Here is a 128,332-nt window from a genome sequence, read left to right as displayed (position 1 = left end):
GTTTGCTTTTAGAAAATTGAGGACTCAATTCAAAGAATATACAGGCTGTTTAACCTTGTTCTGACAAGTTCAGTTCAGTTCAGTTCAGTCGCTCAGTCGTGTCCGACTCTTTGCCACCTCATGAATCGCAGCACGCCAGGCCTCCCTGTCCATCACCATCTCCCGGAGTTCACTCAAACTCACGTCCATCGAGTCAGTGATGCCATCCAGCCATCTCATCCTCTGTCGTCCCCTTTTCCTCCTGCCCCCAATCCCTCCCAGCATCAGAGTCTTTTCCAATGAGTCAACTCTTTGCATGAGGTGGCCAAAGTACTGGAGTTTCAGCTTTAGCATCATTCCTTCCAAAGAACACCCAGGGCTGATCTCCTTTAGAATGGACTGGTTGGATCTCCTTGCAGTCCAAGGGACTCTCAGGAGTCTTCTCCAACACCACAGTTCAAAAGAATCAATTCTTTGGCACTCAGCTTTCTTCATAGTCCAATTCTCACGTCCATACATGATCACTGAAAAAACCATTGCCTTGACTAGATGGACCTTTGTTGGCAAAGTAATGTCTCTGCTTTTCAATATGCTATCTAGGTTGGTCGTGACTTTTCTTCCAAGGAATAAGCATCTTTTAATTTCATGTCTGCAATCACCATCCACAGTGATTTTGGAGCCCAAATAAAGTCAGCCACTGTTTCCCCTGTTTCCCCATCTATTTGCCATGAAGTGATGGGACTGGATGCCATGATCTTAGTTTTCTGAGTGTTGAGCTTTAAGCCAACTTTTTCATTCTCCTCTTTCACTTTCATCAACAGGCTTTTTAGTTCCTCTTCACTTTCTGCCATAAGGGTGGTGTCATCTGCATATCTGAGGTTATTGATATTTCTCCTGGCAATCTTGATTCCAGCCTGTGCTTTTTCCACCCCAGCATTTCTCATGATGTACTCTGCATAGAAGTTAAATAAGCAGGGTTAAATATACAGCTGTCAATGCCATTCTTTGGCATTGCCTTTCTTTGGGATTGGAATGAAAACTGACCTTTTCCAGTCCTGTGGCCACTGCTGAGTTTTCCAAATTTGCTGGTATACTGAGTGCAGCACTTTCACAGCATCATCTTTCAGGATTTGGAAGTTATAAACATGCTGATGATCATTTGATAAGCGTGCTGCAGAAACCAGTAATCAATAAATCAAACACCACAGTCAGAGAGTTGGAGAACTCAGGTTTATTACGCTGGCAGGCCCAGAGGAGTTAACACTTCAAATTCTGAGCCCTGAACAAAGGGATTACAGAGTTTTTATACACAAACTATAGTGGGCATCACTAGTTGCTAATAGGCTGGTTTAAACTAAGGGGTTTTGCACACATGGGAATAGTGGTCAAGATAGGGAGGGGGATACCTGACCTTTCCACAGAAGGCATGATTAAGCAGGTTTGCAGGGGCTGGACAGTTGGGAAGAGCAAACAAGGATGAGTGAGATAAGCTCCAGTTCCTAGTATTGCAGGTCCCCACTTTCTGAGACTACGTGACCTACATGATCCAGACTGCAAGGAGCAAGCTGAGTTACAGAGGCAGAATGAACAGGAGGTTATTTAAAATTTTAACTTGCCATCTTCAAGGGGAGTAGGAAGATTATGAATTAACAATTTTCCACACATGATATGTAAAGCTATGGTTTTTAAATGAAAGCTAGCTATATATCAGACTACTGAATTAAACTAATATTGCTTGTTTCTGGGTTTTGTTGTGTATTAGCCATATTTGACTAACATATTGAAGACATCTATAGCATTAAAAGTTATGTTTTTTTCTCTAAAATTAAGTTTCTTGCTGTCATTTCAGCAAAGTCACTGTTAATACAAAAAGATTTTCACTTAAGTTGTGTTTTATAGGTAGTAATGATCTAAAGGATTAAAAACTTTTTTTAAAGTTTGTCCAAGAGAATGAAAGTAATGTAATTAAACATTAATTTTCAATAAATGCAAAAGAATGTAATTAAACCCTCACATACAAGAGCGAATGATTTTTGACATGGTTGCCAAGACACTTCATTGGGGAAGGACAGGCTTTTCAATAAATGCAAAACAATGTAGTTAAGCCCTTACTTTTTGCCATATACAATAATTAGCTCAAAATTAATGAAATACCTAAATGAAAGACCTAAAACTAGCATTCTTAGAAGAAAACATGGGGGAATCTTCATGACAGTGGATTTGGCTGTGATTTTTTTTTGTAGGTAACACCAAAGTAAAAAAAAGATGAATTTTATTTACTCATCAAATTAAAAACTTTTGTCTGTCAAATGACACTATCAGAGTGAAAAGGCAACCCACAGAATAGGAGTATTTGTGAATCATGTATCCAATAAGGGATTACTATCCAGAATATATATAAAGAGCTATAATTCAATGACAGCAGAAAAAAAATTAGCAAAGGACTTGAGTAGACTTTTCTGTAAAGAAGATGCACAGGTTTCCCAGGTGGTGCTGCTACTGCTGCTGCTGCTGCTAAGTCGCTTCAGTCGTGTCCGACTCTGTGCAACCCCATAGACGGCAGCCCACCAGGCTCCCCCGTCCCTGGGATTCTCCAGGCAAGAACACTGGAGTGGGTTGCCATTTCCTTCTCCAATGCATGAAAGTGAAAAGTGAAAGTGAAGTCGCTCAGTTGTATCCGACTCTTTGCGACCCCATGGACTGCAGCCTTCCAGGCTCCTCCGTCCATGGGATTTTCCAGGCAAGAGTACTGGAGTGGGTGCCATTGCCTTCTCTGGAGTGGTGGGCTAGATAGCTTTAAGGATGGGAACTAGTTTCCAGAAAGAGGAAGCCCTGATTAGAGGACTGAAACTTTTAGCCCCACTCCCGACTTCTTCTCTGGAGAAGGGAATGGCAACCCACTCCAGTAGTCTTGCTTGGAGAATTCCAAGAACAGAGGAGCCTGGTGGGCTACAATCCATGGGGTCGCAGAGAGGTGGATATGACTGAGTGACTAATACTGACTTCTCAAGTGAGAGGGGCTGGAAGTTGAGTTTAAATCACTACTAGGTGACAATTCAATCAACTGTGCCTAAGTAACGAAGCTACCGTTAAAACTAAAGAATGGGGTTCCAGATTAAAGACTTGAATGCCAGGCCTAAAACAATTAAACTCATAGGAGAAAACATAAGCGGTGCACTCTTCGACATCAATCTCAGCAATACCTTTCTAGATACTTTTCCTCAGGTAAGGGAAACAAAAGCCAAATTAAACAATGGGCTCCCTCATCCCCAGACTGTTTTACCCACTCCTGTGCATTAGATTTTGGGTCTCCAGCCTGAGGAAGGATACCGTTTTGTCAAATTTTCATGTTAATTTGTCTGCCTGACTATTGATTGCCCCGGGCCATGCTAGGTCAGGTTTCCCATTCCCTTCTTTGCTTTCCAGCTTTTAAAAAGTTCGTCCAAACTGGGCTAAATAGAACAGACTTGTTGGGGGCATTTTAATGTTTCGGGACCATCAGAGGGTCCATCTGGTCCACCCAAGCTCGGACAGTGTTCCTTTTCTCAGCTCTATCAATGTACATTTTATTCATCCCACTTCTTAATAACCACCTGAAGATTTCCACCTTATGGAGTCCCTTGGCTCTTCCCTCTGCCTTCCCCCATTTTCTTCTTCACTAATTTAAAGTCTCTGAGATGCCTTGGTACAGGAGCCTCATGCACTGCAGCACCACCATCTTGGTGAAGCCCTAATATGGGCTGCAGTGGGATTCAGAGAATATCGTATGGAAATGGAAGAGTTGATGCCTTCTCATTTATATCTTATTGCTTTAAAAATGCTTATATATTAAAGGTATCGACCTTGTCTGTCAAATACTGAAACTATTTTTTTTCCCAGATTGCTTCTAACTTTTACATGCATTTAAGGTAAACTATTTTAATATGGAAGCTTTAAAGCTTTTATTCATATCCTTAATCTTTCTGTCTAAGGTATCATGTTTAGGAAGACCTCCCTGTGTCATGATTAATAACCATTACTCTTGAATAAGAGGCAATTACTGATTAAGACTAATGCCATTTGCTGAATGGAACCCTAGCAGAGATCATTTACCAAAAGTCTAAGCCCTGAATCAATACAAACAATAGAATTGCTTTAAAAAGATTTTTAATGGTCATTTGTTTCTTTCTTCACTAACTGAAAGCTGGAGCAAAAGAAAATACAAGATGAGCCTGAAACATTTATTTAGTGCCAGAAAATAAAGATGGATTCAAAGATGAGATAAACATGTTGATCTGACATAGAAGTCAGGTGGAAAGGGCTGATACTGACCACATCTGAGGTGAAATATCAAAATGAATAACAAGAGTAATACATTATGTCCCATTGAAAAAAATAAGAATCTTTCAGTCCATACTGATACAAATGAGTTGATGAACAAATAAATGGGCTAAGAGAAAGCTCTTCCTTACAGTTGCAAACCAACTGAAAAATGGAAAAGAAATCAGAAAATTAGAAAATCCCTTTTAGCAACTATTATCATCATCATCATCATCATAATTGATACAAGGCAACAGATAGTAAAACTAGTGGATTAAGTTTGACTAACCGCTATTTATGTAGTGTCTGAGTAGGAAATGAAAACCCACTCCAAAATTCTTGTCTGGGAAATCCCATGGAGAGAGGAGCCTGATGGGCTACAGACCACGTGGTTGCAAAGGAGTTGGACACAACTTAGTGACTAAACAACAACAGCGATGAGTATTTCCACAAAAGATATTTATGAATGACAGGAGGAAAAATACCTTTACAAACACCATCTTAATCAAATAGTTGAAGTTAACGTCACCAGTAAAGAGGCCAATCAGCATCAGATGCCTCCTGGTACAAAGCTCTGATAAGACATCTGTTCGGCCATATTCTTGCTAAAAGTGAATTTTTCCATGAGACATCAAACTTAAACAGAAGAGAATTTTATAAAAAAACGGACCTGTATTCTTTATAAATGTCAATGGCATGAAATACAAAGACTGAGAAAACATTCTAGGTTAAAGAAAAACAAAGAAACAGGCAACCAGATGCTGCAAGGAATAACCTGAAATGACAGGGACAACTTGGCTCAAACAATGTTGAAGTACTGATGAAAAGAATTTTACCTGATTTTATTCTGCCTTCTTTATAATTATCATGGGCTTCCCTGGTGGCTCATATGGTAAAGAATCCATCTGCAATGCAGGAGACCTGGGTTCAATCCGTGGATTAGGAAGATCTCCTGGAGGAGAGCATGGGAACCCACTCCAGTATTCTGGCCTAGACAGAGAAGCCTGGTAGGCTCCAGTCCATGGAGTTGCAAAGAGTCGAATACAACTGAAGCGAGTAGGCACAGCACATAAATAGCATATGATAACTCAGGAAACTTTAAGTAATAGAGCAACTCTGAAACTGCCACTTCAAGAGCTATTTTTAGAATTTACAAATAGATTTCCTCATTACCTAGATTGCTTAGCACTGAACACACTTGAATAATAGTTTGTAAATGTTCTGGTCAAATTGAAACTTTCCCTGTCTTGAAATTTTGCTTAAAAAAAAAAGCATGGATTTTATTTTTCTCAGTCTGAGGATTTCTTTAATATACTCTATAAATTTTCAAAAAACTCATTTTACAGGTGAAGTACTCAAAGAACTATACAAGATATATTCATGACATTTCATGGATCAGAAATATCATCCATATCATTCTGAGTCCCCAAACTTAGAAGAAAAGATGATCTATTATAATACCAGAATAGGCTAAAATTTCTATAAAAAGCACTCTCCTTTCAGCTCAAGTTTTAGCTCCGTATAACTCAGATTGTAAAGAATCCACCTGCAATGTGGGAGACCTGGGTTCAATCTCTGGGTCTAGAAGATACTTGAAGAAGGGAATGGCTACCCACTCCAGTATTCTTGCCTGGAGAATTCCATGGACAGAGGAGCCTAGTGGGCTACAGTTCTTGAGGTTACAAAGAGTTGGAGAAGATGGAGTGAATAACACACACACACACACTGATATTATAATTTTTACATCTGAAATCCCCATCAAGTCTTTAAAATTCTTATAGTAACGCTCATAAAGCTTGGCATGATTCCTACTCTGATGGATTCCTCCTAGATGCTTTCCAATCTTGTCAAGTATTTTCAAAGTATCATTTTGTTAGGTAGTTAGAATAGGAAAAAGGAGTCCAAAATGGCAGTGGCTAAAAGACAAAGGGAAAAGCCCACAAATATAGAACAAAGGAAGGTCTGAGGACCGTAGTGAGGACCTCAGGTAAAACAAACAGCCCTCCTGGCTAGCCCAGTTTACATAGGGCAGTCTCAGCAGGAGGAGAAAAAACGCATAAACAGAGGAGCCAAAATTGAACTGGGGGTGAGTCTTCTCTTCACATATTTTGGGTCGACCCACCCTCATGCCTCATGCCTCGAAAATGTATTTTCTTTTGCTTGCCAAAAAAAGCTGAGCTGTAACACGGAGATGTTACCCTGGTTTGTTCATTGCTTCAAATTTTTGCTGCGGCAAGACAGAACCGAGGAAATTACACACTCCCCCTACAATTTCAACAATATATGTCCAATAGGTACACAAACATATATGCTCAACAGGTACACAATATGTTTCCAAAAAGAACATTACCATTACCTTACCCTTCCTTGGTGTACCACCAGGAGATATAAGAAAAGATACCAGCAGAAGTCAGCCTTAGAACATACTAGGAAAGAACATAGATCCTAATTACGTTTCCTAGCACCAACACACACTCTTGCTTCCCAGTTGTATTTGTTGGCTAGGGCTACCATAACAAAATACCACAAGACTGGGTGGCTTAAATGACAGAAATTATTTCCAGTTCTGGAGGTTAGAAGTGCAAAGTCAAGGTGTCAGCAGGATTTTTCTGTTCTGAGGTCTCTCTCCTTAGTTTGTAAATGGGTGTCTTCTTGCTCTGTTTTCTCATGGTCCTTCTTTTGTGCATGAACATCCCTGGTGTCTGTGTATCCAAACTGTCTTTTCTTGTAAGGACATCAGTCATTTAGATTAGAGCCCACCCACCCTAATGAACACATTTTAACTTAATACAGTCACAGTCTTGAAGTACTGGTTTTTAGGGTGTCAATATAAGCATTGGGGGGACGTAATTCACTCCACACCATGAGCCTGATGTATTTAGGACCCCAGATATCTAGTTCACTGGAGATCTGATTCTTAGGCTCCTTAAACAGTCTCCATGAGCAGATGACTTCCAGAAGTAGAAAGCTTTCTCCTGTAAAAAAATTAGTAAACAGAAGCCTCAGTTAAATATAATCCGGAGACCAGGAGGGGGAGCTCTCACATCCTGTGACAATAGGCAAGCCCAACAAGAGGAAGAAAGACCTTTCTTTCATATGGGAAAGACTCAGCATATGAAAAGCCCTGAGTGCCTTGTTTAATGATTGCCCTCCAAACTGCCTTTTCCTCTTGACAAAAATGTTCTCCTTCTCTTGCTGTGTTGAATTGCAATTGTCTACTGATCTCAAATAAATACATCTTCGCTGGAGAGATATCTGGCAGTCTGTTTGTTCTATGCCAAATATTTTATGTATCAAGAAGATGGCATTGGCTATTGTCAAAGATAAACAAAGCTGGACATTCATTAAAGGAGTAAAAACAGACTTTATGTAGTAATTACTATCGTAGGAGAAGATCCCCTAGAGAAGGAAGTGGCAACCCACTCCAGTATTCTTGCCGGTGAAATCCCATGGACAGAGGAACCTGGTGGGCTACAGTCCATGGGGTCAGAAGACTCAGACATGGCTTATTGACTAAACCACCACCACCACCACCACCATAGAAAAAAAGACCTGAGCTCCACTCCAATTTGTGCAGAGGAAGAATGAGGAAGTACAAAGGGCTGAGAGGGGGCTGAAGCAAAGGCAGGAAAGTGAAAAATTACTGGAAAAGGGTAAGAAGATTGGTTAATATAAATATGATTTGACCTGGACTGCTAACTGGCATTTTCTTGAAATGAGGCCTCTACCCTTCCAAAGGAGGCTTCTCTGGTAGTACAGCTGGTAAAGAATCCACCTGCAATACTGGAGACCCCGGTTTGATTCCTGGGTTGGGCAGATCTCCTGGAGGAGGCATGGCAACCCACTCTAGTATTCTTGCCTGGAGAATCCCCATGGACAGAGGAGCCTGGTGGACTACAGTCCATGGAGTCACAAATAGTCAGGCATGACTGAGTGACTGAGCACATAGCACCCTTCCAAAGAGACTGGGAGACAGATCAGTTCAGTTCAGTCACTCAGTCATGTCCAACTCTGCAACCTCATGAACTGCAGCACAGCAGGCTTCCCTGTCCATCACCAACTCCTGGAGTCTACCCAAACCCATGTCCATTGAGTTGGTGATGCCATCCAACCATCTCATCCTCTGTCATCCCCTTCTCCTCCTGCCCTCAATCTTTCCCAGCCTCAGGGTCTTTTCAAATGAGTCAGCTCTTCACATCAGGTGGCCAAAGTATTGGAGTTTCAGCTTTAAAATCAGTCCTGCCAATGAACAGCCAGGACTGATCTCCTTTAGGATGGACTGGTTGGATCTCCTTTCTGTCCAAGGGACTCTCAAGAGTCTTCTCCAACACCACAGTTCAAAAGCATCAATTCTTCGGTTCTCAGTTTTCTTTATAGTCCAACTCTCACATGACCCTATCTTTCCTGATGATTACATTTTAAAGGAACAGTTTTCAGGTCCTTGAGAAAGATACTCAGATTGTAGGAAACACAAATACGTCTAAAAGGGATAGAGGAAGGATTTATAATTGTAAGCCCTTTTAAGTAAATGCTCTAAGAAAGGGAGGTCACTCCTCAGCTTTTCAAGACAGAAATTCAAGGGCAGCTGGGGGGCATCCCAGGGACATGGCCTTAATCTGGTAGAAGCTATGAAGTTTGTTCAAGTGTCCTAGTGCATGAGTTTGGATGGAGCCTTTTGTGCCAAGAGTTTTTGCAGTTCTCAGTATAATTATCTTTCTCTCGTGACCTTTGGATCAAGACCCATGATTTGACGATGGACTTTAACATCCTTAAATATCATTCTTAAACAATCAAAGTGACTGCAAATCTTTCCAACAAATGGACTTTCCAACCACTGGACTTTGCAACTATTGAATTAACTGACCCTAGAACCCTCTAGAATATTATCAGCTCCCACTATCTGCACACCCAAGTGTACTCCAGGTCTCCATTAATTAGCTCCTATTACTGTTATCTTCCAGAGCCTTAAAGAAACCCAAGAGACATCAAGAATAGAAAGAGACAAGGGACTAATAATGGAAGCTATTATCTAATTATTTTCTCACAAAGTCATATAGAGACCATTATGTGATTTATTTAACACCATTCAGGGCATTTATCCTCCACAATCAGACGGAAAAATCAGACAGCAACTTATACCTTAAACTGGACATTTTTGTCTCCTCCGTGAGAATTCCTGGGACATTTCTTCCTGTGATGACCTCATCAAAATGCAACTTCTAATTTAGACATAATTCTGGAGAACAAGACTTCCTATTTCAGCTGCCAAGGTTTCTTTTAGCTCCAGGAAGCTACCTTGTCCAAGGACCTGTCCTTTCTAGGGTGGCTGACATTTAACTGATTGTGCAGGGTTATAAGGGCCATTTTGGCTCATTGAGGGATAACTCTTGTGGGTCATATATGCCCCAGAGCTCCCTGTGGCTTTGGTTGGGCTGAGGCTTTGCCAAGTCTGCATGACTGTTGGATTTCACCTTCTGCCCAATCCTTTCCCCCTGCATCGCTCTCCAGCCTCCCAGGTGTTGGTGTTACTGAGCCAAACTTGGGTTTACTCCCCCATGGCTTTTAGGGAAGGATTTTTAAAGGCAACAATAGGGGTGAGGGTCAAAAGTATCTGATCAGTTTGTGGACATTCTTCTGATTAACTGGTGGTAAAGTAACAGGGTGATGTTTTGGGAAACTTAATCATTAGTTTTCTGCTTTCAACCAGTCTGGGATCTACATGGGTCAGCTTGTAGTCACCATTTGCCACCAGGTGGGGGGAATCTCAGTTTCTGCAGAACAGCTCCAAGGTATGCCTCAGATTATTATCTACATCCCTTCCAGAGGAACTAGGGGTCCTGTGACTCTGTTGTGTCCTGACTGCTTTTCCTTTGTTTCTCTATTCCCTTGATTCTCTAATTATTAACTGCTTGAGTCTGCTCTTTGGAACTTGGGGAAGGCCTAGGAAGCTAAGAGTTTTCTACAAACAAGAAGTGGGGGACATGGAGGAGCTTTTGTACCCAAGAAGGCCCTGCAGGGTCCTGCTTGGTTTCACTGATCCTTAATAAATGCCCTATAGACCAAACTTCATCTCAGTGGTGGCTGTCAAAGAACCCACCATATATCAGTGGTCAGTTGGACTTTCCAAAAATACTCAAGCAAATCCATTTTATCAGGATGATAAACTACCAGGAGAGGTCTGAAATACTGGTTTGTGCAAAGATTTTTGACCTGACTACAAGTTTTTGAACAAAAATCTGCAATACATAGTTTAACCCTGACTGTGACTCAAACTGGCTAGTCCTAGGCTGACTAGAGAATTGGTTATAAAAGTAGGTTCAAAGTAATTCTTATGATAGTCATGATTGCCATTACACTTTTTGCCTTTCTCTGTTGTCTGATGTACAGATACTTAATGTTCCTATAAAGTCATTATCCCAGCTCAGTTCAGTTCAGTTCATTCGGTCAGTCGTGTCTGACTCTTTGTGACCCCATGAACCGCAGCACACCAGGCCCCTCTGTTCATCACCAACTCCCAGAGTTCACCCAAACCCATGTTCATCGAGTCAGCGATGCCATCCAACTATCTCATCCTCTGTCGTCCTCTTCTCCTCCTGCCCTCAATCTTTCCCAGCATCAGGGTCTTTTCAAATGAGTCAGCTCTTTGCATCAGTTGGCCACAGTATTGGAGTTTCAGCTTCAAAATCAGTCCTGCCAATGAACAGCCAGGACTGATCTCCTTTAGGATGGACTGGTTGGATCTCCTTTCTGTCCAAGGGACTCTCAAGAGTCTTCTCCAACACCACAGTTCAAAAGCATCAATTCTTCGGCACTCAGCTTTCTTTTTGGTCCAACTCTCACATCCACACATGACCACTGGAAAGACCATAGCCTTGACTAGACAGACCTTTGTTGGCAAAGTAATGTCTCTGCTTTTTAATATGCTATCTAGGTTGGTCATAACTTTCCTTCCAAGGAATAAGCGTCTTTTAATTTCATGGCTGCGGTCACCATCTGCAGTGATTTTGGAGCTCAAAAAAATAAAGTCTGACACTGTTTCCACTGTTTCCCCATCTATTTCCCATGAAGTGATGAGACCAGATGCCATGATCTTAGTTTTCTGAATGATGAGCTTTAAGCCAACTTTTTCATTCTCTTCTTTCACTTTCATCAAGAGGCTCTTTAGTTCTTCTTCGCTTTCTGCCATAAGGGTGGTGTCATCAGCATATCTGAGGTTATTGATGTTTCTCCCAGCAATCTTGATTCCAGCTTGTGCTTCCTCCAGCCTAGCATTTCTCATGATGTACTCTGCATAGAAGTTAAATAAGCAGGGTGACAGTAAACAGTCTTGACATACTCCTTTTCCTATTTGGAACAAGTCTGTTGTTCCATGTCCAGTTCTAACTGTTGCTTCCTGACCTGCATATAGGTTTCTCAAGAGGCAGGTCAGGTGGTCTGGTATTCCCATCTCTTGAAGAATTTTCCACAGTTTATTGTGATCCACACAGTCAAAGTCTTTGGCAGAGTCAATAAAACAGAAATAGATGTTTTTCTGGAACTCTCTTGCTTTTTCCGTGATCCAGCGGATGTTGGCAATTTGATCTCTGGTTCCTCTGCCTTTTCTAAAACCAGCTTGAACATCAGGAAGTTCACAGTTCACGTATTGCTGAAGCCTGGCTTGGAGAATTTTGAGCGTTACTTTACTAGTGTGTGAGATGAGTGCAATTGTGTGGTAGTTTGAGCCTTCTTTGGCATTGCCTTTCTTTGGGATTGGAATGAAAACGGACCTTTTCCAGTGCTGTGGCCACTGCTGAGTTTTCCAAATTTGCTGGCATATTGAGTGCAGCACTTTCACAGCCTCATCTTCCAGGATTGTGTCAAAAAGCAGCCCTTACAGACAATTTGTTTCCTTTAGAAGCTGACATTGACCAAAAGGGTGAAACGGAGAATTTCTGATGAGGAAAGGGTACAATCCTGGTTTACCCAAAATAGAGGTGCCAACAGAAAAACAGCAGGTGTTTCACACTACAGAGAAAGCTCTCATGGTTTTTCAGAGCAATGATTCTCCAAATGCTGGAGCAGAAGCATCTTGGACGCTGTTAGATATGCAAATTCTCCAGCCCCACTTCAAACCTAAGACATCAGAATTTCAGATGGTGGAGCACAGCACTCAGGGCCTTAACAACATCTCCAAGTGCTTGCAGTAACATTTACAAACTGCTCTTCAAAAGAATCTGCAAGTAACTGAAATTGTTTCCCCCCTCAGGACTCAGTCAGCATGTCCCAGGGTAGACTCCTGGATGGGCCCTCATTGATGCTTTCCACTCAGATGACTTAAATAAAAGAAACTTTGTTGTTGTTTTGCTGTTTAGTTGCTAAGTCATGTCTGACTCTTTGTGATCCCATGTCCACCAGGCTTCTCTGTCCATGGGATTTCCCAGGCAAGAATACTGGAGTGGGTTGCCATTTCCTTCTCCAGAGGATCCTCCCAACCTATGGATTGAACCTGCATCTCCTGCATTGGCAGGTGGATTCTTTACCATGGAGCCACTAGGGAAACTCTAATAAAAGAAAATAGAGCCCATTATTTCTAGACTATCTTTTTTCTTCCCATCTTGTCTCCCCCTTTATATATTCGCTTTTTACCTTTGTTTAATTGTAACCAAGAATGAACTCCTAATATGCCAATTAAGTGAAAGTCTCTGAATTAGTCCCAAGAATTATTTATTGATCTCTTTGAAGTTACCATTTTGAGCCAGAAAGAGCTAAACTGGGATTGCCAGACTGATAATATAACCTGGACCAGCTTGCAACCTTCCAATGGTGAGTTTAATGTATTTGATACTAGGAGCAACCATGTCATTTTTTTAATTTTTAAAATTTATTTGTTTATTTATCTTGCTGTTCTGGGTCTTGGTTGTAGCATGCAGGATCTTCAGTTGCAGCGTGCAGGATTTAGTTCACTGACCAGGGGTATGAAACGTGGGCCCCCTGCATTGGGGACACAGAGTCTTACTTACTGGACTACCAGGGAAGTCGCTTCCTTGCCTCTAACCAGAGTCTATGGTTAAACTTTTATCGTTTCGTATTGCTTGACTGCTTTCCTTTCTGCATTTTTTCATTTTTCTGATTAAATTTGCTCTTAGGAATTCAGGGAAGGCGTAGGAGTCTGAAGCTTTTCTGCAAACAAGAGGAGGAAGGAGGAGGAGTCTGTCCCCTGGAAGACCCCTGCCGGGCCCTGCTCGGGTTTCAACTGGGCATTTAGGAGGGAGAGTAAGAGAGTACCGAGGGGTAGTCACCAGGGGGCTCAAGTGGAGTCAGCAAAGTGAAAAATCACAAAGGGTTGATCAGCATAAATATGATTAGGCAAGTCATGCCTGTTAGCTTGCTAGTATCCGAAGTTGAGTTCTACCTTTCCACAGAGACTAGGAGACAGTCCCTTCCTTTCTGATAATTACATTTCAAAGGAGTGGCTTTCAGGTCCTAGAAGAAGATACTCCTGAGTTGTGGGAAATACAAATATGTCTCAAAGGGACAGAGGAAGGCTTTACAACTGTAAACCATTTTTAGTAAACTCTCTAAGAAAGGTAGGTCAGGAGTCTATCATCAAGTATTGTTGGGACGGGGGCTGAGTTGCCTCAGGGAGCGATCTTAGGGAGCTTTGTTGTTATTGAGTCACTCAGTCATGTACGACTCTTTGCAACACCATGAACTGCAGCATGCCAGGCTTCCCTGTCTGTCACCATCTCCTGGAGCTTGCTCAAACTCATGTCCATTAAGTCGGGGATGCCATCCAACCCTGTCATGGTCTGTCGTGCCCTTCTCCTGCCTTCAATTAGGTTGCTAAAAGCTGTGTAAAAGTTTGGTGGAGTTTCCTCCTGCAGGAGTTTGAATGGAGTGCTCCAGGCCAAGAGTTTTTGCAGTTCTCAAAGGTTGTAGTCAACCAAGTCCTTTTTTCCTAGAGATGCAGTGTTGTCAATTGGAATTTCATTCCTGGGAACCTATTTCACACTGCAAATATATCAGAACTAATGAAAACATGAAGTAGAAGTAAACAAATGGAAAGGTTTGCTTTTATAAACATGAATTAACAAAATACACTATTTAATTTATAATCACAGAAAATGTTTTGAAGCACTTACCTGTGAGGCATACTGTTGAGAAGCTCCCACATCAGTGGTTCTCAAATCACTTAAGAATCACCTAAGATTTAGATTTATTTCATTTAGATTTTGCTTATTATTTTAAGTAATGAATACATCATTTGATAGAAATTTAACCATGTACATAAGTAGTGCTGCGTCTTTTTACTATTCCTGTCCCCCGAGACTCCCTGCATCCCTTGAGCATCTTTTAGAGATTTGTTCCTAGGCCTCAGGACAGAGCTAATGAATTGAAATCATCAGAGATGAGGCCCAGGCAGGGGCAGTTTTGAAGAGGTCGTTCTGATTGTCCTCAAGTTTGTAAACCTCTGCTTTACAGAAGATTATATGTGATTTATTTTTACTTTTTAAAGGGTACTCTTTAAAAAACATATATTTATTCATCTGGCTGGGTCTTAGTTGTGGCATGTGGGATCTAGTTCCCTGACCAGGAATTGAACTCAGGGTCCCCCCGCATTTGGAGTGTGGTGTCTTAGCCACTGGCCCACCGGGGAAGTCTCAGATAAGTGCTTTTATTATCCACATTTTAGAGCTGAGGGAACTGAAGTTACCTCAGAGGGGGGAACCCTACTTCAGTATGCCTGGTGTTCTTGACAAAAGAATGCCATGGGAACAGACATACACACACGGGTAGAATGCCATGTGACCCTGAAGGAGGAATGGGATGATACAAACATAAGCCAGACAAGCAGATTGCAGGCAAAGCGCCAGAAGCTAGGAAAGAGGCACAGACAGGCTTTCCCTCCTGACTCTCAGAAGGAACCAGCCCTGCCCTGCTGAGTCTGGACTTCTAGCCTCCAGAACTGTGAGACAGAGAGTTTCTGTTATTTAAGCCAACTGGTTTGAGGCCATTTGTTAAGGCAGTCCTAGCACATTAATACACTTCCTAAAGCAGAAGATTACTCTGCTGTTAAAAAGCCTCCCTGTGTAAGCCACCTCATCTCCTACTGCCCTAAAGCACAATCTTTCCTCCAATCTCTGCCAAGATCATGCTGTTTCTCTATAAAATTTTATTTTCTTATATCCCTGCTTTAGTCTGTTCAGGCTGTTATGGCAAAAATACAATCAACTAGGTAGTTTATGGACAATAAACATTTATTTCTCACAGTTCTAGAGGCTAGGGAGTCCAAGATCACAGTGCCAACAGATTTGGTGTCTGATGAGTTCTTCTCACTGTAACCTCACATGGCACAAGAGATGAGCTGGCTTTGTGGGGTCCCTCTTGTAAAGGCTCTAATCTCAGTCTTGAGGGCTCTGCTCTCCTGATTCAATCAACTCCCAAAGGCCCCACCTCTTAATGCCATCACCTAGGGGTTAGGACTAAAAATATGAACTGGCTGGGGCACACAAGCATTGAGTCCATAGCAATCCCTTTCACGTTTTCTCTTCTGTCTACAATTTGTATTCCACCTATTGGAGCTCTGTGTTCTTCTTGACTCTTTCCATTGTAGAAAGTTATTTTTCTTTTCTTTTTTTTGGCATGCAGAATCTTAGTTCCCTGACCAGGGATCAAATCTGTACCTCCTGGCATGGGCGTGTGGAGTCTTAACCACTGGACCAGCAGGGAAGTCAGAAAGCTGTTTTTACTCTTCTAGAACTTTTTAATCAATATCAATCACTTTGCTTAAATGTGAGCATCCTACACATAGGGATTATGTATCTCTCTGCCTAACCCCACTTTATTTTCCATCTCTAGAATAGGTCTAGATCAAAGTTGACACTAAATAAATATATGTGGGAATAAATACTTTGGTACTTAATTATTGACTGTTGGGCTAGTTAGGTGTTTCTTATTGTTTTTTTCTTCCTCTGTAAGAGTTTAAGTTCTTGGAGGGCAAGAATCTTGCCTTATATTTATACTTTCTTTGTATTCATGAATTCACTCTTATTGAGAGAGTGTGTGTGTGTGTGTGTGTGTCTGTGCACATGCACTCACTCAGTTATGTCTGACTCTCGGCAGCCCCATGGACGGTAGCCCACCAGGCTCCCCTGTCCCTGGAATTCTCCAGGCAAGAATACTGGAGTGGGTTGCCATTGCCTTCTTCAGGGGTTCTTCCCAACCCAGAGACTGAACCCCCATCTCCTTCATCTTCTGCATTGGCAAGCAGATTCTTTACCACCGGTACCCCCTGGGAAGCCCTCAGTCTTACTGATACCTGCGTTAAGTCAGGTACCATGCTAACTTCCAGTATTCTTGCCTGAAAAATCCCACGGACAGAAGAGCCTGGCAGGCTACAGTCCAAAGGGCTGCAAAGAGTTGGACATAACTAAGCACACACACGCTAACATGCTGACACACATGCTAACTACTGAAGGTCATTGAATAATAAAACACAGTGTCTGCTCTAATGGAATTTATAATCTAGTTGGATACAGAAACATCAAAGACATAATCTCCTATCAGTTCAGTTCAGTTCATTCGCTCAGTCGTGTCCGACTCTTTGCCACCTCATGAATCGCAGCACGCCAGGCCTCCCTGTCCATCACCAACTCCCAGAGTTCACTCAAACTCATGTCCTTCAAGTCGGTGATGCCATCCAGCCATCTCATCCTCTGTTGTCCCCTTCTCCTCCTGCCCCCATTCCCTCCCAGCATCAGAGTCTTTTCCAATGAGTCAACTCTTCGCATGAGGAGGCCAAAGTACTGGAGTTTTGGCTTTAGCATCATCCCTTCCAAAGAACACCCAGGGCTGATCTCCTTTAGAATGGACTGGTTGGATCTCCTTGCAGTCCAAGGGACTCTCAAGAGCCTTCTCCAATACCACAGTTCAAAAGCATCAATTCTTCGGTGCTCAGCCTTCTTCACAGTCCAACTCTCACATCCATACATGACCACTGGTAAAACCATAGCCTCGACTAGACGGAACTTTGTTGGCAAAGTAATGTCTCTGCTTTTGATTATGCTATCTAGGTTGGTCATAACTTTTCTTCCAAGGAGTAAGCGTCTTTTAATTTCATGGCTGCAGTCACCATCTGCAGTGATTTTGGAGCCCAGAAAAATAAAGCCTGACACTGTTTCCACTGTTTCCCCATCTATTTGCCATGAAGTGATGGGACCAGATGCCATGATCTTCGTTTTCTGAATGTTGAGCTTTAAGCCAACTTTTTCACTCTCCTCTTTCACTTTCCTCAAGAGGCTCCTTAGTTCCTCTTCACTTTCTGCCATAAGGGTGGTGTCATCTGCATATCTGAGGTTATTGATATTTCTCCCCGCAGTCTTGATTCCAGCTTGTGCTTCTTCCAGCCCAGCATTTCTCATGATGTAGTCTGCATATAAGTTAAATAAGCAGGGTGACAGTATACAGTCTTGACGTACTCCTTTTCCTATTTGGAACCAGTCTGTTGTTCCATGTCCAGTTCTAACTGTTGCTTCCTGACCTGCATACAGGTTTCTCAAGAGGCAGGTCAGATGGTCTGGTATTCCCATCTCTTTCAGAATTTTCCACAGTTTATTGTGATCCACACAGTCAAAGGCCTTGACATAGTCAATAAAGCAGAAATAGATGTTTTTCTGGAACTCTCTTGCTTTTTCCATGATCCAGCGGATGTTGGCAATTTGATCTCTGCTTCCTCTGCCTTTTCTAAAACCAGCTTGAACATCTGGAAGTTCACGGTTCACGTATTGCTGAAGCCTGGCTTGGAGAATTTTGAGCATTACTATACTAGCGTGTGAGATGAGTGCAATTGTGTGGTAGTTTGAGCATTCTTTGGCATTGCCTTTCTTTGGGATTGGAATGAAAACTGACCTTTTCCAGTCCTGTGGCCACTGCTGAGTTTTCCAAATTTGCTGGCATATTGAGTGCAGCACTTTCACAGCATCATCTTTCAGGATTTGGAATAGCTCAACTGGAATTCCATCCCCTCCAGTAGCTTTGTTCATAGTGATGCTTTCTAAGGCCCACTTGACTTCACATTTCAGGATGTCTGGCTCTAGGTGAGTGATCACACCATCGTGATTATCTGGGTCGTGAAGATCTTTTTTGTACAGTTCTTCTGTGGATTCTTGCCACGTCTTCTTAATATCTTCTGCTTCTATTAGGTCCATACCATTTCTGTCCTTTATCGAGCCCATCTTTGCATGAAATGTTCCCTTGGTATCTCTAAGTTTCTTGAAGTGATCTCCTATGTGATGACATAATTACAATTCTGATCAACACTTTGTAGGAAAAATATAGGAAGCTAGAAGCAGGATAACTAAGGTATCTACTCCCCCTAGTACTGGGATTTGGAAAAATCTTCTCAAGGATCTAGAAGGGAGGAAAGGAGTCAGGGAAAGAATCAGTGCCCAGACAAATATCAGAGGTAGAAGTCCTGACCAAAACTTAGGGAAAAGATTATGTGAACTGAGAGAGAAAACAAATATATATTTCAGAAACTTATTTTGACTCATCTGAGATGAGTGTCTTTATTCTGGAAAATCACCTGAATGAACCCTTTGATTACACAAATTTTAAACAAGTAGTTACCCTTTGTTGAAAGAAGAAAACTGAAAGAAAAACAAGCATGTAGATTTTTATTTTGTATTGGGTTAGAGCCGATTAACAAACAATATTGTGATGGTTTCAGATGAACAGTTGAAGGGACTCACCCATACGTAGTATACATGTATCCCTTCTCCCCCAAACTCCCCTCCCAAGGGATACAGATGTTTTAGACATAAGTCTTAATCAGTACTTGGACTCTAAGTAGATGTAGATAACTGAATCTGCATACTGAGGCTCTTTTGCTTCGGTGGTGAGAAATGTTTCTTGATTTTATTTATACCTAGAGTTCATGGTTACAGCAAAGGGGGCTTATCTTGGGGAGATGGGTGTGGGCTTATTAAAGAATTGCTTGCAGGAGATCCAGAGCTTTTGCCCCAGGGTAGAGGAGTCAGAGTTTTCACTTTATACTGGAAGAGACAGTAATGAGGAACAGGACTGAACTTGGCACAACCCAATCTATACTGGAATGTTGATATTACACACATGACTCTAAGACTGCTGCTGCTGCTAAGTCGCTTCAGTCGCGTCCGACTCTGTGCGACCCCATAGACGGCAGCCCACCAGGCTCCCCCGTCCCTGGGATTCTCCAGGCAAGAACACTGGAGTGGGTTGCCATTTCCTTCTCCAATGCATGAAAGTGAAAAGTGAAAGTGAAGTCGCTCAGTTGTGTCTGACTCTTAGCGACCCCATGGACTGCAGCCCACCAGGCCCCTCCATCCATGGGATTTTCCAGGCAAGAGTACTGGAGTGGGGTGCCATTGCCTTCTCTGGACTCTAAGACTACATAACCCCAAATATGCTGATGCTTGCTTTCAAAATGACTGCTCCAATAGCAAAGTGGAAAATGGATTGGGAGGGGCCAAACAGGATTCTTTCTGTGTTATTCTGTGTTTATGGACCTCCTTAGTTAATTTCTTCACATGCACTGGATCATTTTACTCTTCTTTAAATTTCCAAAATTCATCATAATATCTGGCATATACATAGTAATACCTCCATATTTGCTATTGAATGAATGTACTTTTTCATTAGGAGATTATTTTAAAAGTCACTGTGTAGAATATGGAGTAAGACATCCTCAGATTATCAGAACTCAGAAATAAGAACATCCTTTGAGAATGAAAATAATGTACATGTATATATTTCTTTGCTAGCCTTTTTTTCCCCCCTTGAGTACTTATTCCCATTTTTTCCCCCCACAATGCTTTGAGGGGATGAATGAAACTATGCAGAGTCATTGGTAGTGGGAAAAAATAACATACATCTGGACGAAAAAAAAAAAAACTGGTCAATGTGTTACCAAAGAGATGTGAGGAATGTCCATGAAGGTGACTAGAATAAATTTCCTAGAAGAACGACTAGAAAATGACTAACATGAAAGGAACCTGTGACCTCGCTGACTATTAAGAAACCTGTTTAAATAAAGAAGGCAGGGAGTCCACGTGGGACCAGGAAAAGGAAAGAAACCAGAGAGGCTGACTTGGGTGTCAATGTGTAGCTTGACCAGAGGAGGGAATGGATGGTGGTCACTCATCTTTCAGCCCCGAAGCAGTGATTCTACTCCAGGTTTCTCCTGGCCCTGGATGAAAAAACTTTCTACACTCTACGGCTCTCATTTCTTTTGCTTGTGAATTTGGCCTTCTATCTCTTTGACACAGTGAAGGAAGAGGCACTAGATTTTGAAGATGTTCTGTCTTCTAGAAAAATACATACAAGACCATACATGGCCTTTGGCATTCTGAGTCATAGCTCAGTCTCCTATGAATTTGATTGTTATGAACAGGCCACAAAAGCCTAACCAAATCAAGCTTTTGATTTTAAAGCCAAGGGTCATTTTAGCTATCTCAAAAAGATATGATCAATGTTAAGGTGGTGGTGGGTCCCACATTTTGATATTCTGACTCATCCTCTCTAACCCCATTGGAGTCCTAAGGAGGAACCTTACTCCTCAGGGTAGTCATTCCTAGACACTCTTGCAAAATCTCTGCTGTGGAATCATTGGTGTGGCTTTGACTTTAGGAGGGCTGGGGAGACTGGTATTTTCTCCAGTCGAGGTATATTCATGGAAAAACATGGTATTTTCTAAATAGGAGTCATGGAGAAAATGCCCTCTGGATACACTTTTGTAAAGGCAGGTCAATAGGAAAATCTAGGAGGCTGAAGCTTCAGTCAACAGTAAGCAAGCAGTTGGTTAGTAAAAGAGTTTGTGGGGTCCAGTTGCTTTCTGTGCAAAAGCCAATAAACAGGCCAGGTTGGTGGAAAGTTTTCTTTATTTCAGATGGTGGCAACTGGAGGGGGAGGGTGGCAGACATCCGTCTGAAGGAAGGCTGACTCCCCTACACTGCTGACAAGCAGGGGGTGAGAGCTTTTATAGACAGAGTGGGAGCGGTGGTATTGGGGGGCGGGCATTTGCTACATGCAGAAATAGCACAGTCATCTCTAACAGTCATCTTCAAATGGGCCTGACCAGCGTTATCTTGATTGTGTTAGGTACAGTTAATCTTCAGTTCCAGGGTCCATTTGTTCCTGCTTCTTTGAGGTCAGTTCTCAGAATTGTGGCAACTCATGTCCTGAGTACAGTCTGGTCATCATGTAGTTAACTTCTCCATCTGATTTTTAGTACGTGTAAGACAGCTCATAGGATATGGCTCAGAATATTCTCTATAACCCTTGAGAAAGAACCAAAGGTCCTTGACTCTGCTTAATGACAGCATTATTATTCTTTAGTCTCCTTTGACTGTTTCCATTTGTTTCAGCATTTCTAATTTCTCTGATTAAACTTACTCTTTGACTAAAGCTTTCCACTGACAAAAGACAGGCAGAAGACATGGTGGGGGGTAAGGACGAGAGGGTCCTGCTCTAGTTCATGATGTTCTCTTTAATTCATTCAACACACATATGTAGGTGAACCATCTGCTTTTTAAGGTCTTTAGAGACAGATTCATAGGCTGGGTTTTCCCTGGTTCCAAAGAATACTTCCTCTGGCTTTAAATTCATCAGATTCAGAATCATATCACCATCTTCTTGGGTTGCTCAAACCAGAGAATTCTCAGGTGGCTAGCATGTTTGTTTATGCTAACTTAAGAAATATTAAGTAAAAGAGTGGATGACCATTACTTACTCACAGAGGATGTATGGACCCCGGAGAATACGTCTATGTCCCCTGTGGGTTTCAGGGACTCCAATTTGAGAAGCACTGGGGAGATGATGGTCTCCACCTGACTGTTGACTGACTTACGAACAAGGTTGGGTTACCAGTTTTCTTTGTGTTTATGTTGAGGTTCTGCTCAATGTGTTGTTAGACTTCTAACAAGGAAAAAAGAATATATATGATGGACTTAAATGTAAGTAAAACAAAAGTGTTTTTGTTTGTTAAATAACAATGAGAATTGCAGAAATAATTGAAGCTAAAAATCAACCAGAAGGTGCTTGGCACCGCTATCTCTTTCAAGTTTTGCTCAACTAAACTTTGGCTTGATCAGGGGGACGGGTGTTTTTCTGCAGGACTATAGCAAGGAGATACCAGTAGGGGATAAATAAAGAGTAATGGGTGAAGCATTATATAATGATCAGACTGTGTTATAATAGCCATCATGGTACTTGAAGAGATTTTATTTTTAACAGAGGTCAGAGTGCATTGAAATTATTAATTAGTCAGCAGGTCCTTTTCTTTTTAATTATTGTTGGTAGGCAGTTGCCGTCTGCTCAAAATGCAGAAGTGAACTTTAGCACTATATATTGCAGGGTGGTGGCAGCAATTCATTAATTAAAGGAAACTTTCCTGATTTGAGAAGACTTTAACTTATGAACTTGCAGAATGAAGACTTCAAGACTAATTCTGGATAAAATTGATTATTGTCTTTAACTACTAATCTACTTATTTTTATTCTGTCTTAGTGAAGGGAAAGTATGATCCTGAATAATATTTAAAATACTAGTTTCCATTTAATACCACTTCCTCAAATATATAATTCAGAGCTGCACTTGGTTTTTCAAATTTTTAATTTAAATCTGTTAACAAATTTTCCCTGAAATGTGAATCCTTTAATGACAGAGACAGAAAATCAGTCTCTCTGACAGGTTTTCCAGCCAAGTATAAATTTTAGAGTGGGACTGATTGTACTACTACAGAATTATAAACCATGCCTGAAATCACTGAGCCACCAAGACCTAGGTACATGCATACATGTGTAAGCGTGTAGATACGGTGCAATACCTGCAGACATGAGGTCTTGACCCACTGTCTCTAGAATGCAGAATGGTGCTATTGCCAGGAAAATTGAAATATAAAGCCAATTTTAAAAATCTGTTAAAAGTTTAGTGGTTATTAAAATAATGTAATGATTCTTGCAAATTTGGAGAGATATTTTGGGAAGATTGATAGAATATGGATGCTACTGGGGATAAAAGTGATTACAACTGCCTGAGGAATAAGACCTTCCCTTAATAAGTGAGGTGTTTCTTAATGGAAACCTTTGCCAACATTCTTGTAACTTCCACTTGTATTTTCCTTTGCTCTCACCTCTCCCCCCTTCCCCAGCATTGCCAAACTCTATGTTGAGGTCTTCTGTCTTAATACTTTTCTGGAGACACAGGGCACTTGGTCATTAAACTTTTTCTCTAATCTTTCTAACAAAAAGTAAAATGAGAAAGAATGGAAGAAAGAAGGGAAAAGAAAAAAAAATAATGAAACCTAAAAAAATAATGAATAATGAAATCGAAAACTTTGGTAGTAAGGGGTAGCATTCCTAGTGGAAGAAATTCTGACTAACCAAGATGAGCTGAAATATATCTATATTCAAATTTGAATATCTACTGAAAGAAGCTGGGCAGGTAACAAAAATGAGGAAGTAGACTGGGATTAAGAAAAGTTTTGATAAGTACTTAAGTACAAAGTACATGCCATTTCCCCCTTATGTCTATACCACTATAAAAAATACACCAGTGCCGTGGTGATGAAGAAAGACAGACCATGAGGGGGTGAACACAGAGTACACAGGAGACGGTATGTCCTGTAGGAATGGGCGCTCAGTGCTGCCGATTCTAAGAGAACCCAGAATTCTAATCTTAGTGTGAATATTTTAATATGTGGGCAATCAATTCAAATTTTCTAAAAAATATGTATGGATCATTGTGAAGGCCCTCTAGTTTCTGACTGCTGATTTACATACACCCAGTGAATAAATGGATTGGGAAGAGAGCCTGGACTTCCTGATCAGAGATTTTTCCCCGCTCAATGTACATAACCCTTGAAGCTGCATTCTTGCCCTTTGAGGGCATTCTGTTCAATTTTGCAAGTGTATATTGAGTGTATCACTATATCATAACAGTATGCCTTGGGATGAAAAATTTTCACCACTAGTTTATACCACAACTTTGGAGATTTGATATAGTAAGTTTGATATCATCTCCTATGATAGTGATTCCCAATCAGACTCTAGATTAGAATCCAAGGAGTCACATCCTGATCCAAGAATTAGGTTCTAAACCTATCCATAAAGAAAAAGTTCTGTGTGTCCAAATTAATCTTGAAAAATTGCCTGGGAATGCTCCATCATGAGGACAGACTCCATTACCACATCAGTTTTCCCTTTGATATTGGAATAGATTCATTGCTTCCTGGACTGAGCACAGAGGAAATAAATGATGTGACTTTCAGGACTAAGCTTTTGAAACTATGCCCTCAACCATTAAACACCAGAATCACATTCAGTGGAGGAAATCTCACACTTTGAGGGTCCTCCCTGGAACTGATACCTCCAGAAGGAAAAGCAGATTTATATTCTCCATCTCAACATGCTACCAACCATTCAATTCTGTCCCTTTTTATTATTTAATTTGATTTGCTTATTAAAAAGAACTTTTTTGGTTGTGCTTTGCAGCTTGCGAGATCTTAGTTTCCTGACCAGGGATTGAACCCTGGGCCCCAGCAGTGAAAGCACTGAGTCCTAACCACTGGATCACCAGGGAATTCCCTCTTTTCATTATTTTCATCATCTAATTTACTTCAGGGCTTCCCTGGTGGCTTAGATGGTAAAAGAAACTGCCTGCAGGAAGATCCCCTGGAGAATGGAATGGATACTCATTCCAGTATTCTTCCTGAAGAATTCCATGGACAAAGGATCCTGGCTGGCTACAGTCCATGGGGTCGCAAAGAATCAGATGTGACTGAGTGATTAACACGTTCACTTTCATAATTTATTTCAAATAAATGAAATGAAGCATGAGGTATTAGGCAGCTCCACATAAGTGATGTGCCTCTATGTGCTATCATGGTTTTGTTGGAGAAACACTTTTATGTTGGTAAGTAGTTCATAAATGTTAGCCCAGGGACTCCTGGAGGCCCCTGAAACCCTTTCAGGAGTATGAGGTCACAGCTGTTTTTATAGTGATACTTGGAGGTTATTTTCCTTTGGTGGTGGGGGATGGCGCTTCCCTGGTGGCTCAGTGGTAAAGAATCCGCCTGCAATGCAGGAGACGTGAGCTCCCTGGGTTGGGAAGATCCCCTGGAGAATGAAATGGCAACTTACTCCAGTATTTTTGTCTGGGAAATCCCATGGACAGAGCAGTCTGGTGGGCAATAGCCCATGGGGTCACAAAAGAATCGGACAAAACTTAGTGACTAAACAACAATATTTTCCTTTTTCACCCTGATTTTCTTACCCATGTGATTGACAGTCTTTTCATGTCTACGCCTGGCCAGGCTCCTCAGTGACTCAGTCAAATGCAAATCTAGGTGCTGCTGTGACACTACTTTGTATAAGGGATTAAAGTCCATAGTTGACATGGGGAGATTATCCCAGGTAACCTGGGTGGGCCTGAGTCAATCAGTCCAAAAGTTAAAAGCAGAACTGATGCTTCGCTAAAGGAGAAATTCCACCTGTGACTGCAGCTTCCTGCGCCTGAGATTTTCAGCCTGCCCTTCCTGACAGTTTGTCCGATGTGTTTCACACTTGTTTAGCCAACTCCCATAACCATGTAAGTAATTTGCAGGAAATCTCTTCATATATAATCTCTTTCTGTTCTGTTTCTCTGATTTAATTTTGGTAGCATAAGTGGTTAAGAAGAACAAAATATTAAGGATGAGTTTTCTGGAGTTGGTTTTCTAATCTGTAAGTGTGTGCTAAATCACTTGAGTCATGTCTGACTCTTTGCAATCCTATGGACTGTAGCTTGCCAGGCTTCTCTGTCCATGGGATTCTCCAGGCAGGAATACTGGAGTGGGTTGCCATGCCCTCCTCCAGGGGATCTTCCCGACCCAGGGATCTAGCTCCTGCAACGCAGGCGGATTCTCTACCACTGAGCCACCGGGGAAGCCCTTTTCTAATCTAACTAGACTTACAGGCACTAATGCTTCTCTTTTCCATGCTAGAAAGGGCTACTTGGTAAGGGTTAGTCTACTTGGTAATATGTAAAGAGATATCCAAAATATGGCCATTGGATACTTCTAGTCAATAGAAGGCCAAGGTTCTAGGTGACCACGTTTAGTCAAACTGAGGAATACAGTAAGTTCCCTACATCTGAACAAGTTCCATTCTGAAAGCACATTTGTAAATCCAACAAAGTTAGCCTAGGTACCGAGCTAACACAATTAGCTATATAGTACTGTATGCTTTCATAGGTTTATAATACTTTTCATACAGATAATACATAAAAAACAGACAAACAAAAAATAAAGAGAACATTTAAAATCCTATACTAAAGTATCTTGAAAAGTACAGTGGTACAATGACTGGCATACAGGGGCAGCTTCTCATCTTTGAAAGCTCGAAACTTCATATGTAGGGGACTTACTGTATAATGAGATTGGCTAGTTGCTCCTAATTGCCCTTCTTTGGTAGAGAAAATAAAAAGGCTAGTTGAGGGCTTCAAATTCATTATGACGGTTGAGCTCTACATAATGGTCTGAAAGCTTCTATATCTACCCAGAAGGACAATCTTATCTCCTAAAGCTATGAGCCAACATTTCTGAAAACCGAACCTAGAGTCTCATGCTTCAGAGGCTGAACTAATGACACAAAAGTGAGGGTGTTGCTTGGGAAGAGAGATCATCCTGAAAATTCACATGGGGATGTCTATGGGCAGATCTCGAAGCTAGGGACATTGAAGCCCAAAATTCTGCTGAGTCATTTTTGCCAGTAGAGGCAGCTTTCTACCTCTGTCTGGAAAACCTGTAATGAATGCCCTCCCCTGAAGTACCTGCCCTGCAACACACTGCTGATCCTTCTCAGGACCTGCCTCTATCACTCTCTGCTTCTAGACCTATAACTAAACTTAAGTCCTGGCAGGCCAGAGGTGAGGTACAAAGTGTGAGGTATCTCCATGAGAAGGTGCGCTATACTCCAAAAGAACTGTGTGATTTTTCTAATTTTTACAGGCAGAAATCTAGGGGATATGCGTGGGAATGCATATTAAGGGTGTGAGAGCATGGTGGAAGGAATAGAAAGTTGGGTCAGGTGGAATTTATTGAAATGATCCATTAAGCAGAAATTCTAGAATTGTTTTTGGCTCAAGGGGTTAGAAAGGACGCTAACAGTTTGACTTGTTATCTGAAACATGCATCCACATGCATCGATCAGTGGTCTCCACTGAATAAGTTCTGTGCTAGAACTTCATTGGTATGCTATGGAAGAAAGTGTCTAGAGGCTTAGGGGGATGGAATGCTAGCATGCATTGTAAGACCTGCTCATTCACCCTCAGTTCAGTTCAGTCACTTAGTCACGTCCAACTCTTTGCGACCCCGCGAATCGCAGCACGCCAGGCCTTCCTGTGCATCACCAACTCCCGGAGTTCACTCAGACTCACGTCCATTGAGTCAGTGATGCCATCCAGCCATCTCATCCTCTGTCGTTCCCTTCTCCTCCTGCCCCCAATCCCTCCCAGCATCAGAGTCTTTTCCAATGAGTCAACTCTTCACATGAGGTGGCCAAAGTACTGGAGTTTCAGCTTTAGCATCATTCCTTCCAAAGAAAGAAATCCCAGGGCTGATCTCCTTTAGAATGGACTGGTTGGATCTCCTTGCAGTCCAAAGGACTCTCAAGAATCTTCTCCAACACCACAGTTCAAAAGCATCCATTCTTTGGTACTCTGCTTTCCTCATAGTCCAACTCTCACATCCATACATGACCACTGGAAAAACCATAGCCTTGACTAGATGGACCTTTGTTGACAAAGTAATGTCTCTGCTTTTGAACATGCTATCTAGGTGGGTCATAACTTTCCTTCCAAGGAGTAAGCGTCTTTTAATTTCATGGCTGCAATCACCATCTGCAGTCATTTTGAAGCCCCCCAAAATAAAGTCTGACACTGTTTCCACTGTTTCCCCATCTATTTGCCATGAAGTGATGGGACCAGATGCAATGATCTTCGTTTTCTGAATGTTGAGCTTTAAGCCAACTTTTTCACTCTCCTCTTTCACTTTCATCAAGAGGCTTTTGAGTTCCTCTTCACTTTCTGCCATAAGGGTGGTGTCATCTGCATATCTGAGGTTATTGATATTTCTCCTGGCAATCTTGATTCCAGCTTGTGCTTCCTCCAGCCCAGTGTTTCTCATGATGTACTCTGCATTGAAGTTAAATAAGCAGGGTGACGATATACAGCCTTGTCGTACTCCTTTTCCTATTTGGAACCAGTCTGTTGTTCCATGTCCAGTTCTAACTGTTGCTTCCTGACCTGCATACAGGTTTCTCAAGAGGCAGGTCAGGTGGTCTGGTATTCCCATCTCTTGAAGAATTTTCCACAGTTTATTGTGATCTACACAGTCAAAGGCTTTGGCAGAGTCAATAAAGCAGAAATAGATGTTTTTCTGGAACTCTCTTGCTTTTTCCATGATCCAGCGGATGTTGGCAATTTGATCTCTGGTTCCTCTGCCTTTTCTAAAACCAGCTTGAACATCTGGAAGTTCATGGTTCACGTATTGCTGAAGCCTGGCTTGGAGAATTTTGAGCATTACTTTACTAGTGTGTGAGATGAGTGCAATTGTGTGGTAGTTTGAATTGAATTGAATGCATTCTTTGGCATTGCCTTTCTTTGGGATTGGAATGAAAATGGACCTTTTCCAGTCCTGTGGCCACTGCTGAGCTTTCCAAATTTGCTGGCATATTGAGTGCAGCATTTTCATAGCATCATCTTTCAGGATTTGAAATAGCTCAACTGGAATTCCATCACCTCCACTAGCTTTGTTCGTAGTGATGCTTTCTAAGGCCCATTCTCCCTGGGAGGGTCCAAAGGTGTGCCTTTTACCTCAACTCTGAGAAATAAATTTGTGGGAGGAGCCCCAGCATTTTTGAAGAGTTCTGCGGTTGCTCTCCTCTGTAGATCAGAATTTACAGAGGGAACAGCTACCATTCAACTACAATCCCTATAGGCATTGGGGATAATGGGACTCCAGGAAGGCAGGTGCCAAGTGGCTGCATTTAATCACCAAAGACAGAGGGAGTATAATGATTGTAATGGACAGAAGAGTCAAAGTAGTAATCAGCATGGTCTGACTCAAAGAAATCTGTTTTGTTGAATAATTGATCAAGTGAAATAGATGGACAGTCAACTAAACTCTCAGTTGTACAAGTGGGAAAGTTCTAGATTAGTAAACAGAAGTCTAACTCGAATCACAGAACAGTCACAATCTCTCAATCAATTCCCAAACTTTAGCTAATTTATAGAATTTGAACCACTTGAAAGAAGGGAAGGCTGGGTCCCTTGAAGACTGGCAAAGTTTTATACTGTTGATCTGTCTTCCAATCTTCTGCAAAGGGATCTATAGCCATTTATCAGGGTGACTGTGCATTGAAGAAAGGAAAATAATTGGACTTTTCAGGGACTACTGGACACTATTTCTAAAAAGACACTAACTCCTAGAGACTTAAAATGTCACTCTGGAGTATCAGTGGAGTCTTTTAAGATCTAGCCTAAGATATTTGAGATGTTTGCACTTTAATATGTGGCCATTAGGGGATAACTGCTGGCTTTGAGCAATAGTACGGCATGTGGTAAAATTTTGTGCCAGTGAAAGGGGTGGAATAATTGGAGGGAGTCACAGAGAAATGATATGGTTCCTGGAATTAAGCAGTTGACAGTGTCATGATGAAGCAAACACACACGTCAAGGCGGGTTATGATGAAGGCCCAAGAAAAGTGTGAAATTAGAGAAAAGAGAGGTCTCACACAGAGACTGAGGCAAGAAATGCAAGACTTACCTGATAAATAAAACGCTTCAGCAATCTCCTTGACCCCCAGATTTCTCCTTTGCCAGTGTGGATTCCTTCCTCTTAAATCAATATTTGCCATTTGGCTCCAACTATGATATCTTATTTGCCATAGGCATCTATTCATGAGTGTATTGACATTTGTTCAAAGCTTTTTAGCCTAAATTACTCTGTTCGAAATTGCCCACAATTGCTGTCAAAGCAGGGGTATGAAGAAGGTGCAGATAATACAATAAATCCTCAAATAAGAAGGTGTTTTTCAGAATCAGTTCTTCCTGCATTGGCTCCTGGAGCCTTACCTGGACTCACTCGGCCTTTTCCTGTTTTGTTTATTTATATAGTATTATTTGAGAACCCCATGAACAGTATGAAAAGGCAAAATGATAGGATATTGAAAGAGGAACTCCCCAGGTTGGTAGTGCCCAATATGCTGCTGGAGATCAGTGGAGAAATAACTGCAGAAAGAATGAAGGGATGGAGCCAAAGCAAAAACAATACCCAGCTGTGAATGTGACTGGTGATAGAAGCAAGGTCTGATGCTGTAAAGAGCAATATTGCATAGGAACCTGGAATGTTAGGTCCATGAATCAAGGCAAATTGGAAGTGGTCAAACAGGAGATGGCAAGAGTGAACGTTGACATTCTAGGAATCAGCGAACTAAAATGGAGTGGAATGGGTGAATTTAACTCAGATGACCATTATATCTACTACTGTGTGCAGGGATCCCTTAGAAGAAATGGAGTAGCCATCATGGTCAATAAAAGAGTCTGAAATGCAGTACTTGGATGCAATCTCAAAAATGACAGAATGATCTCTGTTCATTTCCAAGGCAAACCTTTCAATGTCACAGTAATCCAAGTCTATGCCCCAACCAGTAACGCTGAAGAAGCTGAAGTTGAATGGTTCTTTGAAGACCTACAAGACCTTTTGGAACTAACACCCAAAAAAGATGTCCTTTTCATTATAGGGGACTGGAATGCAAAAGTAGGAAGTCAAGAAACACCTGGGGTAACAGGCAAATTTGGCCTTGCAATACGGAATGAAGCAGGGCAAAGGCTAATAGAGTTTTGCCAAGAGAACGCACTGGTCATAGCAAACACCCTCTTTCAACAACACAAGAGAAGACTCTACACATGGACATTACCAGATGGTCAACACCGAAATCAGATTGATTATATTCTTTGCAGCCAAAGATGGAGAAGCTCTATACAGTCAGCAAAAACAAGACTGGGAGCTGACTGTGGCTCAGATCATGAACTCCTTATTGCCAAATTCAGACTTAAATTGAAGAAAGTAGGGAAAACCACTAGACCTTTCAGGTATGACCTAAATCAAATTCCTTATGATTATACAGTGGAAGTGAGAAATAGATTTAAGGGACTAGATCTGATAGACAGAGTGCCTGATGAACTATGGATGGAGGATCGTGACATTGTACAGGAGACAGGGATCAAGACCATCCCCATGGAAAAGAAATGCAAAAAAAGCAAAATGGCTGTCTTAGGAGGCCTTACAAATAGCTGTGAAAAGAAGAGAAGCGAAAAGCAAAGGAGAAAAGGAAAGATATAAGCATCTGAATGCAGAGTTCCAAAGAATAGCAAGAAGAGATAAGACAGCCCTCCTCAGCAATCAATGCAAAGAAATAGAGGAAAACAACAGAGTGGGAAAGACTAGAGATCTCTTCAAGAAAATTAGAGATATCAAGGGAACATTTCATGCAAAGATGGTCTCAACAAAGGACAGAAATTGTATGGACCTAACAGAAGCAGAAGATATTAAGAGGTGCCAAAAATACACAGAAAAAGTGTAAAAAAAAGATCTTCACGACCCAGGTAATCACGATTGTGTGATCACTCACCTAGAGCCAGACATCCTGGAATGTGAAGTCAAGTGGGCCTTAGAAAGCATCACTATGAACAAAGCTAGTGGAGGTGATGGAATTCCAGTTGAGCTCTTTCAAATCCTGAAAGATGATGCTATGAAAGTGCTGCACTCAATATGCCAGCAAATTTGGAAAACTCAGCAGTGGCCACAGGACTGGAAAAGGTCCGTTTTCATTCCAATCCCAAAGAAAGGCAATGCCAAAGAATGCTCAAACTACCACACAATTGCACTCATCTCACACACTAGTAAAGTAATGCTCAAAATTCTCCAAGCTAGGCTTCAGCAGTACATGAACCGTGAGCTTCCAGATGTTCAAGCTGGTTTTAGAAAAGGCAGAGGAACCAGAGATCAAATTGCCAACATCCGCTGGATCATGGAAAAAGCAACAGAGTTCCAGAAAAACATCTATTTCTGCTTTATTGACTCTGCCAAAGCCTTTGACTGTGTGGATCACAATAAACTGTGGAAAATTCTTCAAGAGATGGGAATACCAGACCACCTGACCTGCCTCTTGAGAAACCTGTATGCAGGTCAGGAAGCAACAGTTAGAACTGGACATGGAACAACAGACTGGTTCCAAATAGGAAAAGGAGTACGACAAGGCTGTATATCGTCACCCTGCTTATTTAACTTCTGTGCAGAGTACATCATGAGAAACGCTGGGCTGGAAGAAGCATAAGCTGGAATCAAGATTGCCAGGAGAAATATCAATAACCTCAGATATGCAGATGACACCACCCTTATGGCAGAAAGTGAAGAGGAACTAAAGAGCCTGTTGATGAAAGTGAAAGTGGACAGTGAAAAAGTTGGCTTAAAGCTCAACATTCAGAAAACGATCATGGCATCTGGTCCCATCACTTCATGGCAAATGGATGGGGAAACAGTGGAAGCAGTGTCAGACTTTATTTTTTTTGGGGCTCCCAAATCACTGCAGATGGTGATTGCAGCCATGAAATTAAAAGACGCTTACTCCTTGGAAGGGACGTTATGACCAACCTAGATAGCATATTCAAAAGCAGAGACATTACTTTATCAACAAAGGTCCATCTAGTCAAGGCTATAGTTTTTCCAGTGGTCATGTATAGATGTGAAAGTTGGACTGTGAAGAAAGCTGAGCGCTGAAGAATTGATGCTTTTGAACTGTGGTGTTGGAGAAGACTCTTGAGAGTCCCTTGGACTGCAAGGAGATCCAACCAGTCCATTCTAAAGGAGATCAGTCCTGGACGTTCTTTGGACTTTGGATCCAACACTTTGGCCACCTCATGTGAAGAGTTGACTCATTGGAAAAGACTCTGATGCTGGGAGGGATTGGGGGCAGGAGGAGAAGGGGACGACAGAGGATGAGATGGTTGGATGGCATCACTGACTTGATGGATGTGAGTCTGAGTGAACTCCAGGAGTTGGTGATGGACAGAGAAGCCTGGCTTGCTGCGATTCATGGGGTGGCAAAGAGTCAGACAGGACTGAGCGACTGAACTGAATAACTAATTAACAATGTCGTGTTCCAGGTACAGAGCAAAGTGGTTCAATTATACATATATTTGTGTATATGTATTCTTTTTCAGATTCTTTTCCATTATAGGTTATTACAAGATATTGAATATCGTTTGCTGTGGTATACAGTAGGTTTTTTATCTGTTTTATGTATAGTAGTGTGTGTCTGTTAATCCCAAACTCCTAATTCATCCCTCCTTCCACCTTTCCCCTTTGATAACTGTATGTTTGTTTTTCCCCATGACCTTTCGCCATCAGTTAAATATAAAAATCTCTCCTCTTTGTCCACACTCTAAGGGCTTGCTGCTCAAAGTGTGTCTGTACACCAACGATATCAGCATCACCTGGGAGCTCCTAGAAATGCAGAATCTCAGGCCCCATCCCAGCCCTAGGAAGAATCTTCACTCTCAGGAGCCCCAGGGATTCCTACCCACTTTAAAGTTTGAGGAGCTCTGGACTATATGCTAACCCTTTTCTTCATTTTCCTATACAACTTCCTTTGGCCTCAGGTGTTGACAAGGGGTCATGCATGGACTTGACAGTTTCATCAAAAAGTTTAATATTTTAGGACTGGAAGGGATCTTAGAAATTACATAATAATAAGGGAACCATGGGATTTATCACTCAAACCAGGACATTTTTTGAGAGTGAAAGGAAGCGTTATTAAAAATGTATGGCAGAACAGGTGAAAACAGGATTATCCTAAACAACCTCATTATTGAGTATTTACTATCAGCTAAAGTTTAATGCTAAAGCTGAAACTCCAGTACTTTGGCCACCTCATGCGAAGAGTTGACTCATTGGAAAAGACTCTGATGCTGGGAGGGATTGGGGGCAGGAGGAGAAGGGGACGACAGAGGATGAGATGGCTGGATGGTATCACTGACTCGATGGATGTGAGTCTGAGTGAACTCCGGGAGTTGGTGATGGACAGGGAGACCTGGTGTGCTGCGATTCATGGGGTTGCAAAGAGTTGGACACGACTGAGCTACTGAACTGAACTGAAAGTTTAAATGGATTATCTCAAATCCCAATAACAACCTGCCCAGGTAGGTGTTATTAACCCTGGTTTACAGATATGGTAGGTGTAGTGGGTTGAACTGTAGCCTCCCAGAAGATATGCCCAAATTCTAACCTGTGAACATGAACTCATTTGGAAAAAAAGTTCTTTGCAGATTAAATATAATCAAGTAAAGAATCTCAAGATGAAATTGTTCTGGGGACTTCCCTGGTGGTCCAGTGGCTGACTCTGAGCTCTCAGTGCAGGAGGCCTAGGTTCAATAACTGATCAGGGAACTAGATCTCACATGCTGCAACTAAAGATCCCACCTGGTGGAACTGAATATAGAAAATCCAGAGTGCTGCAACTAAGAGCCATAGTAGTCAAATAAATAAATAATAAAATATTTTTTAAAAAGAAATCATCCTGCATTAGAGTGAGCCTTAAATCTGGGGTGATGGGTGTCTTTATAAGAGAAGAAAAGGCCATTTGAAGACTGAGGCAGCAGGTATGCTGCCACAAGCCAAGGAACACTAAGTAACCCATGAAGCTGGAAGATGTAAGAACGATTTGCCCCTGGAGCCTTTGGAGGGAGCTTGGCTCTGCAGACACATTGATTTCAGACTTCTGGCCTTTAGAACTGAGAGAATAAATTTATGTTTAGTCACTAGGGGGCTTCCTTGGTGGCTCAGTCAGTAAAGAATCTGCCTGCAGTGCAGGAGACCTAGGTTCAATCCCTAGGTTGTTAAGATCCCCTGAAAAAGGAAATGGCAACCCACTCCAGTATTCTTGCCTGGAGAACCCCATGGACGAAGGAACTAGGTGGGCTACAGTCCATGCGGTGGCAAGAGTTGGACATGACTTAGCGACTAAACTACCACCAAAGTCACTATGTTTGTGGTAATTTGTTATGGCAGCCCTAAGACAGTGAAGGGAGTCTTAAGCGTAGCACAGGAGGGAGTATCCTTCCTAGGTTTAAATGATAGAGCCTTAGGGTGGGCAAGGAAAGGAGTGAAGTGAGAAGGCTGAAGAAAGCATGGAGACCCCTTGCTATGTCTTATCTCCCCTCTCCCTCCCCCATCACTGCAAAAGTGAGTCTATCTTGGTTCCTGTGTTTCAGGCAAGAAAAAGATGATCTTTTAACTCTCTCATTGAAGCCCCCTTCAATGTCTACACAGACCTTTGTTGTTACTAAATGATTTCAAACTCATCATCACATTTGACCCTAAAAAGAATCCATTTTACTGATGAGAAAACTGAAGCACAGAAGACTAAATGAATTGTTCAAATTTATGTGCTGGAGTCAAAACCCTTCAAATTCTACTTTATTGCTGAGGCAGGAGATAGATGAGCCCCAGGCTGAACAGTTTCTGTCCTATGGATAGAAACTCTGTAATAGCAGAAATTCTATAAAACCAAACGATGGAGGAAGCTGGGCCTTGTCCAGATGAAACATGAAGACCACATATTCCTTATTCTGCAAGTCGAAGAGACCTCCCAGATCACACATGCGCAGAAAGGCTCCTTGGTGGTCAAAAAGGGAGAGAGAGTCACCTCATAGTAAATGATAATCAACTACCCAATGAGCCTCTTCACTAGACTCCATTTTTGCTAAGAAATGAGCCTGCACACATGGGAGGGTCCTGAGATATACCAAATACAGACTCAGAACCAGGCAAATCAAAATGATTGGCCCGAGGAAACCGGGAAGAAATGCCCCATAAAAGTAATTAAAACTGCCAGGAGGGTGCAACTGAGTGACTCTCTGAGCCCGCTTGTGTGTTCATCCACATTACTCTTTTCCTCCTAACAAACACTTTACTTGTTTCATCACTTGCCTTCTTTGTGGGAATTATTTTCTGCAAAGCTGAGAAGCCAGGGTGTTGTCACTGAGAACGGCCTCCATCTCTGGCAGGGAACCGAAGCCCCTTTTCAAGCTGCTGCAGGCAGAGGTCACTCGAGATCATAGCCATTTAACCATTCTGTTGTGGGACAATACTTCTTCCGTGAAAAAACAAACAAAAGCCCCCAAAAACAAAAGAAGCAAACCCAGTTCATGAAATTTGGTCATGAGCAACAGATATCATTGCAGATTGTGGGCGCTCAGCTTTTGCGTCTCAATGGGTAGAAAAAGTCCATCCTTAAACAAAGCTGCCTGCAACTGGGACTTGTTGGGTAAACTTCGGTATAATCGCTCAGGGTTCCTTAGTCATCTTCCTTTGAGGAAATAAAAGAAGCGTTTAAGAGTTTTGCTTGAATGTATAGTGTTGAGCCAAAATAATCTTTGAGGATTTGGATTATGTGTTTTAAATATGTGTTTGTTTCCAGCAAGGACTTTGTAAGGATTTTGGCAATTGTTTTTCTTGTTTTCATAAAATGGCAGACCAAACAGAGGTTTAAGGTTGAGAGGCCAAGCGCGTGAAACTTCTTTATTCATAACTTGAATTTTAGGACCGAGTTACATTTCTTTGCCCCTTCTTAGTGGGGGCGGGAGGGGAGGGGGTTGTGATACCCACCGGGAGAGAGGTGCAAAGGCCGAATATTTACATTCCTCCCCGGGGGATTCTCCTTCTTTCCGCTCCTAGTTTCCGCTACACCTTAGGCCCCGGCAGCCTCCTTGGCAGTATTTTCGATCAGCCCTCTGAATTCAGTTTTTCTTGCCCTCCCCGCTTTTCCAGCTTGAAATAACACCCGAAAGAGACTGCTGTGAGATTTTTGGTCTCATTCAGTGACGACCTGGAAATCCCCGGGAGCCTGATTTTCTCATCTACTACACGGTCTCAACATCCCTTCTCCGGCTATATTCTTAAAAACAGATCAGGTTTCTAAAAGGCGTGAACCGCAGTGAAGTCAATACCCCTCCAAGGTTGTTCGAAGGAGGGCCTGCCAGACGGCGGTGCGGGAACTGAATTCCCCGGCAGCGCGCGTCCGCGGGGTGAAGCCAGCGCCGGCCTGGTGTTTTTCTGTGGTTTCTGTGCCTTAAGTTGGGGGGGGGGGTGGGGGGAAGGAGAGGGGAACTGTGGTCGGAATTTTGCCCCAGGAAGGGAGCTACCCTGGGCGGAAGGATTTCTGTGCCAGGGACGCGGCGGCTGAGCCAGGTGAGAGGTCGGAAAAAGCTTTCCCCTCCGGGGATGAGCTAGGTGTCTCCCTAGCGGCTCAGCAGAGGAGGGAGGGGATGGGGGGCGGGGGGAGAAGGAGGTGTGGGAGACCGGGAAGCCGAGGAACCGAGGCGTTTCTCTCCCCTGCGGTTCCCTGCCTTCAAAGCCCGGCCGAGAGGTCGTTTTATACCCAAATAGGACCTTCTCTAGCGTCCCGGACCTATCGGTAGTCCATTCTGGGCATGAGAAAAGGCTAACGTTTTGCAGATGAAAATTCTGCCCCCAAAGGGACCTCCGCTGAGAGTGCTGGGAGGCGGGGCGGCGAAGGCGGGAGGCCGCCCGGGGAGGCTGCGGCGCTTTCCGCGTGGATCCCGCCTGGAGGCTCCCCGTTGGGTGGCGGAGGAGGTGGGGCCAGGGCAGGGCGCAGAAATAGGGACTCCCGGCGTCCGCGCGCAGCCCGCCGCCGGTGCAGTCCTCGGCCAGGCGCCAGGTCCGCGGCGGTGCGGTGCCGTGCGCCTCGGGATCCTCGCCCGGGAGGGCCTCCGTGAGTCACCGCTTGAGTTGTCGCAATCGCCACCCAGCGGAAATCGGACCCGGGGTGGAGCCGGTTCCCCGCCGCGCTCGCGTGTCTCCGCGCTCGCTCCCAGGTCTGCGCTCCAGGCGACGGCTTCGGTGGGGGGCCTGGGCCTCTGGCGCAGAGGGAGTTAATCGGCCGCGGCGAGGAGGAGCCCGAAGAGGAAGGAAGGAAATTGCTGTCCTTCTGAAAGTTTTTTTTTTTTTCCTTCCTCTCTTCTTTTTCCCCCGCAGAGGTGAGTGCCGGGAGGCGGCGGCGTTGACTCCTGGGAGCCGGGCTCCGCGCTGCTGCTCCCGGAGTTGCCTTCGGACTACCTGGAGACAGGGACGGCCATCGCACTCGGATCTCCTCTGTGGACCCCGTCGGGGTGCTCCGAGCCATGGATGGCGTGGAGCTGGCCGGGCAGATCCTTTACACCTGGCTGACCCTGGTGCTTGGCCTCATACTCCTGCCTTCGGCCTTTGGGGTGTCTTTGGGCATCTCTGAGATCTACATGAAGATCCTGGTGAAAACTTTAGAGGTGAGTCCGTGGAGGGATGCTGCTCCCCCTCCTCGGAGGGCTTTGGAGGGGGGAAACCCGGGGCGATGGGGAACAAGGTTAGAGCTGAGAGCTGAGGAGACGCCAGGAGACCAGGAGGAAGGTCAGTGGTCTGGAAGGAGGTGCGTTTTAGTTTATCCTCGGCCGTATCCCGGCTTCTCCCGCAGAGTTGGAGGGATCCTGAGACCACTGGACCACCTGGTTGCTGTGGTTGGAGGTAGAAAGACCCCACTCCCTGTTATTATGATGATGCTTTTTACTCATCTCAATAACAACGCGACCGCCTTTTCTATCACCGGTATTTCTTTACGTTCTTTAAGCGAGGCAGCCGCCACCGCATTCTCCTTAGTTTTTATAACCTCAGGTTTCAGAGGTCCTTCTGTGGACTAAGGTTTCCCGTCCAGAAAGGCATGAAGTTTATGCTCAAGATAAGAATGGATGGTAGAAAGAAATCTGATTATATTTTAGGAGTCATGGAAATTTAATCTAACCAATGGCACTTGACACGTCATTGAAAATCTGTGTTTTTTTTGACTTCAGCTCTCCCTATCTTCCTGTTTCCAAATTTTGCAAAGAAAGGTGTTAGATGGGAGAGGCCCTAATGGAACAACTGTAACTTGCCCTTCATACAGGGTTTTATTAAGTCACTGAGGGTTGCCTGTGGACTCTCATCAGATGTAGGGAGAGCAAATGTTATCCCCCCTTTACAGATAAGGACACTGAAACTCTGAGAAGTTCAGTGGTTTGCTTGAATCAAGCAGTGAAGACAGGAGTCTAACTGAAGTGAGGGCCTGTAGCCTAAAGGTTAATAGTGCAGACTCTGGTTACAGATTTGCTTTGACTTGGTACCAAAATCCCAGCTCTGCTTCTCAACAGCGGACTCACCTACTTCTTATGCTTCATGTTCCTTATCTATAAAATAGTAGTAATAATAAGAACTACTTCCATAGGGTTGTCAAGTGAGTTGAGTGAGTTAAAATATGTCAAGCACTTCAGATTGGTATCTGGACATGTTAGATGCTTTGTAATGTTTGCTGCTATTAAAAGAATAATATTATTGGGACTTGCCTGGTGGTCCAGTGATTAAGACTACACACTTCCACTGCAGAAGACACAGGTTCTATCCCTGAGGATCTTACATGCCTTGTTTCTCTAGCTGCTACAGAAGCTTCTAATGTGCCTACGTGCCTCCTCAGTGGTGTCCAGCTCTTTGTGATCCCATGGACTGTAGCCTGCCAGGCTCCTCTGTCCGTGTGGTTTCCCAGGCAAGAATACTGAGTGGGTTGCCATTTCTTCCTCCAGGGGATCTTCCCTACCTAGGGATCAAACCCGAGTCTTCTGTGTCTCCTGCATTGGCAGGTGGATTCTTTACAGTACCTTCTTACACGGGTTCTCATTTTTCTGCCCTTATTCTCTGCCTGGGGCTTGGCTTTATTTGCTCTTCTCCCTCAGCCAGGAGAGTGGCTTTCAGATACCCATCTCTAATCTTTTATCTCCTACCTGGAGATTACCTGTTGATCACCCACCAGCTGCTGCTGCTGCTAAGTCGCTTCAGTTGTGTCGATCTCTATGCGATCCCATAGACGGCCGGCTGTCCCTCGGATTCTCCAGGCGAGAACACTGGAGGGGGTTGCCATTTCCTTCTCCAACTCATGAAAGTGAAAAGTGAAAGTGAAGTCGCTCAATCGTGTCCAACTCTTAGCGACCCCATGGACTGCAGCCCATCAGGCTCCTCGGTCCATGGGATTGTCCAGGCAAGAGTACTAGAGTGGGGTGCCATTGCCTTCTCCACACCCACCAGCTAATCTCCTGCAAATCTTTTCTACCTACTCATGTTTTATCTCACATTTTTGTTGTACTTTATGGTTGATTTTCTGTCTAGTCTTTAAAAGTTATATTTGACTGTTCATCAGCCCTCATGTTTTAAAAGTTCTGTTGTTTCTACTTGGGAGATATTTCAGTCTCGAACCTTCCTTCTTGACATCACACTTTGGACATGGTCACAAATGAATGGTCACAAATAAATTTTTAGAAGTGTGAATTTCATGTGGTCACAAATAAATTTTTAGAGATGTGAATTTCCTAGCTGCCTCTTGCCTTAGATCATCTGCCTGTAGCAGATGATTATTTTCAGCTGGTGTTCACTCTTAGAACTCTGAAATGACTGAACTGTTCTCCCACATAGTAATATCTTTTGGAATTGATACTTCAAGTGAGAATATAGTAAATTGCACACTCTATCTTCCAGGTGCTGACTCTTGAATGCTTGCGTAAGTCAGCTACAGCTAAAGAGACGTCAAGGAGACTGGCCTGCTAGTCCCTGTAGCGTGTGTGAGTGCTTGCGTGCTCAGTAGTATCTGAGTCTTTGTGACCTTATAGACTGTAGCCTGCCAGACTCCTCTGTCCATGGGATTTTTCAAGCAAGAATACTGGAGTGGGTTGCTATTTCCTCCTCCAGGGGATCTTCCCAACCCAGGGATTGAACATGATTCTTGGATTCTTTATGCCACTGAGTCACCGGGGAAGCCCTCTAGTTGCTGTTAGCTTGGCAAATAACTTCTACACTTTGAAGAGATATCTCCAGTCCAGGATCTGACTTTCAGTGTGGCAAGGCCTCAAGTTTTAATTTTTGTCCATCTAGATTTCAAGAGATTTTTAGAGATGTACTCCTTGTTAGTAAAGCTCTCAGGAATGCTAGTTTTCTTTTTCTGTATTTGCGCTGGGTCTTTCTTGCAGCTGCTGGATCTTTGTTGCTATAGGTGGGCTCTTCTTCAGTTGCAGCATGAAAGTGAAAGAAAGTGAAGTTGCTCAGTCATGTGGGACTCTTTGCGACCCCATGGACTGTAGCCTACCAGGCTTCTCAGTCCATGGGATTTTCCAGGCAAGAATACTGGAGTGGGTTGACATTTCTTTCTTCAGGGGATCTTCCCAACCCAGGGATCGAACCCAGGTCTCCCGCATTGTAGGCAGACGCTTTACCGTCTGAGCTACCAGGGAAGCCCTTCAGTTGCAGCATATGTTTCTCTTATTGTAGAGTATGGGCCCTAGTGTGTGCCAGTTCAGTAGTTGCGGTGCACAGGCTTAGAATTAATTTAATTTTAAATTAATTGAGAATTAGTTAAGTTCTCAATTAATTTAGAGTTAATTAAATTCTTAGTTCCCCGACCAGGGATCAAACCTGAAGCCCCTGCATTGGATGGTAAATTTTAACCACCAGACCACTAGGGGAGTCCCACCAGATTTCTAATTTTAGTGGAAGATAAACCAACTAGCTTGGAAACCAGGTAGATGGCAGCATAAGGAACCATCCTCTTTGCTAAGACCAAAGTTTATTAGGTCAGACAGATGCTTGGCATATATGTAGTTAGAATGGGGATTCATTTTGTGAGCCACCTCTGATTTGGTGGTAGCTGCCTGGGTGTCCTGTGTTTGGGAACAGCTGGGCGCCTCAGGGAAGAGCTATGATCCAGTAGTGAGGTCTGCTTTGGGCACAGGAGAGGGAGATGGTAACCCAGGGCTTTGTATCCTCCAACCAGAACAGCAATGTTGGAAATTGACAGTGTTGCTCAGTTGTGTCTAGCTTTTTGCGATCCCATGGACTGTAGCCTGCTAGGTTCCTCAATCCATGGAATTCTCCAGGCAAGAACATGGGAGTGGATAGCTATTCCCTTCTCCAGGGAATCTTCCTGACCCAGGTTTTGAACCTGGGTCTCCTACATTACAGGTAGATCCTTTACTGTCTGAGCCATCAGGGAAGCCCAGGACTGTATTTGGTATTTGAAAGACATTTGTTAGGCAGAGGTTGGTAGACTGGATTGTTTTTCTGCCGACTATGGGAATCATTCCCTTAAAGATTGTGCTGGTTGTTTAATATTAAAACATTTTCATATTTGGACAAATACCCTACTCTTTGTTAAAGTCCATTCAAGGTCCAGACCTTCTGTTACTCATTATTCCTTAGTATATTCTCAACTGACTCGGTGGTTTCTTTCTTTTACTTTCCAGCCCCAAGAATATATGGCTTCCCAGGTGGCCCTGTGGTAAAGAATCTGTCTGCCAATGCAGGAGACTTGAGAAGCTTGGGTTCGATTCCTCTGTTAGGAAGGTCCCCTGGAGTAGAAAATGGCAACCCACTCCAGTATTCTTGCCTGGAATATTCCATGGAGAGAGGAGCCTGGCTGGCTATGTATGTAGTTCTTGGGGTCCCAAAGAGTTGAACATAGCAACTGAGCACACACACAGCCCCAAGAATATTACTTGGACTCTTTAAAAATATATATTTATTTAATTTAATTAATTAAAAAAATATTTATTTGGCTGCGAGGGGTCTTAGCTGTGGCATGTGAGATCTTTGGTTTTTGTTGCAGCATGTGGGATCTTTTATTAATAGTTGTGGCAGGCGAAGTCTTAGTTGCTGCATGTGGGTTGTAGTTCCCCAACCAGGGATTGAACCTGGGCCCCCTGCATTGGGAGCTTGGGGTCTTAGCCACTGGACCACCAGGGAAATCCCTCTTTGGACTCTTTAATTAGAATTGGCTATTTTTCAGGTTTCCTTGGTTACAGTTTACATACCATTTTAAAAGGCTGTTTAGTTTTATACATGTGTGTTTACTTTGATAAGTTTTCTTGACAATGGGTAGCTTTTTTGTGACCATAAACTCAAAAAAATTCTGAAAGTTGCAGTATGAGGGGATAATCTTCAGAATAGCTGACTATGAAAACGACTAGTTGTCATATAACTCAGCCAGCTGAGGACTCTTCTGAGCTCTCCAGTTCAGGTAATAACTATTTATTAAGTACCTGCTGATTGCTGCCTTCTGCATTGCTGAATATCTTTATGTGTATTCATAAGTCCTTGATATGGCAAGCTACTTGAAAAACAGGGCTTGAATTTTTATCATAGAGTAAGTGAGTGAGTCTCTAAACCAGTGATTTTCTTCACTTCTGCTTCTTTTTTTTGGTAGTTTTTAATTTATTTATATATTTGGCTGTGCCAGGGCTTAGTTGTGGCATGCAAACGCCCAGGCCCCCTCTATTGGGAGCGCAGAGTCAGCCATTGGACCACCAGAGAAGTCCCTCTAAACCAGTGATTTTCTAGGGGTATATAGTAATTTTTAGGAAGTAGATGTGTCAGTATTATGACTTTATATTGGAGAAAGTTGTTTTAGGAGTGCAAACTATGCAAAGTAAAACTTCTGACTGAGGGAATGCATAGTCCATTAATCCACCCTGCCTGGTAGGGTGTATTAATATATATTTAGATCTCTGGAAGAGAATATGAGTTTTTTATGTTTATCAGACAGGAGCATGGATTAAAGGTTGAATTATGCTGTTCTCAACTAGGAAGGGTTAATGATGCTTGTTATTCATTGGTCTAAGGACTGTTATTCATTGGCCTAAAGTTCACAATTAGAGGGAAATAAAGAATGGAAAGAATATAGGATTAATGGAGAAAAAGATATGGGGGACTGAGACATAAATTGCTGAATCTAACCATATATTGCAAGCAATAGATAGATAAAAGTAAATGTTAATGGACTTAATTTTCCCCTCAACTTTTGAAGAATAATTTGGACACATGAACAGCTGCCTCCAAATTTCTGGCTTTGTAACCTTGGGCAGGTCATTCAGCATCTCCACCTTAGTTTCTTCCTGTGTATTTAGGAATGTAGCTCACAGAGTTATTGTGCAGATTGAATGAGGAGAAGTGAATGAAAGCCATTAATATACACTAGGTGCTCAAATCTTAGTGGAGTTTGGATTGGAACACTCTTTGGTTGTATGTGTGTGTGTGTGTGTTTGCTCCTATGTAGCCAAGAATTAATCTACCTTCAGATCTGATGGGTCAGCACACACATATTCAGAGCAGACTACTCCTGACTTGTATTTTAGTTACTATTCTTTCCCTTACCGTCTCCTCCATTCACTGGTAATTTTTCTGTCTTTTAAAAAAGGCAGGTCAATAATTTTCAGATGGTTAACACTTCTGTTGTTATAACACTCAGGCATTACCCCTGGTGTTTTAAATACAGTAAATCTTCTAGAAGGCCATGACTGTTTATGACAGAGTGTGCTTAGTCACTCAGTTGTGTCTGACTTTTTGTGACCCCACGGACTGTAGCTCGCCAGGCTCCTCGGTCCATAGGATTTTCCAAGCAAGAATAGTGGAGTGGGTTGCCATGCCCTCCTCCAGGGGATCTTTCCTACCCAGGGATCCAATCGCGGCTCCTGTGTCTCTTGCATTGCAGGTGGATTCTTTACCTGCTGAGCCATTAAGTCATAATAAAAGAAAAGTACCAAAGCAATGTGCTTCTTAGTTAACTTCATTCCACAACACCTCTCTGGGATAGGGTGTGTTATTCCCACTGATAGACTGAGGAAAGAAGGTTCAGAGAGGTGAGTTGACTGGACAGTGGCATACAGCTGTCAGTGGTAGAATCAGAATTTAACTTGAATCTAGAGCCTAAGTTCTTATTCTGCCAAGAGACCGTTTTATTTTGCTACAATTGATGGCCAGCCATTGAGTAGGCCTAACCTTTTGTAAGTGAAGCCGCTCAGTCGGGTCCAACTCTTTGCGATCCCATGGACTGTAGCCTACCAAGTTTCTCCATCCATGGGATTTTCCAGGCAAGAGTACTGGAGTTCGTTGCTATTTGCTTCTCCAGGGGATCTTCCCAGCCCAGGGACTGAACCCAGGTCTCTTGCATTGCAGGCAGACACTTTACCCTCTGAGCTACAATTTTCTACATTTTTCCTCTTTCCTTTCCCTCTCCTTAGTTAATTCTTATGTGTCTTTTTAGCATGGAAACCGGAAGTTGAATTGTCTAGCTGACAGTGTCACATTTTTGCAAACTTTTGGCCCAAGTTAGAAAAATTAGGCTTACCCATTTCTTTACTGTGAATTGTGGACAGCTACTTATTTTCTTTCAAGAGGATTTTGAAATTAAGGGAAATGACAACCTGATGGAAAGTTGTCAGGACTTCCCTGGTGGTCCAGTGGCTAAGACTGCTTGCTCCCAATGCAGGGGCTAGGTTTGACCCCTGGTCAGAGGCCTAGATTCCATGTGCCACAACTAAGACCAGACACCGCTGAATAAATAAGTAATCATTAAAAGCAAAAGCGAAAAACGTGCTCGTCTTGAACACAGTAACTGTGTTTTGGAGGACAGACTTTGGAGCTAGCATTTCAGGAGAGGGGCTTTGTTCTAAACCTCGGGTGATGACAGAACATGGAGTTCTTTGGAGCACATCGTGCTGTTGCAGCAAAGTACCCATATTAGTTTGTTGCCATAGCAGAATCCCATAAACTCGGTAGCTTAAACCGTGGAAATTTATTCCCTCACAGTTCTGGAAGCTAGAAGCCCAAGATCAAGGTGTCAGCAGATTTGATTTCTTCTGAGGCCTCTCCTTGGCTTGTAGATGGTGCCGTCCTGTAGGCAGTGGCCTGGAAGGTCTGTCTTGTGTATACGCGTCCCTAGTTCTTCCTGTTCGTATGAGGATACCAGTCATACTGGATTAGGACTTCACCCTAAGGGCTTCTGTTTAACTTAGTCACCTCTTTAAAGACTCAGTTTTCAAATACAGCCACGTTCTGAGGTACTGGGGGTTAGGGCTTTAACACATGAATTTGTACAGTTCAGCTCATAACAGCCATGCGATACCAATATTTTCCATCCTGTCAGCATGAACTGATTGTCCTAGTCTAAAGGTAATTCCCACTTATATAATACTCAAAAGCGCATGCCCACATTAAAAAAAAAGAGCTCCAAGATAAGGATGAATGTTTATTTACAAAATTTTATCTTAATCATATCTTTAGTCTACTTAACAACCAATGATAGGTACCAAGACTGTAAAGTGAAAAACTCTTCCCCAGTGGCTCAGTGGTAAAGAATCTGCCTGTAGTGCAGGAGACGTTGGAGACGTGGGTTCAATCTCCTGGTTGGGAAGAACCCTGGAGGAGGGCATGGCAACCTACTCTAGGATTCTTGCCTGGGAAGTCCCATGGACAGAGGAGCTTGACGGGCTACAGTCTATGAGTTCACAAAGCACTGGACATTGTGTGTGGTCACAAAGCACACACACACACACACACACACACACACACACACACGCAGAAATGAACCTTCACCTCTACTGAGACAAGGTGGGAGGCATGAAAGTCCAGAATTTGAGAATTCCTGCCTGGGATCAGCAAGGGGGAGAAAAGGACGAAACCAAATTAAGACTCTGAGCCTGTTATCATTTGTGACTGGCCACTTGAAGCCGGGAAGATTAGGCACCTATTTATAGGCTGTTTTCTAGGCACAAATGGCATGTTCCTGCTTTGCTATTTGGGGTGTGGTGCAAGGGTCCTGATCCAGTCAGGTTATGCCCTACTTCTTGACCTTCATGTACGTGTTTTAAGTTATTTATTCTCTAGCACTTATTTTCTTATTTATTAAACAAAACAAAACAAAAAATCCTTTTATCTTTCTGCTTAATCCCTTCAGGCCCTGCAATAACTGAAGTGTGTTTTTTCATTTGTTTGTATTTTGGAAGGGGATTGTGCTGGGTCTTTGTTGAGGTGCACAGGCTTCTCTTGTTGCCGGTGGGCTCAGCAGTTGCAGTGCTGGAGCGCTCTAGTTATAGCGCGTAGGCGTAGTTACCTGGCAGCATGTGGGATCTTAGTTCCCCAACCAGGGGTTGAACTCGAGTCTCCTGCACTGGAAGGTGAACTCTTAACCACTGGACGACCAGGAAAGTCCCAATAACTGAGGTTTTTGCCTTGACATGCTTAATAAATCCTGTCTTTTTGCCCCTTCAAAGGTGCTGAACTCTTAATTATAATTATTACAGTGACCTTTACTTCTTCTTTTGCTCTTCTCCTACCTCCCCAAGTCAGTTTAGGCACTGTTAGCTTTTAGAATTGTAATCATCTAGATGATATTTTAATTGATCCGTTCTCAGCTGAAGATGGTAGCCACTGGGTTTTCTGGAGTGCTGTCAAAAGAGTTTAGTTGCTGCTCTTGAACTGTGATGTTAATGGTAGGTGATTTGCTGCTGCTGCTGCTGCTGCTGCTAAGTCGCTTCAGTCGTGTCCGACTCTGTGCGACCCTGTAGATGGCAGCCCACCAGGCTCCTCTGTCCTTGGGATTCTCCAGGCAAGAACACTGGAGTGGGTTGCCATTTCCTTCTCCAACGCATGAAAGTGAAAAGTGAAAGTGAAGTCACTCAGTGGTGTCCGACTCTTAGCGACCTCATGGACTGCAGCCCACCAGGCTCCTCTGTCCATGGGATTGTCCAGGCAAGAGTACTAGAGTAGGGTGCCATTGCCTTCTCCAGATGATTTGGGAAATATATAAAAAAAGTATAAAGAAGAAAAGAGCAAATCACACCTTGCTATATTTCTGGGAGTTAATTTTTTCTGTTCTTAAATTCTCTCAAAACTGGTTCCTCTTAATCATAATATTTTCTTTATCTTAGTAGGTAAGTGACCTCATGTGCAGATTTTTTTTTACTTTGTTTCTTTGTTTTAAATTTTTTATTGGTGTATAGTTGCTTTATAATGTTGTGTTAGTTTCAAATGTATAGCATAGTGAATCAGTTATACATATATATATCTTTTCTTTTTCACTTTTTTTAGATTCTTTTCCCAAAATAGGCCATTTATAGAGTATTGAGTAGAGTTCCCTGTGCTATACAGTAGGTCCTTGTTAGTTATTTGTTTTATGTATAGCAGTGTGTATATGTCAACACCAGTCTCCTTAGTGATTTCATGGATTCCTTTCCAGCTTTCCAAGTCTCACAATAGTCCTTCTGCAAGCTTCTGTCTGATATAGGCAGTTAGGCATCTTTGAGAATGTCTCATCCTTGATTGCCTAATTTGTTATGAAAATAATATTCTTTGTGTCCTGTGTTTATGTCTTTACATGTATTAATCTCATTTAATCCTCAAGGCAACCTTATGGGATAGGAACTATTATCCTCATTTAACAGATGAGGAAATTGAGGCTGAGAGGAATTAAGTAATTTTATACCCAGAGTTGATGTTATAGTCTGTGCTCTTGTCCTTCATATTTTCTGACCTTTTCAAGGAGTAATTTATTGGATACCAGGTGTGTGTGAGAGTTTTAATAAGGTAAACATGATCTTTTCCTCATTTTTATTTGGGAATTATTGGTAACTAATATAAGAGTATACCTGGGACTTGGAATCCTATTATATCAGAAATTCAGTGGGGTGTCTCTTCAATTCAGATAGCATGAGGGCTTAATGATTAATTTCATGTTATTTAAGCATGGTTTAAATATGTTGTGTCCTGTCTGTGGCACATTTTAAATTCATAACTTCTTGTTTTTTGAACAGTGGGCCACATTACGAATTGAAACAGGCGTTGCAAAGCAATCAGTCCTTAAAAACTCAGCTTCTGTCGGTAAGTCTCCCTTTTCATTATGACGGTTAAAATATCCAAATTGGGTAGATATGTGTCTACCCAACTTGAACTTGAAATATACCCAAAACAGTGCATTTTATGGGCCTTGGATTGTTCATAATTCTGTCCTTTATGCAAAATAGCAGCCTTCTGAGTTCTGGATGACTTTTCACTGTAGTCATACCATGCTGGTTCATCTATGTGTTCTTACAGGGTATTTCTAAAGGTATGCATTTAAAGGTGGTTGCCCATGGTATTTAAATGGTCTTAAGAAAAAAAGAAGGGGGCTAATTGGACCACCTAGGGTTAAGTTAAACCTATGTTGAGATTTCATTATCACCTTATTCTAACTTTGGTTCTTAAAGTATGTTCCTTAAAATATTATTTCCTGCTAAAAACCAATTAGTAATTAATGAAAAAAAAAAAACCTCCCTTGTGATATAAGCTTGGGAGTCACCACATGCTACTAATAATGTCTAGTAATAAAGGCTCAGAAAATTCGGTAGTAAAGACACTCCCTTAGTTTTTGTTAGAAGTGAGTTACCAAATCAACCGAGCTGACTAGTCCCTGCTTCTGTTTGTGTGTTTTTCCTTTGTCCCAAAAACCCCTTTCATGTGAGTTAAGAACTTTAAGAATTTTTTAAGACACAGGGTTCATAGGGGAGTAGAATTCTGTGGAAGCGATGGCAATGAAATTAGGAAGAAATAAACCCTTGATTTAATTAAAAGAATTAGGCTGTATGTGTTTTCCAAAAATAATGTATAGAAACAATATTGTGCCCATCTGATTTAGGGTTCAACATGGTCAAAATGTCAAACACTTCACTAGATGGGATGGAATTGGTCTTCAATTCCATGGAATTTGTCTTCTGAAGGCTTGTCTAAGGAATTGTAGATGGAATTACACTAGATGGAATTTGTCTTCTGAAGGCTTGTCTAAGGAATTGTAGATGGAATTACACTAGATGGAATTTGTCTTCTGAAGGCTTGTCTAAGGAATTGTAGAAATTATAGTACATTTTGGAAATAAAGAATTTGAAGGAACATATCTGTGCATTTTTGTATAATTAGATTGCTGTGTTCTAATGATTGAAGCAACTAGTGAGCTTTTCGTTGTCTATGTAAACACCAAAGGATTAGCGCTGATAACGTTTTTACCAAGATTGGGTATTTCCGGCTATACTTGATCCTCTTTTTATTGCCGGATACCCTCTCTGATAGCGACTAAACGGCACTAAACGACCTAGTAACTTTTTTTTCTGGGTTCTCTTTAAATGTGCTTCCTGTGATTTAAGGAGAGAAGAAACTTTATTGCTGATTTTTTGTTGTACTCGATGAGACTTTGGGCTGTTGTTGACCTTGGATGAAATTCTCTGGGACCCTATAGATTGGCGTGGCGGCGGCCTATATCTTGGGCCATGAATTTAAAAGAGCACAAAGTGTTTCAATTTGGTAGTTAAGAGGATTAAACTCACTAGGTAAGGGTGCAGCATTGTTTTGGTTTTGTGAAAATTATTTGTTTTTGGCTGTGTCGCAGCACTTAGTCGCAGCACTTAGGCCTCTCTAGTTGAGGCACACGGGCTTAGTTGCCCCAAGGCATGTGAGGTCTTAGTTCCTGGGCCAGGTGTCCAACCTGAGTGCCCTGCGTTGGAAGGCAGATTTTCAACCCCTGGGCCACCAGGGAACTCTCTATTTTAGTTTTTTCAGCCTAATGGGAATGAATATTTCCACTTGGATTTCTTTATTTTTGTCATGCTCTTTTTCTTTGCTTTTTCCTGGGGACCTCCAGGAGACCGTGGAAGTAAGCAGGAGGGGAAAATACACATCACAGTGGTTGAGAGTCATCTGTTGACTCTTTCGATGTCATCAAACACTTTTGATGTCTACAAAATTTGTCCTGTTTCCTTCGGAGTGGCTGCTCTTCCTTTTCAGCCTGTGCAGTTGGGAATTGACTATTGCAGAGACCAAGCATCTGTTGCCAGTGAGGCTGACAATGGATCCATAGGTGATTAAGACTCGGTTCCTGTGGGGAGACGGGCATCCGACAACCCACTGCAATAAATGCTCAAGTAGCTGCATTAGCAGTGGATGATGTGAGGTCTCATGTAGGCTCTGCCATGTGCTGCTTTCATCTCTGTTAATCCCACAACTGTGCTTGGTATGCCCCTCTCCTCCTGACTTATGTCCTGTTTGGGTCACCCGGTGGCAGGGTGTGTCCTCTGTGGATACGTTCTGCTGCTTGGAGTCAGCCGGGAGGTAGTGTCACAGTCCTAGACAGAGGCAGAGGGTGATGAAACCTTGAGCACTTATGTGTCTGGCTGGTGCAATCTCCTGCCTTCAGAACATCCTGCCTCTGTCCCGCGGCCAACTAGAGCACAAGTCAGGGTTGAGCCGGGCAGAGTTTAGGCAAGGGTCACTGGCAGGCCACGGGCCGGGGGTGTGGGTATGATTTTGAGATGTCCAAATGATGTAGTGCTGATGAAAAATTTGGGGAACCGAGAGGAAGAGATGAGCTAAACAGGGATGAGAGTTATGTTTATTTTCTGCATCCAAAAATTCTCTCTGCCACTCTTACTTGGTGAAACACATTTTTGGAAACACTTTTCAAATCTCCCTCTCCAGTTAAACCCCTCTTGTACTGTATTGGGTTGGCCAAAAAAGTTCTTTCGGGTTTTCTGTACCGGCTTATGGAAAAACACAAATGAACTTTTTGGCCACCCCAATATTTTTTCTGTGCCTTTATTGAATAAGCTGATTGAAAGCTGAACTTTGAGAAGTGTTATCTTTGTGCTTAAATACTTCATTGCCGTCCTTGACTGTACTCTACCATGACTTTTATTAAAACGCTGTCTTAACTCATTGAGCTTTAAATATAATCATGAAGAGGCTCTTTAAGAAGCTCTGTCATTGCACATTCCTCTTCTAGGTTAGGGTTAGTGTTAAAACAGTGGTGAATATAAATTTTCTCCTCCCTTCAAGTAACTGTGTTATAAAGGAAGCATTCATCTTAAGTGGAGACTATAGAGTTGCCCTCTAACCTAGTTTTCTTCCCTGAGAGCTGATGTGCTAGAAGGTAAAATAAGAGTCTTGGTTTCTTTGCATCAGCTGTGCTCTAGCCAGAGGACAAATGCATCTCCTTGGAACCCTGGAATGTGATTTTTAACAACTTTTATTTTACTTTGTTATAAATAGTGGAAGGGACCTTTGGACTATAAGAAGCCACTTGCCTCTTTCTTTGGGTATCTGATTTCCAGGATTTAGACTGCCAGACTGGAAGGAGTCAGTAACTGTGATTGTCATTAAAATGAATGTCATTAATTATGTCATTTTCACGACTCAAGATAAATTCCACTGTAATTGCCTTATGGTGCTAGGACACCGTGATGATTACCAACTGAATGTTGACAGGCAGGAATTAAGTGCCTGCAGTTGCCCTTACCTGGGGAGTGAGTCACAAACAATGCATGTAAAGGCTGTGGCTCACACCTGCTGGTGTTCCCTGGTACGTGTTGCTGGCTTTGTTCCGTGGTGCGTGTTGCTGGCCTGACTCAGCATTATTGTCAGTGGGGAAACATACTTGCCTCCTCCGGCCCTCCACCTTGCTCTGTTCCAGCAAGGATTTGGGGCCATGTGCTGCTGCTGCTGCATCGCTTCAGTCGTGTCCGACTCTGTGCAACCCCATGGACTGCAGCCTACCAGGCTCCTCCATCCATGGATTTTCCAGGCAAGAGTACTGGAGTGGGGTGCCATTGCCTTCTCCATGGGGCCACGTGGCTTACCGTTAATTAAGCCCCTGGGTTAAATTTTTCTTCTCTCCTACATCTCTTGCCCCTCAGCACCCCGACTCCACCTCTCCCTTCTCCCGAACATACACAAAGGACAAAATGCTCTGGCGAAGCTTCTTATGTACCTGTTCAAGGAGAATTCAGCCCCACTAATGTCTCCCACTAATTTCATTCACATTTGGAATTCTTTTGTGAGAACTGACTAACCATGTTGATACCAGTACAACATTATTATTATTAGTAGTAGTAGTTGTTGCTGTTTCATTGCTCAGTTGTGTCCAACTCTATGTGACCCTGTGGACTGTAACCCACCAGACTCCTCTATCCATAGGATTTCCCAGGCAAGAATACTGGAGTGGGTTGCCATTTTCTTCTCCAGGGGATCTTCCAGACCCAGGGTTTGAACCCAGGTCTGCCTGGCAGGTGGATTTTTTACCACTGAGCCACCTGGGAAGCCCTGTAATTCCATTTATATAAATTGACCAGGAGAGATGAATCCATAGACACAGAATACAGTTAGGGGCTGGGGTAGAGGGGTAAGGAGTGACTGTTTCACGGGTTCAAGTCTCCCTTGGTGGGAATGAAAATGTTCTGGAACCAGATAGAGGGGCAGCTGCACACTGTGAATGAGCTAAATACCACTGAATTAGACACTTGAAAATAGTGAATTTGGTGTTAGATGAATTTCACCTCAATTTTTTTTTTCTTCTTGCCATACCACAAGGCATGTGGGATTCTTTACCGCTGAGCTATAATGACAACTTAGTTTAGCGACACTTTGGAGGACAATTTGGCAATTTGTAGCAAAGTTGAAGACCTACTTATTACCTGTTAACTCCTCAATTCCTGTGATATCAAAGCTATCCAAACTCAGCATGTATGTGTTAGGAGACATGTTATGAGTGCATGGAAACGTGGAAATGTGGAGACGACCCAGTTATTCCTGGGGAGGGAAGATTATATAAAGTGCTTTATTTATACTGTACAGCAATCAAAATGAATTAAATGGATTTGCATGAAGAAAACAAAATAGACAAATCTCAAACAACGTTGAGAGAAAATGAATATACAGTATGATAATATTCATTTAAAATTCAGTACCTTAAACAGATATAAGGTTTAAGTACCTTAAACTATATATTTATGTAGATGTATGTCAATTAGTGTGAAGGAGCCTGGTGGGCTGTATACAGTCCCTGGGGTCGCAAAGAGTCAGACACAACTGATGAGAGATTGGTCTTATGTCGATTAGTAATAAAACACTTATGGAAATGATACATCAGCTAGAAGGAAGGTCAGATGGAGAGGTGGGCTTTAACTGTACCTATGATTTTTTCTTTAAAAAATAATTGAAGCAGATAGGCCAGTGGGTTTCTTTTCTTTGTTGAACTCGTATGTTTTGGTTAAACTTGTATTTTAAACATACATGTTAAGAAAACCAATCAAATAAGTTATTAATATCAATAATCATTCAGCTAGAGTCTGTAGTCTGATGAATGGAACGAGTTTTATGTGAATAGAAAACAGACACTTATCTCAGGGTTGTGACTGATGGATTCAAGCTCCAAAATTCATCTCTAGTCAGTATGCCCAGTGCCGGGAATTTAAACTTAAACCTGTGGAACAGAGGCGCTAGTAACTGAGTTAGAGCGGAGTTTCACAACCTTAGTACTACTGACATTTTGTTGTTCAGTTGCTTAGTCGTGTCCGAGTCTTTGTGACCCCATGGACTACTGCCCACCAGGCTCCTCTGTCCATGGGATTCTCCAGGCAAGAGTACTGGAGTGGGGTGCCGTTTCCTCCTCCAGGGGATCTTCCCGACCCAGGAATTGAACCAGGGTCTCCTGCATTGTGGGCAGATTCTTTACCAACTGAGCCATCAGGGAAGCCCCAAATGAAGGCTCTGCCCTCTCTGAAGCTGAATCATTCTTTGTTACAGGGAGCGGTCCTGCATAGGGTTCCGGGTCTCTACTCACTAGGTGACACTAACACATTGTTAATGTGACAACCCAGATATTGCCCACTGTCCCCTGGGGGCAAAATCCTCCCCTTTCTCCCCCACCCCGCCTTCCACTTCTCTTAGTGAATAATATGTTAATCTATCGGTACCCACTCTTATTGGAATAATTTATTTAGTGTTCTAACCAGTAGCCCCTCAAAGGAGCAGAACTTGATTTCTCCAGTTTGTGGCGACTGGTTTGGGGGGAGATGGTATGCGAGGTAAGGCATGAAAACCACAGGGTTAGCGGGGTCACTGGATGGTGGGAGAGGAGGCGGCAGGTTCTTCAAGGAAAGGGAGAGGCGAGTGGAGGGAATCTTCCTTCAAAGTTTACCTCGTCATCCGATGAAAATAGACTTCCTCTTTTAGAGGAATCTTTACTCTCTTACCTCTGAACGCAGATGACTGTGCATGTTATTCTGGCCAACAGTGAGTAAGCGGGATGGAGTGGTTTTGGCAGAAAAGAGAAGACAGGACGTCAGAGCAAACTAATGGTCTTAACTGTGCGGTGAGGGATGGGTGGGAAAAGAGCAATTTGATCCATACATCACAGAGAGGAAGGCTCCTAGCCTAAGAAACCAGTTTTTCCAGTATGTTTTAGCCCATAAAACATACTCCATTATTTTTCAAGATTGTTCTCCTTTTCATATAGCTGTAACAAAGTGGATGACTTGCCCTGTGCCCTGTCCCTATTTTCTGTGAAATTAGGTTTTGTTTTAAATTTGTTTTTTAAAAAATTATGTATTTTTTAAATGAAGGATACTTGCTTTACAGAATTTTCTTGTTTTCTGTCAAACATCAATAAGAATCAGCCATAAAAAAAAAAAAAAAAGTACCTAATCTAAGCAGATTTTTAATCTAATGGCAACCCACTCCAGTTTCCTTGCCTGGGAAATTCCATGGACAGAGGAGCCTGGCGGGCTGCAGTCCATGGAATCACAGAGTTGGACTGTGTTTTCCGGGTGGCTCAGTGGTAAAGAATCTGCCAATGCAGGAGACACAGGTTTGACACAGTGGATCTTCCCTGGGTTGGAATGATCCCCTGGTGAAGGAAGTGGCAATCCATTCCAGTATTCTTGCCTGGGAAATCCCATGGACAGAAGTACTTGGCAGGCTGTAGTCCACGGGGTCAGAAAAGAGTCAGAAACAACTTAGTGACTAAACAACAACAAATCCTCAGCTGTTGGAAGTCTTGTTGGTGATTTCGCTCTCTTTATCCCAATTCCCTCTGTTGTTTAGAACAGGGGATCTGCATTTCAGAATTATGAGATTTGAAACAGCTGGGTGTAAACGAAGACTCAAGGACTCTTTGAGAGGGAAAAGAATGTAGGATCAGATGATAAGACAGTCAACTCAAGAGCACGTCTCCTGTTTATTTAGAGTTCTCTACTGCTGGGAGGGGTGGACATCTCATTGGGGACTCATCAAATTTAAAATGCAGCTTGTTATTTTAGAAGCGTTCCTAAAACCAGCTTCCCCACCCACCACACCCCTTCTGGCCACCCTACACCACAGAGAAAACCCTGATCAAAATGCCAAAGCTTTTCCATTCTGTTTCTGCCTTATAGGTGAGAACCTATCAATAATAATGATAATCTTTGTTAAACACTGACTCCATTGTGCAAACTTTATTTACATTGCTTATGTCAAGATAATGTCTTGTTAGGGCTTCCCCTGTGGCTCAGTGGTAAAAAGAACCCACCTTGCAAGGCAGAAGACGTGGAATCGATCCCTGGGTCGGGAAGATCCCCTGGAGAAGGAAATGGCAACCCACTCTAGTATTCTGGCTACAGTCCATGAGGTCTCAAAAGAGTCAGACACGACTTAGCAACTAAACAACATTTTCTTAATCCTCATTTTATAGATGAGAAAATTATAGATGAAGAAGCTCAAGTAACTTGCTTCAGATCATGTCACTAGTCAAAGGCAGCCTGGAAAGGAATCTCAATTTGTCTTTCCTACTCAAAACCCCTTGCCACCACTCCCTACCCTAATCCATGCCTTCCTTACCAGCCTGTCTGGTCAACGTCTTCTGATTCTCCCTTTGAAGGTTGAGGTGACTCTTGCACAAATGGAAACTCCTCTGCTGGGTGTTGGCTTTGTCACATGCTAGGAAACTCATAACATTTCAATCTCAAGACATCAACAGAAATTTTAAAGAAATGACTCTTTTCAGACTATTCAACATTATGATCAAAGCTACTGTACATAAATGCCAAACCCTAAGACTGACATTTTAATTGAATTAATGGTTCATTTGATGATGAAGTTTTATGGACACTTTGTGTTGTGGAATTTCTTGTTTAATCTGATTAGTTATGTCCAAAGCAATGAATAATGTGTGTCAGTCAAAATATGAGTCGACAGTGTATTGAATGAGATGTTAAAATGTTAGTTGTTAAAATGAAACTATGCCTGTTATTCCAAATGCCTGTTGGTTTCTCTGCAGTGTCAGTTGACAACCGATTACAGTGTCCATACTTCTACTCTACTGATGCCTTGAAATGGGTATAAATACATAATTCATTCCATGATTATATATCTGGGGCTAAAATCCTCCCATTTTATAATCAGTATTGGCTATTTTGTACGTTTCTGAAGTACTGAGGGATATAATGATGGAAATCATGGTAGGTTTTCTCATCCATGTTTCTCAAGAGGCTGCAAGTACATTTCCAGTACTTCTGGCTTAGTGCTTTTAGTCTTGATAACCGAGACACTAATAGAAAATTACTCACAATGAAAACGGCAAATTACTCTATCATAGATATATGAACCATGTAGAAATCAGGAAAATAGAACATTTATTTCAGCAGAACTTTTGCTTCTATCTTAATCCCAAATAACAGGGTCAACAAATGCATTCTGTTGGGTTGGCAGAAAGTTCATTTGGGTTTTTCCATACACTGTTACAGAAAAACCCAAATGAACTTTTTGGCCAGTCTAGGACCATGTTCATCTTCCTGTGACCCTGGAGACATCACTAAGTGATGATGTCTTTGTCACCACTCAGCCGTCTTTATGGTCCAACTCGCACATCTGTATATGACTACTTGAAAAACTATAGCTTTGACTATATGGACCTTTGTCCGCAAAATGATGTCTCTGCTCTTTAATACACTGTCTAGGTTTGTGATAGCTTTTCTTCCAAGGAGCAAGCATCTTCTAATTTCGTGGCTACGGTTACTGTCTGCAGTCATTTTGGAGCCCCAGAAAATAAAATCTGTCACTGTGTCCACTTTTTTCCCATCTGGGTAGCAGCTATTTTTTCTCTTCTCCTGGGTGACCCAGTGGCGCTGGATTGCATTCTGAACACTGCTTACTCGTCTTGAAGTGTTCTGTGTTTGGGTCCTGTATCTCCTCAAATAGAACTAACTTACGTGGATGGACCTGCAAACACTTGTTCCTGTTTGAAAGTTCGCAAGTTGAAAGTTATGTAGGGGACTTACTGTACTTTGGAGACAGTGCAAATACATAGCGAATGACACCTTTCTTCAAGTTCTAAGAGAAAAGATTGTTATGGATGGTGATTTCAGATATCCCTTTGTAACCAGTGGTCTCTTGGTTTAAGCAAAATGGAAATTGATAATGAATTCCAGAGACCATCCCTAGAAAGGGAGAAAGAAAGGAGATTAAGATTGGATAGACAGTGCAAGTGTTGGCTATGTGTGATTTATAGCGTGCACCCGCTTGGTAGATTATGTAAAGTACTCCAAGTCTTTGTAGAGGCTTGGTGGTGGTGTTTTTTTCCCCCAAGTGTGGTAAACTTTTTGTTTATTAAGTTGGTATCTGTTAGTGTTTCATGCAAACTTGAATCCCCTTCCTTCCTCTTCCTGCTTCTGCCACAGCATTTGCACAGATATACTTGAAAAAATGAATGTCCCCATTTTCAGTGACTCATATGTTCACACAGTGAGTTTTCTTGCCAGTCAGTGGCAACCCACATGATCCTCTGCAACAGTTACTGAGTGTGTGACACCAGCAGGCGTTGTGAAATCCCAGCGCGGCAGTTCTCAGCTTAGCCTCTGGTGCCCCTCTCAACGAGCCTGTGCCCAAGATCGCTAATTAGTAGGGAAGCTTGCGTCTCAGAGTACCTGTGCAAGAGAAAAACCGGCATTTTGTAATCAACAAAAAGAGCGGACATCCTTTTCTTTTTTTTTTTTAAAGGCAGGACATTGCTTTGCCATTTCACCCTCATCTTTTTTAAAAAAAATTATTATTTATTTGTGGTTGCGCTGGGTCTTTGTTGCTGTGCGTCAGCTTTCTCTAGTTGTGATGATGACAGGGCTACTCTCTAGTTGCGGCACGTGGGCTTCTGATGGCGGTGGCTTCTTCTGTTGTGGAGCACGGGCTCTAGGCACATCAGCTTCAGTAGCTGCGACTCATGGGCTCTAGAACGCAGGCTTATTAGTTACGGTGCATGGGCTTAGTTGCAGCATGTGGGACCTTCCCGGATCAGGGATCGAACTTGTGTTCCCTGCATTGGCAGGAGGATTCTTAACCGCTGAACCGCCGGGGAAGTCCCTATCCTCATCTTCACAGGGCAAGCCAGCCATTGTGTCTTTTTAGTATAAGCCAGATTTAGTTGTAGTAAAAGCCTGATTTAAATGCTGAAGTTGAAATTGTAATACTTTGGACACCTGATGCGAAGAATTGACTCATTGGAAAAGACTCTGATGCTGGGAAAGATTGAAGGCAGGAAGAGAAGGGGATGACAGAGGATGAGATGGTTGGATGGCGTTACTGACTCGATGGACATGAGTTTGAGCAAGCTCCGGGAGTTGGTGAAGGACAGGGAGGCCTGGCAGTGCTGCAGTCTATGGGGTCTAAAAGAGTCAGACATGACTGAGTGACTGAACTGGACTACTGAACGGATTTAGATTTAGAAACTTATAAGTGATATTTTGTAAGTTTGATGAAATATAGTCTTTCCCCTCCTTGTCTTTGCAGATAATCAGTTAAAACAACGCCTGCATCATATAATGAGTGGGATTGGTGGTTTATGGGCTCAAGGAAAATGAAAAGGGGAAAATGGAGTTCCGCTGATGTGAAGAATTTTGAGTGATTTTGGGAAAAAAGAGTATCAGGTGGAAGAAATTGTAAGCAAAGACAGAAGTGTGGGAGTCTAAGAGATATTAAGGGCCTAAGAACTAGGGGCTTAGCCAGGCTGGAGCTAGGATGAGGGAAGATGAGTTGGAGGTGGAGAGAATCGAGATTGGATGTTTTAGTTCTGAAAGATCTTGAATGCCAGGCCAGGAGATTATTTAATTAAACTCAGAACAAATCTGGTAGCTTTGTGGAAGTGGGGCTAGACAGGAAGAGGGTGGGGGAAGTGGAGAAAGGATGGTGGTAGATGGAAAGTCATTCTGGAAGGTAAAGGGGCTTTGAACCAGAGCCATGAGGCTGGTGTGGAGGTAGAGGGTCTGGGCAGCCATATATTATAAAATGTGAGCCTTGGGGTAGAAGTCAGGACTAGAGTTGCGCATTTGGGAGTTATTTGCAGAGGGTGGAAGTTGAAATGGTGGACTGAGTGAACTGACTTAGTGAAAGACATTTTATTGAGGCTAGAGAAAAAAGAAAAATGGAAAAGGAGCAGGAAGAGATAAATGAACCAAATAAGGATTCACCAGGGAAGAGAATAGGAGCAGAGAGAGTGGAAAGTCAGAGGAGGGGGGGTTCTGACTTTATATTTTCTCTCTGTATTTCTCTGCCCACTGATACGTTTTCCCCCTTAATTTTAATTAATTAATTTATTTGACTGACTGCGAGGAGTCTTAGTTGCAGCACGCGCATCTTCGAGCTCTGTTGCAGCCTGCAAGATGTTTAGTTGAGGCATGTGGGATCTAGTTCCCTGACCAGGGATCCAACCAGGGCCGCCTGCATTGGGAGGGTGAAGTCTTAGCCACTAGACCACTAGGGAAGTCCTGAAATCCTTTAGTCTTAATTTGCATTTCTTTTATGGAGAGTGTGATTTGGTACTTGGTTTGTTTTTAGGGGCCATTTGTATTTGTTTTTCTGGGAACTGTCTACTCCCATCTTTGGTCATTTTTCTTTTTTTTGCCACTTTTCTATTTCTCTTGATTTCTGTTTCACCTTGACATCTAGGATCTTCTCACGCATTCAGGTGGTTAGCTTTTGTCTCTGCGGAGATAAAAGTACTGCTTTCAGTTTGCAGTTTGTGTTTTGTCCTTTGCTTATCATGTGTCTTACATTATTTTTCATCTTTATGTAGTCAAACTTATCAGTATTTTCTTTTTATAGCGTCTGGATTTTGAGTTTTGTAGTAGAAAGATTTTTCCCTCTGCCAAGTCCTAAGGGAATTTACCTAATGTTTTCTTTGATTACTTTTATGGCTTTGATTCATTTATTCTGGTCTGTTTGTCCAGATGACTATCCAGATGTTGCCAACTCCCTATTAAAAAGCCCATCTCTACCCAACTGATTTTCGATGCGTCCTTCATAGTTTCCTGTGTTCTAGTACATTTTTGGATCTATTTCTGAACTTTCTGTTCTGTAACATTTACTTGTCTTCTCTTGCACGGGTATGTTGCTTTAATTATTGACATTTTTAACAGATTGTTTTAATATCTGGTAGGGATTGCTGTTTGGTCACTTTTCCTTACAGAAAACTGTCGTGATAATTCTTGCTTTTGACCCATATGATCTTGAGATTTAGCTTGTCTGTGATCAAGAGGAAATACAACATCTGTTTTTATTAGCATTGTGTTAAATTTATAAATTTCCTGAGGGTGGTTTGAAATTATCAGTGTTGAGTCTTCCTCTCCAAGGATATTAGATCTTTCCATTTATTTAGGTGTTTTTTTTTTCTTTTTTAATCGTCCAGAGGTGTTTGAAAGTTTTCCTTAGATAGTATACATTTCCTCTTAAGTTTATAATTCTAGCTGATATTATAAATGGAGCATCTTCTTCCATCATATCTTCTAACTGGTTGTTGTTTGTATATTGGAAAGCTTTTGATTTCAGTAAAGGCAGAAGGATATACTCAAATAAGAATTCTCCTACTGTATGTAGATTTTCATATTTCCTTGTTTTTTTCCCCCAGGTATGCAGTTATTTTATTGTCAAATAGTGATAGTTTTACCACCTATGATTCAACTTTAGTCTGTATTTTATTTCTTTTCCAGTTTATTTTCTTTCTTTTTTTTTTTGATTGCATCACACAGCATGTTGGGTCTTAGTTCCCTGACTGGGGATCAGACCCGTGCCCCCTGCATTGGCAGTGTGGAGTCTTAACCACTGGACTGCCAGCAAAGTCCCTCTTTTCCACTTTATACTTCATTTCTTTCCCTGGTCTAATTGTGCTGGCTGCTGCTTCAGTACAGTGTTGACTAGCAGTGCTGTTAGTTGTCATGCCTGCTGGAGACAGGCCTCTAGTGTCTGCCCGGTAAGCATCAGGCTGGGCTTGATCTAGTTTTCCATCTTATGGTAAATACTTCTTGGTGCTTGTTTTGTAAGTCAAGAACAAATGTTGAAGTTTTAATGTTTTTTCAGCATTTTGGTGATGAATAAATTACATTAATAGCATAATATCTGAGTCATCTTTGAGTTTATGGACTAAACATTGCTTGACCATGATGTGCTAGAAACTGTCTGCCAAAATTGAAGTTAGGACTTTTTGCAATTGATCCTTATACTTGAGGTTAATGTATTACATACCAACTTACTTTTCCCCCCTCCTTCCCTTCTTTCCCTTGTCCCCTTTCTTCTCAGATTTAAAGGTTTGGTAGAATTCCTTGTAAAAACAGTTTGGGTCTGGGTCTGATAAAGTTTCTTTTCTCCCACATTATTTCATTTGTGCAAATGGTTCTCTTTAGAGCATTCATCTCTTGGTGTCAGTATTAGTAATTTTTTTTTTTTTTTTCAGTTAGAAAGCCAACACTTTTGCTTAGCTTATTGAATTTTCCAGGACTTTGTGCAAAGTTGTTTCTTATTCCTTTTATACTTTCTATTTCTTTTTTTCCTCCTTTTTGGCTGTGTTGGGTGTTCGTTGCTGCCTGTAGGCTTCCCCTATTTGCATCACACAGGGGCTTTAGTTGTGCTGCAAGCCTTCTTGTTTCCATGTACAGGCTTCTCTACTTTCTAATTTCATCTTTGTAAATTCTTATTTCATATTTATGTGACTTTCTCCCCTGTCCTTATTTTTCTTGCTTGGATTAACTGATGGGATACATAGGTGTTTAAAGTAAACTTTATCCTTTTTATGTAAAAAAGAAAAGAAAAGTTGAATGGAACTCTTAAATGTGCCAACTGGGGAAACGTTACTACAAGAGCATAATTTCATAACTCTAAAGCTTTTTTAAAAAACTAGGCCATCGTGATAGAGTAGCGCTTAGGAAACCAGAAGAAGTGCTAAGTCAGCACTTATTTTTAGCACATACCATGTATATGATAGTGATAGCTTCATGATAAGTTCTGATTTTGTCCACCCCTTTTTATTTTGGCCGTGCAGCTTGAAGTATCTATGTGGAATCTTAGATCCCCCACCAGGGATTGAACCCAGGTGCTTGGCTGTGAAAGTGCCAAGTCCTGACCACTGGAGCACCAGGAAATTCCTTGCCCCCTTTTCTTTTTATGGTTCTGTTTTGTGGTGCACATGAGTCTAGTTCTAAAGCAGGGACACTTGTGAGACTTCTGTGCAGTGATTTTGTTTTCACATTTTTGCTTTTTATCTTTACCAATCTCTCCATTTCCAACAAGACAGAAACTTCAGACCTTAAAACAACATCCAAATGACCGAGCAAACGGCAACTCCTCCTCTTAAAAGTACATCTGTTAATTTGACCATCAGATAGATAAAATATCAATAATAGGTCAGAAAACTAAGATCATGGCATCTGGTCCCATCACTTCATGGGAAATAGATGGGGAAACAGTGGAAACTGTTAGACTTTATTTTTCTGGGCTCCAAAATCACTGCAGATGGTGACTGCCGCCACGAAATTAAAAAGACGCTTACTCCTTGGAAGGAAAGTTATGACCAACCTAGATAGCATATTCAAAAGCAGAGACATTACTTTGCCAACAAAGGCCTGTCTAGTCAAGGCTATGGTTTTTCCAGTGGTCATGTATGGATGTGAGAGTTGGACTGTGAAGAAGGCTGAGTGCCGAAGAATTAATGCTTTTGAACTGTGGTGTTGGAGAAGACTCTTGAGAGTCCCTTGGACTGCAAGGAGATCCACCCAGTCCATTATAAAGGAGATCGGTCCTGGTGTTCTTTGGAAGGACTGATGTTGAAGCTGAAACTCCAGTACTTTGGCCACCTCATGCAAAGAGTTGACTCATTGGAAAAGATTCTGATGCTGGGAGGGATTGGGGGCAGGAGGAGAAGGGGACGACAGAGGATGAGATGGCTGGATGGCATCACCAACTCGATGGACGTGAGTTTGAGTGAACTCTGGGAGTTGGTGATGGACAGGGAGGCCTGGCGTGCTGCAATTCATGGGGTCACAAAGAGTCTGACACGACTGAGCAACTGAACTGAACTGAAGAGAAAGATGTTAATGTGTATGAAATCTCAGTGTTCTAATACTTATTGGTAATAATGTGGTTCTCTCAATCCTAAGTATTTCTTCTTCTAAACCATTTTAAGGGGCTTCCCTGGTGGCTCAGCAGCAAAAACTCCGTCTGTAATGCAGGAGATGTGGGTTCAATCCCTGGGTCGGGAAGATCCCCTGGAGGAGGACATGGCAATCTACTCCAGTTTTCTTGCCGGAAAAATCCCATAGACAGAGGAGCCTGGCGGGCTACAGTCTGTGGGGTCACAGAGTCTGACCTGACTATAGCGACTGAGCATGCACAACTGTTTTAGGTTGTAGAGTAAGTGTGTTAACATTAATCTGTCGCTTGTAGCAACAAAATAATAATGTGATTCAAAGGTGGGGGCCAATCCAGGTTTTGTGGGGGCCTGACGCTTAAGACAGTTTGGAACTGTCTTATTTTTCTCTTTAAGAAAAATAATACTCAAAAGTAAATGTGGGAGCTTCGAAGGGTCTGTGCAGGTGAGGAAACTGAGGCTTACTCTTGTTAACAGCACGGTCCATCTGTCTTTGGCTCAGAGACCTTGAATTCATTGTACAGTCATGGCTGAGGATGTAGCAGGTTATTTATTGGGACCAAAAGAGAGGCTATTTTCTACAAAACTTGGCTGGGTGACAGTACAGGTTACTGTACCTCTGTTAATATAACAGATGTTGACAATTTTAGAATATACCTTAGCGACAGCAATAAGCGTCAGGGATGATTATCCTTTCTAAACCTTGACTAATCTGCAAGATACATGGGGCAGCTGCCTCTGCCTCAGAGAAGACTTGAAGAGGAAAGATACAGGGAGGACATCTGTGTGCCGAGTCATAAACTGGACAGAATAGCCTCCTCAGAGAACTTGAGTCTGGCCGAACTACAAACTAAGGGAGTATTAAATAGAACACTGCCCGGGGGCTGTTCTTTGTTGGACTTGTAGTGGGAAGATCTAACCAGATGTGCTCCAATCTGTAAAGATTCCTGCCCCTGTTAAAAAAAGCAACAACAAAACAGTAACTTGAATTCAGGCTTCCTGGGAAAGACAGTTGAGCCTGGTTCAGTTAGTGACAAGTGTGTGTCCAGATTAATGGCAGATGGAGGCCACTTACAGATTTTCCCGTATCGAAGTTCCATTTCTTCCTTCAGAGGTAGAAGAGATATTAAGAAGAACTGCTACTCGAGTAGGGCTTCTGTTTAGCAAGGAAAAACTAGGCTGATGTGGAGTTGATGGGGGACGATCTTAATTATGTCTTTGAGGTTTGTGAATGATCAAGTGTTGGACAGAGTAACATGGAATTTGGAAACTTAGGATATGAGGGAACATTTGGTTTCGGAGTCACAAGCTTGGTTTTTAAATCCTGGTTCTGTTCCTCTTTCTCCCCATGGCCCTGGGCAAGTTAATCACTCTGAGTCTTAATTTCCTCATCTGCGAAATGGGGATAATAGACAGTACCTCCCAGGATTCCGTCAGTGCATGTGTCAAGGGTTTAGCACACAGTCTGGCATCAGGAAGCCAGGAAGCCAGACTCAATAAATGTCAGCTGTCTTTTAGTTCAGGAAAGAAGACAAAAATATCCATGGGAAGTGTAGGTATGATTGTCTAGAGCCTCTAATTGAGAGGCTAAAAGCTGAAAGCTGTGGAGACTTTTTTTTTTTGGCCACACCATGTACCATACAGCATGTGGGATCTTAATTCCTTGACCAGGGATTGAACCCATGTCCCCATGTCCCAACCCATGAGTTGGGAGCGTGGAGTCTTAACTGCTGGACCACCAGAGAAGTCCCTGTGAAGACTCTTAAAAAAAAAACCAAAAAAAAAAACCCTGAGGCATAATTAGGATACATTAAACTGTACAAATACCAGCTGTTCAACAAGATGAATTTTTATATGTTTGTAGACCAATGTGACTACCCCCCAGATTCAACTAAAGATAGTATTCATCATCTCAAGGTTCTTGCAGGCCCCGCTCTAGGAGACATCACTCATCCCTCAGTCCCTGCTGTAACCTCTCTTGATTTCTGTCATCATCATTTAGTTTTTCCCATTTATTGAAATTCACATAAATGGAATCATACTGTTCGGGCTGTTTTGTATCCATTTTTTCACCCAGCATAATGTTTGTGCAATTTCTCCTTATCATGGCATGAATCAGTGGGTTTGTTTTTTTTTTAACTGCTGTGGACTATTTCTTTATATGGGGTTTCCCACATGGCCCTCATTTTTAAAGAACTAATCTGTCATTGCAAATGCAGGAGACTTAAGAGACGCTGGCTCCATCCCTGGGTCGGGAAGATCCCCTGGAGGAGGAGGGCACAGCAGCCCACTCCAGTATTCTTGCCTTAAGAATCCCATGGACACAGGAGCCTGGCGGGCTACAGTCCATAGGTTCACAGAGTCAGACATGACTGAAGCGACTTTGCACGCACACATTTCTTTGCATACAAATACATACTAATTTGCTTACCTATTATTGTGTTGATTGAGATTTGGGTATTTTAAAGTTTTTAGCCATTAGGAATAAAGCTGCTGTGACCATTGTTGTGAACCTATTTACTTGGTTTTTTGTACACACCTTGTAGCAAGATTGCCGGGTCATAGGGTAAGCAAGTGTGTTTTAACTGTTGAAAACTGCTAAGTGGTATTCCAAGATGGTTGTGCACTCTCAGAGCTGGGCCTGAGTTCCATAATCTCTTGAGTGCTTGGTATTTTGGGCTTTTTAAATTATAGCCATTGTGGTGGGTAAGTAGTAGTACATATCTCGTTTTGTTTTTTTTAAAAACAGCATTTTATTAAAAACAGCATTTTAAGTACTTTTCTCTCACTATGTAAAATGATGTGTGTGCTCAGTTGCTCAGTTGCGTCTGACTCTGTGACCCCGTGGACTGTAGCCTGCCAGGATCCTCTGTCCATGGGATTCTCTAAGCAAGAATATTTGAGTGGGTTCCCTCCGGGTGATCTTCTCTACCCAGAGATCGAACATGCATTGTCAGGCAGATTCTTTACCACTGAGCCACCTGGGAAGCCCATGTAAAATGATCCATATGCTTAATTGAAAAATTAGACATGGCAAATGTATAAATAAGAAAATTAAAAAAAATCCCCCACATGAAATCCTGTTACTCAGAGAAGACCTAATATTTTGATGTCTTTCCTTATAATTTTTCATCTATTCCTATATATTTTTAAAAAGGTAGTTATTTTATTTTATTTTTTTTGGCCTCATCACATGGCACGTCGGGTCCTAGTTCCCTGACCCGGGATAAAATCTGTGCCCCCTGCACTGGACCGCCAAGGAAGTCCAGAAAATTAGTTTATTAGATTTGGGATTGGACCCTTGTGTCTGTATTTTTCTAGAGGAGGATATGGTAGCCCACTCCAGTATTCTTGCCTGGAGAATCCCATGGACAGAGGAGCCTGTAGGCTACAGTCCATAGGTCGCAAAGAGTTGGACACGACCAAAGGGACTGAGCACATACTCACATCTGTATTTTTATAGATACCAAAGATAGTCTAATGTGCAGCCAAGGTTGCGAACTACTGAGTTAGTTCAAATTTTTTTTTTTTCCTCTCCTTTCTGTATATTTTAGTTCCTGGCCTGGCACTCTCTCTGTAATGACTGAATGAGCAAATGAATGAGTGCTTTTGATTTAGATGAGGAAATTGATTCCCAGCTAAATTGACTTTTCAAATGAGTTTTTAGACACATTAAAAAATATATATATATCTAGTATTCATTTTTAAAAAGTAAAGAGAATAGTACAATTAATCCCATTATACCCATCACCCAAATTCAACAAGGATTTGTTTCATCTGTCATTTTTTTTCAGTTTTTCCTTTGCGGAAGTTTTTTTTTTTCATTAAAAGTTTAATTAGAAATGCAATATGTAAGCAATGTAGAAAATCAGAGAATACAGACAAACAATCAAAAACACCATATTCTCACCTTAGTGAATGTCCTTCTATAGAAGTATTTTATTTTATCTTTTTTTTACAAAAGTATTTTAAAACTAATCTAGATACTATGTCATTTTACCTCTAAGTACCTTAGTATGCATGCACCTCAAAAACTTCACTTTTAAAAAATATAATCCAGGTACCATTATTATACTTAACTAAGTTGATAACAGTAAACTGGATTTTAAAAGATACTTAAGAAGGAAGGGAGTTGTCATCAGGAACACAAAGAATTTGCTATGAAAAAGCACAGTCAAATGGTCTAAATTATGTGCTGGAAATTGTATTTTGACTAACGGCCCAGTGAATTTTTTGCACGTGGTATGTCTCAAGCTTTGCCTTGTCATATTACAGATAAATTATTTTGAAAAAGGGTGACAAAAAGTGGACTAGAAAGCTGTGCGGTTGCGTGACTGCGTAGTTGGTGCACTGGTTAGTGTGTTAATATCTGTGATGATTAATGAACTGAAGACGCACGAGGACAGACTCAGTGGTCTCTTCAGGAAACCTTGGCCTTGGCCTGCTAGCATTGCATCAGGACCTTGAACTACGCCTAAGTGACTAAGCATGGGTCTTATCTCTCCGGAGCTTGGCACTGAATATTTCTGCTCTTTAATCCCAGCAGCTCTGACTCAACCCACTCTCCGAAACCCGACGGCGTATAGTTTTTACAGCTACTTTACCTTGGTCTCTTTAATCAAGCAGATTGCATTTATGGATCAGAAAGGATGTTGGGGCAGGGGAGGGAAGAATGTAGGACCGGCTTCCTTGCTGAGACCAGAGCCCTTCAGAGGAGCTCCTCATAGCAGAAAAACAACCTTGTTAACAGGATTTGGTACTGAGACAGATAGACTCCTTCCTGCCCAATTGCTTAATAATTGGGTAGGGGGCTATAGAGTAAAGGGCTTCCCCAGTGGCTCAGTGGTAAAAGAATCTGCCTGCAATTCAGGAGATGTGGGTTTGCTACCTGGGTCAGGAAGATCCCCTGGAAAAGGGAATGGCAACCCACTCTAGTATTATTGCTAGGAAAATCCTGTGGATAGAGGAGCCTGGTGGGCTTGGCTCACAAAGAGTCAGACATGGCTGAACGACTGAATACACACACACAAATACAGAGTAAACTTTTTTTTAAAGGGAAGTAGTATTTACTTAGCCCCGTAATAGATAAATCATGAAAATAGAGGATTAACAGATACTGTCTCCTTCGATTCCTTTTTTCCCATAGTTGTGGAAACACTCAACATAAGATCTACCTTATTAACAAATTTAAAGTGTACAATACAGTATTGTTAACCATAGGCCATACTGTGCAGCAGGTCTCAAGTATGATTTTTCTTAAAAAATTGAAGCATAATATACACAGACAAGGGTGCAAAATTATAACTGTACAACTTGATGTATTTCCCAAAATAAATGTACCATGAACCTCTCATCTAGATCAAGAAATGGAACATTACCCGTGCCCCAGAAAGTCCTCCTGTTGCCTCCTCTAAGTCCCTACAGGATGAGGAATTTTTTATTTTTGTTAATTCCAAACTAGATTTAATTTTTAAATTTCTTGTGGAAATAGTGCTAAAGGAAATTTCTATTTCATGGTTCAGTTCAGTTCAGTCGCTTCGTTGTGTCGGACTCTTCGTGACCCCATGGACTGTAGCACGTCAGACTTCCCTGTCTATCATCAACTCCCGGAGCTTGCTCAAACTCATGTCCGTTGAGTCCTTGATGCCATCCAACCATCTCATTCTCTGTCATCCCCTTCTCCTCCTGCCTTCAGTCTTTCCCAGCATCAGAGTCTTTTTCAATGAGTCAGTTCTTCGCATCAGGTGGCCAAAGTATTGGAGGCCAAAGTACTCCAAGTACCAATTTCATGGTACTGGTACTGCATGATCTGTGATCACGTATATTTTGAGTTAAGTAGACTTTGCTTGTATAGGATTCCAGCTCAAACAGACTTGCCGGGAGCCGGCATATTGCATATTGAGTGCATATTGCATATTGCATATTGAGTGCAGCACTTTCCACAGCATCATCTTTCAGGATCTGGAATAGCTCAACTGGAATTGTATCACTGCCGGGAGCCAGCGTGAGGAACTCCTCCCATGGCAAAGGTCATGAGGAAGGAGGCTCGGCATACGCAAAGGCGGGATCGAGCCTCAGGAGTCCCCCTGGAAATTCTTGAGCATCTACCCCCAAAACCAGAGTCTGCCTACTTTCTGCTTTGTGCTTTCACCTACACCTCTGACTTTACGGGGGCCGTCCCCCACTACCTCTCTCTGAAGAAAGAGTTAGCTTACAGCTCCAGTTAATAATTCCTGGGTGTGACAGTGTTTCAACCTACAAACTCCTTTGGAAATCCTCTAGCCTGCCTGAATAGGTTTTTCCGGCCACCACATGTGATTGTTCAGAGCCTCCCAACTGTGAGAGGCAGGAGATGTTCTAAACTGTCTAAACACAGATTCCTTTGAGTAGTTAAAAGATTGATTAGAAATTGTATTGGTGAAGGGTTTTTCACTTATTGGGCCAATGTTTGCTGCTAAGTCTCCATACTCCTTACCTACTGTGTCCTTGGCAGTGTATTGATTGATATAATGGGTGTATAGAAATGTAAGTAGTAGCCTCAATGTTTGTAACCTTGGACCCTTGAGTTAATTCTTTTCTTGATTGAGCCCACCTCACCTTTGCCCTATAGGAATGCAGCTTTGTCCAATGCTTTTTTGGAGGCTGGTGCCTGACTTTGGAATAATCACCTTTAGAGAAAGATAAGTTTCTTAAAATGTTAACAGGCCTCCTGGCCAGAAGATGATGTAATTCACCTGAACTTTTTGCATATGATAAGTCTGAAAGCCTGGCTTCGATTAGGACCAGGAACTGCTGTCCCTGCATGACTCCACCCCTTCCCCCATTATCCTCTATGCGCAACTTAAGGTATAAAAACTACTTTGGAAAATAAAGTGCGGGCCTTGTTCACTGAAACTTGGTCTCCCCATGTCGGTCTCTCTCCCAAATTCTGGCTGAGTCTCCATCTGGAGCGCGGAACCCGCCATGCTTGCTAATTATGCCAGGGCTTCTAAGATCCGACCGGGGAGGCCTCAGTGTCTCCTCTCCTTCGGGAGAACGGAAGGACGCCTGCAGCCTACGTAAGTGGTGCAAACTTCTTGTCTTGAAGTTTTATTGGTCTCCCGCGTAAACCAAGCTACTCAGCCTCTTTTCTTCACTGAATTTTTCTACTGAGCTATCCTTATTTCAGCCGCTTTTCTTCACTGAATTTTCCTACTGAGCTATCCTTATTTCAGCCGCTTTTCTCCATTGAATTTCCTCACTGAGCTATCCTCATTCTATTACTCTTTATATCTTTGATAAATATTTAAATAAATAGGTCGCCTATGCCGTCTCTCCTTTGAATACCCTGGATTAGCCGGGGCTGGACCCCGGCACAGACTAATTCACACAAAGTTTCCATGAGAGAGTGTTTTAAACTCTGAGCTTCTGACGTTTGGAATACAGCTCATTGGTAGGTTAAGGATCAGTTTCTGTACATAAGCCGGTTATATCCACTTCTGATGTGTAGTAGACCCTGATTTTCTGTAGTAATCGCTGACCCAGAAAACATACTTTACAGCTGCAAGATGGAAAAACGAGCATGACTTATAAATGGGCAGTTATTCCAAGGGTTGACTCAGCTAATTTAGAGTTAATTATATTTGAGATGGTTTTAACTTAAGCCTCCATTTTTTTTAACAGGCCTGTCATAGCTGGTATTATTTATGTCCCAATGACTTGCCTGAGGCAGGGGGCATAGGAAGCTTGTGCAATTAATCTCTTGCATTAGATGGAGATAGTTGTTGTAATTTTATCTTTATCCCAAACATGAACCTTGTCGGGTTGGCTGAAGCATTTGGTGTAAGGACAAAGTTCAAATGTTTGTGGCTTTCCTTTTTTGAAGTTAACTTGTAAAACAAAAGGAAATAGCTCCTAGAATCAGGGTTTTATCAATTTAAGAATTGGGGTCACTCTGAAGGATCAGGATTAATTTATTAACAATAGCGAGATTTCCTTAAAGACAATAAAAACCCAATATTGAAACATCTGTGCTAGTTTGATACGTATTTATATAGCCCTGCAATGGCAGCCCACTCCAGTACTCTTGCCTAGGAAATCCCATGGACGGAGGAGCCTGGTAGGCTACAGTCCATGGGGCTGCTAAGAGTTGGGCGCGACTGAGCAACTTCACTTTCACTTTTTTCTTTTTTTCCCCACTTTCACTTTTCACTTTCATGCATTGGAGAAGGAAATGGCAACCCACTCCAGTGTTCTTGCCTGGAGAATCCCAGGGACAGAGGAGCCTGGTGGGCTTCCGTCTATGGGGTCGCACAGAGTCGGACATGACTGACGCGACTTAGCAGCAGCAGCAGCCAACCCCTGAAACTACTACTCTGATTTCATGTTTATTATTTTTATGCATATTTTCATAATTCCTCTATACATGTGAAATGAAGTGAAGTGAAAGTAGCTCAGTCATGTCCGACTCTTTGTGACCCCATGGAGTGGGTAGCCATTCCCTTCTCCAGGGGATCTTCCCAACCCAGGGATCGAACCCAGGTCTCCTGCATTGCAGGTGGATTCTTTACCAGCTGAGCTGCCAGGGAAGCCCCCCCTCCCATACATGTATGTATCCTTAAATAATATAGTATCTATTGTTTTGCATTAAGCTAACTCTAAAAATATCACCTGTCATGTATTACTCTGAATTATCTATTTCTTCTGATGTTTGGAAATGATCTAAGTTGGTAAATGTTTAGTTAATGAAAAAAATTATTTGTTTACTTATTTAATTTTGGCTGTGCTGGCTCTTCGTTGCTGCACAGTCTTTTCTCGGGTTGCAGGAGCGGGGGCTACACTCCAGATGCAGTGTGTGGGCTTCTCATTTCGGTGGCTTCTCTTGTGGAGCACAGCCTCTAGGGCACGCAGGCTTTAGTAGTTTGCACGTGGGCTCAGGAGTTGCAGCTCCTGGGCTCTAGAGCACAGGCTGAATAGTTGTGCAACAAAGACTTAGTTGCTCCTTGTCAGTGAGATCCTCCTGGCCCAGGTGTCAAACCCGTGTCTCCTGCATTGGCAGGCAAATTCTTTACCACTAGCACTACCTGGGAAGTCCTCTGAGAAAGCTTATTTTTAGAAGGGCTGGTGGCTCAGATGGTAAAGAATCTGCCTGCAATGCAGAGACCTGGGTTCGATCCCCGGATCTGGAAGATCCCCTGGAGAAGGAAAAGGCAACCTGTTCCAGTATTCTTGCCTGGAGAATCCCCATGGACAGAGGAGCCTGGTGGGCCACAGTCCATGGGGTCACAAAGAGTCAGAAATGACTGAGCGACTAAGCACACACACACTCCTGTCTCCAGTGTGTTTCATTCAGCGATTTCCCAAGTAACTGGTCACCTCTCCCCTCTAGACTTAAAAAAAAAAAATCTGTACATTGGTAAATAACGAAACTCTTGTACTGCTAAATATTGGCCATATTGGATAGAGTAACCCGTTCTGAGTGGTACTGCAGTACCTACAGAACATGAGGGTATTTCACTAGAACGCTGGTTTATTCTCTAATACTGATTAAACCCTTTGCAGAGATGAAGAAAGATTAAACTACTTGGACTAAGAAGATAATCTAATGATCATTCAAGAACTTACTTTAGTGCTCTCATTCTTAAGGTGGTTAGGTATTAGCTTTGCTTTGGGCAAAATTGAAAGAAAACCCACCCCAAATCCCAAAAGTAAAATCAGAAAACTTTAGTCTTTGTAAGGATACTAAACACTTTCCCAACCGCTCTCCATCCCCATTTTATAGAGGAGGACACCAAGTTAGGTGACTTATCAGTTACACCTGGACATATACCTGGTGGTTGTCCTAATAGAACTGGACTTTGGACTTCAGGTCCTCTTTATTTTCTACTCCATTATGCTGCAGTTCTTTCAGAAAAAAGAAAATGGGCATATTATAGCTGCTTCTTTGGATATACATCCAAGTTCTCCAGCAGGTAGATAACATAGCTCCCTCCACTGTCCTCATTGATTTCCTAGGAAATGGAAAAGTGAGGAAATCAAAGGCGATCTCTTTCAGGGAATTTAACATCTTAATTCTTGACTTTTCTAATTAAAGTTGGACGTAAATTTGTTTGTAGTCCGCCCCATAGGGACAGACGGATAGCCATGTCACAGTGTATGCAGCTGCTTTTTATTCTTTGAAGATCTTCTCATTTATTATTTTTATTACATGGTTAGAACTGGGTGGTATTAGTCATTTTTCGATTTATCAAACTTAAACTACTTTGAAAAATCTTTGAATTATTTTCTTTATGGAAAGTACAATAAACAGTATAAAGAGGAAAACCTAACAGCCCAGAGTAACCTATTAATTTTTTTCTTCTTGACATTTTTACTGTATATATATTTCATAGAGTTGAGTAAACCAGAGTTTTAGATCCTGACTTTTTTCACTTAACATTATAGGTTTTTTTTGTTTTGTTTTGTTTTTAAAGGATGTACTATATTGCGTTGTCTGGATCGATTATAATGGAAAATGCTACAGTAAACACTCTTGCCTGCATTTCTGATTATTTTCTTGTGACAGTTTCCTAGAATTGGAATTATAATCATCAGCAAAACTATTTTTAGTCTCTTTATGCCAAACAGATTTTGACAAGATTGCTCCTTAACTGACTACCTTAAACCAAGCGTTCAGAGTTAAGTGGCACAAGTCATAGGACAGACTGACATCAGTGCCTCTGTCTCGTGATTCACTGAAAATAATCCAGTTCCATACTCATCCAAATTGAGTATGAGAATACCTGTGTCATTTCTGTCTGAATTTTATCATTAAACAAACATGCTGCTGGTTTGATCATGTGAATAGGTCACTGTGTTTGATTCACATTTCTTTGAAGACTAAAAAAGGCATTGAGTATTTATTAACTATTTATGTTGTTTCTTTGAATTCAGTCCATGAACTTTGCTTACTTTCTGGCTTTATAGTTTTTCACTGGGGGAAATATAAACCTTTGTTTCTACATGATCTAGGTCTATACTCGGGGGACAGTTTGTTTCTGTGAGTTCTTTTGCTGATGATACATAGGGATGAATGCAAGCAAAAGGGATACTGAGGACGAGATTCCTCTGTAATGAACTGAAATCATCAGATAGAAGCCATTTCACGCAGACTCAGTGATTTTACCTCTTTTCTCACTGCAGTTGCTCGTCCTTTATTTCTGAAATCTGCTTCATGTTACCCAGTAGATGTATTTGTCTTCTGCATAAAGTAGCCTTTTTGATCACTTGTTCTTCTGTCCGATGGCGTTTTCTCATGTCCTGATGCTTTCTTTTAAGGTATTATCCAAAGAGATGAGTCACCCATGGAAAAAGGGCTGTCTGGTCTGCGAGGAAGGGACTTTGAGCTGTCTGACGTGTTTTATTTCTCCAAGAAGGGGTTGGAAGCCATTGTGGAAGACGAAGTGACCCAGAGGTTCTCCTCAGAGGAGCTAGTGTCATGGAACCTCCTCACAAGGACCAATGTGAATTTCCAGTACGTCAGTCCGCGGCTCACCATGGTGTGGGTGCTGGGCGTCATCGTGCGCTACTGTGTTCTCCTGCCTCTGAGGTGCGTCTCCCCACCGGCAACTACAGCTAGTCCAGCTTTCGTTTTATGTATTTAGGATTTTTTTTTTTTTTTGAGGTGTACCATTTTAAAGTCTTTATGGAATTTGTTACAATATTGCTTCTACTTTATGGTTGTTTTTTTTTTTTTTTTTTGACCATGGGGCATGTGGGATATTAGCTTCCTGACCAGGGATGGAACCCGCACACCCTGCATTGGAAAGCGAAGTCTTAACTGCTGGACCATCAGGGAAGTCCCCCATCTTTCTTTTTTAAATTATGTATGTAGTGATCACACGAGAGTATATTAATGCAGTAATCCCACCCCTTCCTGTTTATTAGTAGAAAACACCACTGAATGTGACCTCCACAAAGACATATTATCTCTTCTCTCATATCTTCCCCAGATGAAAGTATATATTCAGAATCCAGTATATATCCATCTGGATCCATGTCGCTTTTTTAGTCATAGATAATTTGAGGATGGATTTTCATTGTTGTTGAGTCGCCAAGTTGTGTCCCACTCTTTGCGACCCCATGGACTATAGCCTGCCAGGCTCCTCTGTTCCTGGGATTTCCCAGGCAAGATTACTGGAGTGGGTTGCCATTTCCTCCTCCAGGGCATCTTCCCGACCCAGGGATCGAACCCATGTCTCCACTGAGCCACCCGGGAAGCCCCGAGGATGGATAGAAAAGGGAAGTTAGAACAAAGAAGGGAAAATATGTACAGTTTCGTGTCCACCAGAATATCATCCAAACTGTGACTGCCTCTCTTCCCTGGTCTGCAGCGGTTCATAACTGCACAGGAGAGAAGAAAATTCCTGAGAGTGGTTGCCACATGGGAGAGAGAGATTTGGGAGGGTGAATTTGTTCCACTTCGATCTCTCTTTTTTTATATTAAAAGTTCACCAGTTGGGTCCACTTTGGTTCTAAGTTAGCGTGCCTCCTTATGAGGAGTTAGCCTCAAAGCCCAGTTTACTGGAGCCACAGTGTGGAGCATAAGTAGAAAAAGTGATGAAGCAGGACAAGCTGGGCAGCGGGAGGAAGTGGCTGAGGTCTCTTTAGTATGATGGTGACAGGTAGAAATGCGGCTGCCAGGCACGACATGTCCCTGATGGTCTTGCTTCATTCCCCTGGATGTGGCCTTGGTGTGCTCCCAATAGGGCTTTCCAGGCAGTTGCTACCAGCCAAGTAAAATTGGCACGTGAGTTGAAATGTCTTTACCACCCCTAGGGTGGCCTATCCTTGCCTCACTCAGATTTATTACAAGGAAAGAGGTTGCTTAAGTGTAGGCAAAGGCACATTTCTACCAAGCTGTTTCTCTTTTCTTGTCCTCATGTTGCCAGTGTCTAGATGGTAGAGGTAGGAGGGAGGGGAAGGGAGAAAAAAAAATTAGATGGTGGGGGTATCTTTGGGGAATCATTTCAGCCGTGATAACAGAGTGAAACTCGAACATACTTGCTTGAACATTAAGTCAGTGTTCCCAAAGTGGGATTTGGTGTGTAAAAAGGAAATGGTTCTGCTTTGAGCTTCCCTGGTAGCTCAGTGGGGAAGGATCCACCTGCCAGTGCAGGAGACATAGGTTCAATCCCTGAGCCAGGAGGATCCCACATGCTTTGGAGGAACTAAGCCCTTGAGCCACAGCTATTGAGCCTGTGCTCTAGAGCTGGGGACCTGCATCTGCTTAGCCCATATACGCCAATGACTAAAGCCTACGTGCACCCTGGAGCCCGTGTTCTGCAACAAGAGAAGCTACTGCAGTGAGGAGCCTGCGTACCGCAACTACAGTAAACCTGTGCATCAAAGAAGACCCAGCACAACCAAAAAAAAAAGTTCAACTTTTATTTATTGGAAGTTTCTAGTCTGTTTATAATTAGCACCTTCCATTGATATTATTTTATTCTTATAAAGAAATGAAATTTCAGTAAAGTTGAATAATATATAGATGAGCTCTTATATCTTCACTTGGTCCACTAGTCAGGCACTGTATCCAAGCAACCTGAAGAAAGAGTGAGGATTTTACAGTCCAGGGCGCTTGAGATTCTCTCCTATGTTGGTTAGCTTCCACTTGCTGGAGGGGCCCACCAAATAGTGATATGATTCTGCTATCTAGTTTAAATTTATACTCGTAAAATAGGTACATGACATACAAGATTCTTGCAAATAAACCACAGATTTAGGATAATCCAGTAATGTAAACACTCAATAAAAGAAGAAAATGGCAGAATTGAAGCTCCTCCTTTTAGTACGTACTCTTCATGTGAAAGAATTCCTTTGCAAATACTGTTTAGAAGAAGCAGTTTGAAGCACTTGTGGACACAGTGGGGGAAGGAGAGAGTGGGACAAATTGAGAGAGCAATGTTGACATAGTTTATGGAATAGCTAGCTAGTGGGAAGCTGCTCTGTAGCACAGGGAGCTCAGCTTGATGCTCTGTGATGGCCTAGAGGGGTGGGATGGGCGTCAGGGATTGGGAGAGAGGCTCAAGAGGGGATATATGTGTACTTAGAGCTGATTCACATTGTTGTACAGCAGAAACCAGCACAACATTGTAAAGCAATTATACTCCAATTTAAAAAAAAGTAGTTTCTACAAAGTGAGCATTTAAAACACAGATTGTGCTAAAATTGATTGCGTTGATGGTGGTATAACTCTGTGAATGTGCCAAAAACCACTGAATTGCCACTTTAAGTAGGTGAATTGTATGACATGTGAATTGTATCTCACTAAAGTTCTTCAGCAAAACAGATTGTGCCAGAAAACTCTGTCATCTGTGAGAACTTTCACTTTGGCTCACTGACACTGGAAGACAGAATTTTCCGTTAATTAACGAATTAAAATGTTCAGTAGTTTTGAACCCAGCTGTTAAGCATGTTAAAATATATGACCTCTTCTGATTTAATGTGTTAGGAGCAATTGATTCATTATGCAAAATGGCAGTATTTTAAAACGTGTGTAATTGATGGATGAGATTAAGCAGTCCTTTAGTTATTGCATTAGTGGCTGACATGAAAATATGGTGTCCGAAGAAAATGAAACAGACCTTCAGACTGCTGTCTCAAAAGGTGTTAAACCAAGACTTTAACAAGGTTTAAAACCTTAACAAAGAATTTATAAGGAAGCCCTATTTATCTCGAAAGATTTAAAATCTCAGCCTTTTCTTTTCGAGTGATTCTATTTACATTTCTAAAAATAACTTTTCTTTTTGAAGTGATTGGCCCAGATATTAAAAGCACTTTTTAAAAATTAGAAAGTGTCTGTTGAGATGAGAGGTCCTGTCTATCACCTTGTTTACTAACTTCTGAGCTATTTAGAACCTCACGAAGGTACAGCAGTTAAATTTGCATGGAAAATATAATGTGCTGTTCTTATTATGAAGGAAACTTTAGGTAAAACTTCCTTGCCATTTGCTATATATTTTAAATTTCTTTGAGGAAAATTTGAATTTTTCCCTTTTGTCCCCATGATTAAAAAAGACCCTGATGCTGGGAAAGATTGAAGGCAGCAGGAGAAGGGGACGACAGAGGATGAGATGGTTGGATGGCATCACCAACTCAATAGGCATGAGTTTGAGTAAACTCTGGGAGCTGGTGATGGGCAGGGAGGCCTGGCGTGCTGCAGTCCATGGGGTCGCAAAGAGTTGGAAATGACTGAGCGACTGAACTGAACTGAACTTAGAAAATACAGGAAAACAAGTTATTTTTAGAGCTTTGCAAGGTATTTTCTTTTATAGCCTCACCAGGCCACACCAGAATAACTACTTTCAACCTAAAATGACTCCTTTATACATTATGTGAAAGGAAAAAAAGTGAAAGTGTTAGTCACTCAGTCCTGTTCCACTCTTTGCCCCCCCTGAACTGTAGCCCACCAGGCTCCAATGAACCGGGATTGTCTAGACAATACTACTGGATTGGATTGCCATTCCCTTCTCCAGGGGATCTTCCTGACTCAGGGATCGAACCTGGCCCTCCTGCATTGCAGGCAGATTCTTTACCATCTGAGCCACCAGGGAAGCTTTATACACTGTTATGAGTGACATATGGACACCATGTATAAACTAGATACTAGTGGGAGGAACAGGGAACTCAGCTCAGTGCTTTGTGATGACCTAGAGGGGTGGGAGGAAGGCTCAAGAGGAAGGGGATAAAGGTATACTTACAGCTGATTCACTTTGTTATAGAGAAGAAACTAACACAACATTGTAAAACAATTATACTCTAATAAAAAACTTTTAAATTAAAATATGAATATATTTTTTTAAATTAAAAAAAAAACTTCGGAAAAGCAAGAAGAGAAAGATTTTATTTTCTCCACTAGCCCTATTAACCCTTTGATAATTGCGTAGACTAAATGTGGCAGTTTTGTGAACAAATTTCCAGGTCTGGTCTATACATCTGTAGGCTGGTTATGTGCTTGCTGGTTTTTTTGGAAAATGGTATCAAACCCTACACAGTATTTTGAAAGTTAACGCTGTTTTTTTTCCTCTCAAAATGTACCAAGAACCGTTCTTCTGTGTCAGAATCTATAGATTTGCATGATTCTTTGAATGACTGCATCATATTCTGTGGCGTGAATGCTCTACAACTTACTTGTGGTTTTGTTATTCTTGAATTTTATGTTCCTTCTCTTTTCCCCCTGCTGTTCAACTAGCTTTTGCATTACCTTTTCTTTTCTCTTTCAGGCTTACCTTGGCTGTCATTGGGATCGGTTTGTTTGTTATAGGAACCACCCTGGTTGGACAGCTGCCCAGAAACAGGTGAAATGTTTTTTTTTTTCCTCCCAGCCATTAATAGGATTGTCCCTTTTCTTTCTTTTTACATTTTTAAAAAAAAAATTTTCTGGCCATGCTGCGTGGCATGGGGGATATTAGTTCCCTGAACAGGGATTGAACCCATGCCCCTGCCTTGAAAGTGTGGTGTCTTAACCACTGGACCACCAGGGAAGTCCTGGATTGTCCCTTTTCTTAGCTGTGTCCACAAAGAGAATATTTGTGTGATTCCTGTGTACTGCCTCAAATTTATGGCCTTCAGTTCAGTTCAGTTCAGTCACTCAGTCGTGTCCAATTCTTTGCAACCCCATGAACTGCAGCATGCCAGGCCTACCTGTCCATCGCCAACTCCTGGAGTTCACTCAAACTCATGTCCATCAAGTCAGCGATGCCATCCAGCCATCTCATCCTCTGTCGTCCCCTTTTCCTCCTGCCCCCAATCCCTCCCAGCATCAGAGTCTTTTCCAATGAGTCAACTCTTCGCATGAGGTGGCCTAAGTACCAGAGTTTCAGCTTTAGTATCATTCCTTCCAAAGAACACCCAGAACTGATCTCCTTTAGGATGGATTGGTTGGATCTCCTTGCAGTCCAAGGGACTCTCAAGAGTCTTCTCCAACACCACAGTTCAAAAACATCAGTTCTTCGGTGCTCAGCTTTCTTCACAGTCCAACTCTCACATCCATACATGACCACTGGAAAAACCATAGCCTTGACTAGATGGACCTTTGTTGGCAATGTCTCTGCTTTTGAATATGCTATCTAGGTTGGTTGTAACTTTCCTTCCAAGGAGTAAGTGTCTTTTAATTTCATGGCTGCAATCACCATCTGCAGTGATTTTGGAGCCCCCAGAAATAAAGTCTGACACTGTTTCTACTGTTTCCCCATCTATTTGTCATGAAGTGATGGGACCAGATGCTATGATCTTCGTTTTCTGAATGTTGAGCTTTAAGCCAACTTTTTCACTCTCCACTTTCACTGTCATCAAGAGGCTTTTGAGTTCCTCTTCACTTTCTGCCATAAGGGTGGTGTCATCTGCATATCTGAAGTTATTGCTATTTCTCCCGGCAGTCTTGATTCCAGCTTGTGCTTCTTCCAGCTCAGCGTTTCTCATGATGTACTCTGCACAGAAGTTAAATAAGCAGGGTGACGATATACAGCCTTAACATACTCCTTTTCCTATTTGGAACCAGTCTGTTGTTCCATGTCCAGTTCTAACTGTTGCTTCCTGACCTGCATATAGGTTTCTCAAGAGGCAGGTCAGGTGGTCTGGTATTCCCATCTCTTTCAGAATTTTCCACAGTTTATTGTGATCCATACAGTCAAAGGCTTTGGCATAGTCAATAAAGCAGAAATAGATGTTTTTCTGGAACTCTCTTGCTTTTTCCATGATCCAGCGGATGTTGGCAATTTGATCTCTGGTTCCTCTGCCTTTTCTAAAACCAGCTTGAACATCTGGAAGTTCACAGTTCACGTATTGCTGAAGCCTGGCTTGGAGAATTTTGAGCATTACTTTACTAGTGTGTGAGATGAGTGCAATTGTGTGGTCGTTTGAGCATTCTTTGGCATTGCCTTTCTTTGGGATTGGAATGAAAACTGACCTTTTCCAGTGCTGTGGCCACTGCTGAGTTTTCCAAATTTGCTGGCATATTGAGTGCAGCACTTTCACAGCATCATCTTTCAGGATTTGGAATAGCTCAACTGGAATTCCATCACATTCACTAGCTTTGTTCGTAGTGATGGTTTCTGAGGCCCAGTTGACTTCACATTCCAGGATGTCTGGCTCTAGGTGAGTGATCACACCATCGTGATTATCTGGGTCATGAAGATCTTTTTTGTACAGTTCTTCTGTGGATTCTTGCCACGTCTTCTTAATATCTTCTGCTTCTGTTAGGTCCATGCCATTTCTGTCCTTTATTGAGCCCATCTTTGCATGAAATGTTCCCTTGGTATCTCTAATTTTCTTGAAGAGATCTCTAGTCTTTCCCATTCTGTTGTTTTCCTCTATTTCTTTGCATTGATTGCTGAGGAAGGCTTTCTTATCTCTTCTTGCTATTCTTTGAAACTCTGCATTCAGATGCTTATATCTTTCCTTTTCTCCTTTGCTTTTCGCTTCTCTTCTTTTCACAGCTATTTGTAAGGCCTCCCCAGACAGCCATTTTGCTTTTTTGCATTTCTTTTCCATGGGGATGGTCTTGATCCCTGTCTCCTGTACAATGTCACGAACCTCATTCCATAGTTCATCAGGCCCTCTATCTATCAGGTCTAGTCCCTTAAATCTATTTCTCACTTCCACTGTATAATCATAAGGGATTTGATTTAGGTCATACCTGAATGATCTAGTGGTTTTCCCTACTTTCTTCAATTTCAGTCTGAATTTGGCAATAAGGAGTTCATGATCTAAGCCACAGTCAGCTCCTGGTCTTGTTTTTGCTGACTGTATAGAGCTTCTCCATCTTTGACTGTAAAGAATATAATCAATCTGATCTCAGTGTTGACCATCTGGTGATGTCCATGTGTAGAGTCTTCTCTTGTGTTGTTGGAAGAGGGTGTTTGCTATGACCAGTGTGTTCTCCTGGCAAAACTCTGTTAGCCTTTTCCCTGCTTCATTCTGTATTCCAAGGCCAAATTTGCCTGTTACTCCAGGTGTTTCTTGACTTCCTACTTTTGCATTCCAGTCCCTTATAATGAAAAGGACATCTTTTTTGGGTGTTAGTTCTAAAAGGTCTTGTAGGTCTTCATAGAACCGTTCAACTTCAGCTTCTTCAGTGTTACTGGTATGGCCTTAGCACATGTATTAAAATGCTGCTCACCTCATCTTTAGAGTCTCTATGTGATTTTCCATCATGCTTGCATTTAAATTGACAGAAGTTGCTCTTACAAAAGAGAAAGTGAAGAGGAGGAGGGAGACAATAGACTGAGAGACTCAAGGAACACGAGAGAGTCTTGTAGGATCGTCAGACTTGTGAGGCCAAGACCATAGTTGCCTCAGCTTATCTTGGTCAAGGATTTGTCACGATGGGAACCGTCCTCCATTAGAGTTTTGTCCTAACTGCCTCGGTGGGACCTTGAGAATTGAACTGTGCTCGTATTTCAGAACATAGTATGCTGCTGTGGAAGGAACACCCTGGAGCTTTGTGTTGTTTCATAGGAGAGCCCAGAGCTGCTCAATAAAATGTTTTCTGTCTCTTTCAGACTCAAAAACTTCCTGAGTGAAGTGGTCCACCTGACTTGCTGCCGCATCTGTGTTCGAGCCCTCTCTGGAACCATTCACTATCATAACAGGTGCGTGTGTTCCGCTTTCGTGCTTGCTTCCTCAGGTCAGTCTCGCATGTGATTGTCAGGAGTGGGTGGGGGAAAACACGGGAAGGAAGAGTACTTCCGGAGTGTTCATCTCTACCGTGTACAGCGTCACAGACATAACAATGCACCTGAACACTTTTCGAAGGCAATCCAGGGACTTCCCTGGTGGTCCAGTGGTTAAGAATCCACCTTCTAATGTATGGGCGGGCCTTCAGTCCCTGGTGAACTAAGATCTCGCACCCCGCAGGGCAGCTAAGCCCACACACCACAACTAGAGAAGCCCAAGTGCTGTAACAAAGACCCAGCACAGCGCCTCCCCTTCCCCTCAAAACAGCAATCCATTTGCAGAAAGTGAAAGTGAAGTCACTCAGTCCAACTCTTTGCGACCCCGTGGACTGTAGCCTACCAGGCTCCTCCCTCCATGGGATTCTCCAGGCAGTACTGGAGTGGGTTGCCATTTCCTTCTCCAGGGGATCTTCTGGACCCAGGGATCGAACCCGGGTCTCCTGCTTTGCAGGCAGACTCTTTAACCTCTGAGTCTAGGGAAGCCCCATGGAACATGATGATAAACATGTAATGACACCTAATAATTGGGCGTTTGTGGTGTGCAGGCCTGGCCTGTGATTCTTTCTCCTAGGTCATCTCTAAGAGAAGGCGCTATTATACCGTTTTACAGGTGAAGAAGTGGAAGCTCCAGGATTGGTTGTCTAGGGTCATATGCCTAATAAATGTCAGTTAGGTTTAGAATGGGGTTAATTAAAAAATTTTTTTTAAATGGTGAAGGTGATAGGGCTGTAGAATGATGGAAAGAAGGCTAGACATGGAATTCTGAGGCTGGTTTCTAGTCTCAGCCTTGCCAACGTCTAAAATGCCAACACTGAGCTGAAAACAGACCTAGCTTTCTGCTTCCCTCACCCCTTCATCAGGGAGGAGAAAGGTGGTAAATGAAGTCATTAGCCACATGAAGTTTGTTTTGATTGTTTTTGAATTGCTTTTCTGTAAATTCAGTTTTTTTATACTTAATATCATTAGCTTAAAAATTCTAGGACAAACATCTCTTTTCTACTGACTAGATTTTTTAATTAAAAAAGAATTTATCTTTTAAAAGTTACTTTATACTTATAGTTATTACAAAATGTTGGCTATATTCCCCTTGTTGTACATTACATCCTTGAGCTTATCTTACACCTAAAAATTTGTACCCTCCACTCCCTCACCCCCGTATTGGCCCCCTCCACCCCCCCGCCGCCTTTCACTTATAACCATTGGTTTGTTCTCTGTATCTGTGTGACTGTATCTGTATCTTTCTGTCTAATTTGTAGAAGGAAAACATTTCATCATTTGGCTTTGCCATGTGTTACCAACTTAAAAGCCCTCTTAAATTTCTAAAATTACATGACTTTTGTGATTGGGCTGTAAGTTTTGAGAATGAGAAGAAAATGTTTTGGTAAAAGTGTGATCAAAGGAAACACCTTCTTCAGAAATGAAATGAAAATGAAATGTTAGTCACTCAGTCATGTCTTACTCTACAATCCCATGGACTGTGGCCGACCAGGCTCCTCTGTCCATGGAAATCTCCAAGCAGGAATACTGGAGTGAATTGCCGTGCCCTCCTCCAGGGGATCTTCCCGACCCAGGGATCAAACCCCGGTCTCCTGCATTACAGGCATATTCTTTACTGTCTGAGCCATCAGGGAAGCCCCTTCTTTGGAAAAGGTGCTTTAATTACATAGAGAGTTGTTCACAACTTGTAGAATTGCTTCTAATTTTAAGGAAAACATGTTGAAGTTACGCATTTTGTTCCCTTTCTTCTCTGTTTAGGCTCAAAGAAAACTCTGCTTCAATAGTGTCAAATTCTGCTTAAACTTTGGGACAGAGGTTAGCAAACTAAACTATGAGCCTGTAGGCCGAATGTGGGCCATCCTCTGCTGTTTGTAAATAAAGTTTTATTGGAACACAGCCATGCTCATTCATTTATGTATTATCTATATCTGCCATTGTGCCAAACAGCAGAGTCCAGGAGTTTTGACTGAGATTGGCTGGCTTGCAAACCCTAGAGTATTTACTGTCTGGGCTTCCATAGGAAAAGTTTGCCAACTTCTGCTTTAGGGGGATAAGGTGAAGGAAACTACAGTACATTTACTCTGGATCACTCTGAAGCAACTGAAAGTGATATTTATGAAGGTTGAAATAATACAAAAATACTTAGGATAAAATAAGGAAAGCTTACATATCATAAAGTTTATTAAAGTGATAGAATCTTTGTATTGATAATTCAGTCTAATATTTAAATTTTTTTTTCATTCTTAATGGACAATATGATCATTACAGAAAAGTGATATAAATATATGTAAAGGGAAAATTGTGGGCCCCCATCCTCATATACTCTTACCCCCCTCCCATCATACTGCCTAGAGACAACCCTTTTAAGATGAGCCCATATATTTGAAAGTTTGTTTTTTTTTTTTAGTGTACTTTAAAAAACAAAATAGCATGAATTTCTCCAGGTGTATTGTGAGTTAGTTGCTCAGTTGTATCTGACTCTGCAACTCCACAGATTGTAGCTCACCAGGCTCCTCTGTCCATGGAATTCTCCAGGCAAGAATACTGGAGTGGGTAGCCATTTACTTCTCCGGGGGATCTTTCTGACCCAGGGATCACACCCGAGTCTCTTGCATTGCAGGTGGATTCTTTATCATCTGAGCTACCATGGAAGTTGCTGTTTTGCAAAATAGTGGCCGTTTTTCAATGTTTAGTATTAACTGCTGTATGTAATTGCAGGCAGTACAGGCCCCAGAAGGGAGGCATTTGTGTTGCCAACCATACGTCCCCAATCGATGTTTTGATCTTGACAACGGATGGGTGCTATACTATGGTAAGAACGGCTCACTGGCATTTCAAGTACTTGCATGTTCCGTGGATTAGTCAGACTTTTATTTTATTTTGGCACAAATTAGAAAGTTAGTTTTATATTAGAAAGTGACTGGGTTATACTATATAAGTAAATCTATAAATTATTAATGCCTAGTCACTTCAGTCGTGTCCGACTCTTTGTGACCCCATAGACTGTAGCCTGCCAGGCCTCTCTGTCCATGGGGATTCTCCAGGCAAGAATACTGGAGTGGGTTGCCATGCCTTCTTCCAGGGAATCTTCCCAACCCAGGGATCAAACCCAGATCTCCCGAATAGTAGGCTGATTCTTTACCATCTGAGCCACCAGGGAAACCCATAAATTACTAATATATTTACATACATTAATAATGTATTTACATTATTTATATTATTAATATATAATTACACGAGGAATATATAGTGCAAGAAAAAGAAAGAAAATAGTCATTATATTTAAGGTAGTAAGAAATTAATGTACTGAAATGTAGACACGCTTGAGCGTGACTAGTCTTTATAAAGTTGACTCCATCTTGCTTCTAGAATCCCTGCAGTGTTTAATGACACTTTGAGACGTTAAAGTCATCCTCTTTAGAGCTGTACAAATCCCTCACCAGCCAATTAGTTCTTTCTCCCTTCAGGGAGTCATATGCAATTAAAAAAGGAAAAAAAAAACAAACTGGCTCTTCAGTGAAGATCAAGCAAGAAAGGCTAATATTTATACCACGTTGCCTTTGTCAGTTCTTGCTGACAGCCCCCAAAGAAAAGACAAAGCTTACTAAAATCAAACACCTCTAAAGACCTTTTTGTGGCATTTCTTGCATTTTTTTCAAATCTAGGGTGTTTCAAGTCAGTGGGTGTTTTCTATCACCCTGAAGAAACTTGTCAAGATTTCCTTCCTCTCTTTCCTGTGCGTGTCAGGTTAAATTTGGAGAATCTCTGAAGGTGTTCTTTCCTGCATGGTGGTAACTATGCCCCAAGCTGGTGTGTGAAATAGAAAGATGGCACAGAGATCCTGAGGTGTGCTTGGTCGATATGCTGTGTCTGACTCTGCAACCTCATGAACTGTAGCCCGCCAGACTCCTCTGTCCATGAAATTCTCCAGGCAAGAATACTGGAGTGGGTTGCCATGCCCTCCTCCAAGGGATCTTCCCAACTCATGGATCGAACCCAGGTCTCCTGAGTTGCAGGTGGATTCTTTACCACCTGAGCCACCAGGGAAGCCCAGGATACTGAGGAGGGGAATTTTTTTTCATATCTCATGTTGGTGACTATGGCTTCACACAGAGAACGGGTGGATTTTTTTCATTTCACTCGTCAGCTCCAGTAACTGATAGTAGGGGTCTGGTGTGTTTTTCTGTGAAAGCATTCGAAGGGAACCTTTATTTTATTTATTTATTTAGAGATATAGTTGATGTACAATATTATATAAGTTTCAGGCTTACACTATAGTGATTCACAGTTTTTTAAAGGTTATACTCCATTCATAGTTGTAAAGTATTGGCCATATTCCCTGTGTTGTGCAATATGTCCTTGTAGCTTATTTATTTTCTAGAAGGTAGTTTTGTACCTCTTAGTCTCCTACTCCTATGATGGGTAGTCATGGTCTGGTGTGCTTTCCTGGGAAGACAGTTGAAGTGTCTGTAGGCCACCGTGGAGTCCTGGTGGTCTGATTGCCTGTGGGTTATACATTCATTGAAGGGGGTTTGAAGACCTTTGTAAAAACTATTTTTTTATTGGCAGATATTGTCTAAAATATAAGTTCAGATATATAACTCTTGGACAACTACCTTTTAACAAGTTATACATTTCTCTAAGTTGTGGAGCTCTTCCTGAATCTAAGGAAGCTTTAACCACTTCTCTGAAAAGACTTATGGGAATTGGTAGTTCTTGACATTTATTAGGTTAGCAATCAGTTAATCTTTATGTATCCTTTTTTTCAGAAAAACAATAGCATGCATTTGCTTTATACCAACAAATATTTTTATGTAGTTCCAAGATGTTTATGGATTTCAAAAAGCCCATCCAGAGACCCTCATGCTAACAGTCCTTGATAGACCCCATCCAACTCTGGGTGTATATAATAATTCCTTTCATTTAAGTGGACAAGCACTTTCACATCCATTGTAATCTTTTGTGACCTTTCACATCCATTGTGACCTCCCTGTAATCCAGAGAGGTTAGGGCTGAGATGTTTAGCGGAGAAAGCAGCTGTTTTCCTACAGTACTATCTTTGTAAATTTCTTAACCAACTTGCCTAATAATGATTTTGTGTTTCTGAGGCAGTACTCATTCTGTGTCTTAGTCAACAAAGATTGAGTATAACTCATTTGTGACTGTAGGCCTCAGAATTTTCTTAGCATTTTTCCGTGCTTCTTGATCATATATAATTATCATTACAACTTCAATATATAATGGTATAATTTACAGTTTTAGCCAAGTATTAGAAATAGAACTGCAAACTTTAATGGTTTGAATGATAGAAACCAAAAGCCTATTGGATTTATTTTTTACTTTTAATTTTTTAATTGTAGTTGAATACAATGTTATGTTAGTTTCAGGTGTACAATATGATGATTCATCACTTATATACATTATGAATTGATCACCACTGTACGTTTAGTATTTGTCTGCTCACCATAAAAAGTTAATGCAACATTAATTGACTATATTCCCTGTGCGGTACATTACATCCCATGGCTTACTTGTTTTGTAACTGGAAGTTGGTACTCTTAATCTCCTTCACCTATTTTGTCCTCCTCTGCATTCCTATCCTCTCTAAGCCAAATGGATTTTTCAAATTTGGGTATTTTTCAATAGCTCACATTATAAATAATGTTGCAATTTAAACATTGTGTATATGTATTTCCATTTTGTTTGGGGTGTATCTTCAGCGTAAATTCCTAGAAGTGAATTATTGAGTTTAAGGATAAATGTTTGTGTAAAGTGAAGTGAAAGTGTTAGTCACTCAGTTGTGTCTGATTCTTTACGATTCCATGGGTTGTAGCCCACAGGGTTCTCTGTCCATGGAATTCTCCAGGCAACAATACTGGAGTGGGTTCAGTTCAGTTCACTTCAGTCGCTCAGTTGTGTCCGACTCTTTGCGACCCCATGAACCGCAGCATGCCAGGCCTCCCTGTCCATCACCAACTCCCGGAATCCACCAAAACCCATGTCCATCGAGTCGGTGATGCCATCCAGCCAGGTCATCCTCTGTCGTCCCCTTCTCCTCCTGCCCTCAATCTTTCCCAGCATCAGGGTCTTTTCAAATGAGTCAGCTCTTCACATCAGGGGGCCAAAGTATTGGAGTTTCAGCTTCAACATCAGTCCTTCCAATGAACACCCAGGACTGATCTCCTTTAGGATGGACTGGTTGGATCTCCTTTCTGTCCAAGGGACTCTCAAAAGTCTTCTCCAACACCACAGTTCAAAAGCATCAATTCTTCGGCACTCAGCTTTCTTCATAGTCCAACTCTCACATCCATATGTGACCACTGGAAAAACCATAGCCTAGACAGACCTTTGTTGACAAAGTGATGTCTCTGCTTTTGAATATGCTATCTAGGTTGGTCATAACTTTCCTTCCAAGGAGTAAGCGTCTTTTAATTTCATGGCTGCAGTCACCATCTGAAGTGATTTTGGAGCCCAGAACAATAAAGTCAGCCACTGTTTCCACTGTTTCCCCAACTATTTGCCATGAAGTGATGGGACCAGATGCCATGATCTTCGTTTTCTGAATGTTGAGCTTTAAGCCAACTTTTTCACTCTCCTCTTTTGCTTTCATCAGGAGGCTTTTGAGTTCCTCTTCACTTTCTGCCATAAGGGTGGTGTCATCTGCATATCTGAGGTTATTGATATTTCTCTCAGCTGTCTTTATTCCAGCTTGTGCTTCTTCCAGCCCAGCATTTCTCATGATGTACTCTGCGTATAAGTTAAATAAGCAGGGTGACAGTATACAGTCTTGACGTACTCCTTTTCTTATTTGGAACCAGTCTGTTGTTCCATGTCCAGTTCTAACTGTTGCTTCCTGACCTGCATATAGGTTTCTCAAGAGGCAGGTCAGGTGGTCTGGTATTCCCATCTCTTTCAGAATTTTCCAGTTTATTGTGATCCACACAGTCAGAGGCTTTGGCATAGTCAATAAAGCAGAAATAGATGTTTGTTACCATTCCCTTTTCCAGGGGATCTTCCAGCCCCAGGGATTGAACCCCAGTGTCCTGCATTGGAGGCAGATTCTTTACCATCTGAGCTCCAGGGAAGCTAATGTATATGTAATTTTAATAGATATTGCCAGATTTCCTTCTATGAGGATTATAAGCTCCCCATCCCAAGCACTGTATAAGAGTGCCTCTTTCTCACAGCCTTGGTTCTTTGTCATGCTTTTGAATCTTTGCCAGTCTGTTGGGTCTGAAATCGTATTTCAGTGTAGTTTTAATTTGTATTTCACTTACTTTGACTTTATTGGAAAATCTCTACTTTTAAAAGCCAGCGTAAAGGCAGTACCGCAACATAACTTAAAATTCAAAAGTGCTACTCAACAACATTTTGTGCTTGTATTTGGCCAGTCATGTCCTTTGAGCGTGGGCTTCCCAGGTAGTAAAGCACCGCCTGCCAAAGCAGGAGGCAGCAGGAGACGTGGGTTCAATTCCTAGGTCGGGAAGATTCCCTGGTGGAAGAAATGGCAACCCACTCCAGTAGTCTTGCCTGGAGAATCCCATGGACAGAGGATCCTGGCAGGCTATAGTCCATGGGATTGCAACAGAGTGGGATACTACTGAGCGACTGAGCCCACATGTATGACCTTTGAAGAGACTAACAACTTCAGTCAGTAGAAGACCAGTCTTTTCTCTGAGTGGGGAATAGGAACTTACTGGTTAAAGAAAAGAAGGCTTTTTTTTCGACAGCTATGCCTTTACATTTTTTCCATTTTCTCATGGTCCTTGTAGGTGGGCCAGGTTCATGGTGGATTGATGGGAATCATTCAGAGATCCATGGTCAAGGCTTGTCCACATATCTGGTTTGAACGTTCAGAAATGAAGGACCGACACCTGGTTATTAGGAGGTAAGCAGTGACATTACTTGGTATCCATTGGGTTGGCATAAACTCTTGGCCTTCCCATCAAAGAGGGCAGAGCCAGTGGTACTAAAGGCTAACACTAAAACTAAGGGTTAAAACTAAAATATATGGACCTCTGTCTGTGGTTCGCCATTTCCACTGAGTCACCTGTCTTAACTGTATTTAAAAAATTTTGAATTCTGTAGTCATGGTGGTATACATGATGTGGTTAGAAGACCCATACATTTACATTGCCCTGACTTAGGTATTCCAGTCACTGAATTTCTAAAACTGAAAATTACTACCTTGAATGTAAGTAATTGGTAATGGTTGGCTGAATAAATAGATGGTTGATTGAGTATTTGCTGGATGTTATCACTTACACGCATCTAGAGATTGACAGGCAAAAAGGCAAAATGGTTGTCTGAAGAGGCCTTACAAATAGCTGAGAAAAGAAGAGAAGTGACAGGCAAAGGAGAAAAGGAAAGATATGTGCATATGAATGCAAAGTTCCAAAGAATAGCAAGAAGAGATAAGAAAGCCTTTCTCAGTGATCAATGGAAAGAAATAGAGGAAAACAATAGAATGGAAAGACTAGATTTCTTTAAGAAAATTAGAGATGCCAAGGGAGCATATCATGCAAAGATGGGCTCGATAAAGGACAGAAATGATATGGACCTAACAGAAGCAGAAGATATTAAGAAGAGGTGGCAAGAATACACGAAGAACTATACAAAAAAGCTCTTAATGATCCAGATAACCACAAATGGTGTGATCACTCACCTAGAGCAAGACATCCTGGAATGCGAAGTCAAGTGGGCCTTAGGAAGCATCACTAAGAACAAAGCTAGTGGAGGTGATGGAGTTCCAGCTGAGCTATTTCAAATCCTAAAAGATTGTGCTGTGAAGGTGCTGCACTCAATATGCCAGCAAATTTGGAAAACTCAGCAGTGGCCACAGGACTGGAAAAGGTCAGTTTTCATTCCAGTCCCAAAGAAGGGCAACACTAAAGAATGCTCAAACTGCCGCACAATTGCACTCATCTCACACGCTAGCAATGTAATGCTCAAAGTTCTCCAAGCCAGGCTTCAACAGTATGTGAACTGTGAACTTCCAGATATTCAAGCTGGATTTAGAAAAGGCAGAGAAACCAGAGATCAAATTGCCAACAACCACTGGATCACTGAAAAAGCAAGAGAGTTCCAGAAAAACATCTACTCCTGCTTTATTTATTGACTATGCCAAAGCCTTTGACTGTGTGGATCACAACAAACTGTGGAAAATTTTTCAGGAGATGGGAATACCAGACCGCCTGACCTGCTTCCTAAGAAATCTGTATGCAGGTCAAGAAGCAGTGGTTAGAATGGGATATGGAACAACAGACTGGTTCCAAATCGGGAAAGAAGTACGTCAAGGCTGTATATTGTCACCCTGCTTATTTAACTTATATGCAGAGTACATCATGCAGAATGCCTGCCTGGATGAAGCACAAGCTGGAATCAGATTGTCGGGAGAAATATCAATAACCTCAGATATGCAGATGACACCACACTTATGGCAGAAAGCGAAGAAGAAATAAAGAGCCTCTTGATGAAAGTGAAAGAGGAGAGTGAAAAAGTTGACTTCAAACTCAACTTTCAAGAAACTAAGATCATGACATCTGGTCCTATCACTTCATGGCAAGTAGATGAAGAAACAATGGAAACAGTGAGAAACTTTATTTTCTTGGGCTCCAAAATCACTGTAGATTGTGACTGCAGCCATGAAATTAAAAGATGCTGGCTTCTTGGAAGAAAAGCTGTGACCAACCTAGAAAGTGAAAAAAGAAAGTGAAAGTCACTCACTTTCGTCGTGAAAAGTGTCCAACTCTTTGTGACCCCATGGAATTCTCCAGGGCAGAATACTGGAATGGGTAGCCTTTCCCTTCTGTAGGGTATCTTTCCAGCCCAGGGATCGAGCCCAGGTCTCCTGCATTGCAGGTGGATTCTTTAGCAGCTGAGCACCAACCAACCTAGACATCATATTAAAAAGCAGAGTCATTATTTACCAACAAAGGTCCATCTAGTCAAAGCTATGGTTTTTCCAGTAGTCAAGTATGGATGTGAGAGTTGGACCATAAAGCTCAGCCCCGAAGAATTGATGCTTTTGAACTGTGGTGTTGGAGAAGACTCTTGAGAGTCCCTTGGACTGCAAGGAGATCAAACCAGTCAGTCCTACAGGAAATCAGACCTGACTGTTCATTGGAAGGACTGATGCTGAAGCTGAAACTCCGAGTACTTTGGACATTTGATGTGAAGAGTTGTCTCATTGGAAAAGCCCCTGATGCTGGGAAAGATTGAAGGCAGGAGGAGAAGGGGATGACAGAGGATGAGATGGTTGGATGGCATCACCTGCCGGGGTCCAGCCCCGGCTGATTCAGGGTATGGCTGATTCAGGGTATTCGAAGGAGAGACGCCTAGGCGACTATTTATATGCTAATTAGAGATATAAAGAATAATAGAATGAGTATAGCTCAGTAGGAAAATTCAGTGGAGAAAAGAGGCTGAGTAGCTTGCTTTACGCGGGAGACCAATAAAACTTCAAGACAAGAAGTTTGCACCACTTACGTAGGCCGCAGGCGCCCTCTCGAATAGCGGAAGGTGCCTCAACCTAGACACCTTCTCGAGTGGGTCTTAGAAGCCCAGGCATAATTAGTAAGCATGGTGGGTTCCACGCTCCAGATGGAGACTTCAGCCAGAATGTGAAAAGAATGACATGGGGAGACCAAGCGCTGGTGAGCAAGGCCCATAGCTTTATTTTCAACAGGGGCTTATATACCCTAAGTTACACATAGAGGATAATAGGGGATGCAAAGTCAGCAGTTTTTGATCCTTATCAAAAACCAGGGTTTCTTTCCTGCAAATTTATCGTATACAAATGGTTTAGGTGATTTAAATCATCTTCTGGCCAGAAGGCCTACTAACATTTTATGACTCTTGACAAAGACTTATCAACAAAGACTTATTTTCTCTAAGAGTAATTATTTTAAGGTTTGGCGCCATCTTCCGAAGATAAAATTGCATTCCTATAGGGTGGATGTGTAATGGGTTTACAACAAAGGAAAGAATTTATTACCTTAAGGGTCTAAAGTTACTAACACCAAGGCCACTACTTATTTTTTCTACATACCAACTATTAATTAATACACATTCAAGGATACAATTCAGGGGATGTGAAAACTTGGCAACAAACATTGGTTCATCAATGAAATCTTTTACTAGTTTTATTCTGACAGTTTCTAACTCTCTGAGAGGCTCTAAGCTATTTGAATATCTTAAGCTTCCTGTGCCTCTCGAGGCTGGGAGACTGTAAACAATCCTATGCATAGCTGTAGGAGTCCGGGTAAACTTGTCAGGCGAGTTAGAGAGCCATCTGAGGGGTTTGGATTTAAACACTCCTAATTGCCCAGGAACTTTATTAATTGGAGCTGTAAGTTAACTCTTTGACAGAGAGAGCGAGATGGTGGTGGGGGACAGCCCCCAGTAAAGTCAGAGGTGAGAGCACAAAGCAATAAAGTAGGCAGACTCTGGTTTTTTGGGGGGTAGATGCTCGAGAATATCCGGGTGGACTCCTGAGGCTCGATCCCGCCTTTGCGTTTGCCGAGCCTCCTTCCTCATGACCTTTGTCATGAGTGGAATGCCTCACCGGCTCCCAGCAATCACCGACTTGATGGATATGAGTTTAAGCAAGCTCCAGGAGTTGGTGATGGACAGACAGTCTTGGCATGCTGCAGTAGTCCTTGAGATTGCAAAAAGTTGGACACAACTGAGCAGCTGAAGTGAACTGAAAGGCAGACAGAGCTAGTGCTCTTTATGGAACAGGAGAGGGAACTTCTGGGTCTAGGAGTGGAGTTAAGCTACCAGAAACCTTTGTTTGAAGAAGCTTTTTGCCTGAGACCTTTAACTGGAGGCACTCGAGTCATTGCTTCTGTAAATGTGATGGTGGGCTATGCTTTTAAGAGTGAAATAGTACGTACCTATTGAAATGTCTTTAAGGTTAGAAAACTGTTCCCCATCTTGTGATTATTGAGCAGTGGTGTGCACGCTGGCAGTTATAATCTATCTCAACTTTGTTAGCTCTTAATACTTGTATAGAAAGGGACCAACTTGTGTTTATTTCCTTTCTCTTCTCCTTATTGCTTTACAATTGTATTTGTGTTAGTAGAGAGTAAAGAATACCAAAGAGAGATTGGGATTGATGTGTGCACACTACCACGTGTAAAATAGATAGTTAGTGGGAAGCTGCTAGGTAGCACAGGGAGCTCAGCTCAGTGCTGTGTGATGACCTAGAGGGGTGGGATGGGGGTAGGCTGGGAGGGAGGCTCCAGGGGGAGGGTATATATGTATACTTATAGCTCATTCACGTTGTGGTACAGCAGAAATTAACACAATATTGTAAAGCAACTATATACCAGTTTTAAAAAATTTGCATGATTTAATTGAACCTAAAAGAAAAGATACCAAAGGGGATTCCCACCTCTCTTTTTGAAGGTATAATTTAGATCCTTTATTTTTCTTCACAGACTAAAAGAACATATTGCTCTTAAGGAAGAATTACCCATATTAATCTTTCCTGAAGGTGAGAAGTGGGATTGCTTACCAAGCTGTGGTTGATAACAACAGGTACCCGAAGTATATGGGGAGCTGGATTGTTCTGGAGTTGGCATTCTTAGTCCAGGTTTCTGCTGTCCTTCAGGAATGGCATGGCCTCTCTGAGCCAGTAATTCCCTGCTTTCTTATGAGGTTTGAAGGAAGTCATGGTACCTTTTTGATCTCAGAAGTTGTTTCTGGGTAATAAAATTTGATGGGCTTCCATGGTGGCCCAGATGGTGAAGAATGTGCCTGCAATGCAGGAGACTCGGGTTCGATCCCTGGGTTTTGAAAATCCTCTGGAGAAGGAAATGGCAACCCGCTCCAGTATTCTTTGCTGGAGAATTCCATGGACAGAGGAGCCTGGTGGGCTACAGTCCATGGGGCCCCAAAGAGTTGGACATGACTGAATGACTAACAATTTCACTTTTAATGAACTTAGATAGGTATTGTCCATAACTTTATAAAGGTTCTTATTTTAAAATATATTGAAACTGCCGTCTGTTGTGAAGAAACTGTATCTCTAGAGTAGTCAACAATAAAGCAAAATTTGTTGTTAAACCTGCTTGCTGCTGGTGCTGCTGCTGCTGCTAAGTCGCTCCAGTTGTGTCCAACTCTGTGCGACCCCATAGACGGCAGCCCACGAGGCTCCCGTCCCTGGGATTCTCCAGGCAAGAACACTGGAGTGGGTTGCCATTTCCTTTTCCAATGCATGAAAGTGAAAGTAAAGTCACTCAGTCGTGTCCGACTCTTAGCGACCCCATGTACTGCATCCTCCCAGGCTCCTCCGTCCATGGGATTTTCCAGGCAAGAGTACTGGAGTGGGTTGCCATTTCCGTGTTCAGTGAAACCTGCTTAGAACTGTTGAATTACTACTAAACAGGAGTTGGAGAAGGCAATGGCAACCCACTCCAGTACTCTTGCCTGGAAAATCTCATGGGCAGAGGAGCCTGGGAGGCTGCAGTCCATAGGGTTGCTAAGAGTTGGACACGACTGAGCGACTTCACTTTCACTTTTCACTTTCATGCATTGGAGAAGGAAATGGCAACCCACTCCAGTGTTCTTGCCTGGAGAATCCCAGGGACGGCGGAGCCTGGTGGGCTGCCGTCTATGGGGTCGCACAGAGTTGGACATGACTGAAGCGACTTAGCAGCAGCAGCAAACAGGAGTTAATTTGTAAAATGATAGTATTTAAAATATCTGTAATTTTTAAAAAAGTCTGTAATTTTGATGTGACCTGAATATTTTAAATTATTTTATAACAAAATATTTCCTTTTTAAATTGACTGCTTTAAAAAATTTCACTCCCTACCGATGTCCTTATAGGAACTTGTATCAACAATACTTCAGTCATGATGTTTAAAAAAGGAAGCTTTGAAATTGGAGGAACCATCCATCCAGTTGCCATTAAGGTAAGACAGATTATCCACTCTCATACCCCTCCCTGCCAAAGACAGTGACTTGGTCACTTTATTTTGATATAATTTCAAACTTAAGATTTGCAAACATATGGAATACTTGTGTGCTCTTTGCTTCCCTGGTTGCTCAGACGGTAAAGAATCTGCCTGCAATGCAGGAGACACGAGTTTGATGCCTGAGTCGGGAGGATCCCCTGGGGAAGGAAGTGGCAACCCCCTCCAGTATTCTTGCCTGGAGAATTCCATGGACAGTGGAGGCTCATGGGCTACACAGTTTATGGGGTCACAAAAAGTTGGGCACAACCGAGCATGTGCTCTTTATTCATATCCACCTGTTGTTTACATTTGTCCCGTTTGCTTGATCCCTTTTTCCGGCTACTGATACGGATATAGGTAAGTAGCGGTTGGGGATTACTATGTGCCAAGCCAGTGTCTGCCTACTGAGGACACTGTGATGAGCAATCAGATACTATTCCTACTTTCACCCACCTTCCATGAAGTGGGCAGACAGATATTTAAGAATCATGTCAATAATCCTCCAGTCTAAGGGCTCTGAGGCTCTAGGCAGGGGGGTGGCCCGGCCTGGTTTATTCTTTATTTTTGTTCTTTTCTTTTGTGAAAAGTTTCACGGGAATATAGTTGATTTACAGGCTGTGTTAGTTTCAGGTGTTCCGCAAAGTGAATCCACTCAGTTATACATATATCCAGTCTTTTAAATTCTTTTCCCCTATAGGCTGTTATGGAGTATTGAGTAGACTTCCCTGTGCTATAGTAGGTCCTTATTAGTTACCTATTTTATATACAGTAGTGTGTTTATGTCAGTCTCCGTCTCCCAGTTTATCCGTCCCCGCCTTTACCCCCTGGTGACCATAGGTTGTTTTCTACGTCTTGTTTGCTCTTTGGATCCTTTACTTTACTTTTACTTTACTTTACTTTGGATCAAGTAAAGTAGCTTTTTTTTTTTTTGGCAGGGCACAGGTCTGATAGATGTTTGGCCTGTCATGTACTGGCATGTAGAAGAGAAGCTGCCATTTAATTCCTAACTAGAATGCATTTTCTTTTCTCTTTTCACAGTATAATCCTCGGTTTGGTGATGCATTTTGGAACAGTAGTAAATACAACATTGTGAGCTACCTGCTTCGAGTGATGACCAGCTGGGCCATCGTCTGTGACGTGTGGTACATGCCCCCCATGACCAGAGAGGTATTGCATAGATAACAGGTGCTTTATCTAATCAGATGAGGGTGAGAAAACCTTTTCCTGCACATGTGGGTGTCTCCCTTCCTCACATCAGTTGAAGTTGGACTTTCTGCTTTCTCAGCAAGAGTCATTAAAAAAAAAATGTATCTAGCACTCTGCAAAGTCACGCTGATTTGAGATCAGGAGAATTCTTTTCCATAATAGTTTTTACCATTGTTGTTGGTTTATTGAACCTACAGATACTGTAGAATGTTGTGTCTTGAATAAGTCTAGTAAAGAGCATAATATATATATGTGATAAAGATATTAAAGAAAAACAGCACTGCATTTTCTTGATGGACAAATGATATTTGCTATAATTCAGAATAGAGCATATTTGAGTTAAAAATGTGAATATTATACTTTAAAACGAATCTAAGTGATTGTGAGACATTTGAAAGCATTGTTTGAGAACTCTGTCTTCAGGATGTACTGGTAATTTTTTATTCCAGGAAGGAGAAGACGCAGTCCAGTTTGCTAACAGGGTTAAGTCTGCTATTGCTGTACAAGGAGGATTGACTGAGCTTCCTTGGTAAGAAATTTTTCAGAAGTATTATTACTTTAAAAAAAGATGTCATTTATTATGCTTGTTAGCTGGAGGTTTAGCTGACACTGACAGTGGTTTATACAGCATAATGATGGCTTAAATAAGACAGAATTTTATCTCCCATACCTCATCATAGGCAGCCTAGACTGGTATAATAGCTCATTTTGTATTGATCTACCATCCTCAGTATGGTCCAAGATGACTGCCCAGTGAGTACAATAACATGAGTAGCAGGGAAGAACTAAAACAAGAAGGATGCGTTCATGTGTTTAAGAGCAAAAGCTGGAAGTTGGACTTACCACTTCCACTTCTATCTGTTGACTCGAACTCAAGTCACGTGATAACACCTTGCTGCAGAGGAGGCTCAGAAATGTAGTCTTTGTTCTACTTGGCCACATTAGTGGCTCAGTCATGTCCAACTCTTGGTAACCCCATGAACTGGGGCTTGCCAGGCTCCTCTGTCCATGTAGTTCTCCAGGCAAGAGTACTGGAGTGGGTTGCCATTTCTTTCTCCAGGGGATCTTCCTAACCCAGGGATTGAACCTGGGTCTCCTGCATTGCAGGCAGACTCTGTACTGTCAGAGCCACCGGGGAAGCTCCTGCTTGACCATATGCCTAACTAAAATTTAGGGATCTTTCACTGAAGAAGAAAGTGGGATTGGATTTGAGGGAAATGTATCTTTGAAGGCAGGGGGCAACTTACAAACTTGTTCTTATTTATCTCTAGCTGTAATTATATTAAAGAAAACTTAAAAACTTGACAGGAAATGAGTGAAATATTTTAAGTATGGATATCTATGGCTTTAGTTTTGTGTTTTTTTAAGAAAGAGTATAGGTGAGAGTATTAATCTGATCAGGCTGCCAGAACAAGCTCCCGTAGACTGGGTGGCTTAAACGACAGAAATTTATTTTGTCTCATTGCTGAAGGCTGGAAGCTCTCTGGTGTGTCTTCTTACACAGGCACTGTTCCTGTCTTGAGGGCCCGTCCCTGATGACCTCATCTATACCTAACTGGCTCCTCAAAGCTCCATCTCCAAATACTGTATTATTGAAGGTTAGGGCTTCAGTACCTGAATTTTGGGGGGCACATGCAAACCTTTAGCCTGTGTCAGTGAGGGTTGAATATCCCTAGGTTATAATGGGAGATTAAATTTGTATATACACACAGACATTGTTTTAGCATATTTAGCACAAAAACAGTCCATTCGTTAAGTCCTGTGCATTTAATAAAGTCCCTGCTATCTATCTGTTTGGTGTTTTGAAAACACTTGACATGAGAAGTTCACTAGAGGCAAGTTTGGGAGTGTCGTGGAGCAGGATGTGGCTAGCCAAGTTAGGATGTCAGCTAGGCAGCCAAAACCTTCTGAACCGGCAGAGGGACCCAGGACTGCTTAGGGATTAAGTCTATGGAAGAAGGGCTGCCTGCATTCTTATATATCCTTTAATGCAAGGGTGGGGAATATCTCTAAAATAATTTCATCAATTCACGTATCTTGAACACAACTAATTTCACCCACGAAAGTCTGTTTCTGTCATCTGTCATGCTAATTAACAAGCCACTAACTTCTGCAGTGAAAGTGAGTGAGTGAAGTCACTTAGTCGTGTCCGACTCTTTGCGACCCCATAGACTGTAGCCTGCCAGGCTCCTCCGTCCGTGGGATTTTCCAGGCAAGAGTACTGGAGTGGGGTGCCATTTCCTTCTCCAGAGGATCTTCCCGACTCAGGGATTGAACCCCAGTCTCCCACATTGTAGGCAGACACTTTACCGTCTGAGCCACCAGGGAAGCCCATTTTTAAATTCACTATGCTAATTAACAAAGCTTGGAAAGTTGATAGGAGATCAAGATAGTGGAAGCCTTATAGTAGCACCTCTGGAGGGTGGCCTTCTGATGAAATGTCTGGCTGACCACTCTGGGGCTATGAGTTCTTGATTCAGGGAAACTCCCTGAACTATGCTTAAGATAGATTAGGACTAACATTCTTATTACACTCTCTAAACTGGAATATGTGAAACTAAATTGCAGACATCCTACTGAAACCAATGACTCAGAGTGGGACTTCAGTCCACGTGGCCGGGACTTGAACCCTGCCTAAACCTAGACTGGGGCTTGAGCCCACGGTCTTTAAACTAGAATCACTCACCTGATGCCTGGGGTTACTGAGGTTCAGGCACTTTGTGTCTCAGTGCAGAAGAAATTCAGTAAGAGGCAAAGTGATAGGCAACAAGTAGATTTGTTGCTATAGGACAGTTGAGGAAATGCAAACGGGCGGGTTGCCTGTCCCATGATTTAAGTGGTCCACAATTTTATAATCAAAGGAAAATGAGGGAGAGGAAAAGATTGTCTTCTCTGAGTAGAGGTCACCATAGTAGCTAGTAGCTCAGTCGTGTCTGACTCTTTGCGACCCCATGGACTGTAGCCTATCAGGCTCCTCGTCTGTGGGATTTTCCAGGCAAGAGTGCTGGAGTGGATTGCCGTTTCCTTCGCCAGGGCATCTTCCCGACCCAAGAATTGAACCCAGGTCTCCCGCATTGCAGGCAGACGCTTTACCGTCTGAGCCACCAGGGAAGCCGTGGGTAGAGGTCAGGCTTACACCATTATCTCCTCCTTTGTATTGGGCAGGAGAGTGTCTGACCCTACAAGGTCAAACTGGGACTATCATAGCTTATTCAAATCAGTAGAAGAGTGGTAATGTTTTTCTTTCACCTAATGACCTGGGGAATGTCTCATGCTTTTTATTTATGGCTTTATAGCAAAACAAGCCTGCTTCATTCCATGATAATCCCATAGTTTTCTTGAGCAATCATTAACTTACAGTGGTCTCCCAAAATCGCCTAAGTTTCTCTGTCTGTCTGTAGTCCCATCCGAGACCTTTACAACTACCTGTTGTTGTTTAGTCCCTCAGTCATGTCTGACTCTTTGTGATTCCATGAACTGCAGCACTCCAGGCTTCCCTGTCCCTCACTATCTCCCAGAATTTGCTCAAACTCATGTCCATTGAGTCGGTGATGCCAACCAACAATGTCATTCTCTGTCGCCCCCTTCTTCTCCTGCCCTGTCTTTCCCAGCATGAGGGTTTTTTCCAATGAGTCAGCTCTTTGCATCAGGTGACCAAAGTATTGGGGCATATTCAAGGTTGATTTCCTTTAGGATTGACTGGTTTGATCTCCTTGCAGTCCAAGGGACTCTCATGAATCTTACTAGCACCACAATTTGAAAGCATCAGTTCTTTGGCGCTCAGCCTTCTTTATGGTTCAACTCTCATATCTGTACATGATGACACCACCCCTATGGCAGAAAGTGAAGAGGAACTAAAAAGCCTCTTGATGAAAGTGAAAGTGGAGAGTGAAAAAGTTGGCTTAAAGCTCAACATTCAGAAAACGAAGATCATGGCATCCGGTCCCATCACTTCATGGGAAACAGATGGGGAAACAGTGGAAACAGTGTCAGACTTTATTTTTGGGGGCTCCAAAATCACTGCAGATGGTGATTGCAGCCATGAAATTAAAAGACACTTACTCTGGAAGGAAAGTTATGACCAACCTAGATAGCATATTGAAAAGCAGAGACATTACTTTGCCAACAAAGGTCCATCTAGTCAAGGCTATGGTTTTTCCAGTGGTCGTGTATGGATGTGAGAGTTGGATTGTGAAGAAAGCTGAGCGCCGAAGAATTGATGCTTTTGAACTGTGGTGTTGGAGAAGACTCTTGAGAGTCCCTTGGACTGCAAGGAGATCCAACCAGTCCATTCTGAAGGAGATCAGTCCTGGGTGTTCTTTGGAAGGACTGATGCTAAAGCTGCAACTCCAGTACTTTGGCCACCTCATGCGAAGAGCTGACTCATTGGAAAAGACTCTGATGCTGGGAGGGATTGGGGGCAGGAGGAGAAGGGGACAACAGAGGATGAAATGGCTAGAGGGCATCACCGACTCGCTGGACATGGGTTTGAGTGAACTCTGAGAGTTGGTGATGGACAGGGAGGCCTGGTGTGCTGTGATTCATGGGGTTGCAAAGAGTCAGACACGACTGAGCGACTGAACTGAACTGAACTGAACTGGAAAAACCATAGCTTTGACTAGACGGACCTTTCTTGAGCAATCAGTCTCCCAAAGTTTCCTCGGATTCTGTATCTATCTATAGTCCCCTACTGGGACCTCTACAACTACCTGTGTAAGTATCCTATTTTATCCTAATCACTGCCATCAGGGAATGAGCAGGCTTACCAGTGCTCTAGTTTACAGATGTCTTAGTGACCCATGTTCATACGTATAACTGGCTTCCTCTTCCTCGTCCACTGTTTTCTATTCTTTATCCCCCTTCCTTTTACTTGACATCCTAACCCTGCTCCTGTCCTGAGGCCATTATGAAAAGCTTAGAGCTTTGGATCTGTAGCCTCAGATACCAAGAAAATGAAGAAAGCCTTGAGAAACAAAAAGAGCCTAAGGGAGTTAGCTCCAGGACAGACTGTCCTTAGCCAGATTGGCTTGAATAGCATGGCAGAAATGATCCTCGTAGTTTTTAAATTGCCTTTTATCAGGCTACATGCAGTCTTATAAGAAAAAAAAAGTTACTTTTAATTACCTAGACTCTTCTTTTAAAAGAAAATAAGTTCACTGCCTTTCCGGTTATATTTGTCATTCATCTGTTGGTTATGAATTAACATGTCTAGATTTCCGCCCCCTCCCCAGATTAAATGAGAACTTAATTGAAACATTTTTTTAAAAATTATTAGGTGACTATTTTTAAAATTTATTGATTTATTTTTGGCTCTGCTGGCTCGTTGCCGCAGGTGGGCTTTCTTTAGTTGGTGAGTAGGGGCTCTCTCTAGTAGCGGGGCATGAGTTTCTCATTGCAGTGGCTTCTCTTGTTGCAGATGTCAATTAAAAAAGATGCACCACGTGAGAGTTGCAAGTTAAGTTTTATTTAGGGTGAAATGAGGACTGTAGCCCAGGAGACAGCACCTCAGATTGCTCTGAGAGACTACTCCAAAGAGGTAGTGGGGGAAGGTCAGTATATAAGATTTTGGTGAATCAAGCACTTTACAAAAGGTTTATTGCTCATCATGAAGAGCTGATGTCATCGTGAAGGGACTTTTAGATTTTCTAGATATGAAGAGATTTTCTAGATATGAATCAGTTCCTAAAAATATCTAACTATCTAAAGGCCTGTTCTGTCAGATTCCGTGGAGCACAGAGTGCCTCACTGTCTACCCTAAACTCCCTCAGGGGTTGTTGAGTGTCAACAGCTGCAGCAGCACAGAGTTCAGTCTCCTCAGAGGCAGATGGCAAATGCTCTTGTTGATCAGTTCAGTTCAGTTCAGTCGCTCAGTCATGTCTGACTCTCTGCAACCCCATGAATCGAAGCACACCAGGCCTCCCTGTCCATCACCAACTCCCAGAGTTCACTCAAACCCATGTCCAGCGAGTCGGTGATACCGTCCAGCCATCTCATCCTCTGTTGTCCCCTTCTCCTCCTCCCCTCAATCCCTCCCAGCATCAGAGTCTTTTCCAATGAGTCAGCTCTTCGCATGAGGTGGCCAAAGTACTGGAGTTGCAGCTTTAGCATCAGTCCTTCCAAAGAACACCCAGGACTGACCTCCTTCAGAATGGACTGGTTGGATCTCCTTGCAGTCCAAGGGACTCTCAAGAGTCTTCTCCAACACCACAGTTCAAAAGCATCAATTCTTCGGCGCTCAGCTTTCTTCACAATCCAACTCTCACATCCATACACGACCACTGGAAAAACCATAGCCTTGACTAGATGGACCTTTGTTGGCAAAGTAATGTCTCTGCTTTTCAATATGCTATCTAGGTTGGTCATAACTTTCCTTCCAAGGAGTAAGTGTCTTTTAATTTCATGGCTGCAATCACCATCTGCAGTGATTTTGGAGCCCCCAAAAATAAAGTCTGACACTGTTTCCACTGTTTCCCCATCTATTTCCCATGAAGTGATGGGACCAGATGCCATGATCTTCGTTTTCTGAATGTTGAGCTTTAAGCCAACTTTTTCACTCTCCTCTTTCACTTTCATCAAGAGGCTTTTTAGTTCCTCTTCACTTTCTGCCATAAGGGTGGTGTCATCTGCATATCTGAGGTTATTGATATTTCTCCTGGCAGTCTTGATTGCGGTTTGTGCTTCCTCCAGCCACTGGCAAATGCTCTTGGCAAGTGCCAGTCTGTGGTTGACACAGAGCGTGGGTTCTAGGCGCACAGACTTCAGTAGTTGCAGGACATGGGCTCACGAGTTCTGTGCACGGCTTAGTTGCCCCTTGGCATGTGGTATCCTCCCAGACCAGGGGTCTAACCTGTGTCCCCTGCATTGACAGGTGGATTCTTAACCACTGGATCACCAGGGAAGTCCTCAACTGTATCATCTTAAACTGGCTTTTACATTCAGCTGCTGCCCTCCTTAAGTACTAAGATCTCCTGCCATTGCAAAGGGGAATTGAATAAAGCTTTGAAGTCTCTAGAGGGTGACGAGTCACAGTTGGAGTGCTTAGAGCAGTGGCTCAGATGGTAAAGCATCTGCCTGCAATGCGGGAGACCCAGGTTCCATCCCTGGGTCGGGAAGATCCCCTGGAGAGGGAAATGGCAACCCACTCCATTACTTCTGCCTGGAAAATTCCATGGATGGAGGAACCTGGTAGGCTACAGTCCATGGGATCCCAAAGAGTTGGACCCAACTGAGTGACTTCACTTTCACTTTCTTTAGAAGGGAGATGCTCAGGATTTTCAAGGACAGATGTCGCTAATTGATTTGTTGCCTGTTTTGGCCTGGACCTCAGAAAAGGAGGGATGGCTTTTCTTCTGGCTCTCCATTTCTTAGTTCTTACCAACCATCCTGGATGACATCACCGACTCAATGGACATGAGTTTGAGTAAGCTCTGGGAATTGGTGATGGACAGAGAAGCTGGGTGTGCTGTAGTCCATTGGGTCACAAAGAGTTGGACATGACTAAGTGACTGAACTGAACTGGTAACTCAGCTGGTAAAAAATCCGCCTACAATGCAGGAGACCCTGGTTTGATTCCTGTGTCAGGAAGATCCCCTGGAGATGGGATAGGCTACCCACTCCAGTAGTCTTGGGCTTTCCTGGTGGCTCAGACAGTAAAGAATCCACCTTGAATGCAGGAGACCTGGGTTTGATCCCTGGGTTGTAAAGATCCCCTGGAGGAGGGCATGGCAACCCACTCCAGTATTCTTGCCTGGAGAATCCCCACAGACAGAGAAGCCTGGTAGGCTACAGTCCATGGGGTCACAAAGAATTGGACTTGACTGAGCGACTAAGCACCGCACACATTGCTTTTATGTGAATTCTGAATAGTAAGAACTAAGAAAGGGAGGGAGAGCCAGAGGAAAGGCCATTCCTCCTTTTCTGAGGTCCAGGCCAAAACAGGCAACAAGTCAGTTAACCAACATATGTTCTTGAGCAGATGCTGAGTGGTACCAGGGAAGCCCCTAAATGCTATGTATAGTGAGAAGCATCTCCTGTGGATAAAAGAGGCTCTTGTGGACAATTCTGGAGGTCTCATGACAACTTCTAACCTTATTTCATGGAAATTTCCTACAGCTGACCCCCTGGAAGATTTGTGGGCCAAAGTCCATTTTTAAAGTTGAGGACTTCGTGGTGGACCATGTCTTAGTTTTGACTCTAGATGCCTGAAGGTTACAGCGGACTCAGGCTGCCTTCTGTTTGTAGGTCAAGTTCCGTCTTCACGGCATTGAGTTCACTGGCTAACCTGTGAAACACCCATCATCATTAGAGAGCACTTGGTAAACATTCATGCTTAGCTGGGTTAAAATTAAACAGGCAGAGAATAAAGTAAGCACCTTCTTGGTCCATGGTCTCCTGGGAATTAAAATCTAAAGTGTGAGATTAGGAGAGAGTGGATCCAGATAATCCAGTCTTCTTCCAGGTCTTCCAGCTTGTTTCTTTGTATTGTCAAAAGGAGGAAAGACATACACAATCCTTTTAACTTTGGCAGGTCTGATTTTTACCACCCTGGAGAGAGTTCAAAGATTCGTAGGCTCTGAATTAAGGAATGCTGCTTACATAGGCACTGTGATTGGTTGAATGCCATTTATGTTTTTGTTGCTTGTTTTATTTTAGTCTCTTTTGGAATATGGAAGATTATCAATACTTACAATAGAGCACTTTGAATCAAAACATGACTTGTTAGACACAGGATTAGATTTGAATCATGAGCACATTTCTTTTTGAGGAATTTACCCCACCCCCAGCCCCACACATAGCACCTTCATCATTTCTTATATGTGTATTTATAGTGAGACCAGGGAAGCCCAGTAACTCAGACGGTAAAGCATCCGCCTGGAATGCAGGAGACCTGGGTTTGATACCTGGGTCGAGAAGATCCCCTGGAGAAGGAAATGGCAACCCACTCCAGTGTTCTTGCCTGGAGAATCACATGGACAGAGGAGCCTGGTGGGCTACAGTCCGTGGGATTGCAAAGAGTCGGACATGACTGAGCGGCTAACATACACATAGGCTGATTTAGATGAAAAAGTCTAGTACTTGGCTTTCCTTGGGGAAAAAGATAAACAGTCCAAGTTTTAATATAGCATCCAAATATGGAAGATAGCAGCCCTAACTTCTAAAAAAGAAACTGAGCCGTGAAATTGTGCTTAATTCTTACCAAACATCAAAGAGATTGTTCCTTCCTTGAAGTAACACAGGTCTGGTTAAGCGGTAGAACAGAGACTGAAATCTGGGTCTTTCTGCTTCCAAATCCATTGTACTTTGCCTCCTCTCTGAGCATCTGTTCAATGCCATGGCACTGTGCAGAATGTATGAGTAGGTAGCCCTTTGACATCATTGCTGGAAGTATTTATGTGTCTTTCTATTCTCAGGGATGGAGGGCTGAAGAGAGCCAAGGTGAAGGACACCTTTAAGGAAGAGCAGCAGAAGAATTACAGCAAAATGATTGTGGGCAATGGATCTCTCAAGTCGGAACTGGACTGAATGCCATCCAGGCTTTCCAGAGCTAGTCCTTAGAGATGCAATGGGGTGGATTTTTTTTTTTTTTTTTGGCGAGGGGAGGAAGGGAGTGCGTTGTTTTGTTTTACTTTTTTTTTTTTTAATTGTTAACCTTTTCTACAGGATGGTTGTCTCTACCTCCTCGTGCCAGAGGCGGAACCCACGGTGCCCTTCTTGGCTTTTGTTGTTATAGCATTAGCCGCATCAACTGTAAAGTAGTGTACTGAGTTTGAACTGATTCTGCCTTTTGTGAAATGACTGTGGCCTTGTGGATTGAATGAAGTATTTGTACTGGAAAAAGTTCTTCTAAAACACTTTGGGAACTCATTGAGAGGGCAGTTCTCAAGAAAATACCCCAAACTTTGTTCATGATTTGTTTTCACACGCCCTTCCCTTCCCACTTTCCTTAATCACTCAAACAAGGATTGCACATTCGGTTCGAATGGCTGTCATGGTTTTGTTCTACTACAAGGTTGAAAAGGAAAATGGAAGACAGTCTTTAGGAGAATGGACAGCTTTGTGGCCCCTTGATCTCAAAGTTGAAAGGAAATTAAATATTTTTTACTGGCGTGTTAGAAGAGACATCCTATTTGGTGAGCCTTACCAAAGAAAAGTGAATCCCCGTTACAGTGAGTGCATATTTATATGTAGGTGACTTTCAAATAGACCTATGTTAGCCAGCAACTCGCGATAAAGCTTTTAGTTTTCCAAGTTTCTATAGTAAAGATCTCTACCTGACGCCTCTCCCATCTGCTCATTTGTTTGATCCGTGTCACCAAACACATTTCAAAGAGGAAGAGCCTCTGACAACCACCACCAACCGCACTGAGTGTCTTCCGCAGAGGTGGGGGTGTTGTGAGTGAAGTGGGTGGCGCTGTTCCTCCCCCATCACCCCTTTGTCCTTTAGTTCAGAACTTTCCCATTTTCTTAAACAGGAAAATAAGTGACAGAATTACCTTTTGGAATCTGAGCCTTAAATCTTTCAAAGGGGAAAATCAGTGTTTCCCGACTGTGCAGCATAAGCAACGTTGATAGCAATATAGTGCCATCAGAGTGTTATTTCTCTTCTGGGAACCATGTACAAAATGTGACACTGTCTTACGGTGAATATAAATAAATTCTATATTTCTAAACGTGTGTTGTGTTATTTTCTCCATACCTCAACTCTCTTGCCGCCTTTTGATTTTTGAGTAAGTTAAATTTTTTCACATTATAATCAAGGATTGTTTGTTTTTTCATTTCAGTGATATAGTTAGATTTTATTAGACTGCAATGGCTGGAAAATGAGAAACATGGACCGTTGGTTTTGGTGTGTTTTTTTCCTCTTTTTTTTTTTTTAAGCTGAGTTTGTCTGGACTCTGACTCTTGGACCTTGTCTTGCGCAAAGACAGAGACTTGGGTTGTTTTGCAAATGAACACAGGCCCTTCTCTCTTAACTGAGATAGGCCTGCCCCAGCACTATCAGGGTGTATTCTCCTCAAGCTGCATGGATTTGATCCCAAAGGAAAATTTGTGAACAGGTGACCATCACGGTCAGCTAGCCTTCTCTTCTCGCTTCCCCCCATCTTTTTCCTTTGTTCTTGCTTTAACCTTTGGCCCCACACCCCCAAAAAACTCTCTTGGGAGGTAAGCTTTGACCTCAAATCAGTGAATTTGTATGTTGCAGTGACTCTTAAAAGATTTCCTTTTCTTTTTGCTTGTCATATTCAATACAGCTTGAATTAATAAACTCATTTTATTAATTAGGTCAATTCTCAGGAAAGTTGGAAGAACAATTAACAGTTGTTTTGTTTGGCTACTGATAATATGTATCTTTCCAAGGGTACCATGAAAGCAATAATGCTATCACATATTCACTAGAAAATCTAATGCTATTGTTTTATCAGAATATAATTGCTTTACAGTGTTGTCTTAGTTTCTGCTGTACAAGGTGAATCAACTATATGTATACGTATATCCCCTCCCTCGAGCCTCTCTCCTCTGCAAAACCCGCCATTCCACCCCTATAGGTCATCACAGAGCACCAGAACCTTTGTCTTGTAAGTTTTTGACTTACACAACTAGTTTTCAAGTTGCTTTAGGAATTACAGTATTACTGAAAACATGTTTTTAGAAAGCAAATACTGCTCAGATTTAGTTCATGTTCCCTAGAACACCTTTTTTTTTTTTTTTTCATTTTTGACTTGCCTTTCTTTATATTATTTTATGCCCACTTTAGAAATATTATTCCTGGGACTTCTGTAACTATTGGTGTATGAAGGGTAAGCAGGATTTGGTAGAAAAAAATTCCATTAGATAAGCCCTTTCATCTAACACAGATTCATTCATTGAGTCTTGTGATGGGCCATCACCTAAAAAAATGCGATGGCCCTTTTTTATTCCTACCCTTTGTCTTGGTGACCTTTATAGACACTGGGTTTCAGGAACACCAAGGGTTTCTGAAACATCCTGGCACATACTGGGATTCGATGAGCAGCCATGTCTGAATGAGCAAATAATCCTCAGAGCATAGGGGAAACAGTCCTGGTTCACAGCCTGGAGCAAAGACCAGTGGTGAGGAAAGTTTTCTAGTAGAGGCAGACTTGCCAAGGTCTAGTCGACTTGGTGATTTGCACGTGCTGCATTTCGGGCACTCTATTGATATCTGGAAATACACAATAAGGGCTGTTGGTTTATCGTGACTACAGATAATGTACTGGGGTCATGAGGGCCGCCTCTGGACCAGAGTTGCTCTCAATAGCTGTTTCTGAAATATGGTACTTTTTAAAATGTGGTACTGCAGATCTAACCTGTTTCTTGGTGAGTCTAGTGGCTTATGATGGGAGACCACAGGGAGGATGAGGTGTGAAAACAAGGGACCCTATTAGGAACTTGACAAAAGCTGTATGCTTGCTTTTTTTTTTTTTGAATACTGGGTTCCAATGGATTGATGCTACTGGTGTTTGATGTTATTTTTGGAGTAATGGTTAAGATGAGATAAAGAGTCATAAAGACATTTTCTAATTGTGACTGTAGCACTAATCAGCTTTTCAGCCTTTGACCAATTACTGCTCTGATTCTCATTTGTCTTCTATTTATTGTGAAATTCTAGAGCACACACAAATGTATGTGTGTGCGCTTATGTGCAGGTATCCTTTAAGGGCAATGATAAAAACACATACTTTGTTATTGGCATATTTGTTACCAAGCCAATAAGTAGAACATGACTGTATCCTGGAAGGCATGAAAAATTCACCAACTGTTATTCCATTTATAGTCAATGGACAGTAGGGTTCTTTTTAGTGTATTGAGACATGCTTGTGTATCTCTTGGTAGACATGCTACGGACTTTCTCTAGTTGTATGTATAGTAGGAATTGTTCTAGGGTAGGGTATAAATATTTCAACTTCAGCGTTGAAACAGCCATACATTTTCAAAAAGGTGTACCATTTTACACAAATTATACTATCAGCACTACATGAAAGCAACATTTACGTTTAGTGTAGTAATATTTAAATTGTATTTTTAATCTTAATTTTGTGCTTTCTTGTTGTTTGTTGTTTTGTCACTAAATCATGTCCAACTCTTCTGCAACCCTGTGGATTGTAGCCTGCCAGGCTCCTCTGTCCATGGGATTTTCCAGGCAAGAATACCAGAGTGGGTTACCATTTCCTTCTCCAGGGGATCTTCCCAGACTAGGGATTGACTTCGAATCTTCTGCATTGGCAGGCAAGTTTTTTACCACTGAGCCACCAGGGAAGCCCTGTTTTCTTTCTTACATTTTTAAAAATAGCTCTCTCCTTGCCCTTTTTTGGATTTATTTCTTTTTCCATTTTCTCTACTGAAGTTGGGGTTTAATGGTCTTGTTTGTTTTCGTCTGTGGTTACGTTATAAATTTCAACTTGCCAAGGTCTAAAATTGATCACTATCCTTACACTCATGAATGAAACAGGGACTTAGAATTTCAGTCATTCATTCCTTCTATGAATTTATATGAATGCATTTAAATTGCTTATATAATCACAAAATATCATAATCATTGTTGCCATCGTAATCTTTTTTGTAATTTTACACAGTGTTTACCCATCTGTTGACTACTTTGTATTCCTTACCTCCTTTATCTCAGTCCTTCCATGTGGGATCATTTTCTGAATGAGAGTCTCTTGGTGGCAAATTGGGTTTTTGTTTTTCTGAATGTTTTATTTATTTGTATACATTCTTGAAAGTTTTTGCTAGATGTAGAAGTTTATGTTCATATCAAGTTATTTTTCTCTAATGACGTTAAGGATCATCCCATAGTTGCTACTGAGAAGTCAGCTATGAGGCATGAGTATTACTTCTTTGAAGGTGGTGTTTCTTTGAGCATATGTAAGGTGACTTGTGTTTGTTCTTTTACCACTTGCCTGTGATGTACTCAGTGTGAGTCTCTTGTTATCTATCTTGCTTGTGACTTGACTTCTCATCTGTGGTTTAGTATTTTTCATCAATTCTCAGATATTCCTTTCCATAATGTTTCTGTCCCACTTGCCCTCTCCTGTCTTTTTAGAAGTCTGATTAAGCAAGTGCTAGACTTTCTCACTGTATCCTGTATGTCTCTTAATCTCTCTTTTTTATACTTTCCATTTCTTTGCCTCTAGCTAGACTTCTTTCTGGACAATCTTATGATTGTACCATTTCACTAATTCTTTACTTCTGCCTAATTTGCTGTTCTCTCCCTTCATTGAGTCTTTAATTTCAGTTTTTATATTTTTCATTTTTATGAGTTATATTTCTTTTTATTTTTCATTTTAATTTTTATGAGGCTGCAAGGTATTTTATTACTTGAAGGTTTTAAAATATAGTTCTCTATAGGGCGTATTGCTTAAAAATCACAGTGTTTAATATTTTTTTATTAAAATACGGTTTTATATTCATTTCAGTTTTACAGCATAGTGATTCAATATTTTTACAGATTATACTCCATTAAAAATTGTTACAAGACGTGCTTATCCTTGTTGCTTATCTGTTCTATACACAGTAGTTTGGGTCTGTTCATTTCATACCCTCAATTTGTCCTTCCCCCTTTCCTCTCCACGTGGGTAATCACTAATTTGTTTTCTAGACCTGTTAGTCTATTTCTGTTTTGCATATACATTTATTTGTTCTTTTTTTTTGTCTAAATTGCAGTGTAGTTGATTTATAATGTGTTTCAGGTGTATAGCCAAGTGATTCAGTTATTCACATATCTATATCTGCATCTATATGTCTGTTTCAGATTCTTTTCTAAGTTATTATAAGATTGAATATAGTTCCTTGTGTATTTGGTTCTTTTTCAAGAGTGCTTACTCTTCAGTAAGTTTCAGAGCATCTTACACATACAGATTTTATATGTTTTTCCACCTATTCCAAAGTCTTACATCTTTCTTGAGTCTGAGTCTTTTTTTTCCCCGCCTGTGGCTTCTCATTAAGGGAGTCATTTCTTGTGTGTTTAGAGAGTTTTCATGATGATGTCATCTTTGGAATTTTTATCTTCAAGCTTCAGGCCTTCAGATGAAGGATAAGCAAACTATAGCCCATAGGCTGGACCTTGTGCAATATTTTTTAAAGATTTTTAAGATTTTATTGGAAGACAGCCACACCTGTTTGTTCACTCACTGTCTGTTTGCTTCTGTGCTACAACTGCAGAGCTGAGCAGTTGCAACAGTGACCGGATCACCCACAATGCCTAAAATATTTACTCTCTGGCCCTTCACCTGGAATGGTTTGCCTACCTCTGTTCTAGGGTACAGTCAACCTGGCACCACTTTATACTGACTAGCTTGAGACTTACTGAACCGTGTATATAGTGAGAATGTGGCTTGTCAACCCAAATGAGGTCATCTGGTGGTTTTGAATTCTCTGCCTAATGTTTTTGAGATTCGTCCATATTGTTATGTTTATGAGTAATTCTTTTCTTTTAATTGCCAAGTGGTTTTAAATCCTTAGGGAGAAATTATTTTTCCCTTTCACTTAGCACTAAGGTTTGACACAGGCAATTTATTGGGCTGGCATCTGGGAGTGAAGGATGGGTGATTTCTTCTTTCTCCTTACTTAAAAGATGTGGTCCTTTGAGATCCCACCCTTCAGGGAAAGAGTTTCTACTAGACTTCTCACCATGGGCTGGCCTTCAACTTTTTATCTGGTCCCTTAGGTCCTTGTTGTTGTTCAGTCGCTCAGTTGTGTCCGACTCTGTGATCCCGTGGACTGTAGCATGCCAGACTTCCCTGTCCTCTACTATTTCGCAGAGTTTGCTCAAACTAATGTCCACTGAGTCAGTGATGCCATCCAACCATCTCATCCTCTGCCGCCCCTTCTTCTCTTGCCCTCAGTCTTTCCCAGCATCAGGTCTTTTCCAAAGAGACAACTCTTCACATCAGGTGGCCAAAGAATTAAAGCTACAGTTCAGCATCCATCCTTGCAATGAATATTCAGGATTGATTTCCTTTAAAATTGATTGGTTTGATCTCCTTGCTGTCCAAGGGACTCTCAAGAGTCTTCTCCAACACCACAGTTTGAAAGCATTGATTCTTCTGCACTCAGCCTTCTTTATGGTCCCTGAGGCTCTGGAAACCACTGCTCAAGCTTGCTTGGCTCAGCCAACACCCTCAAGATGAAGGCCAATAGCTGGCCTCTCCAGTCCGCTTATCTTCCGAGGTAATGTATCTTCCTCCAGTCTTTGGCATGAGTACCTTCTTGCTAGTTAATGTGCTGTGCTGTGCTTAGTCGCTCAGTTGTATATGACTTTTTTCAACCCCACAGACTGTAGCCCACCAGGCTTCTCTGTCCATGGGGATTCTCCAGGCAAGAATACTGGAGTGGGTTGCCATTGCTAGATAATGGAAGTAGTCAAAACAGTTTTCTTTTATCATATAAAAAGAGGATGGGTGCATGTTGGTAGAAATAAGAGTTCTAGAAAGCAATAGCTTTCTAAAAAGTTTCTCTGAGTCATTTTAATATAAAGAGCAGAGCACTTCCTTTAGGATTAGAACTTAATTTACAAATTAAGTACTGTGCTGAAGGTTTTTTGTAAGATGAAGTGATAAACAAGAAGATACGGACCAACACAGGAAAGCTCTGAGAAACTTAACAGTCACATTGCATATGATAACCTAATGGCATGACGGCAGCTGAAAGCAGGTGCAGTGGTATTTTCTGAATTTTTGGCTGAATGACAAGGTCTCTGACTGTCTATGGTCTGAGTTGACGTGGGCCGAAGTCCCTTCAAAGCCTTTGATTGCTCTTTACAGGGGTCAAAAATCTCCTTGATGGGTGCCCCCTGCTGTTGTAGGAAGCATACAGCAGTTCTGGCTACTCAATGGTCTCTTGGAAAATATGCCCCAAAACAGCTTTTAAAATAGAGTATTTATGCCCTGTCTTGGTGAGCTGAAAAACCGTGAATCCCTTTGAGCTTTAAGCTATGATTAGGGTGTGGGATGCCTGGAAGACAGGGATCAAAAAGTCAGTCTCCTTGCAAGGTGAAATATGATACTACTTTTAAAAATAAGTGAATTTAATTTTTTTGGAGATGCTTTCAAAATTATATCCCTTCACTTAAGATACATTCTTGCCAGTTATACAAACCAATTGGGAATGATAGCTTTCTTGGGAAAGCCTTCAAATGGCTGTTTCTCTAGCTTTATAAAGTAAAACACATACGTGGTGCCTGCTATGTGTGCTTGGTCCAAGGACACAGCAATGACAAGGAATGACACAGTTACCGGGCTTACAGAAATCCACAGGAGCAGCTGAAAAGCAAAAAATCAAGGCGCATATTTGGACAAAACCATCACAAGGGATTCAATGTGATCTTTAACTTTTTTTTTGTATAAACCTAGGATAGTAAATGCCTACGCATTCTTTAGCGTAACTTTAGGAAGAGTTTACAGAAAATTATACTCTTCTTATAGCTAGAGTATAGCGTCAACTCAATGGAACTCTGTAACTGGGAGAAGAGAGTGAGCCTAATCTATGGAATGCACGCCTGATAGTCAACATTGCCAAATGGACTGAACATTTGACCTTGGTTAAGACCTGCTTATTATAGCAACCATCTCATACTGGCAACCCTGACGTCTTGTTTAATCGCTCAGTTGTGTCTGACTCTTTTGCAACCCCATAGACTGTAGCCCTCCAGGTTCCTCTGTTCATGGGATTTCCCAGGCAAGAATACTGAAGTGTGTTGTCATTTCCTTCTCAAGGGGATCTTCCTGACCCAGGGACCGAACCCATGTTTCCTGCATTCTATGTCTCCCGAGTTACAGGCAGATTCTTTACCACTGGGCCCGATTGTTGCTAAATTGGGCACAAGTGAGAGTTCCAGACTTCTAACTGGAAAGAATTTTCCGTGCTGGTTGTTCTCAAGGCAGGTTCTGAGGTTGTCCTTGAAGAGCCAGAATTTTTTTAGGATGGGACAGAGGAAGGATTCTGAAACCCTGTCTTACCCAGGAGGTTCTACAGTAATTTGGTTAATGAGTGGAGTGATGAATGAGATGCTGTGGCTTTAACCAATAAATCCCTTGGTTTAATACCTCTCTTTGGGAAATGCTTTTTTGGGTTTTTTTTTCTGAAACAACTAATTTATTATTTACTTAATTATTTATTTTTGGCTGCGCTGGGTCTTTGTTGCTACCTGTGGGCTTGCTTTCTCCAGTTGTGGTGAGTGGGGGCTACTCTAGCTGCGGTGTGAGGGTTTCTCATTGTGGTGGCTTCTCTTGCTGTGGAGCACAGGCTCAGTAGTTGTGGCGTGTGGCTGCGGCATGTGGGATCTTCCCAGAACAAGGATGGAACCCATGTCTCCTGCATTGGCAGGTGGATTCGTAACCACTGGACCACCAGGGAAGCCCTGGAAAATGCTCTTATTAAACAGTGGTTTTGTTTAGGTATTTAGCACATACTTTAGGTAATACAGATGATGATTCTGACTCTGCTAGTACGGAGGCCCTGTGATGCCCAAGATAGGAATCCACACCACAGGAGTTTCAAATCTGGAAGTGAAAACAAACATCATGAACCACAAGAGGAAGTGGCAAGACCGTTGTTGTTTTTTTTTTTTTTTCGGCCCAGGCACACAGTGCTGTGGAGTCTGAAGAAGTGGTTAATGCAGGGGATGAGAGGGCATGTGGAAGGGAGGACATTTGAGCCATCTCTGGAGGGTAAGTGCTCTCTGATGAAATGAGGGAAAATGCAGATGAATGGATTCCTCGTTCCTTATGTGCACCTAGGTACACCACGCCCTCCCTTCCCCCCGCCCCCCGCCCCCGCCTCAACAAAAACAAAACAAAAGCCTCAGTAGGAGAGGGTTGTTTATAACCACGGAACTGTTTGTCTGTGAAGTGTTTCCTGTTCTTATTTTTAGAGCCATTTACTCTTTCTCTCCTGTTATTAATGCTACCTGAGCCCAAACCATCTTCATCTCTCACCTGGGCTACAGTAAGAATCTTTCATCGGATTAACCTGCTTCTGCTCTTCTCTCAAAAATAGTCTATTTGGTGACTGCGGATCACCAAATAGCATCCTAGTGAATGATTATGATCCTTTAGAATCATAATGGAATCATGTCACTTGCCCGTGAAATGAGCCCTGTGGTTCCTTCCTCCATGGACAGCTCCGCCCTCTGTGCAGGTTCTGATACCCTGAGCAGCCTTCCGACCCCCGGTGTGGGGGCCGCCTTACACTGCACCACCTGTGGCCTAAAGACCGGATGGTTCAGGAAAGGGAGAAGCAGAGAAAGGGGAGGTGGGAGAGCCATTCCTATTTTTTGTATTTTGAGGAGGGGACAGCAGGGGCATTGGTTAGTGGTTGCAGAGTGTATCTTTTTTCCAACCTTTACTTTCGATCTTACGTGTTTCTTTAAATTACACATAGATAAGTGTACATATTTAAAGATCCCTGGTGGCTCAGATGGTAAAGAATCTGCCTGCAATGCAGGAGACCTGGGTTCAAGCCTTGGTTCAGGAAGATCCCCTGGAGAAGAAAATGCAACCCACTCTAGTATTCTTGCCCAGAGAATCCCATGGATCGAGGAGCCTGGTAGACTACAGTCCATAGGGTTGCAAAGAGATGGACATGACTAAGCAAGGAGCACTTTAACTTTCACTCTAAATAACAGGGTCATTTTCCTGCATAAATTTTTTTTTTGATGTGGATCGCTTTTAAAGTCTTTATTGAATTAGTTGCAATATTACTTCTGTTTTATGTTTTGCTTTTTTGGCCCCAGGGCATGTGGGAATAGGCTATGCTACCAGAGATCGATGCCTCACCCCCTGCATTGGAAGTCTTAACCACTGGACTGCCAGGGAAGTCCTCTCCTGGATGAATTCTGATTTTGCTTTAACAAACAAGGAATTTCAAAATGTTTTAGGGCTATGTTTTCTTTCGAAAACTGAGATCTGATGGTTGTTTTTATTGTTCAGTTGCTAGGTCATGTCCGACTCTTTGAGACCCCATGGACTGCAGCACGCCAGGCCTCCTGTCCCTCACCATCTCCTGGAGGTCTGGTAGTACTATGAAACAAACTGAGATCTGATATTACTGTGCCGCAGAGGGTAAATGTTATCTTTACTTTTGCTCATATTCTTTCCTGTTGTTGCCATGCTACAGTACTGAGAGCAAGCAACTTCTCCTACCACAGAAGTTGGTACATCCCCTCTAGGCTAGCCAGTTAGAGAAGTTCCTTTGTTCCCAGTGTGAACAGATGACCCAAGAGTGTCAAGAAGAGTCTTTTGAAAGAGCGAAAGGCATATAGGGGAGATAAGTTCTTATTTTTTTCTGAGGTTGCACATGTAGATCTCAAGATCCTGGGGTCATCTTTGCTGCACATGGAGAGCAGCTTGTTGAGAAAGAAGCCAACATAGAGGAAAGTAGACAGAAAAAGTGGGATTCATCCCGATGGTACAGTTTGATAGCCTTCATTCACTCATGCCTGAAGCTAGAAAACCCCATGAATTTTGAGATACAATAATCGATAAACTATTTTCCCCCTACTTAAGCTAGATGGGTTTATATTTAGAGTGAGTTTAAATTTTTGGCTATAGTATGTTGAAAATGAAACAGTCCTAAAACAAATAGCTTTGTAAATACATATGTATAGTTTATATACATATATGTGCACATACACAAGAACTTTCCAGCTAGGAATTTTTTTAACTTTTAAAAATATTTATTTATTTATTTGGCTGTGCTGGGTCTTTGTTGTGGCAGGCAGGGTCTTCAGTTGTGGCATGTGAACGCTTAGTTGAGGCATGTGGGATCTAGTTCCCTGACCAGGGATTGAACTTGAGCCCCTTCCATTGAAGTCTGAAGTCTTAGCCACTTGACTGCCAGGGAAGTCCCAGGAATTCTCTTTTTTCCCTCAACTGAAATCTTTGGAACTCCAAAACATAATACTTTCACTGGATCAGGGATGGGCTTCCAAATGCCCAGAGCCTCGTTCACTCAGTCGCCCTTTGCCTCCATCCATTCTCTCTGGGGCAACGCTGTGAAATCCTGGGGCTCTGCGAGACAAAAATGAAAGCCCATTTTTGGGCAATGAATGTGCAATGTGTATTTTTTAGGAATTTCCCCTTTAGTTAAGTAGGGCCTAATTTTAGTGGTTTAAATATAAAACAAATACAATAAACCTGTTATTGACTATAGAATTTAAACATCTCCTTCAGGGTACTTTTTGGACAGCATCAATTATCATGCTAATTAAATATTAATGTAATTAAACCTGAGTCCAGCTGAGATAGGTAACTGTGCCATGAGCTCCTGGCACCTTCCTGCCTGCTGCAGAGCACCTGTCTGAGGTAGAGAAGCCAGTGTGGGTGTTGCCCCTAGACAAGGCAGACCTCAGAGTCACGGATTCTTTCAGCAGCTGCAGAGCACAGAATCTTAGTTCAAGGTCAGGGCAGACAGCCAGCCAGTCTGAGCCTGTCCTGAGCAGTACAAAGTTATCACACACTCACAGGAGCTAGAGGGAGATTTTTCAGAAGTCTCCCTCTCCCTTTAGCAGTGAGCTGGAGAAAAAGAGCACTTGAGACCCCAGTACCTCTTGTGATGAATCTATACCTGACTCCAGCCATCTCCTGAGGGAAGTCCCCATATTCAGCAGAACACACACACATTGTCTAATGCTGCAGAATGATAGGTTTTGATATAGGGCACACCACTCTGCCTGCAATGTGGGAGACCAGGGTTCAATCCCTGGATCAGGAAGATCCTCTGGAGAAGGGAATGGCAACCCACTCCAGTATTCTTGCTTGGAGAACCCCATGGACAGAGGATCGTGGCAGGCTGTAGTCCATGGGGTTGCAAAGAGTCAGACATGACTGAGTGACTAACACACTTCATTTTCACACACACTTTCACCCACACCATTTTAGATGTTTCTGACATCTAAACATAAAAGGGATAATCGAACAGATTCTCAAAGGGGTTTAATAATAAAATACTGGGAATTAGAGGTTCCACTGTAGTTACACTTTAACGGGGGCCATGAGAAGGCTGGTGTCAGTGCTTTTCTTCTGTAAACAACCCTCTATTATTAGGAGAGAATGCTTTTGTTGTTGTTTAGTTGTGTCTGACTCTTTTCGACTCCTTCGACTGTAGCCCATCAGGTCCTCTGTCCTTGGAATTTCCCAGGGAAGAACACTAGAGTGTGTTGCCATTTCCTTCTCCAGGGGAGCTTCCCTACCCAGGGATAGAACCTAGGTCTCTTGCATCTCCTGCATTGACAGGCAGGTTCTTTACCACTAGCGCCACCTGGGAAGTCCAGGAGAGAATGCTGCATTGCAGAACAACTCTCAGAATCTCAGAATGAGTAAACCATGGCAACCTTCTATAAAGCAACATAAGAAGTAACCAATTTTCTCTCCTTATGACTCTGTATGACAGTCTCTAGGTCCATCCATGTCTCTGCAAATGGCACAGTTTCATTCCTTTTTACGGCTGAGTAATATTCCTTTGTATATTTGTACTACATCTTTATCCATTCCTCGGATGGACATTTAAGTTGCTTTTATGTCCTGGCTATTGTAAATAGTGCTGCAATGAACATTGGGATACACGTATCTTTTCAAATTATGGTTTTCTCCAGATATATGTGCTCAAGAGTGGGATTGTCGGGTCATATGGTAGCTCCGTTTTTGTTTTTTAGGAACTTCCGTCCTGTTCTTCATAGTGGCTGTGAGATAATATCTCATTACAGTTTTGATTTGCATTTCTTTAGTAATTATTGATGTTGAGTACCTTTTCATGTGCCTCTTGGCCATCGGTATGTCTTCTTTGGAGAAATGTCTATTTAGGTCTTCCATTCATTTTTTTGGATTGTATTGTTTGCTTTTTTTTTTTTATATTGAGCTGCATGAGCTGTATCGTATATTAATGCATATATGTGGAATCTAGAAAAATGGTACAGATGAAACTATTTGCAAAGCAGAAATAAAGACACAGGCATAGAGAACAACTGTATGGACACCAAGGAGGGGAAGAGGACTGGGTTGAACTGGAGCCTGGATTGACATATATGCACTATTATGTATAAATGGATACAAGAACCTACTGTATGGCACAGGAAACTCTACTCAATACTCTATGGTGACCTAAATAGGAAGGGAATCCAAAAAAGAGGGGCCAAATATACACGCGTGGCTGATTCACTTTGCTGTACAGCAGACGCTAACACAGCATTGTAAAAAAATATACTCCAATAAAATTTTTTAAAACAGAAGTAACCCATTTTCTCATTGTAATCTGGGAATCCCAGTCTGTATTAAAGAAAAACATTTTGGCTTTTCCTTTGACCCTGTTTTCTTTTGCTCTTTTCTTTTCTTCTATTTATAGTGTGACCCCTTCAACACTCAGTCTGGCTTTGGTCGCCTGTGTTCAGTTCATTTAGCTTTGCTATTTTTAGCACATCACTGAGGTAGTTTTGGATCAAAATCATGTGCTTTGGCAGCACAAGTCATTTAGCTAACAAAGGAGTAGTAATCACTGAAGTGAAGCCAAGTCAGATTTTTTTTTTTTTTTAAGAGTAGTATTTTCCAAGTGGTTATGTGAATTCTAGTGAGATTTGCTTTGGAGTAAGAAGTATTTATTTCCCAGGACTGATCTCATTTCCTTCTAAAGTGGTCTCATCAAATAATTGCTTGCATCCTTAGAAGAAAATCCAGTTTCACAGACACAAGCCAAAGTCTGTGACCAAAAGTTCAACTTCATGTTCTACTTAGAAAGTAAATAATGTCAATTAGCACCTTTAAAAAAAAATAATGGGAAATTGCTATATTATCAAAAGGTTTTACATTTCTTCCTTCTCTCGACTCCTAATAAATTCCAATTCAGGAGATTTTATTCTGCTGTTGTTATATTTACAGATGAAGTTGAGAGAGAGGATCTTCTAGTGGCAGTTCAAAATACTTTGTGGATTAACCACCTGTCCTGTATCTATAGCCCAACGTTCTGAACAAAAGCTTAGAGACAGTGATTCATTCATTTACTCAGTGATCACTGAAATAGAACCTTTTCTGACAACCTTTTGATTGGGCAGAAAAAAGCATTAATTTTTCACGTTGATTGTTGTCTCACCCTTTTGTCTGTGGGTGTGGCCATGAGGCAGGAATTAAGTCTGCCTACAGATCTTCCTCCAGTCTTGGGCTACATGTCCCAGCCCCTCATTGTGGTGGTTGGGGGGGCAGGGCGTGGCCAACATTGGTGCGTCCAGCTTTTGAGCATGGCTTGTGAGACTGGCTCCTAGTGCTCCTTTTGGAGGGGCCGGAGGTGGTCCCTGCCATGTTGGCAGATTTGTTAGTGGCCAGTGGAAGTTACTGGGCTTCCCAGGTGGCTCAGTGGTAAAGAATCCACCTGCAAAGCAGGAGATGTGGGTTTGATCCCTGGGTCGGGAAGGTTATCTGGAGAAGGCGATGGCAGCCCACTCCAGTGTTCTTGCCTGGAGAATCCCCATGGACAGAGGAGCCTGGTGGGCTACAGTCATGGGGTCACAGAGTCAGACAAGACTTAGTGACTACACAGCAGTGGCAGCAGTGGGAGCGGTTGGCATTTGAAGACTCCTGAGGTCAAATAGGGTTGAAGGAGACTGTGTTTCTGTTTATCCCCTGGTGTTGGATTTCCCATTAAAGCTGCTAGATTCATGCAATTTCCTGGAAGAGAAAGGAACTTGACCTGTAGCTGCTTCAATAGGTGGATCTGTCTGAGCCACACAGCCAAGCATGTGGTCACTGCTTCTCTTACTTTTTAAAAAAGTGTTTCATGGACATTTTTATTGTTATTTAATTTTTTTTTTTTTTTGCCATGCTGCGAGGCTTGTGCGTGAGGCTTGCTTGGTATGTGGAGTCTTAGTTCCCTGACTTGGGATCAAACCTGCACCCCTGCAGTGGAAGTGTCACGTCCTAATCACTGGTCGGCCAGGGCAGTCTCCTCGCTGACTCTTTTGAGTTGCGAAAGTAGGTGTCATTGCTACTGTGTGTTCTGTATACCAGGGACCCTGACCCTAGGATGTAAGAATTATTATCCTCATTTTTCAGGTGATCAGGAGTGAAGCCCACAGAGGCTAGGAGGCTACCTAAGGCCCCACAGTTTTTGAGATGGAGTCACAGCTAGTATACATTTAAGATATTTCTTTGTAAATATTTTACTGCTATATTTTTCAAAATGGCTGCCACTCCTTATCACTTGTTTTCCTTAATTCTAATTCTTTGCCTCAGCATTCCAATTGCTTTTCTGATTCATGATACTGTATGTCTTCTGGTTCTTCTCTCTCACCTTTGCCTCCCCATCAACCTGTCTGGCAATCTCTGAACCCTTTACCCTGCCCTGCCCTATACACGCAATTGGAATCTTCCTTTGGGCTCACTCCTTTCTTCTTTTCTGTCATCACCATTCAGGCAGCGTTCAGACCTGTTCACTCCGTTGCTAGACTGTAACAGTCTTGGAACCAAAACTCTCCAAATCCAAAGCCACCATTAGATTCAGCTTCCTAAAATACCCTTTCGTCCTGTCCTGGTTCCTTACTTGATGCCAAACAAAGGTCAGTTCCTTAGCCTGGAATTCTAGGCTCCCCACAGTATGGTTCCAAACTAATAAAATTGTTATTTGTTTATTTAGATTTATTTATGTACTAATTTTTTTGAGGACGCCCAAGGTGGCTCAGGTAAAGAATCTGCCTGCCAGTGCAGGAGACATAAGAGACGTGGGTGCGATTCCTGGGACGGGAAGACCGCTTGGAGGAGGAATTGGCTACCCATTTATTTTTGGCTCTGCTGGGTCTTTGTTGCTGTATGAGGGCTTTTTTCTAGTTACGGCAAGGGGGGCTACTCTCTAGTTGCAGTACGCAGGCTTCTCTTTACTGTGGCTTCTCTTGTTGTTATTTAATTTTTAATTTTTATTTTTAGAGCATGGGTTCTAGGACACATGGGCTCAGTAGTTGGGGTGCACAGGCTTAGCTGTCCGCAGCATGTGGCATCTTCCCTGCCCAGTGATGGAACCCGCGTCCCCTGCATCGGCAGGCAGATTTTTAATCACTGGACTACCAGGGAAGGTCCAGCATCAATTTTTAAAAATCTATAAAATGGGCATAAAGTTGTTACTGAAATAATATATTTAAACACTTATTAAATTATAAAATATTCTGCTTATGTGAGGTGTTAATAGTATCTTCACAGAAAACTCTAAGATGTAAATAGGGAAGGAATTATTCTTCGTTTTAGAGGGGAGTAAATGAAAACAGATCGGTAACAGGGTTTGTGGTCACTGTGAATTAGTGTTGAGGGCAGGACTCAAATTTCTGATTTACTGTCTAACACTCTTCCATGATGTCACATCCAGTGTTCAGAGGAGTGGAAGGTGTATAAACCAGAGGAGGTAGTAGGAAGATGTATTTTTTTAAAACATGAGCAGATGAATGCAGTGATTTCAGAGCTGTCCCTGTGGAGTTGAACCTAAGGCATCTCTCTGCAGAGGCTGTATATTTGGTTGTCAGTACGTTGAAAAGAAACATAGCTACATTTTAGATATGTTTTAGTTAAATTAAAAGATGGACGAGTATTTATTTTAAGGTGATGATTGAGATACCTTCCCCATGTGTAATGGAATTTTCTTTTTTGGCAATGCTGAAGACAGTTCATTTAGCTGCATATGTCGTCGGTGAAATTTCCCACATGCTTACACGAAACATTTGTCTTCTCCAGATGGCCTGTGTAAAGCCCAGTTGTTCTTCCAAATAAATTTATAGTTATGACAACTGTGGTATCTCTCTAGACTAGATGAGAGTTTTTTTCTTGGAAAAGGAAATGGTCTCTTTCCATTCAAACATGGAAAGTGGGCACCCAATTGTATTAAGGCTGAAACTTGATGGGGTCTGAATTAGAGAGGTTAGTAGGTTAGGGGTCCTGCTTTTATTCCCTCTCCATCCTTCAAATCTGTGTGGTCTTAAGCTCCCTCCATAAAAGAACCCCAAACATAAAAAGATCTCCAGAAAAGGGTCCACAGATTTTTTTTGTCAGTAATACCTTCCTTTCTTTGTTAAAAATTCAAACATTTATTATTCAACAGTTAATATGTAAGAAAGAATGTCTGCACCACATACATAATTAAGAAACTTAATAAGTTGAACATGGAACCACCAATCTGCTTCTGAGCCAGGACATGGTTAATGCTATTCAATTGATCTGTGGTTCATTTCCTTCCTCCTTCTTCCCTTCCCACTATGAACCACATTGTGCTTTCCAAAATTTTCATGAGCTGACTATATTTATAATGAGTTTTGAAAACTTTTTAGGAGAATATGCAATATGACTTCAGATGTATATTTATCAATACAGTAATTCTTCACTTCGTGCTGAGGGCTTTCAATCTATGGTCTTCTTTGAAATTCACAACAGTTCTATGAACTAACTTGGATGGAAATTTTTTACTTTTGCAGGTAGAGAAAAGAGGCTCACCCAGGACTCATAACTGATGAGTAGGTATCAGACTTGAGGTTAGAACTAGAGCCTTCAGACCCCAAGTCCTGTGATCTTTGCTCATAACGACATTGCACATTAATGAGTAGCTGCTACCGAGTAGATTTCCAAGGAGAAATCCATCTTCCTGACCTGATAGAAATTATCACTGCAGGTCACAGTAGTAGACCACAGGAGCTTGTATTGTTAGCAGATTCAGAGACTCAGGGCCATGTAGGGTACCTTATTTTTCCTTGTTTTCTCAGTCCTCGGCATGGTATCTGAAACACAGTAGGCCCAGGTTAGAAGCCTGGGTTCTGGCGTCCAACATCATGGCATTGCAAACTGGCTCTTCATTCAGTAGCTATGTGACATTGAGCAGATAAATTAACCTCTGTAAGCCCCAGCTACTCCCTTGTAAAATGAGTTTAATCATACCAATTCTCAGGAGTGCTGAGAGGAGTAAATGAGACAATGACTATGTAGTGACAGCAGAGGGATTGCCAGGGAGCAAGCACTGAATAGATTGTAGCTAAAAATAAAAAAAAGAGTGTCTGTTTCCATGTCCTTGGGCGAATCATTTGATTCCATCTGTTCCCTGCTTTCCAAAGCTTCAGAGCCTTATGTGTGCAGGGAGGGGGTTAGACAAAGATGAATTCTCAGGTCTTTCGAGCTCTGACTTTCAGTGAAGCTAAACACAGTTCCCAAGACTTCTGCTGTGTTAGTTTATTATTTGACTTTCGAAAACCATATCCAAATGCCTTTGTTGTTTGTACTTCCAAGTCCTCACGTGACACACAGACTAGTGTGACAAGATAGAACTGCAAAATAATAACCAATGCTTTTCTTTTCTGCAATTTTCTTGTTGCTCCATAGGCTATTGCTAGCATTCACTGCTTTGGCCCTAGAAAGTGTAAAAATTGAGTTTTATGTGATTAAAAAAAGTACATAGCAGCATTCATTATTATATTGAAAATCAGGCTTCCTATTGGAAAAGTCAAACTTTTGAAAGAAAAAAGGAGGCCTTAAGCATTGAGTTACCTTTCTAACTGTGGTCTGGAAAGCATGCGCAATGGTGCGGTAGTAGCTTCCCATCAGACAGGCATTAAAGTTTAAGTCTAATGTTAGAATCCAAGTTTCAGATAAACATGACTGAGACTTTGATGCTGTTGAGTGTCTGAGATGAGCCTTCTGCACTGAGCCATGTACTGGAGGTGGAGGATGAGAAAGGAGAGACATTTTTAATTCATCTGGGAGATGTCAGAGCGGAGAGGACCTGCCTCTTATTTCCCAGGTGAGCTTTAAGGCAGCAAGCCTCGGAAGTCCTTCTGTCCCAGTCCCTATACTAAGATGGTGCAGCTGAAGAAGAGCGGAATGGTGTGGCGTGTGTAGGCACAATCTCCTCCCACGGCTCACCCACAGGTGCGAGTGAAGTTGCACAGAGCAAGTTACCAGAATGGGTGGGAAATTGATTGGAGAAGCCTTGGAGCATGGTTGAGGAGGACCCATGATGACTTGTGTGGGGTGGCGGCCAGAGG

General features: G+C 42.1%; 1 protein-coding gene across 3 annotated transcripts; it reads left to right on the top strand.

Moving 5' to 3' along the window:
* Positions 1 to 36,998: 36,998 nt before the first annotated feature.
* On the top strand, positions 36,999 to 109,997 carry GPAT3 (glycerol-3-phosphate acyltransferase 3). 3 transcript variants are annotated; one of them, XM_086404979.1, is made up of 13 exons: positions 36,999 to 37,582; positions 38,390 to 38,676; positions 49,042 to 49,108; positions 75,762 to 76,032; positions 80,708 to 80,782; positions 83,987 to 84,076; positions 86,876 to 86,969; positions 91,930 to 92,045; positions 96,601 to 96,656; positions 97,994 to 98,079; positions 99,160 to 99,288; positions 99,777 to 99,856; positions 108,738 to 109,997. In XM_086404979.1, the coding sequence occupies exons 2-13, from the start codon at positions 38,536 to 38,538 to the stop codon at positions 108,847 to 108,849; spliced, it is 1,317 nt and encodes a 438-aa protein (XP_086261105.1). In that variant the 5' UTR covers positions 36,999 to 37,582; positions 38,390 to 38,535; the 3' UTR covers positions 108,850 to 109,997. The 3 variants fall into 3 exon arrangements, with proteins under 3 accessions (XP_086261105.1, XP_086261104.1, XP_086261106.1); XM_086404978.1 differs by lacking the exon at positions 36,999 to 37,582 and adding an exon at positions 38,037 to 38,229; XM_086404980.1 differs by lacking the exons at positions 36,999 to 37,582; positions 38,390 to 38,676; positions 49,042 to 49,108 and adding an exon at positions 71,310 to 71,524.
* The last annotated feature ends 18,335 nt before the right edge of the window (positions 109,998 to 128,332 follow it).

Source organism: Bos grunniens, chromosome 6 (assembly GCF_055505025.1).
Source record: "Bos grunniens cultivar Pamir isolate PY7600 chromosome 6, Bosgru_T2T1.0, whole genome shotgun sequence".
NCBI classification, from domain to species: domain Eukaryota; kingdom Metazoa; phylum Chordata; class Mammalia; order Artiodactyla; family Bovidae; genus Bos; species Bos grunniens.
The sequence above is the reverse complement of the archived record's forward strand: the minus strand, read 5'-3'. Positions and strand labels throughout refer to the sequence as shown.

Coding starts and splice junctions, on each gene's coding strand:
- GPAT3 (XM_086404979.1), top strand. CDS start 38,536: ATGGATGGCGTGGAGCTGGCCGGGCAGATCCTTTACACCTGGCTGACC. Junction 99,289..99,776: donor TGCCCCCCATGACCAGAGAG/GTATTGCATAGA, acceptor TTTTTATTCCAG/GAAGGAGAAGACGCAGTCCA. Junction 99,857..108,737: donor GGATTGACTGAGCTTCCTTG/GTAAGAAATTTT, acceptor TTCTATTCTCAG/GGATGGAGGGCTGAAGAGAG.